General features: G+C 41.0%; 4 protein-coding genes and 1 pseudogene across 10 annotated transcripts in view; 4 read left to right on the top strand and 1 right to left on the bottom strand.

Moving 5' to 3' along the window:
• Nucleotides 1-6,638: 6,638 nt before the first annotated feature.
• pkib (cAMP-dependent protein kinase inhibitor beta) lies at nucleotides 6,639-33,973 on the bottom strand. The gene is made up of 3 exons (XM_023344463.1): nucleotides 33,769-33,973; nucleotides 9,942-10,093; nucleotides 6,639-8,806 (listed from the first exon to the last, which is right to left on the bottom strand). The coding sequence occupies exons 2-3, from the start codon at nucleotides 10,081-10,083 to the stop codon at nucleotides 8,724-8,726; spliced, it is 225 nt and encodes a 74-aa protein (XP_023200231.1). The 5' UTR covers nucleotides 10,084-10,093; nucleotides 33,769-33,973; the 3' UTR covers nucleotides 6,639-8,723.
• Nucleotides 33,974-37,587: 3,614 nt separating this feature from the next.
• LOC102219427 (serine incorporator 1-like) lies at nucleotides 37,588-44,498 on the top strand. The gene is made up of 10 exons (XM_005810817.3): nucleotides 37,588-37,695; nucleotides 39,089-39,250; nucleotides 39,366-39,538; nucleotides 40,656-40,735; nucleotides 40,817-40,954; nucleotides 41,039-41,208; nucleotides 42,232-42,322; nucleotides 42,408-42,561; nucleotides 42,852-43,067; nucleotides 43,139-44,498. Exons 1-10 carry the CDS (start codon nucleotides 37,657-37,659, stop codon nucleotides 43,275-43,277), a joined length of 1,362 nt encoding a protein of 453 aa, XP_005810874.1. The 5' UTR covers nucleotides 37,588-37,656; the 3' UTR covers nucleotides 43,278-44,498.
• Nucleotides 44,499-76,126: 31,628 nt separating this feature from the next.
• Nucleotides 76,127-85,962, top strand: LOC102222134 (zinc finger protein 40-like). Its single transcript, XM_023345363.1, has 6 exons — nucleotides 76,127-76,189; nucleotides 76,948-77,126; nucleotides 82,130-82,293; nucleotides 82,373-82,438; nucleotides 82,917-83,464; nucleotides 85,404-85,962. Exons 1-6 carry the CDS (start codon nucleotides 76,127-76,129, stop codon nucleotides 85,818-85,820), a joined length of 1,437 nt encoding a protein of 478 aa, XP_023201131.1. The 3' UTR covers nucleotides 85,821-85,962.
• Nucleotides 85,963-95,488: 9,526 nt separating this feature from the next.
• On the top strand, nucleotides 95,489-98,468 carry LOC111610412 (annotated as a pseudogene).
• A 24,008-nt stretch (nucleotides 98,469-122,476) lies between these two features.
• Nucleotides 122,477-144,179, top strand: part of LOC102221607 (phosphatase and actin regulator 4A-like) — a 34,894-nt gene continuing 13,191 nt past the window's right edge. For 2 of the 7 annotated variants that reach the window (XM_023345431.1, XM_023345436.1), the window contains exons 1-5: nucleotides 135,502-135,757; nucleotides 139,718-139,885; nucleotides 139,964-140,044; nucleotides 140,147-141,271; nucleotides 141,810-142,415. In XM_023345431.1, the coding sequence (XP_023201199.1) occupies nucleotides 135,700-135,757; nucleotides 139,718-139,885; nucleotides 139,964-140,044; nucleotides 140,147-141,271; nucleotides 141,810-142,415 (2,038 nt within the window). In that variant the 5' untranslated portion in view covers nucleotides 135,502-135,699. Of the gene's footprint in view, nucleotides 122,800-123,725; nucleotides 123,819-128,154; nucleotides 128,386-129,732; nucleotides 129,775-134,385; nucleotides 134,440-135,501; nucleotides 135,758-139,717; nucleotides 139,886-139,963; nucleotides 140,045-140,146; nucleotides 141,272-141,809; nucleotides 142,416-144,179 lie in introns of those variants that run through there. The other 5 variants (XM_023345432.1, XM_023345434.1, XM_023345433.1 and 2 more) reach the window with 5 other exon arrangements.

Here is a 144,179-nt window from a genome sequence, read left to right on the forward strand (position 1 = left end):
AGTGTTTAGTGTTCTTTTGAAAATAAAGTGTATCTAACTTTGGCAGGAAATCGCATGCATTATTATGTCATTTCCATTACATCAGTGTAAAAAGGTCTTCAAACAATATTATCGTTTATCGCAATAATTTTTGAGACAATTAATCGTTGAGCAAAATTTGTTATCGTGACAGGTCTAGGTGTGAATAAAGTTTTAGTTAAGGTTAGGAATAGACTAATGATGACTAGGGTTAGGGAAAATGTCTGAGTTAGGCATAAACGCAGTTATTAAAATTAATGGAAGTCATTTCAAAGTCCTCAGTTGGATGATGGTGCAAGAATATGTGTGTGTATGTGTGGTCTTCATTTTTGATAAAGTGCAAGGTCCATTTTCCTAACCAGTTCCAAAGCGCGGGCCCTATAAGAGGAAGTGTTGTTTTTGACTTAGGGGTTCGGTTTTGGACTAAGGTGTGAATAGAGTTTAGGTTAGATTTAGGGTTATGGTGTAGTGGTAATGGGTTAAGGTCTAAGGTAAAAGTCAGGGTTAGGCTGTAGAAATGCAATGCAATTCTTTTGAAGATAGAAAGACACACTGTGTGTATGCGCGCGCATTTGGGATGCAAGCTGCTCGGATGATGTCATATGTTTGGCTGTGGGAGCATGTGTGTGTTGGCAGCCTTGTGATCCAGGCCTGGACAAAGAATGAAATCAGGAGAAAGGAAGGGAATGCGTTAAAGAGAGAAACAAGGAGGAAAAACCTGACAACATTAGTTCCAGTCCAATTACTGCCTATAGTCTCAGTCTACTTCCTTCTCTGAAGACAGGAGATTAGAATGATGCTTTGGTTTCACTTACTTAACTTTGCTAAAGAGGGGTCACTGATCACCAGTCTGTTCATAGATTACCACACAGCCAGTAGTAATCTGCACTGGGTTGTTTCCATAGCTTTGCCACAGTCTGCATATTTTCTATACCTAGGAGGTTATGGGTCCTCCAGCATCAGCTTACCTGACTTTCATCACTCCCATATAAACCATTAAGATATCAGCTATAATAATCAGGTTATTGTCTGCATGAGAGAATGGAGTTAAACAAGTTTTCTGAGCTGAAACTGGACCCACCCAATCCTTTGTGATCCAGCAGCCCTGATCATGATGAAACACGGTCAGAACGAGGACAGCTGAGCATCTTATGACAATCATTGGTAAATAGAGGGCATGGATTGGTCAATTAAGTGGTGGGGCAGGATTTAATTGGTTGCAATTAAATCAAAATTAATTGATTTAAAATTTATTGATTTTGATGGCATGGTGTCATTATATATACCAAGGTATGCTGTTCACTTAAATTTTTCACAAATTTTACATTCATATATATTATTTCTATATTATTTCACAAAATAAATAATCACTTTTGTCAGTTTCTAAATCAAAGTAAAATCTAAGTAAATCAGTCAAACTTCTCACTTATGTCAGAATTCAATTTATTATAAACCCCAGAGCTTTTTTTCTTTTAATTAATTAATTTTACTGTTTTTTTCTGTTCTGTGGTTTAAATATTTGATTGTTAAGAAATGTTTACACTTAGCATGTGTTCACATTTTTTAAAAATGTAAACACTTCTTGTTTTGTTATTTTGTTCTTTCACAAGTTAGACATTCTCTTTCATCTATTCTCTATGACGCATTTTAGAGCTGGGCGCATCGATCTAAGACATCGATAAAATCAGCACCAAGTCTGTATCAGTATCAGATCGATACTAGCGTGGTAAGATTGAAACTTTTTGAGATCTTTCAGGCGACTTCCTCCAGTCAGGAAGTAGACTATTTAAGTGATCAGACCTGAATGTGGCCACTTGTGGTTCATAATAGTTCATTCGCAATCTAACAGGGAGAGCAATTATATTTTGGATATTATCTTCTTCACATTTTTATTAACCGAGACGATGATGTATTGGTACCCTTGATTGGAAATGCAACCCCTAGCCAGGGGAATGTTATTATCTACACCTTGTTTATGCTCTATTCTCTTCCTGTGACTTTAAGGGATGATGTAGAGAAAATACAAAAAAACAATTCCACTTGTCTAATTGGCTGCTTGCTGCCGCATGGCCAAACACTTCCCAGACTCCATCTGTGACTGGAGGATGAAGATGTTTCTGTAAAGCCACCAGCGGCTGAACTCAACGTAAAAGCAGCATGGAGAACTCCATGTCCATGTTGTATCAAACTATTCACACCGCTCCTGACACACCCTGTTTGAGTTCAAACCCGCTCCGTTCAAGAACATGAATGCAGGATTATGCAGGAGGCCACCATTGTGTCCTGTCTTGGTGCATTTCACCAATCCTAACCCAATTTACAGGATGTAGAGCAGGGGTCTCAAACACGCGGCCCGCGGGCCAACTGCGGCCCTCGGGACGATAGTTTGTGGCCCCCGCCTTAATATGAAAGTTTAATGTTAGTGCGGCCCGCGAGTTTGATATAATTGGCACTTTTCAGTGTTGTGTGCGGAGCTGAACGAACTTACCAATCACGGTGGAGTATATTGCTCTCGGGGGCGGGACATCAGCCGGGCCTATTTGCATTTTCTAGTTGTCATTATTTGCATATGGTACATGCGCAATTTCCGCGGCCGCTTCCGCTTCACGTGCTTCAGCATCCAGTCTAGACCCGGAAGTTGCTGATCAGTGTAACGTAATTAAGGTTAGGCGCTGTAATGCTTGGGTTGTGTTTAAGGAAGGAGAGGAGGCGGCAGATTCGTCAGGACGGTCAAAAACTCCCAACCACACTGGTACTGGGAATTCCCCAGTGTTGTCCTTTAATAAATACGCTCTTCACCAACCTTACAAAGCCGGTTGAACGGCTGCTATATTATCAGACATGAAAATTGAGCAGCGTCCAAACAACCCGTAACATTACTAAAAAGTTAGGGAGCTAACATGTCCGTCTAGCACGTTTCTCCCACGCTCTCTACAGAGAAGCCGTGGCGCATACTTCTGACATCATTAGCAATATTAGAGTATCTTAAAGAGACACTACACAATTACGGCTGTTACAGCGCCTGACTACGGCCAAATATGGTAATAGGCAATCAGAAAGGTTTGGCTGAGGAGACAGTGTGTGTGAATGTGGCCCAGCCTCACCCAGACTCTACCTCCAGCGGCCCCCGGGTAAATTGAGTTTCAGACCCCTGATGTAGAGCGATGCTCTCAATCTGCTTCACACTGAACCAAGAAGTTCTGCCAAGTGGAAGCAGGCCTGATGAGTCTGGTGTGAAGCTGTTAGTGTTCTCTCTGCTTCGTTTTCAAATACAGTTTTTGTTGGGATCTCCAGTTTTTCCTTCCTAGGATCTGCTAAGCATTACTCTTGTTGTTTGGGTCCAGTTTAGATTCACGGTGATTCAAAGTGGAGAATCATCCAACAAGCTGAGCCAGATTAGCCAGATGCTTCCTCCCTTCCATAGAACTCCCATTAGGTGGGTTCCAACAGCTGTTGTGCAGAGATTCTCCTCTCAGCAGAGATGACAATGAGGACAGCTGGCTAACTTTTAGCATTCCTTCTCTAAAACTTGCCTGGCCATTGACTTCCGCTCAATGCTCATCTCCCTTAGGTGCTCCGTCAGAGATTTCTCCATTTGAGCTGGATCTTCTCTGGTAGATAGAATTTCTACCAGGCCAATGAGCGAACAGAAGAAGAAGTTGTGAACGATGACGTTGATTTTCTTCGCTGTTTTAAAATTACACTCTGCCTGTAGTTTTAACAATGGCAGTGGAGGAGTGAACGAAGCCGTTCAGTCTGTGTTGGCCATGCGTCCAAATATTGAATTAACATTATCAGACACGTTCAGCTCAGCACTTCCTTCTTCACAGTGGAACTGGCACATAACTGTACATATGTCATATCCAATCGTTAGCGACCGGGTAAAGTTTAAAACTTCACCAGACTCCATGTTTCCAGGAGGCAATTGTTTCTCAATAGCTGCGAGTCCAGACACTCAGTACAAAGCAAAACATATAACAAGGGGCTGGTTTTTACCAGGCTAGGTTAAAGCCTTCTATTTCAATATTTGGGTTTTTGGCAAATTGGAAAAGTTGGCAATGGATTTTTAATCCAGTAATATTCCGAACATTTATTCCCAGCCATGAATATTTTTATTTTTCCTTTGTTTAGAGTGGAGCTTATAGTGATTGGTTGAACGTGACATCAAACACTTTTCAATAAAAATATCTTTGTCCTCCTTCTCCCCAGTCACTTGGTCCAGCTACTCTAGGGAATCCCAAGGCTTTTCCAGGCCAACAGAAAGACATACAGTAGTCCCTCCATAGTATCTCCTCCCAAAGGGATGTGTCTGGAACACCTCGCCAGATTCCCAAGCCACCTCAATTGGCTCCTTTCAATATGGAAAAGCAGTGGCTCTACTCTTGAGTCTGAGCTTCTCACCTTATCTCTAAGGGAGAGCTCAGACACCCTGGTGATGGAACTCGTTTTGGCCGCTAGTATCTAAGATCTCAGAGCTCATGACCATAGATGAGGATAGGAGAGTAAATCGACCAGTAAATCAAGAACTTCGTCTTTTAACTCAGCTCTCTTTTCACTTTCAGACACATCACTGCAAACGCAGCACCAACCTGACTATTGATCTGTCGCTCCATTTTTCCCATTTTGATGAATGACAAAGAAACACAGAATGTTGCCTCGATAAGAAGTGTCGTCACACCACGCTCCACCCTCTCTCCTATTTTCTCCCTCTCATGTCTGGCATCTAGTTTTTTCTGCTGCTTGGTCTTCTCATGTTAGATTCGGCACGTTGGCATCCACGTGAAATCCTCCGTTGGCTGGGCCGCCTGCCTGCGTCCTGCATGGCCTCAGTGCCTGTCTCATCTTTGTCTTTCTGTCTGTCTTTGCAACTCTTTGTCTCCTCCACAGAACCATCATCGCTCTTCAGCTCAGTTGAACGGAGAGAGCGATACGTGAGAGGCTCTAAGGCCGTTCCTGCTCTTCATTCATTTAGCTTCGATTGATGAGGCAGGGTTTGGCTCCAATCTGCTTGTGAGAGGAACCACAAGCAATTACAGAGATTTCCTTGAGGAAAGCCAACAGCTGACCGCTGATGTTGTGTTCTTCAATTATGTAGCAAGAGACATCTGTCTGCTCTGCTGCATTACTGAGAACTTTCTGCAACGTCATGTATGAATAGCAAAAGCCTAACTGTTTACAGCTATTTTTAGTTCCTGGTTGGAAGATCAAGCCTGACATGTTGTCATCTCCTTATCGTCTCTCATGGTGAAAAGCTGCAGGGTGGAAGCTCTGCTAACTACAAGCTAGAATGAAATGCAAATAATTAAAGCACTCTTTTTTTTGTTTTTGCAGGCAAAAGTCCTTAAACCGATTCCTTGTGACAGTGTGCTTACATGTAATGAAACAAGGTCCGAGCTTCTCACAGGGCCAGGTTGCCCTGGCAACAAGTTACGTCGTAGCAGGAGGGTGTAGGGAGCCACCTCAGAGCTACAGGGAGGAGGATGTCTGAGACTGCAGACAAAGGAAGATATTTAAGCAAGAACAAAAACTGGATGCCAGAGTTATTAAGATCATGCTGCCATGTACAGGAGGAACATTTGTTACATATTTAATGAGCAGCAGAGCATCAGTGTCTAAAACATCTGAGCCTTGTGTCTTTGACTGCAAAGAGGCAGAAGGGTTCTGGGTGCACAACCAAAACACACCCCAACACACACACGCACACACACACACAGACCTCCTCCACAAGTTGAGGCTGACCTATGAAAATAACCAGTCTGGGTGTGTCCCACTCAGCCTCTTCACTGTCTAGAAGGACATAAAGGACTTGAGCAGAAGTGTCAATCCAACACCTTCAAACTGCTGTCTGAAGATGAGCTTTTACAGCAGATCCATCCAAAACCCTGCTCTTTTTATAAATTATTTATTCATTTTTTGCCCAAATTAGAGCCGAAATAGAATTTCCGTCATTATGTTTGCTCCACAGACAGAAGAAATCCTCCCATCTTTGTGGAGGCATCAGACTGACGGATGATGCGGGGAATGTCGCCATCTGCTGCCCGGCAGCAGGAACTGCAGCATTATGTAAGGGCAGGTGAAGAGCGGTGCAGTCGTCAAGCTATCCTAAAAATGTTAACCTGCTTTTATGACACCTAACAGAGGAAAGTCTGGGTCACCTTCCACCTCCTCATCCTGATCTGCAGTTAAACTCTCTGCCCGGTGGATTTTTTCAGTTTGTCCTCATTGTGTGGGCACCCTGCAGTCATGTTCCACAGCAGCAGGAGGCGCTGCTGCCGCTGTGGAACATTTAAAAAATGTCAACAACCTTTGAAACCGCAGCATGGTGAAAATAAACATTCTACAAAGAAAATGTAGAAAATGAATTTTTGTTTGATAATTAAAGGCACGATTCTTGTCATTCAGGGTGGTTCCAAAATAATCTCTGAAAGTGCAGCAATGTTCTTATTTGTGGTTAACTCTAAAGTATCTACAAGTCTACTGAGAAAACCTAGAAGTTGGAGAGAGATCTGGAGGACTTTCCCTGATCCGTATAAAATTTCAATAACTGAAGCATTAGATTGAAGAAAGAAAAATCAAAATCCCACCAGAGAAATGATGTGACACACACAAAGGAATACATAAAACCTGTGGGTTTATTATGGCAATTTTCACCACTAGATAGAATCAACATTATGGATTCAGTCCAGCAAAGTCAGACATATGCACCACCGAACATACAAGTCTGATTCCTTGAGACGGTTCCAGTGGAAACCATCTCAGTGGGAACTCAGAATCTGAATGGGACCTTGTTGCATTGGTGAGATAATGTCCACTCAGACACACACACACACACACACACACACACACACACACACACACACAGCCACCGGTAACACATGCCCCAATAGACACAATTACAAAACAGCGTTTCTTTGTGGATAAGGTCTGCTAAGCACACACGCAGCGACGTATGACACATTACACTACAGTTCGGTTTATATACAGTAGCCTAGCTGCTGGCTGACGAGGCGGGACTGCGTGTCTGTCTGTGGCGCTCAGTCCCGCGGCCAATTCACAGCTCGTGCTCAAGTGTTGATAACCGCGAACAGACTTTCCTCTGGTTGGACAAGCAGACGGCCAGCGCTCTCCCTGCGGGGTAAACGCATTGTTTGCAGCGGGCATATGCCGGAGTCGGGAGAAGAAACAGCTAACACAGAACAGGTCCACGCGTCCCACAGTAGTAAACATGGACCGCCAATTAAATCTGAGGAAATATCAGTAGCCCAAAGTCATTAGATAACAGTACTCAACAACGAAGTTGCCGCTAGGCACAAACTTTTATACATTTGGAAAATTCAGCAGCCTTCATCAAAATTCTGAAGAAATTTGAAATAACTATTATATGAGCAGTGCTATAAAAGAGTTTGGGGCATCAGTGGCAGTAGAACACGGTTCTCTAGAGGAATGTCTCAAGATGTGGAACCACGCTGGATTTCCCCCCCCAAAGCATTCACGCCTCATTGCATGGTCAGCTAAATTGTTTCTGACTTGAAACAGTCAAACAGGTAGAAACTGTACAATTGCAGCCCAGCTTCAGATTTAAATACATACAGCAGATTATCCCCATTTAGGGTGCATTCACACCAGAAATGTTCGGTCCTCTTTAATCAAACTGTGGTTTGGTTGGGGATGTGTGAATGTATAACCAAACTAAAAAGTGAACTCTGGTCCGCCTATAAAAACCTTGGTCTGGGTTCGGTTGAAGCGAATGCTGGTGCAAGCACCAAGCGGACCAGAGACTGGAAGTGGACTACAGTGCAGGGCATTTTGGGTAAACACAACCAAAAGAAACGCACGAGTGTAGCGCTAACAGGAGAAATGGCTCGTGGTCTTTTACAAAGACAAAAGAGAAATTCCACAATCGCTAGAATCTGATTTATGTTTACATTTCCTCAAGAAGGAAGCTGCACTCAGAGGGTTTTGTGTCATTTCCTTCAGTTGTTCTTGGTGCAGCGCCCTCACAGGCGAGAAGGGGAACAGGTTTTTCAATGTAATTGATTGGTTTTACACAGTGCTGTATGAAAGAGAAGTACAGCAGCTAAAAATGAAACAAATGTTGCAGTTTCGGTTCCCAATCGAACCAAGTCTACAGGACTATTAGGTGTGAAAATACCCTAAACGTTACAGCATATCTGTGAGAAACAACCAAAACAGTTCCTTAGTTCACTCTGGTTAGTTACCATCAGGTTGTACTCAAATGGGTGAAAAAGCTTCAAATCTGTCAAACTCCAAATCCTGTGAAAGCTGGAAAAACACACAGCATGACAAAAACAAAATCAGCAAATCAGGAGAAATTACAGCAACAAGTTCCTTAGTTTTAAATAAATCATATAAAAATAGTCCTGTACAGTGTGCAATCTTTTACTGTCCCTTTGATTCTCCGGGTTGTGTTCTCAGCGGTCTGTATGAGTCACCACTGAACACATAAACACCAGCCGAGTGTCATCTGAACCTTTTCAGATAGTGCGAAGTCTTAACCAGCACAACGCTGCGGGCGTTAGTCCTCTCGGGAGTCCCTCCGTCTCCCTCCCCCCCTGTGGTTCTGCTGCGCCACAACGCAGGCAAACTCTCCGCGGATCGTCGCTCGTTCTTCCACAGGTCGCCCCTCGCCTCGCTCTGCTCAGCTGACCTCTGCATCGTCCTCAGGGAGGTTAATGAACAAGCGTCTACGATCCGTTTTTCTCCTCTGAGCCCTCCGGTGGCGCGGGGGTCTCCTCCGCCGTGGGTGACTGAGCTCCTCCCGGGCCATCTAAGAACACAGTGAAAACTGGACTTTTCAAGCAAAAACAGATACCTGACAAAATCCAGTGTTAACGTGTACATTAAAATGAGCACTGTTAATAATACATGACAAGAAATAGCCATCTTACCAAAGTTAATGGTAGCTAGACAGCTGGTAGCTCTCAGGAAATCAATTTAATGGAAATAATTCTCTGACTTTATTGAACTGATCAGGGTTACTAGGAACTTATAATTAGAGAGTTTCTGTTTTCCTGGGGTATAAATATGACACGGCCCATTTCCCACTATGTTTGGTCACTCACCCCTGGGCTGGAGAAATGTCCAGGTTTATTTCGTCACCACACACAGAGAGCAGGGAGACTCCAAACCTACAGCCAAGATTGGTATCTTGGGGGGGGTCTTTAAATCTCCATAGCAACCATCAGACACTTTCTACACACCACCCTGGAGTAATACCTTCTTTAGCCAGTTGAGAATTAGAGTTTTTCTCTAATAAACACTCCTGGTGGCTTAAAACAGAAGATGAGTAGAAAATGACCTCACGGTCACTGTAAGGTATGGTGGTGCAGTTGTGATGCTGTGGGCCTGTTTCTCTTCCAAAGGACCAAAGAGGCTTTTTAAGAGTACATGACATCATGGGCGTTTTTATGTGATCGTCTATTCTAATGCATCAGTTGTATCACCAATAAGCAGGTATAGTAATATAAAGGTATACCGGACCGGTGCCAGTTATTAGGGTGTGCTAAGCTCAAATGCCCTGTGGTGCTGTGCCTAATTAAAAATAGTTCAGTGTGTTTCTCTTAATTTTGGGAAATTAAGGCTCACAAAGACAACAGATTTTAAGTGGGATGAAAATGAGGAGATAAAGTACAATGAGTGACATTTAGCGATAGGAAGTGTGACTGAACTCTTGAAAGTGCTGTTAGAATCAGACTGTTTCCACATGTATTTGTTTGGTGCAAAAGACAAGAAAAGTGTCTGACTTTATGGAGGGAACTGACTCATATAACCATAGGTTCTGGTTTCCTATTGGGATTCGTTAGGAGGAGATTATTAAAACCAAAGATTTTCAAAATCTGCAGAACATTTTACAGTTTAACTGAAGAAAAATAAACCTGGAAAACAAAAGAAAGTTCTTAAACCTTCGAGAGAGAGCTCGGCCAGTTTCAGAGGCAGGTCGCCGGGGTTCACGCCTGCTGGAGATCCCAGGATGTCCGGAAGAGCATTTCTCCTCCCAGAGCGCCCAGAGGAGGCAAAGTCCAGTACAGGCTCCACCTCCGTCATCACAGGCTCACTGTAGGAGGAAAAGAAACACACAGTGCAATGTTACACCACAGCATTTGAAAAGCAAGCAGCACTGTTTTGTTACAAAGTAAAAGCTTAATTACTAATAAATTACAAGAACAGTTTTCAGATGCAAAATTATGAACTGTCTGCACGTTAAATAATTAAAGATTTTATTCTTGTTTTGCATTTCTGTTGCTCTTATTCTGTACTTTCCACCTTCGGTAGTAACAAATGTGGAAAATACTTTATTAGCCTGTAGACTAATAAAGTACATTAAAACTGTGGCTCCTACAGCAGCAGTTTTGTCAAATTTAATTAATTGCCTAATACAAAGGTGAAATTTGTTTAGTCTTCTCTTGCATCTTAACAGAACTGACAGAAACCAAACTGTTTATATATTTATGTGTAGGTAGAAGAACATGTATTTCACATATCGAAACATCCACAATTTTCTCAGTTTTAAATTATGGGCTAAAAATTAACAGTGCTACAACCATTTTTGCAACAGAATGCATAATAATGGTGCCTGCAAGTGCACCTCACTATAGCGTCTGACAGGCACTGTCCCAACCTCTAATATATATTGATGTAAATTAAACAACAGTATCCACACGTCTGCCAGATTTATGTTTCAAAAAATCTTTTAACTGAAATCTAAAGTTGCTTCTTCTGATTCATTCGTATTGTTTTGAAGTAGGCCAGACACAATCCCAATGTGAATGTGATGAATCTGTGGAGGGAGCTAAAGATTAGGGTGATGGCAAGATGGTGTTCCGGTCTCAAAGATAATTCCTCATATTACTAATGGAAACACTCATAAGGTGATTCTGTTATTATAATATAGTTGATTGTTGAGAATGTTATAAATAATTTTGGGCAAAACATTTTGAATAAAATGTAAATAAAATGAGATTTTAAAAAAAAGAACATGTTGCATATTTTATCATATTTTGATACACACCTGTATCAAAGACAAACGTCTTGCATCAACAAAAATCCAAAATCTGTCAGAGCTCTGAATAATTTTGGACTCAACTCTTTCATAGCACAAATGGCCTTGTTAGTTTTGCTTAACCAATGAGCATCAGCAGCTAGACCAGTAGTTCTCTATAAACAGCATAAGAGCCAACTGTGTTTAATAATTATAACATTCACTGTAGCCTGAGCTATAACAGGCTGACACAGTGGGAAAGATTAAATAAGCCTGTCTATCATGTTCCTATAGATATGCAATGTAAAAACAAAAAAACCTAAGTATTAATACGACTGTAAAAAGTTTATTTAAAAAACATTTTACATGATCTAGCTAGCAGAGCTCATTTCTTTCATGTCTTAAGGACTGACATGGTCCATATTCACGAGATTCAAATAGACATATTCATGTAGAAATTTGCCCGAAAATAAATAAAATCCTAGTATGTTTGAGTTTTTAGGAATCTAGAGAAAAAGGGTTTCTCATTGAAGAGGCGGAGGATGTGTCTGTCTGGTCTCTTGGCAACCAGCAGTTGAGGAGTCGGCTCTGGTGACAGGCAGAATTACATCCCCTGTCTCAAACACGCTCACACTGGAGCCCAGAGGAGCACACACAAACACAAGAATCTGCTGTTGCTATGGCAACAATACGGAAAAAAGGACCACTGGCAGGTAAACACATGACTCAAATCCGTTTTCTGCTATCACACTTTTCACTTCTCCCATCACTGTCTTTTGTTGCGTCGCTTGTGTTTAAATAATTACATCATTCTGTGAGAAAAACTAATTTTACTTCTAAAACAAATGAACACTATGTGAAATGTATAATAACCCGGCTGTGTTCAATTTTTCTCTGGGTGTTTGAGTTTTCTCTTACAGCCCAAAAACATGCAAACTGCCTTATAAAAAAAATGTTGTTAAAGTTTTTCACAATTTGTCACATTACCACCACAACTGTGGCTGTTTTTGTCCAATATTAGTAGAAAATATGTCTGATAAAATTCAGATAATTTCACTGGAGTCCAGAAGCGCATGGCATTCTGGGGGGTGTAGGCTGAGGAAAGGTTCAACACCTTATGACCAGCTAAGGTAGGTTGGTGGTATCAACTAATTCACTCGCTCTTTGGTTAGCTAGCATGTACAATGTAGCACAACAGCTTGTTGTGTAACATGCGCAGCAGCAGTTTCAAGTTCCACAACCAGTCACATCTCTGTGCAGAACTGATAGGTGTGCAGTTGCTGCGATGGTGGAGAAGAAACGGGGGAAGGGTCCCAACTAGCTCAATAAACTGGCATCCAGTACGATTGTGGGAAATGAAGGAATTTGTCACGAGAAATGTAGGCATTAGTTCATCCACTGACAATTCAAAGTCAACAGAATACGGAGTATGCTGGAGTTTATTTCTAATCTTAACTTTTGGTTCCAAAATAAATGCATGTTTGTCTCTTCTCTCATTTGCTGAAACGCTGATTAATAAATTAGCTCCATTTTGTTGGAAATCCAGTTAACATGTGGGCCATAACAATCTCGGTTACTCAACAACATGAGTTAACAGAAACATACAGAGGCCATGCCCTCTCCTTGATTACCACTCCATTCAGGTCTGGAATGAAGTGCTCTCCAGTCTCTGACTACTCGTCTATTTTAGGTCCATCAGTAGTAGAGTGCTGTGGGTGTCCAGGGAATTAATGTTATTTCAAATTTCCCTATCAACTCAAATGCTGAATCTGCTCTTTCTGCTGGGTAAAAGGGTGTGGAATTGAGTTGGATCCATTTCTCCAGCTTTAGTCAGGTTGGCTCATCAAACTGATTGCCTACAGGTGAAAAACACCAGTAGGTCTCTTAAAGGTGACTTTGGCTGGTATCAACCATCAAGTCCATGCAAAAAAAAAGCTGGTACAGTGGACCTCACCTATTAGCATTTGTGAACTTAAGCTGTTCACTGGTGGCTCTAGTCCCTAGCCCTTGCAATTCCTTGGGTTGGCTGTGCTGCCCAAAATCTGCAATGTGATGGATTTTTTTGCTACAGTTCAACTTTAAGACTTTAAAAATGCAGCTATGGTCGACAGGTCAACTGTTTATCCTGCTGTAAACTGTTGCCATAGAAACTGAACAACAGTACCATCTTAGCGGCCTCAGGCCTGGTATATTTAGCAGCATAAGCCTTGGGAAAACCACTGCCGGTCTTGCTCTAATGAGAACATCTGGTAACTTTCATTAAGCTGGAGGATTAAACATTAAACAGGCACTGACCTATCATGTGAACAGGTTTATTTTAGATTGTAATCCAACAACAGGTTAGAGAGGATTATCTTGTCAAATAAATTGACCCACATACTACAAAGTCCTTCCTATCCCAGTGACACGACTAGGCTGCAGGTATGTTACGCAACGATGTAGTGCACTGAAAACTTTCCATTGCTGGAGTTTAAGAGTGTCTTACAAAAGATCAACTGTTTTAATGTGAACAAATATTCTGTGACACTTAGTATTTCTTAATTGTATAGAAATAGACAAAAGTAGCAATAGTCATGATTATAATCAAGATTTAGACCCGACCACCATCCTCTGTGGCTTCATTTAATTGGAAATGTGGTAATCTGCTAATGAAAGCCACAATACTGAGAGGCCTTTGGTTGGCTAGGTGGTCGCTACTCAGGATTCCTACAGTAGCGGCCATTTTGAAATGGAAAGGTTTAGTATGAGGTTTAAGGTTCCAGCAGTGGAACTGGGATTGAGGCCAACTACGATTAGTAAAACAGAGGAAGTCTTTTGCATACTCCCCCAAACCCATTAAATGTTAGAAGTACTGCTTCAGAAACCAACGACACCGAATGAGCCTAGCGCTCTCAACTTGCAGCAGACGGTTTGCTGTATCTCTCAAGACCCAGATCAGGCTAACTTTTCTCTGTTTACACTTTCACTGACAGAGAATCAAAGATTTCAACTTCACCCACAGGGCACAGAAAAGATAACAGCAACTTCAAAAAGAACGATGCTTAGAGCCGTATATCTTCTGCATTCAGCACCCAACCCTAACATCTTGTCACTTTTGCTGTCTGGAGATCTGAGGAACACCAAACTTCATCCAAGTTTCCAGCATGAGCACATCTCCCCTAACAAAGAGGATGGAACGAGACTGATAAAACAGGAATACAAGACATCTTACTTCACTGGTGTTGTCTTAGATGAAGGAAAATTTAAGATATTTTTTGTCCTCTTCTTCACAAATATTATATTGGCTCACCTGAAAAGGTGCAAAGACATAAAAGCTCTAATCTTTATGCCTGTTGTTGGGGTAAAGTCTGAGAATTTGTCTCCACTCCCAGTCAGATGAATATCAGTAATTGTGAGGCCAATTCAATCAAAATCACATACAATTGTACATAGAATGAAACTGAATTATAAGCTGTGTGTGAACATTTTTCTATTTATCTATTGGGTCTGCGTTTTCCATAAGAACATGACTGTTTGTGTGAAAGGCTGACCACTAACAATATTTGTTTTCCATCAATCTAGCATTTAATATTGTTTTTTTCTGCAAACAGCCCCAAAAAGCCTTAAAACACATTAAAGTACAAAATAGTCTGTTTAGAGGCAGTTTCAGACATGAATGTTTTTAATTATGAAAACAACTCTATTATGTCCTTAAAACTGTTGAAAAATACAATAACACCAGTGGAATTATTTTCAAGTAATATACATATTACTTGATGTATATAATATATACAGCCCTGATATATATGATATCAGGGCTGTTGTATGAGCGGTGTCAGAAGTTGGTCCACATTGTAAGTTTGGCTTGTTTAAAGTGAGATTTAGACTCCACCAAGGTTGCCCTTAGTCACCGATTGTGTCCATAACCAAATTCTAGGCACAGCCAACGTGTTGAGGGGATCCATTTTGGTGGCCTCAGGATTGTGTCTCTGCTCTTTGCTGATGATTTGGTTCTGTTGGCTTCATCATGTTGTGATCTACAACTTTCACTGGAGCGGTTCACAGCTCAGTGTGAACTGATGAGGATCAGTGCCTCCAAATCCGAGGACATGGTCTTGAGTCGGAAAAGGGTAGAGCACCTTCTCCAGGTCAGGGAAAACGTCCTACCTCAAGTGCAGGAATTTACAGATCTTGAGTTCTTGTTCATGAATGAAGGCAAATGGAGCGGTAGATCAATAGGTAGATTGGAGCAGCGTCTGCAGTGAAGCAGGAGCTGTACCGTTCTGTCGTGGTGAAGAGACAGTAGAGTCAAAAGGCGAAGTTCTTGATTTAACAGTGGATCTACTTTCCTACCCTCAGCTATGGTCATTAGCTTTGAGTCATGACCCGAAGAGCAAGATTATGGATGAGTTTACTCTAGAGGCCTACATATAATACAATGCTAATGACATGTAGCATGTTATTGTATCACACCCCAAGTTACTGCTCTCAGTGATGAACATAAACCAGGTTTCAATGAAGTATTAGACAGAAACTGTATATCAGCAAGTGCCTAATCCAAAGTTACTGTGGTCAGTATTTGATCGGGGCATTACTAGTTATCACTGGTTGATAAAGAAAAAATAAAAACTGATTTGTATCTGGGTTGATCAATAATCTGTGATCAGTACCAAAACCAAATGCAGAAGCTACATGTTGTTGCTTCTTAACGGACTTTGGTGGATTTAACCAGCTGTTAATCAGATACATGCAGCAGGATCCTGGAAAATGTCATCTCCATTATACAATCAGTCATCATGTCAGAATAAATTACATGTTTTCTTCAGTCTCATCTCCTCGAGTGATTGCAGAAGAAACAGTGCTATGTTTAAGAATAAACCAAGACAAAAGGCTGCAAAATCCATGTTCCAAATCAGTTAGCATAGCAGTAATTTGATTTTCTACAGCCACCAAATTAATTATGACAATATTTGTATTTATTCAGGATTTTGAAAGTAGTACTATTTTACATGAGTTTAACAGAGTGACAAGCTATGCTGACTAACTGCATCCTGTATTTTTAAACACCTAAAATAAAATAATTATTCACATCCAGCTTTCTTGGGGCTAAAAACCCCATCATGTAACACGTTGTATTTGTTATCATCTTCAGCTTACAGTCTGGCTCTTTTGAACGGATCTTTATCCTGAACGATAGGACTGAACTCTCAGTTAGAGTCGCTCTGTGTTTTTATGACTTTGCTTGCTTATGATGCTCTGCACACACGTCAACAGCTATTGTTATTTTGATTAAATTTAACATTAAATTTATATAATCAGCGAATAAATACATTACCAAAAAGGGTTTATATTTTATGACAGTCAAACCAGCTCCTCTGGGGTTTTCCTCTCCTTTTATGCCACCACAATCGTTTTTATTTTTAAGCATTTATAAGTATGAATGCACCCATCTCCTTTTTTCACTTCTGATACCGTTACCTGAATATTAGTATTGTCCAATACCCATCTGATACAGAGAAACAGCTGAAATGACTTAAAATAGTTCTTTTTTTCCTAAAACAGACATAAATGTACTGAATTACAAAATTACCTGATAACTCTGCAGCAGTACAGCACATTTAAATGCACCAATAGCTTGGTCAAACATATAAAAACAACATAACGTTCATTTGTTCAGTCAGTGCAATTAAGAGAAAAAGAGCCAATATAAAATACATAATAAAGCATGACATAACTCAGAGCACAAGGCATAGAATTAGTTTGAATAGATCTGCTCTTATGGATCTAGAACATTGTCACCCATATGCAGACTGGAATTCAGTATCAGGACCAATATAGATATTGATATTGGATTGGTACATGTCCAGTTATGGGGCACGGTAGCAAATCATGAAACTGTTCCCACATACTCAGACAGACTGCCTCTATTCTGTGGAGCTCAAACTGTCTGTGGACGGCTGAGATTGTGGAGTGTACTGATTGCCAATATTTCTCTTGACAAAATCCTTCATTTCCCATAATCCAAATGGATATTAGCTAGTTTGAGGAGCTAGGCAACCAGCCCTGTTTCTTCTAAACCCAGGCAGCCGCCGCTCACCTGTTAGTTCTGAACAGAGAGCGGCAGTCACTCTGCGTGTTCTTGTGACTGGTTGTGCTGATTCTCAACATTATCAGCTCGGTGTTGTATACAAAACAGTTCGCAGTGATTGCCGTTTCCTGTGCCAGGTAAAGATTTACCTTTCTTCAGACTTGTCCGGATGTCCATTTTGGGTCTGCATTGAGCCCGCCTCAAGAACCCGCGGACCTGCGAGGAGTGAAGGACACCCTGGTATGTTGGGGGCTACATGGAACTGCTACTCTTGTTCCACAACAACTTGTTGCTAGGTAACCAAAGAGTGAGCGAGTCAGTTGATGCCACCAACATTTCTTAGCGGGCTGTGAGAGGCTGATATTGATCAGCGATAGATATCGCGATGGATATCGTTATCGTTTTATCACCCATCCATAGTTACTACATTTCTCAATGGCAAAAGCCATGGAAGACAGAATTCCATGTTTTAAAGCTCTGCTGCAAGAAGGTAGAGGTAAAACTGCTTTCAGGGATCTTTATATCCCCGAAAAACACAAGCCAGATAATATTGTGACAGGATAATAAGAATGTTTGTTGACAAGTCTAAACGGTAAACATATTTATAAAAATAATAAAAAATTTATTAATTAAATGACACTATGAGTGATGTACAGTGTGGTGAGTAATGTCAATTTTCAGCATGAACATAACAGGAAGTGCTTTTACTGTGATAGGCTGAAAGTGAATTTGTACTGAAACAGCTAGCTTAGCAGTGGGAGAATGTCAGAAGTTTCGTTTACACTGAAACTAAACTGGTATAATACAGTTGCAAAGACATCTGCATGATCACTATCAACATTAATATATTGTTATAAATCATTACCAATAATTGTTCTAATTTACTAGGTTAGTAACTAAAGCTTTCACAGGAAAATATGCAGCTGTCAGACTGCAGTCTGCACCTCACATACCAGCTTGCTTTCACTCCAGATTACAGGAGATGAAGATTTTATATATGACTCAAGCCTCAGATTATGAGTCCAAGTCAAGTCTCCGGTCTTTAGAGCAGAATTGTTTTATTTTTCTTAATCTGTTGCGATGTAACTATGACACATGTTTGAACATTTTTTTAAAATTCAAGATGATATCTTGTATATCAATATCAAACACAAACTATCAGAAAGTTTGTATCAGAAAAACAAGAAACAATTTCTGTGTTTCTGTTTGTGGGGTGAAGCTTTGAATGTGGAGCTCAGAGGAATGTCCAGCCATGAAATGGTTCAAATCCCAGCATAAAAATATGGCTAGAAATGAATAGTAGACTAAAATGATCATCATTATTGGTGTAGCTATCATTATTTCTATTACTCCATTGCATTTGATTATTATTGCATGAGATATAAATGGTACATATGTTAATGGTGTTGTAAAAGAGCAACAGGAATCATAATTTGCATGGGATTTTTGACATTGGAAACAGAATAAAGTAATTATATGATTAGTTAGGGGCGGGACATCATTAGTTATACTTCAGCTCACCCCTTGAATATGTGTAAAAACCTAAAATGCATATGTGTATGTATGTGTTATTTTATTTTCCATCTTTCTGTACAATACTGTTCACATTTTTACATATTAAAAAAGACAACTAAATAAATAAGTTATCTGATTGGTTACATGTTGTGTTTTGCAACGCTTCATTCTAAGTAACTTTTTTTGAATTGCATTTTCAGCTCAATTCAGTTTAAAAATACTTTATTTTTAAGGGGAAGTGAAATGTTGCTGTAACTCATCAATTCAAGATTCTTCTAACAGTTACAGCAGATGATGGCTGTGGGGAGGAAAGATCTTCTGTAGCAGTCTGTATTGCTGCAGCTTTGAAAGAGACTCTGACTGCAGATGATAGTCTATTTTTTTATTTTCAAATTAATGTTAATTTACCAAGCGGGTAAGAAAAATGTCTTGTATAATGTATAACCACTTTGATATTTTGACATCCCTCAGTCTCTTCTTGAATATGAAATCCTTACTGGTCTGTGGTTCTGCTAATTAGCTGCAGCTGTGAGAAACCAGGAGCAACGTTAGCTATCAGTTCCAGGAATCAAACAGCCCAGCTCTGCCTGCCGCCCGAGGCTGACCTCTCTTCTGCTGCTCATCAATCTAACACCCACGGAGTGATAGTTCCAGACCACTGAGGCTACTGTTCCCTGCGACGCTCAAATTAGACTGCCTCAGTTTTTTCCTGCATTTAAGGAGTCACTTAACTCTACAGCACATGTATTCTCCTATGAATCAAAAACTTTGTCTGGTAACAGTTACTCATCTCTGACCAAAACGGTCACTTTTGGTGATGTCTTGTCTCCGTGTTGCTGAAGACAACCATGAGGGCGGCTAACGGCCGTCCTGTAGCCGGGGCGTTAGCCACTAAGACCGAGGGGGCTGAGGCTGGAAGGCTGGCAGCTAGCTCGACAGGGAACTGCACAAGAAATGTTTACACAGACGTGAGAAGTTTCGGATGAATAAATAATGCCCTGGATTAGGTGCTTCACTATTTTTAGTCCCTCTTAGCCAGTGATCACTCCCCATCCTTCTCCCCACTTTTTTCACTGTTATCCTAAAGCTCAACATGCTCTAGCTGCCATGGAAACGGCACCGTTGGTACAAAGACAGTTAAATAGTGGAGGAGGGGAGTCATCATTGGAAGAAGACTATTTTCTGTGGCATTTATATTGTTATTTCCTCAGCTTGCAGTGGTAGTCTTTCTTAGAGACAGTCATTTCATGTCTGGGGAGAAAGAGGTCGGCAGTAAAATATAGGAGCAACACAGACAAACCTGATTATCTCAAGGAATTGTGTTATGGTTATTTAAATCAGTTCAAAACATAACTGATGCAGGATGCATGACAAAAAGGCATGTAATGTATGCAGTGGACGAATGAGAAATATAAGAAAAAAAAGACCAGAGGGTCCTGCATATGTGTGGGAAGGTGAAGTTCAACTAAGACATTAGTGACTAGTTAAAAAGGAAATGGAAAAATATTTTTTTCTCTCTGTAAAGTGTGATGGAGGAACAGAGGCGAGTCTGATCTAATGAGAGGGAGCGATCACAGCCTTTTCTCCTCCTTTAATGTTTGAGAAGCCAGAGGAACATCCAAACCTTCTAGATTCTTTGGCTTCTGGGGGATAAATGTTTTCAGAGAGACATTTCAAGGTCTGCTGGCTCAAGATTGGCTCCAGACAACATAATCACCGCTATTATACTCAACAGGAAAAGACATTTGCAGGAGCTAAGTATTAACTAGAAAAGAATGATTTGGGACAACAGTAGATACACAAGACATCTTCTTACAATACTGTATGTCAGTTTAAAAAGCAAAAGTTGTAATTAAAACAAATTGACACTCTCTACAGAGAAAGCAAGTCGGAAACAGTTACTAAAGAAGTTGGCTATTAACAAGCTTCTCAATGGAAAGTTGAGTGGAAGGAGAATGCATGGTAGAAATGGAGACCTGACCAGGTATTCCATGCATGTGCTGCATAGTCCACACATATACTTCTGAGTAGATTGATGTTTCTGTACTGAAATAGTTGGGGTTTATTTCGGTATTCTGTAGGAATACAATGTGGATATCCCAGTATCAGTTTGTAAAATATTTTTGTACTCAAGATTTGGAATGTAGTAACTGCTGACAAATATATTCCAAAAATTTGAATATATTTGTCAACAATATATTCCAATGGCTGGAATGTATTTCTATAATTCTTTTAGGCAGAATATTACTGCCTAAATTCTAATATCGTACAGCCATAACAAAAATTTTAATTTTCTCTTTATGAAAAACTGAATATTGGATTTTCATAGTTTTGAGTCATAATCATCCAAATAAATATGAGACACAAGTAATTAAGCAGGAAGAGAAGAAGTGCAGAGCATTCTGGGTAATTACAACCAAAACAAATGTGTGGTCATTTACCAAAGACAAAATAGAAATCCAACAACTGCTAAAATCTGATGCCAATCCATTTGTTTACATTTTGTAAAACAAGAAGTTGCTCTTTGTGTTGTTTTCTGTTGTGGTTCTTGGCGCAGCGCCCCCACAGGGCAGGAGGTGAACAGGTTTTTCAAAGGGTTTGGTTGCTTTGACACAGTGCAGTGAAAAAGAGAACCACAGCAGCTGGAAATGGAACAAAATGTAATTTTGTTTCCAAATCAAACCAAGTCTACTGAGTCTACAATTACTCCAACAGGTCATTCAGAATTCCTGTTGCAAAACAAAACAAGATCAAACTTCTAAAACTTAAGAAAGACAAGAATAGCACGCAAAGCTGCTAATTATTAATCCTAATAAGTTTTTCCTATTATTATTAACCTCCATTAAAGCCTAAAAGCTAGCTGCCCCTCGCTGTAATGAATTTAATATGCGATAATAACAAATCATTAAACTAGAAGAGGAACACAAACAGCCAAATGCCATCAAATGCGAAACAGGTTGAGCAGCTTTTCATGAGGGTCAAATCCAAACAACAGAGCACTCAGCTGTTCACAGCAATTAGCACACTCAACAGGAAGCTGGAAAGAATGGCAGGTGAGCAGCACTGGCAGCAGCTCCAGCAAGAGCAAGACAGAACAGGACAGGACAAGCAGCAACACACGTTGTTCGGAAATGTATGGCTCTTTTTTTTATAGCATCATGTTCTAAATGAGCTCAGGTTATAAATGACTTCACAGATACTGCTCCTGCCTGGTAAAGGTCAAACGGGAAAATTAGAGACCCGTCCCACAAAATTCCCTGCTTGTGGGGTATTGATTACTTAGTCTAATTAGAGAGTGGAAAAGCAAATATGGATGGTGGCCTTTAATACCAATCACTACCTGTTGAGTTTGATCAGTGTGTGGAACTTTGCAGCTATGTTTCACGGAAGAAAGACAAAGAAGCCTCATTTGTTTCAGGAAGCTGCACTGATTTTGCAAAAGAAGATTTCTACACTGAATCTAAGCTTTGGACTTTTACTCTGCGACACGGATAAAATCTAATCCTAAAATTCCTTGAATTGTATTTATACCGACTGCTAATGAAGACACTAATGCCCAAAGAGCACTCTAAAACTGGGCATAAAACATTGTATTACATAATCTCTTCTTTTTAAACACGTTTTTCAAGAATTTGGGAACTGAGACTACCAAGTGTTGCAGTTTTACACCAGTTGGTGTTCCTTTGTCAGCAAACATTGTGAGCAACTTATGGTCCTAGTTATCTGTGACACAGACTACACAGTGTCCTATTTCCCTAAAAGGCAACTGAAACATAACCACAACTTATCTTCACTTGATTCTGGATCCAGAATTAATTTAACAAAAAGAAATAATATATAATTCATAGGTATGCATTTTCTGTGAATATTTACAGCAAGGTAAACAGATTTAAAAGCAACCTTAATGTAAGTGATTTGTTGCTACATACAGTATGTCAGTGTGTCTAAAAACACTTTTTACAATTTGAATGTAAGCATAAGGAAACAAAATATATTTTGTGTGACATCAGCTCCTGTCGTGTAACTTATGATGTGCTCCTGTTGCGTATAGTGCATGAGGTTCTAGACTTTACTTGGGTCAAACATATTTCATACTATGATTGCTTCAGAGCAGTGAAACTATTATCTGAATCAAGCATAAAAACGAGTGTGCGGTCCTCAGGTCAAACTAGGCGGGGGAGAGGGGGAGGACAATATGGATTTAAAATTTTATTGCGATATTTTTGCGGTACTATTGTGATAGTTATAAAAAATTATGATTAAAAAAACTATTACTTGATTTTTATGTAACTGTATGTGAGCGCATGGCACAGGATTCATAGCGCCACAAACACAAGTACTGCTCTGGAAAATCATTCCCATTTGAAGCAGGCATGTTCAGGACAAAACTCACTTAAAGCCTGTTTTAGAGCGATGTCAGCTCAACTTTGCTCTCTGACTATTGTAGCATTAAATACAGCCAAAATAAAATCACAGATGTCTTTACATTATGCGAGTGACAACATTATGAACTGAGGTGTTAAAACAGAATGGATCAATTCTGAATTCTAGTTCACATGGCCCAACTGTCACTGTAAATTAAACTGGTTTCAATGGTGTGAACGAGGTAACATTAAAACGAACAAGAAGGAGAAAAAATGTTGAGTAGTACATTTTTTAGATTCCTGAAGTCTTTTTTTTAGCTGCTGGCAGAGAGCTCAGCCTTTGCTGTGGGCAGTGAATCAGCCAAGGTTGCTTAACACACACACTGAAAATCATAAAAGTTGAAATGATCAATCTTTCTGTAAACAGAGTTTGTTTTATGTTTGGTATCGCAACACAAAATACAGAAGCTAAACAAATAACAGTGCTAGATGTCAGCTCAGTGGAAAAATATAAAGGAAATATCATAAAACAATGTATACACAGTCCTCCATTGTTCTTCATATCTGTCATCAACCATTTAGTCTGGAGCTTTCATTTCAAAATCCCTAAAAGACCAAGAAGTGAAATGATACAAGTCAGATCTTTCTGCTGACACAGGATCCTGCACACAAATATGAGACTTCAGTAAATGTTTGCTAAATTGTAACTTACTGTTTTAGTCAGTAATCAATTTACAATTATGTTAACTTAGCATGACAATTAAAAGTGAAACTGGAATGAATTGTTGATCGCAGGATAATGACAGGTCATGTTTTTTTTTGTTTTTTTATAATCTGCGCTTCCTGACCACAGGTTGAGCGTCCTGACCTCAGTTAGCTTCATCTGTCAGCAGCAACACCAGTGAAGTGAATAGCTACTGCAGCGTACACGCTGTTGATCCCGTTGTTCAGTCCAAGGTGACATCTCCTCCTCCTCTCTTCCTGAACACATCTGCTGTTAAAAAGCAAGATAAAAATAAAACAAAGAAAGTGTTGCAGCAATGCCTTTCAGTCCAAGCTAAATTATCAGCTTTCTTAGGTTTTCTATCACAGGATCCTTGTAGCAGCAGCGAGACCCTGAGCATAAATCTGCTAATGCATGGTTGACAATGGCAGCATAATGTGCGCCTCCGTCACATCCATATTTCAGCACGTAAGCTGTTTGTTTGGACAAGCGTGGCCAAGGCCGTCCTGTACCCCAGGCGCTCTGCGAAGTAGACCATGGTGTCAACAGAGATCCTGCTGCACGTGCCGCCCCGGCACGCCGGCTGCCACAAATGGGCCTCTGGCACACACCGACCACAGTGGGGGCAAATGGGGCAACGGCTGACACACAGTTGATTCTGTGAGGACACACACACACACACACACGCTCCCAGTCTTCGTCAGCAGAAGAGTCGAGGTCTTGGGCTTAATTTATGAGTGTGTGATGTGGGATAAAACAAGAAGTACAAGAAAGCTTCCTGAATTTCTTCCTCGCTGATGAAATGTATGTGAGCTTCTAATTCTGAAGACATTAATGATAAATAAATCTCTGACATATTCTCACTTTTATTACTGAGGTTGTTAGCAAACGGAAATGATCTTGATGATTCCAGCCAACCAGAAACAAGAGAAGATTGGTCTCATTTCATTTCACATAGGGAAGGGAAAACAGGTGTATGTAAACATCTGGTTTAAACTGTTAAAAGTATTTTCTTTGTTCTTTATCTTTTTGATATTGTATTATCAGCTCTCCTGTGATTGAGTTTACATAGTAATAAAAATAGGTGCTTAGAAAATTTCAGTAAAATATGAAAAAGGCTACATCGACATGACGATCAAATACTTCGTATTTGTAGTAGCGTCTGAGCTCATTGCCTGAATTTTCAATAGGGAGGCACAAATGTGAAAATTTGGACCATATCTGGTGTTATTATTGTTGCCATGAACAATTACCAATACTTACTATATGACATTAGTACATTATGTTGTAGATGGTACCCTACTCTTTGAGCTCTGAAAAAAACGCTGATACAGTTGATGATGCTTCTGTCCCATGACCAATCAAACACCACATGGCCAACCCATCTTCCGTCTCTCCAGAAACAAAATCAGCACAAGATCAAAATAAATATCAGTTAATATTGGACCAATTTTGCTTAAGAGCTTACTATGATTTTTTTTAGAATATGTGACATTGTTTGGTACAGATGCTAACACCAACATATCAAGCATTCCTACATTTATTCCTTAGATGTTTTTTATGATTCATCTTTTGTGACCAGCTCCAAGTTATTAAAAATGAAAGATCAACTTGCCACCAGCCTAATTAAAAAACCAAAACTTGCCGCTTGCCTTTTACAGTTGTGCAGCTCACACTCAAGCTGGTGGCCTAACAATGTCCTGAGATTGGTGGGTTTTCTGACTGCAAACCTTCTGGACAGGAAGCATTAGAAAACGTTTGATTAATAGGCAAAGCAAGCACAGGAATGTCAAAAATTTATTAACCCATTATCCTAAATTTAAAATCTACACCTGGATATTTTTTGCTTATTTTAATAAGCAAAAATTATTTTGCTTATTAAAATAATTTTCAAGTTTCAAGAACTGAAATTTCAAGAACATTTCAGTTCTTGAAATGTTCTGTGAGTAAATATACTGCTCAAAAAAATAAAGGGAACACTTTAAGTGTGAAACACCTGTTTAAGTGTTCCCTTTATTTTTTTGAGCAGTGTATATTTGCCCATATATCCATAACAACTGGAACTTTTAATATCTAACAAGTTATTTTTGCAAATTACCGTCTATAAAAAGAATGCCCCTCAGTTTAATTTCAGTCTCTGCGACAGCGGGGGTGGAATTATCCTAATAACTTGATATTGGCTGGAAAGCACGTCGTCTCCCCTTTCAGAAACCGTTGAAATTTTTCAGATTGCACAAAGTGGGGTGGAGTTACGGTACTACAAATTTGGCTGGATCGTCACCACTATGTCTAGGACTTAGAGGGTTAAGAAAATAAACTATTAATACCTTAATATCTATACAATAGAATGAGTGTTATTGTTGTTGGCCTTCTGTCTCTGTGTTGAGCTACGACTCAACAATAAAGTGATAATATTTATCGCGATAGACACATGAACCACATCAATAGAAAATACGTCTGATAGAGTTTTGATATTTTCACTGAACTTCAATTCAGAACTGCATGGCATTCTGGGGGATGTAGGCAGAGGACAGACTTTAAACCTCACGGACATCTCAGGTTGTGTCGAGCTAGCCACAACCTGTTGAGTAATGTGCAGTAGCAGTTTCAGGTTGCCCCCAACATATTCAGGTGTACTTTAATACACGGAGGTCTGCATGCACTCGAGGCAGACTCAGTGTGGACGTCTGCCAGATACGTCCCAGAGATGCAGTTTTACGACAGCCAACGCATACTCAGTGATGCACTGATTTGCACAGGAAACTACTTGACAGGAAACAGTGTTCACATTGAAGTGTTCTGTCTCTTCCACCAGGTGAGCAGTGGCTGTCCTGGTGCAGAATAAACAAGCTACACACCAAACTAGCTCATCAAACTTGCTAGTATCCATTATCATTGTTCGAAATGAAGAATTTCACAAGAAATATAGGCAAGTTGTACGCTTCAATATGAAATCTCAACCGCCGGCAGATTATGCATGGTGCATAGAGTAGACTCAGTATGTGCGACTATGTAGGAGCGGCTTCATGTTTTTCCCCATAACTGCTTAACAGTGAATAAAAGATCAGGGTGGAGTGAAAAGAAAAAATGAGTACAACAACTTTAGAAGAAATTGTGGATAAAGGAGGAACAGTCATGTTACCAGTTTGGTATTTTGGATATTTAAAACATAAAAAACAAATCAATGATTTTCAATACAGACTGTCAGGAATTCCCACCTACCACATATCCTCAAAAAGCACTCTTCTTTATGTAATTTTGACATATGTACATTAACAAGGAATAAGAGTGAAATTATTTGGATTTCTAACAGATGATGTCCAACAGTTTTCAAAGAGCCGCAGTGGTTTACCTTGAATAAACCCCTTTAGCTTGATAATACCTGCTCCAATGCAGTTTGAACAGCAAGTGCCCCTCTTCCGACCTCTCCACCTACCAATCAGCAGAACGAGTCCTTTACATGGTGGAACAACAAACCATTGCCTTTGTCAACCCCCCCCAAAAAACTCTCGTCATCTACTATTCCTTTTCATCTAATCAGTATGTGGAAGCAGGCAGCAGAATTGTCGACTTTGACAAACCCCAATCTTTTCACATGGAGAGTGGTGGAGGGGTCAGACAGACTATTGTGTGACAAAGAAACCACACTGACTGTCGTCAAGTTGAGCTGCTGGGAAAACGGGCATGGAAAGGTCAGGGTCGGAACAGTCGAACACAATTTCTTAGAGGAAAAAGGTGTCCTCTGTTGCTATTATTGTCCTCCCTTGCATCTCTGTGTAACACATTCTGTCTTTCATGCCTCTCAGAGCCAAGTGGGGAAAGAATGGACTGGCACATTTTAATGACGGAAAGATAAAAGCAGCTGTAGCCAAATGGCAGCCAGCGAAAAAAGGTCACAATGAAAGGGCAATGGGCTTTACAGAAGCAGAAGCTTTGGCCTACATTCTTATAAGTCACTTATCAATATGGTCAAATAATAAAAAAGCACTTAAAGCTCAGACTAGACTAGACTGTTCCTTCATCAAAGTAGCAAATGTAGCATGAATTCATTTCAGGTCATTGTTGCATAATTCTAAATAAAAACACCCTAGTGTTGTCTTTTCTGTTTCAGCTCTGACTTGTAATTAAAAGCTCACTTTTATCACCTTCAGAAGTGATTTGATGATAATGCATGCAATTAATCAAAAAAGTAATATTACATTACGGATTAATCACATTAAATGTTTTGAGCTAATAGCCTGTCTCTCGTGGAGGGTTACATAGTTCAAAGCAGAATGGTACACAGTCTGGTACTGCAGTCAAGAATGCAGCATCACAAACAGGAGTAAAAAAACGAGCGAGTCAGAGTGGTGAGCTCAGTGTCAAATTTTACTTTGAAAAACACAGCGATGGACGTTTGAATAAACCCAAGAAGGTATGTAGCCTATTGCAATGATGAATTATCCTTCCAACAAAGCACATATAATTCAGATTTTAAAATTGGAAACACAATTTTAGCCTTCCTGAATATGAAAACCTGGAAAACAGGTGAGATGTTTCACTTGAGATAATAAAATATTTTCTTAAACATTGTTTTAAATGTTTAATTCTTTACATTTCAAGCTTACAAAATTAAGCATTGTAATTAATTATCAATAATCACAGCGTTGGAGTGTGATTAATCTGATTAGCACTAAGATGTACATCTATATCTATATGTGCAGAATAGATATACACATATTAGGGGTGTGACATATTGTCTTGCTTACAGTAATAACGGTGGATCAATCAAATCAATCAAATTTTATTTGTATAGCACCTTTCGGCAACAAGGCATTTCAAAGTGCTTTACATCATTAAAAACACAAAAATACAAAGTCATAGAACACATAGTCAACAACATTACATTTTGCACATCAGATTATTGATTGTTTCATGATTTGGTTTCAAAATCAACCTTAAACAGCTGGACTTTTAGTCTACTGTAGATTTAAAGGAACTCAGTGTTTCGCAGTTTTCTGGAAGTTTGTTCCAGATTTGTGGTGCATAGAAGCTGAATGCTGCGTCTTTGGTGCTGATGCAGAGCAGAACCAAAACCAGACAACCTGAGAGGTCTGGAAGGTTGATACAGCAACAGCAGATCTTTAATGTATTGTGGTGTTAAACCAATAAACTAACAGTATTTTAAAGTCTATTCTTTGAGCTGCAGGGAGCCAGTGTAAGAACTTTAAAACTGGTGTTATTTTCTTCCTGGTTTTAGTGAGAACGTGAGCAGCAGCATTCTGGATCAGCTGCAGCTGGAGGATGGATTTTTTTAGTCAGACCTGTGAAGACGCTGTTGCAGAAATCAATGCGACTGAAGATAAATGCATGGATGAGTTTCTCTAGATCTGGCTGAGGCGTTACTCCTCTAATCCTAGAAATGTTCTTCAGGTTATAGAAGGCTGACTTTGGATCTCTAGACAATGGTGAAAAAATGTATATTCCTTAATCAAATGACGACATCATTTAGCTGAGCCTGACCTGTGCAGCGCGAGGCGCTATGTGGTGATGCAACCTGTTTGCCAACTGCCATTAAAACAAGGGAGAAGCTGGTCAGCTGCTCCACAGTCTCAACACAGGCGATATAAGCTGATCAGCCACAGTAAGAAAAACTTTCTGAAACACAGACGTCTTCCCAAAAAGTAAATAAATATCTAGAAGCTTGGTGCAAGGTTCAGGGCCACCGAGATGTAGGAAACAGGAGAACAGGCTTTTACTTTTTGCAGGATTTTTATGCAACTTATGTGTTATGACTTTGGTGTTGAGCATTATTCTTTATGATTTCCTGGTATTTTAAAACAAGATTCTTAGTTTTCCACATGATGTTTGAGTTCTTAAGAAAACATGAGGAGGAATCACTTTTTAGCATCTTGTACAACTAATGTCCTGCTGAACCACAGCAGTATATTGTATTTGTGTATTTAAGTATTTTATTTACACTTAGTAGTCAGTAGCTGATTTCAGACTGTTTCTGTTGGCCAAAATTAGTTTGGATTTATATTTATTGATCTGTTCTATATTTTCTTTGACTCATTAACGTCACGCTTCCAAATATTGAATTAGCATTAACAGTTGTCTCGTTCGCCTCGGCACGTCGCAGTGGAAGACGGTTGTTTACAGCGCAGGCAGTTTCTGCTTTTACCAGAAGTAAGCCTCAACTGTAACCTTCTTGTAAGACGTATGGCATATCACATACGTCACGGCCAAACTTTAGCAATGCTAAAGTTTTAAAATTAAAATTTTAAAATATAATTGGTTAAAATTTAAAATTTCAACAGAGGCCACACCTCCAGAAAGCAATCACTTCTCAATAGCTGAGGGTCCAGACCCTCTGGACAAAGCGGATTGTAGAACAAGGGGATGATTTTTACCAGTAACTTAGTAACTCCATCATGTGTTTATGGCAACACAAAGATATGAAAATATCACCATAAACAAAGCCATGGGAAATATCCCTCACAACCACCGTATGAAAAGTGAATTAGCTATAAACAAATCTAGATGATTTCTCCACACGTCACAATGATCAATGATCAACAGTTTATATCAGTCTCTGACGTTCAATTAGTTAACCACATCTAGAGCATATCCTGCTCAGATATGAAGAACTATTTATACACTTTATCTGGTCTTCTGTGCTCCATAATGAGAAACTGTGAGACAGCGGATGAAGATAAGCTGCTAAACCAGAACAAAAGCCAAGCAGGATAGAAGTACATCTACAGATAGAGCGCTGACAACAGCAGCAACCTTAAGCCTTTGTACGTACAGACCGTATGAGAGGGACTGGTGAGGTGCTGGATGAAAAACAGCTGAGCAACCAGTCGCTTTCTGGCTTGTGCTGCTGGGGAGGTTCATGCAAGGTGAGGCCATGGTTCTGTCAGTCCTCATCTGTGGTAACACATGGTGACATGTGGTCTGATTTCTCAGAAAGAGCAGGATGCAGGGTGAGAGGAAGCCACATGATTCACCCAGAGTGACAGCAGACAGCGGGGTGTGTGGCTGACGAGGCATCCATCTGTAAAACCAAATACTAACCTGGATCTGGACGGGACCATAAACCTGACTGACCATAAACATTTATCATCACTTCTTCCCTGTTTCTGTGGTTCTCTGTGTGCCAGCTTCTATTTACAGCAGCTTGTTTGTTCATTCAGATGTGGAACAGTATTTGGAGCACGTTTTTTTTTTTTTTGCTTTTATGTTGTCTTCAATTTTTAATCATTTAAAAAGGCACCTGAAGATGGTATATTTCTTAAATATTTTTATTGTATTGTTTTTATTTAATTCTTCACATTTAATTATTTTTTTGTTTAATTTAATCGTAAAAGGAGCTATATAAACAAAAATGCAGAGGATCCCAGCATTCCCAGAGGTTAGAGACCAAAGAAGTGCTCAAATAGTTACACTGCAAGAAATCCTTTAAAAACCAAAATTAAATATAAAAAACAAGTCGTTTTTCCCACAAGTAAAAAGAGTCAGAAAATGAAAATGGTACTTTATGTGAATATTCATGAATTACTGGCTTAAACCAATCTCCTATAGCATGCTAAAAAGTTACATGCAAGTTTGTTTTGTCTTATTTCAAGTGCATTAAGGGTGCATTCACACCAGCCCTGTGTAATCTGCTTTAATCGAACTCAAGTTCATCTGTCTAAAAAGTCCGGTTCATTTGGGGAGGAGTGAATGCACAATTGAACTCTGATTCTGGGTAAATACAATCAACACAAACGCGCTAGTCCAGTACTAGAGGGAGAAATGGCTCTTGGTCTTTTACCAAAGATAAGAAGAAAAATCTGCAAAAATCTGATGCCACTCCATCTTTGTTTCTATTTGGTGAGGAGGGAAGTTCCTCAGAGGTTTTCATGTCTTTTTCTTCAATGGTTCTTGGTGTAGCGCCACCACAGGCGAGGAGGCTTGTTTGTTTGTTTGATGCAGTTCAGTGTGAAAGAGAACAAATGTTGCAATTTTGGTCCCCAATCTAACAGAGTCTACCTGAGGCGGGAAAACATCCTGGTTCACTTTACTTACTTACATAGACTTTTCTTTTTTTTTTTTTTGCTATTTTGTCACAATTTAATATTTAAGAAAATGTAAAAACTAATATCAATTGTTTCCAATAAATAGTGATTGAACTTACATGTTGCTGTGGATGAATTCTGCTATTTGACAGAGGCAGGAGTATTTTTTCATATTAGTGTCTTTATTTATGCTTAAACAATAAACATGCCTCCAAACACTAGGTGGCAACAGTGCTCAAGCTAGTCATTTAGCTGCCTGATCAACCCAGTAGAAATAGCGTACAAGGTCAGGCACACTGGTGTACAGAGCTGACGGAGGAGGAGAGATGGAAAAGTTTGAAAAGAAACGAGAAACATGTTTTTGTTACTTTATCAAAATAACAAAAAGAGTTACAACTTAAAATTTACATTTTTTTGTTAAGACGTTTTTGCCAACTGTTAAAGTGACTCAAAGATAATTCCTGGTTCAACAAGGGATTCATCTTACTTGCTTTGAATAGCATTTTCCCCTTAATAAATTAAGTCATAACTGAAAGCTGCATTTTGTATTTACTCTGATTATCTTTGATATAGAAAATATAGTTTGGCAAAGAAAGCAAAAGCTGGAGAAGTCTTCCAGGCGGATCAAGGTAAAGCTTTGACCTGCTGCTACAAGTTGCAGCCAACTCCAATTTAGACGTACAAGAATACATAAAAGGAGGTCACCACTAAAGAGCAGACAGAAGGAGATCTGCTGAATCTGCAGGTTTATTCCTGAAGTAGAAAAACATTTTCAGGAAGCTTAAATTCTCTGAACACTTGCACAGAAGGGAGATGAGAATTTATCCCATAACAATAGTTATGAGAAACTTGTTAGCTAATATTTTAGCATATATTTAGTTATGACCTTTTGCTGTTGTGTTGTAGCTTTTGCATTTTTTGACACTTCTGGGCTACCATAAGAACTGTGATGTTTCTAAAATCCAGTTTCGTATCTTGTATGAAACTGGATTTTATAAGAGATATAAGATCTCTTATGATTTCATAAGAAATTATAAACTTCCGCAGAAGTTTAAATGGCGGAATTTAAACTTCCGCCATTTGTGATGCCAGCAAATACAATGAGCAGGCAAAAGGCAATTAAACATTGCTACTGAACTAAGACTATAAATAAAGACTGTTGTTTATTTTGTTTTGTTTTTGACATTCACCCTTAAGCAGAATCAATTAAATCCTCATAGCACAAAATTAAAGCAACTGCCCTGGAGCTAAACTGAATACGAAGAGACCCACCCAGAGTTCACTTCTCTACACCTGGCATTGCACAACTCATGATCTGCTAAGCAGCTCAGACGAGGAGACAAGACAAAGGCAGACAGCCTGACTGGGTGTAAAATTTGGAAGGGAATATTTTTAGCTCCACATTCACCAAAGCAGAAAGATTCAGGCTTGTTTGAGGCTCTTAGCAGGGAGCTGCATGCTGAGCCAGGGATGAGGACATGAAGACACACCAGGTTATGACCTGACATAAAAGCGGTCAGTTTGACTCAACATGGTGCAAGTTGGAAATGAGACGCAGCTCTTTTACATGAGATGCGTGAAAAAAATACAAAAAATGAATTCTGGCATAATTTCTTTTTTCAGTGTGTGATGAAGGTCACGGTCAGCATACATTTAAATAAACCAAAGCGGATAATCCTACTGCCCCAGGGCTCACTGCTGGGCGCCGGTGGCATTTGAACGGGAACAGCTGATGCACACAGTAGCAGCTCATACGGAGGTGGCAGGTTAGCCGCTGGAGTTCACATTTCAATACACACCTGCAACTAATAACGGCGGACATGTTGACCAAATAAGAAGTTCTTGTTAAAGCTTCTGTTATCGGTTAGTTTCAAATAAAGACGATACTTTATGTGCAGGTCAAGTCGCTGTACTGACTCCTCGGTAAAAGCGGCTCTGTCATTTAATGCAGCAGCTGGGTCTCTGGCTGAGACCAGCTTGTCCTACCTGTGGAGCAGAACAGGTGACCGCGTATACGTGCGCGAGACAGAAACACTCACCAATGAAGTGCGCTTCGCAGAAGGAAAAACAAAGCAGTCCGAAGTTGGAATTAGCCGACTGCCACCATCTTCGGCGTGAGAGATAGAGGGAGGGAGCGATGAGAAAGTGCGCCGTGTCAGCGAGTCCGTCCGGTACCGCACATCACCGCGGCTCGCTCAATGCCTTCTCCGATAGGCCTGCGCGCGCTGGAAGAGGCGGCGGAGACTGACTGACTCTCGAGCGCTCAGAGCTTGAAGATGAGCGCGCTCAAAGCGCGGACACGAGGAGGAGGATACTTCAAAATAAAAGCAAATGGGAAAAAAGTGAATTGTTCTTATGGATGACAGAATATTATTATAAAGTTTTTCCAGTAACTCAAATAAAAAAAAGCTTGTTTAATCTACAAATTCTATGCAAACATAACTATATATTACATAACTATTTATTTATGTTCATTTTAATTATTATATTGTAGCTACATGGAAACAAATTTCATATTTCAAACTAAAATATAAAATTTTAGCAAATCATTAGTTTTAGTCTGAATAGCATGATCATGTTCTTAACATTATGTATTAAATATTTGGTCGGGGTTCATTGCGGGTTTTACGTTCCCATAATAGAATACTGTGAGGGTTTAGATCAGGCCAGATGGCTGGACCCTTCATTGGCTGCATAGTTCTCGGTGTGAGAACAGCCATGGCCGGAACGGACGGGGCTGCGCGTCATGTATCCTCTGTCCCCTGCACTTTTTTCAACAGTTACACCTGTTTGATTCTATGCTGTGTGGTAACAAGTTTTTCCGAGCCGTGTTTAAATGCACCATGAGCGAGCACGTGCAATACTGGGAATTTTTGCTATTGATTAAATATCAAGTAATTACAGAGCTAGTGTCGCAGATACAAATACCGATATTATTGTTTATTTAATGTCATTATCACTGGATAATTTGGTGATTCCACTTCAGTTGGTTGATTATGATCATGATGAAATACAGATAAATGATTTCAGGCAAACCACACATGTTTTTACTAAAACAATGGGGAAAAACTAGAGTAGAATAGAAATAACATAATTCCTTTAGTATAATACTACACATAGTTGTTTAGGATAGCTCAGTCTGTACCTGTAATCTGCAAATTCCTGGGGGTGCACATCACAAACGACCTCACCTGGACTGTGAACACCACGTCTCTGGTCAAGAGGGCACAGAAACGTTTGTATTTCCTGCGGAGGATGAGAAGAGCACACCTGCCCCCGCCCATCCTCAAGACGTTCTACAGCAGCACCATAGAGAGCATTCTGACCAGCTGCCTCTCTGTGTGGTGGAGGCTGCAGCGCCTCCGACTGGAAGAACGTGAGGAGAGTGGTGCGGACAGCAGAGAGGATCATCGGGGCCCCCCTTCCCTCCATTCAGGACATTTCATCCCAGCGCTGCGTGTCCCGAGGCCGAAACATCGTCAGTGACCCCTCACACCCCCACCATGGACTGTTCTCCCTGCTGCCCTCTGCAAAGAGGTTCTGCAGCATCCGGTGCAGGTCCACCAGGTTCAGAAACAGCTTTTTCCCACTTGCCATCAGACTGCTGAACTCTTAACTGGACTGCACTCAAAAACTGGTCTCCACTTTATACCTTGCACATGTACAGAGCTAAATAACTTCTATTTTACTGTCAGTCCTGCACTTTATATTTTATATTCATATTTATATTCATATTTTATACTGTATTTTATTTTATTCTGGAGTAACCGCACAACATTGGAACCTCAAAACATTGTCCTGAGCCGTATGCAACGAAATTTGGTTCTGTATTCACCCTGTGCATGCAAAATGACAATAAAGTCAGTCTAATATAACCTAAACAGGAATCCTATTGTTTCTTTCATAGTTAATTCCAAAGGGTTATTATATTCAGCCAAATTCATATTTTCTTCCATCCATCCATCCATCCATCCATCCATCCATCCATCCATCCATTTTCTATCATCCTTGTCCTTAGAGGGGTCAGGAGGTGCCGGTGTCCATCTCCAGCTACGTTCTGGGCGAGAGGCGGGGTCACCCTGGACAGGTCGCCAGTCTGTCGCAGGGCAACACAGAAACAGACAGGACACACAACCATACACACACACACACTGACACTTAGGGAGAATTTAGAGAGACCAATTAACCTGATAGTCATGTTTTTGGACTGTGGGAGGAAGCCGGAGAACCCGGAGAGAACCCAGCATGCACAGGGAGAACATGCAAACTGCAGAAAGACTCCGGGGCGGGAATCAAACCCAGGACCTTCTTGCTGCAAGGCAACAGTGCTACAAATTCATATTTAAAATTTGAGAAATGTACATAACTGCACTCAAGTCATTCTAATTTAATCCGGCGACTGGCCCGTACTTTTTAAAGTAACGGTTGTGTGCTTAAATGTTTTTTGGTTTTGTTTTTTTATCAGTTAAATCAAATCACTTTTTATCCGTATATAGCCACAGTGGCGCAAAAGGTGGCTATGCAGTGAATGCAACGCATAGGGGCGCTGCACTAGAGGGGGCGCAAAAACGATGTGGGGAATTTATTTTTTATATAGTCAGCATTTTATGTACTTAACAGCTGTTTGTGTATGAAATGATCAATAACAGAGGAACAGCACTGATTAGGCGCCCCCCTCCCATACAGGCAGCTTGGGCAGCGGCTGAGGCGCGTTTTGTTTTCTTTTAAATTTGTAGTAATGCCTCGACAACAGGGAGCTAAAGATGGGGCGCAGAAAAAACTCCGGGGCCCAAAACAGAAAACGGAAGAGGGGGAAGGATAAAGATGTTGGAGAGACGAAGAAAAGCTTTTCAAAGTGGTTGAAAGACAGAAGGTAAGAAATGTCAGTGTATCAGCAAGAGAGTTAAATATTCAGGTTAGCTTAAGCTAGGCTACAATGATGATGTTCGCATCCACCTCAAAAATATGTAGTTGCGGCCCTGTATAGCCAAATTATATAACTATGAAATTCGATATTATTTAATTTCAAGAAGCACTCATCGAATGCAAAGAGTTTGAGTTTGTTAATGGGTTTAGCGATACATTCTGCTCCACCTCTTCCTTTGGGGATATACGATCCTGACATGACCCAAAATGAAAACGGGTTTGACCCTCCGGCCCTAGAGACAGACAAGCCATACATTTCCCAAATCCCAGCTTATTCACCAACCAGATTCATCGCTTCTTTCAGGAAGATAACAGCTTCTTCAGTTAAAGAAATATCTTTTAAAGGTGTTCACGCCACCTGCTGTTAGACCATGGTTGCTGCTGTCCCTCATCATGCCGCCGCACATACAGTATCTTCTGTGGCTTGATGTTAAACGTGTCCACGACGTGTTAAACGTAAAGCCAACAGTGGCCTAACATGTAAAGGGCTCTAAAGTGTTTTAGTTCTTACTTCAAGTGTACAAAATTAGTGGACAGATTTCACGCCGTTACATACATAAGGCATGCCTATTTAGGACATTTTTCTTAATATAATTTACATTGTTTTGAAATATGGACACAAACCAATGCTAATCGCGCTTTAACTGTTTGAGAAGGAAATTTGTTGACAAGCTCCGAGAATAAGAGCGGAGCGGTACTAATGAGGTCACGAGTGGGTTTCTGATAGAAGTAACGCCCAGAACAACCGACTCTTGAGCTGAGATTTGTATGAATTTAACCGAACACTACCGGAAATGAACGAGTAACAAAATAAAACCAACAGTGAGCCGCAACAATAGAGTTTCAGCGCAGTCTGACGTTCACGCGCCTTTATTTTGAAAGAAACCGACAGATTTATGTCTCCTATTTTACAGCAACTTGACGTCGCCGTTTTTCTTTGAGTTTCTTCCTGAACTTTTTTAGCTCATACAGTTGTAGACCGAACGGAGAAATAAACCATAATGGGAGCTTGTTTGGCTGTTGGTTCTCTTGCCAGCTGTGTGAGTACCAACTCTGCTTCCTTCGTAGAATATAATATGGGTTCTCTCGTTACTATTGATCAATTAGCAAAGTTTTTTTGGGTTTTTTTTGTGTTGTTCGACCAGACACGCCTGTCTGGATAGCAACACCGCTTCAAATGAAACTACGCCACAAAAAGAAAAAAATATTTAGCGTACGAGATTTTTATTGTTTTTTTTTATTTTTTTAGCACAATTGCTCTAAACAAGTGGCTACGTAGTTCAGCCTGTGTTTAAATTTTTGTCTTCAAGCTGTATAATTTATCAACTCTCGTTACGTTTAATAAAGCAAAATTACGTTAAAGTATAATTTTTAAATATTTGACTCATTGTTCGGTTTTCGGAACAGTGGCCCTCTGTGGCGGACCTTATAACTTTATTGACTGTCAACAGAACACAGGCTCTTTTTAGAAACAGCGAGTTAAACGGTTGCAGCGTCATTTCCGTGTTTTGTTTGGCACATGACGTCACTGTTTTTGTTTGTACCAAACAGGAATGGACGAAATTTCTATCAATGCTAAAGTTTCTTCTGTGACTCAACATTGTGGTCAAATGTGAAAAGCCTTGCTTGAAGAACACGTGTTCTGCCCAGAACTCTTCATGCTTCAGAGTTTTAGCGAAACCTGGTTCAAGTTCTGTAGAAAAAAGAAAAACTCCTTTTTAGCACCTTTTGCTATCCAAATATTAATCGGTTAATTGAAAGCTAAAAATAGTGTATTGATGCTGAATCCAGCAGAAAGGGCTGAGCTTTTCACATGTTGATGTTAGAAGTATTTTCTTAGCTACAGGATCCATATTTTGCTACAAATGACCAAGCTTTCACTAACATTCTTGAATTTTGGGGAACAGGTTTTTCTAAGTGTTTGGTTGGTTTGACAGTGCAGTGTGAAGGAGAGCAGCAGCAGCTAAAAATGGAAAGAGATGTTGCAACTCTTAAACCCAATCGAACTAGTCTACTGGACTATCAAGTGTGAAACTTGATAGCTGCTGTGATCACCCCTTAAATTTCTTTTAAGATCACAAGATATAAAGGGCATTATAATCAAAATCTATTAATATTATAATAATTATTATTAAATCTACTAGTGTGAGGTGATGCACGCTGATGGTGTACAGAGGATGGATGATCTCGGTGTATTTCTCGTGACTCGTGCTGGACCTCCCTTGTGACCCGGTTTGCAGTGCTCTGCTGAGGAGGATTGATTGTTTTTGTCCTAACCTGATTAAAATTTGTGAAGTAGCTCTTTGGTTCTGGTCTCCTGTGGGTTCCAGGAGCAAACATTTCTGCTCCCCCCATGCCTGACCAAAACATGCATCCCACCCTACACACTCTTCTACCTCCAGTCCTAATATCCCCACTCCATTCCTCCTCCAGGCGTCCTGCTTGTGCGGCTCGGCCTCCTGCCTCTTGTCGTCATGCTGCCCTTCCACATACAACTCCACCATCAGCCGGCTGGCCTTCTCCTTCCTGCTGCTGCTGGGAACTCTGGTGTCCGGCATTATGATTCTTCCAGGCATGGAGGAACATCTGAACAAGGTACTTGACAGGAAATAAAATCTGATTGGACAACAGGGATGTGTTACAGTAGATGAAGACGAGCAGCGTTGTTAACCCGGGCCCGTGTTTTTGTGGGCGTTCTGTGACACCCCAGATTCCAGGTTTCTGTAGTGGAACCATCATCTCGGGTGTGAACTGTGATATCTTCGTGGGCTACAAGTCTGTGTACCGCATGTGCTTCGCCATGGCCTGCTTCTTCTTCCTGTTCTCCATCATCATGATCCGAGTGCGCAGCAGCAAGGACCCCCGAGCAAGCATCCAAAACGGGTTGGTACAGCAGAGAGGCGCCACACTGACATCTGATGGTCAAATGTGTGCATTGCAGATTTTTTTGTAAACTGGCTTTTTTTCCCCATCGTCACCTTTCTAAAAATAATGGTCTAATTTATTATTTACCAAAAGTGATCTTTTTTCCAAAATCACCTTCTGAGAAAAAGATTTGCAGATTTTTTTTCTCCTTTTTTTTGTTGCTAAAATCAATTTTGGCAAAAAGTAGTTAGGCCATTGTTTTAGAAAGGTGATGACATTTTGTTTTGTTGCCACCTCAAACTGACATGGGTGTACGTGTGATGGATGAACCGTTGTTTTTTTTGTGCCTCCATATTCTGAAAGTATCATCTTAATCTTGCTTTGTGCTTCTCCACAACTTGACCCTTGACCTGTTTGCTGTCTTCAGGAAGCTGTTTGTTCTCTGATATTTTCTTCTAAACCTCTGAAGCTGAGACGAAATTACACACAGCAGATATTTGATTAGAGATTTGGGAAAGCTTTGTTCCATCAGATTTTATTTAAAGGTGTCAGTAAAAGCTGCTGAGTACAAACGTTTGCTGAACTTCAAACCAGTTCTCAGTAAATAAAGTTGAAAAGAAAATTAAAAATGTATGTGCTGTAGAAAAAGACAGATATAAATAGTTGGAGCAAATGAAATGTGAGAATGTTTCTAATCAAGACTGTAACCAAGTCTGTCACAATAATCAATCAATTATTTGTGTGATAAATTGAAATGAGCTTCCATTCTGATGATTAATATTTTTTTGAAGGATGATTTTGTTGAACCAGACATTATAAACCATTTTATTCATGGTTTATGTGTGGTTTTCTTATTTCAAGTGTATTTATTGTTTTTGGTTGTTGTGTGTTTTTTATTTTGTATATTTAAAATGTCTTCCGGTTCCAGTGTGGAGGGTTCGCCACGTTGATAAAGTGTTCTCAAACACTGATGAAGTGTTTGAGAAGGTGAACTTGTGTTATCATGTCTTTATCATATAGTAGTCAATGACAATATTACAGTTTATCGCAATCATTTTTGATTGCGCTAAACATATTTTAGCCAGCAAAATGTGTTATTGTGACAGGCCTAACGGTGGCCTTTGACCCTTTCTAGGTTCTGGTTCTTCAAGTTTCTGGCCTTGGTTGGTCTGACTGTGGGAGCGTTCTACATTCCTGATGGCACCTTTAACACCGGTATGTTGCCTGTTGTATACAGCAAACAAGCATCTGCGTGAGGTCACAAGTGTCACTTAGCTGCCTCCTCTGTGTTGTCAGTGTGGTACTACTTTGGCGTGGTGGGCTCCTTCGTCTTCATCATCATCCAGCTCATCCTGCTGGTCGACTTTGCTCATTCCTGGAACCAGTCGTGGCTAGAGAAGGCCGAGAACGGAAACACAAAGTGCTGGTTTGCAGGTAGAAAGCTCTCCCGTGTCGACGTGTCGTAGGGCCGACCAGCGGAGCTGCTCTCTGACTCCGTGACTGTCGTTCCTTCTCCAGCCCTGCTGTCGTTCACCTTCGCCTTTTACGCCCTGGCCTTTACCGCCGTCGTCCTCTTCTATGTGTTTTACACCCAACCTGCCGACTGCACCGAGCACAAGGTCTTCATCAGCCTCAACTTCCTCTTCTGCATCGCTGTGTCCATCGTGGCCATTCTGCCCAAAGTTCAGGTAACGTTGCACTGCAAAAACACTGAATCTGATCAAGTTTTTTTTTTGTTGGTCTAGTTTCTAGAGCGAGTTTCTTGGTACACTTGAAATGAGACAAAACTAACTGTAGAAGCTTGTTGTAAGCCAGTAATTTCTTAATATTGATTAAAAGTAGGTACTCATTCCACTGGATAGATGGGTTTTAGCACAGTTAGAATTTAAAGTACAAATAACACGCCAATGTATCTTCTTTTTTGTAGAGTGTTCTCTCTATGCCAGTGGATTTTTTGTTTGCTTTTTTATGATCTGTTATTCACCAATTAGCATACAAAACAAACATTACAGAGTAGCAAACAGGTATTAATCTATAGCAAATATTAAGCAAAAAGAGCAAACAAAGATAATATCCAAAACAAAAGAACAACAAAGGCGTGTGAAAGAAAAAAAAATTAATGGAGACATTTAAGACACAGAACATAACCAAGTGGTGACAACAAAAATGGAATTGTTTAACATGTGGGTTAGGATAATTCTTTCTTATCTTGGCAGTTATTTTTTCTTTTTATATTATGTGTTATGACTTTTGTCAGAGTATTGAAACTGTGAAGCATGTTGTCTTAAACTGTTGTAAAGACTTGGATGAAAGGAAACATTTGCTGTACCAAATGGCAACTCAAGTATCACACATTGTTTCTATGTAGTATTGGATTGGCAATCCAGTGTATGTGGAGGCAAATATTAGGTGTCTTTTCTGTAGATTTAAGAAGTCATAGGATGTGGAACTTTTAGGTGGCACTAATACACCTTTATGTACGTAAGCTGCCTTTAAAGTTCACATGAGACGAATAAGGAAATGCAGAAAACATTAAGGTGATTGGCCAGAGTTGCGGTAAAGTGTTGATGACTGGGGAAACTTACAAAATATATGAATGATGATTGAATTTGTGTTAGTAGTTGCGATCACACCTTTTTAGGGAGACTGATTGGAGTGTCTCCAGTGGGCTCGGCCCTGTTAAAGCGCCTCTCTGCTCCATTTGCTCACAGGAGGCTCAGCCCACCTCAGGCCTCCTCCAGGCTTCCATCATCTCCCTTTACACCATGTACCTCACCTGGTCAGCCATGACCAACAACCCCAGTAAGTCCCAGCAGACGTCATCCTGCTTTGTTTCACAAGTAGAGTAAAAACAGTCACTAATCCTTATGCATTCTCCTCACCGTAGACAAGCAATGTAACCCCAGCCTGTTGAGTTTGGTCCAGTCCAAGCCTACACCTGTGGAACCCTCTCCCACACCTGCTCCAGGCAACGTGCAGTGGTGGGACGCGCAGAGCATTGTGGGACTCCTCATCTTCTTGTTCTGCACACTCTATGCCAGGTACTCTATTGTTATTGCCTTTGTTTCTTGTAATTTTGGTGTTTGTGGTATACAGATAATGAGAACTCTAAATTTAGTGTCTTAGAAAACTAGAATACTGTGAAAAATATAATTTATAAAAACTGCCGTCACACCCTAACTAGCTAATTAACTCCAAACACCTGCAAGGGTTTTGTGAGCGCGCTCTCATTCTGGGTGAGTCGACTGCAGAGTCTCAGACAGTTCCAGGGCTCCTCGCCCTGCGCTGCAGTGTGTTGCTGTTGGACCGGCTGCCTTCTCTCTCCCCACAGCATCCGCTCCTCCAACAACTCCCAGGTGAACAAGCTGATGCAGACGGAGGAGGGCCAGGGTCTGACTGCCGACCAGGACGTCTCAGCCGGGGAGGACGGAGTCCACCGGGCCGTGGACAACGAAGAGGAAGGAGTCACCTACAGCTACTCCTTCTTCCACTTTAGCCTCTTCCTGGCCTCTCTCTACATCATGATGACCCTCACCAACTGGTTTCAGTAAGTATCCCACCCATAACCCAGACTCCTGAACTCCCCGCTGCTGAGCCGATTGCCCTGTGAATCCCCAGACCCGGCACCGACAACAAGACCATGCAGACGGCCATGCCGGCCGTGTGGGTGAAGATCAGCTCCAGCTGGATTGGATTGGCCCTCTACTTGTGGACCCTGGTGGCTCCTGTGGCGCTTCCTGGCCGAGACTTCAGCTAGAAGTCTCAGCGCGCTGCACGTTTCCTCCAACTGTCCATATACTGACGTTACTGTGTGTGTGTAGTTATGGGATGTTGAATTTAGAAGTTTGAGCTTTAATCACGTTCCAGTTTTCTGCTCAGGTCTTTCCCTGTTAGTCATAGTTACTGAGAGCTTTACATGCTGAAGAAATCAGGACAGATCCCTCTAGTTCACTGGGGTCCAGACTTTTTTTTTGCCCTGGGGGCCAAAACTGGCATTCCACAAAATGTGTAAAATTAAAAATGCAAAAATTAGTTGGTGATTTTCAGCTTTACCTACTCAACAAAACATTTGTATCAAGTCTATGTATTACTATAAATATTAAACACAAACTGTTGCCTTTATTAAAAGAAAAAACATTTTCAAATTTCGAGTCAGCTGTTTTCTATTATGTCGGTCAAATTTTGATCACTCTTGACTTGTGGTCAGGGGCCAAACAAAATCATTTAAAGGGCCACAAATGGGCCCCTAGGACACACTTTGCCCCCTGTTCTAATTAGTATGTTTTGAGAAATAATAATGTTTCTAAACACATCTGCTGGGTTTGTTGTCCACAGTCACAACAGAAGTACCTTATTGTTGGTTTCTGCCTTTGTATTGTTCAATTACTGTTACAGCAGAGTGAAGATCAGATGTTGTCCTCCAGGTGACGCTGTTGTCCTTTTGAGTTAATGTGTTGGCTTACTAAGATTTCCTCATCTTTCTGTTTTTAATCCTGGTTTCTCACAAAGCCACCATGTCAGGCTAGTCGGGATTCCTATAAGTCCTGCTTCACTTTCTTCATTGATCACATGATTCTCCTGGTGAAACACTGATAAACAACGTGCAATCACAAGCTTTAGCTGCTTCCTCAAGCATATTTCCTCCAGGTTTAGTTATGCTGCTGGGGAAACCTAATTTCTTTCCAAGGCTCTGCAGAGCCGCACTGATGCTCCAACGTCTCATCCAGAGGGACAATCTTTGACTTGTGTTTATTGCTTTAAACAGATTTCTGAACTAAACCAAATTTAAGCTCTGCACACAAGGCTCTTTTTTTGTATTAAATCTGCCAAAGATATTTTCTTAGAACAGTTTAATAAAAATATTAGTTCATGTAATAACACAAATGAATATCAGGTTGTATTATTCCCGCTGGTTAAATCTGAGACTGGTTTACTGTCTGTCTTTTTATGGCTTTTATTAAACCACTTTCAAACAACGCCTCAGCTGTCCCCTTGGTTTCAATCTTCGTTGCTTGAATCAAACTGGCTCGTTTTATTTTCAACAGCCTATTTGTTTCCTGTAAACACATAGGCTTGCTGTAAATTAAATGAATTTGCAGAGCCTAAGTATTCATTCCTGGACATTTTATTTTAATTATTTTATTGATTTTTTTTTTACAAATCAATCGTGATTAAAAAAATTCGCGAAACTGATTTCTAAAAAGTGCAAATGCAAATATATAATTGTATACTCCCTCTAAAGAGGATATGTGTAATGTAAACATGTTCTTTTTTTATATTTACATATTTGTTAAAGCTGTCACAATATTGACAATAGTACATGAGACATAATTTGTGAAAACAGTCCAGATCTTCCACCTCCTCTCTGTGGTCCTACTGCTATCTGCAGAAATGCACCATGTCCAATCAGAAACAACCAATTAGAACCAGGAGGAGGGTCTTACTGCTGTCAGTCAAGCTTGTATACTCATTGTGTTAAAGGCAGAGAAGCAACTTGCCTTTAGAGGAAGACTGCTTATATGTAATCGGTGGTCATGCTAACTAGCTTTAGCATTGGTTATGGTGTCAGACTGCCCAAGGCAGCTGCACCTACTATGCAGATGCTTCCCACAATTGGTGAGCGGAATAACAACCAAAGGTGTTTCTACTAAACACTGACTGCAATGGGGTGAATATTAGTGCAATTATGTATATAATGTTAAATATGAAAGGCCTGTACTTGTATAGTGCTTTATCTTCTCCAGCCCATCGGCCTTTTCTTGTACACCGTGACAACATTTTGTTCTCTTCCCACCTACTCCTGTGACAAGTTTAAAAATGAGCCCCACACAGCAGTCTAATGAATACCACTGGGGCCAGCTATTTTAAAGAAGTGCATCCCCCACTTGGCTGCTGCAGCGTGTATTTTCTCCACCTGGGTTGCCTGGCGCTCGGAGTCCTCCAGGATGCTGGGTGGGCGTGGTCGACAGATGATCCTCTTGAGAAAGAGATGAATATATGAAATCACAAAACGGCAGAGGAGAGTCTCCCCCAGCAGAGCCTGATTCTATAAGTGGCTTAAGCAACTGATCAGAGCCTCATCTGGCTTATGTAACAACATAAGGTTGGCCTGCTGCTCACAGCTGGGCTGGGGGGCTTCCAGTCTTATTGGACTCCACAGCAAAGTGGGACAGTGTGGGGAGGAACGTATAAATGTTGCAATAATTCCCAGTGCATCCTCTATAGTGCCTAATAGTGAGGAAAGGCCTTCTGGAGGAGATATGGTGGAGCCTTCAGTTACCCTCACAGAGGAGCAGGTAAACACTGAGCTAAGCTCCCAGGACGGAGGACCAGGCTGACATGGAGTTTTTAACTGAAGTAGACCGCTGGCCCATCTACTACAGGTACACAAACACATACATGGTGGAATAAAGAGTGGCTAGACAGTGTTGGGAATCAAAATTGGTCTATATAATTATTCATAATTTATTGTTAATGTAATTATTATTAAAGTTAAAGTTTCTCTGCTTGAATCTGGGCTCCAATATCTCTGGAATCATGAGTCAAACTTGTCAGTCCCTCGTGAAGGAATAAATTCAAAACCACCGGAGAGGAGAAATCACTTCAAACAGATCGGAGGATTACAGCGAATGGAAACTGGAAACCACTCACCGGCAATTTAAAGACAAAACTTATCAAGGAAAATTGTATTATGTAAAGTGAATGATGAAGGATTGTTGATATTATGCAATTCACTGATTGTTCGTTGACCTGAACTTGTGTAGAAGTTTGGGAGATTGCCTGTGAATCGTCTACAAATTATGCTTTTATTTTGAAAAAAAAAACTGTTGGAATTATAAGCGGAAAACGCTACAAAGCCCCAACAAATCCATTGTTCTTCAACTTTAAAATAATGAAGTTACATGACTTATTCTGCAAGCAGGGTACACCCTGGGCAGGCCGCCAGTCCATCGCAGTGCAACCATATCTGGAATGAATTAATCTCACACATCAGTACTTGGTCCTTATCTACTACAGAAGTAATGCTTGATGTTCCCAATGCTACTGTAGGTTGTTCCCCTACGAAATGACACACCAGGGCCACGCCCTTATCTGGTATTCAGCACACATGGTGCCAAAACCCAACGTTGCTCACTGTAGGTGATGGGCCAGCAGAGGGGGCTCCTTGTACCTTCCTGGCCAACAGTGGCTCAGGAGGTAGAGGTTTGTCCTGTAACCGGTGGTCTACCAGTTCAAACCCCCGCTTTGTCCATCTCACTCACTTTGGTGTTATGTCTTTGGGTAAAACATTTGACCCGCTTTGCCTCTATTGGTCAGAAGGCCCTGTGGTGCAGACTGAGTGGTAGCCCCATATTCCTGTCAGTCTGGTATGTAAGACTCGGTGCAAGTGGAGGGTGTTTCTCGTTTCTTTGGAGTTAGCCCAGATCAGACCCGGGAGCCAAGGGTCTACAACCATGTGCTTTACAGTGAGCTCCACTATCCAAGCAGGAGTCCAGGGCTCTCCCCTGTCTGTCTGCTCCAGGGGAGGTTTGCCTCTTTATGTCTTCTGCCATGTGGTGCCAAGATTCATCTACAAGTTAAAATGCTGCCAAGGATGGCACACTTCTTTTTTTTTTTACACAGGACCAAATGAAATGCTGGAAGTTCAGGGGAGATCAGGCTTTTGTCAGCTTCCAAATTATGAAACAATTTACCAGTACAAATTATAAATCTGCATAGGCTCCACCTTTTCTCCTTGGATTTTCAACCATTTATTAGTTGTTCCTTTTCTGATTTTGTTCATGTCTCTGTCATACTTACTTGTTTACACTACTTGTATTTTGCTTCTGCTTTTAATAATTTTCTTTTAGATTAATAATAAAAAAAAACTTCTAAAAAGTCATGTTGGTGTTTTTTTTAAAGCGCTTTGGTCAGTGTCTAATGTTTTTAAAGTGGTTTTTAAATAAAGCTGATATGACTAATAAATGAAATCATCATTTGGAAAGTACACTTAGTATTACACTACCTTTGTCTGATTTTAAAATGTACCAACGTTACAGAACTGATAGGCAAAAAATAAAATAAATAAAAACAAACAAAAACAACAATAATAAAAAAAAAGAATATAAGCCCTGGAATGTTTGATATTTAACAGGACCTTTGGCAAAATTGGTGCATCAGCTTTCAAAGACTTTCTGTCCTGGTGATACCTGCAGTAGTGAAGCAAGGAAGAATCAATATTGCTTTACACTATGAAAAGTAAAATTTCAGTAAAGCACTGAGGTTTTTTGTTTTGGCTTTGAAGACTTTGAATTTAAAACAAAAATAGACGTTTACTTAGTTTTTAAGTCCTTAAAGCAGGGGTCCCCAAACTTTCTCCTGTGAGGGCCACATAACTTGTCCCTTCTCTGATGGGGGGCCGGGGTCAGTTTGTAACAGAAAAAGTGTGACGATTGTAAGAGTGCTAAACATAAAAATGTATTGTTTTTCAGAAAGCACAATCAAATAACCTTTTCTGGATTCTTCAGAGAACAAAAGTCAGGAAATAACACTATTTATGAAATAAATAATAACCAAATAACACTGGGTTCTCCACATAAAAAAAGGGTTAGGGTCAATTATATGCATGTATAAAATAGTTACTAACTAGTAGTTAATAATAAATAAAGTTCATTACTAAGGAACATTTATTTTATTGCAAAAGTCCAACTTATCAAATAAAAATGCACATATATGAAAATACTCTGGTATTGTTCAGGGGGCCGGACCAAATGTGGAGGCGGGCCGCATCTGGCCCGCGGGCCGTAGTTTGGGGACCACTGCCTTAAAGCATTAATAAGATTTGCCTTCGGGGTTTTACTTTGAAATTCCTTTGAACCACTTCCGGCATTGTCCCAGTTCACATCGCGCGGCTTGACGGATCCTGAGAAGCCGTGGAAGAGCCGCAGAGAAGTGAACTTCAGCATCCAGCAGGTAAGCCACATTAGGCTGTAGACTGAGGGCTCAGCCGGCCATGGCTTCAAACGCTTCATCTACTGCGTCGCCTACATACCTGAAATATTCTATAGGCGACATTTTGACAGCGGAGCATGGTTTCCATCATCTTGTTTCAAACGGGGGGAAATAAAAGGCAGCTAAGCGGTTGTTGCAGGAGGAGGCTGACAGGAATGGTTGGGAGCTTCTCTGTTTCCTTTGCTTTTAACTGCGTTGTTTTGACCCGAACTGGACCGGAACTGGACCGTTCACCCCCAGAAAACTGATTTCATTCATTGTCTCCTGAGGCTGAGGAGAAGAGGCGGCGGCGAGCTGCGGCAAGTCGAGCACAGACAGACCGGAAGTTGGAGCTGCTGCGCTTCAAAACAAACGCTTTTGTATTTTTTATTTTATCTTATTTACATTGAATGAATAAGGCGCGCGCAGCATTGAGTCTTGGCTTTACACATTCTTTTGCTTAAAAAATAGCTGGGAAGCTGACGGAAACACGAACACGGTAGCAGGCTTTCCTCAGTCATGGAGTCTTATTTTGAAAGCTAATTTTCTTTGGCTTGTAAATTCTTCTGACTTGACGGTGAAATGGCTCAGCGCAGTTCAGGCGGTGGTAATATGCTCTTTTAATTTAGATCGCAATTACATACGCTGCTGTGTGTTGAAAACGCGTATTTTAAGGATTTTGAAATCAATAAGAGTAGCTGTAGTCATAAAAAAAATAATTCTAAAAGATGAGGTTGTAGGACAGGTGTGTCATCGGTCACGGCTGCGGTTATTGGCCGCTGGTAGTCCGCCTTACGCGGCGTTGCTGTTGGCGACAGGAGCTCTCTGCGCATCGCCTGGAGCAAACAAGCCTCCATTCAAAAAAAAAAAAATCTGCAAAGTTCCTATGTAATAAAACGGCTCTAAGTGCGCATGCCCGAGGAGAGCATGCTCGGAGATGCTTTCTATTCTATTTTTATACATTTGTTTTTCTGCTCTCTTCTGTTGCTCGTGTGTTTGGAGGTGACGTCCCTAACGGTTCGCAGACTAACATATGTGAGATTTGCTGGAGAAAAAACCTCAGATCGAACCCAGCGCTGTCGTTGTGCCGTCCCACTGCTGCTGCCCGGTTCTGCACATCAGGAATCCAACATGACATCATGCATGAGAAACAGTCCCGCTCTGGGATCAAATCGCCGATAACATTACATAATAACTGCTCAGCTTAAAATGCTGCACTTATTTGGATGTTAGTGTGAGGAGCAAGTGGATAAGCCTTCACTGGGTCTGATTATTTTGGCAACATTATATGGGATTCCATTAGTGCCAGAAATATATCTATTTAAGATTTTTTTGTAGCAGTCTTATGTAATGTAACACCTTTATGTCCATTTGAACGACTGACATCTATGTATAAGTAAGGTGCATATGATATGTTAAGTGATATGTTATGCAAACCTTTCATAGCTATACAACTGGAAAATGTTTTTTTGTTTGTTTATAAACAAGTCGGATTAATTCAAAATGCCAAACACCATGGGATATTTATTTATGTAACAATAGTGTATATGAAATATTCCAGGCAAAATGGTGAACACTGGGATGAAATAAAAACAGAGAAAATATTAGCTTTTCTTTATAAAAAATGTGTCATATGAAAAAGAGACAAAATCCAGAAAAAAAAGAAGTTATAATTTGTGACTAACTTTATTGAGCTACTTAATATAATTACAAAACACATTTAGATTATTTTTGTTCAACTAAGAATATAGGAAAAGGAAAGAAAAGTTTTATAAATATATATTAGGTCTGGGACGTTTTTTCTTTAGCGTACAAACGTCCCGAGCCGGAACCTCTGCTGCAGGTTTCTGGTGCACCTGTAAATCAAACGGACAAGTCTGCATTCAAAGCGATGAATGACAAAGCTGTTTCTCTTAGCCCACTGGGGTCTAACTTTTTCTTTAAAAAAAATGCTAAAATGAGTTAGCCTATCAGCAAATCTCTTCAAACCAAAAATAGCATCTCAGTGCTAAACATGTAGCAGCAGCACATGTCCCTATCACTGTCAGCTTCCACAGTCCACATTTCTAAAGATGGATTTTTTCAAGGGAGGTACAAGACTGATCAGGAGTTCCTGAAACACTAGAAAACTGAGTGGCTATGAAAGTATTTTGCACCAATCTACGTTTGCATATCTCTTTTTTACATATGCACTTAGACATGTTACATTACATAAAGGCTCTACACACATCTTACATAAACACTTAAATGTATTTTTGGCACTAATGGAATCCTATAACATTGAAGGCATTTTTTGTATTCTAAGGGATATAAGATGTAATGGTAGAAGGGTGGTGCAAGAAAATAATTTAGTGGACAGGTAAATCCTTGTGCTGCTGGATTAGAGGGCAGCTGAGGACACCTGGATTCTAAAATGGATGGAGAGAAAAAAGAAACATTTTTAATCATAAGCAGATATACTGAAAGTAGGGGGGAAAGCCAGCAGTAAGAGGTCAGTGATGTCAGTGTCTGTCTTAAAGTGGTATACACTACAGATGGCCCAGATGTAAACACAGAGGAGCCATGCATGCACCGCTCAAGCTCACAGGTGATAACTGAAATAAAATGTCTTTTTTATACCATTTAAATATTTATGACTGTTTTGTCATGTACATATACAGTTTGTATATATATATAATTATTATTGGCATTAGTAGTAGTATTAATGTACGTTTGTGCACACATTTTTTTGTAATTCGAAAAGGGGGAAACCCTGTCACATCAGTTAGTGTTGATAATAATTGATTAGACTTTTGTATGGCGGACGTCCGCTTTGCGGAGGACGTGGGGACATTCTATGATTGAAGAACGTCCCACCATGTTGGGGACAAAACGGAAACTGCTACTGCACCTGTTATGCAACAAGTTGTTGCTAGGTAACCAATGAGTGAGTCAACAACCTAGCTTCGTTGGCCATGAGAGCTTGAGCAGCTAGCTAAGCCAGGTCGTTGGTTGATAAGTTCACTTGATAAGTTCACAATTCAGTGAAATGATCAAACTTCTACCAGACGTATTTTCTATTGATATTGATCAGGTGTCGATCGCGATAGCTACTGTTATTGTTTTATCGCCCAGCCCAATAAGCGCGTATCCTCTGCTGTTCCCACTTCACAAGGCTTCATCAGTGCTCAGAATTCCTTGATGTTTTAGTGACGTATAATGACCGTATTGTTACGCTCAATGGCAACTGCTTCATGTCGGAGTGTTTCTTGATACAGGACATGAGTCAGGACTGAAAAAACCCCAGTCTGAGCACCGGCCTTACCCAGCAACACACACACACACACACGCACACACACACACGCGCCCACACACACACACACACACACAGTGGTGGGATGGTAAAGATTTCTGCTGCCTGCAGAGTCTCTGAGTGTGTCTTGAAACCTGCTGAATTATGAAATGCTACTGTCTGAGTTTTTCCAATGTCTCTATCAAAGGTCCCTTTGAGCTGAGCGGAGTGCAGCAGAGCCGGAGAGGACAACATTGGTATTCAGGGGCCTCAGTCTTATGGTGTAACCATTGGGAGTCTCATCCAGGCCTGGCATGATAACAAATTTTGTTGGACAATAAATTGTCCCAAAAATGATTGCGATAAATGATAATATTAGTATTCTCAGACCATTTTCAATTAATGGAATAATAGAAGTATGTCTGCTAAAGACAAATAATTATAATGTCATTTTTGAAGAACATTTAACACAGGAACTGGAAAACATTTTAAACATACAATACAAACAAAACCGATGTTTGTCATTTTTTTAAATAAGATATCACTTTTGGTCCTATTAAAAAAAAACTGGGCCGATATTAACAATCGATATTTATTTCCATCTTGTTGCCGTTTGTTTCTGGAGGCCATTATCTGCTGTTTCATGTAACAGCGATAGTGAAGCAGCAAAGGATTGTGGGGAGTTTAACTGAAACAGAGTGGTGAAGTCAGCGATGGGGTCATTTATGCTTAAAATTGGTATCACGTCAATAATGATAATAACAATGTTGAGCCAAATTTTTATGCTGGTGCATCACTAGTACATGTAATTTCTTGGTTTTTTAGTTTTAATAAATGAGCAAAACACTCAAAACAATGTTTCTACATTGTCATAATATAGTATTTATGTTGAATTTTGTTTACTGAGATTAGTTTATATTAATTTTAAAAAAAGTTGGAACTTAAAAAAGTAAAGCTCTGTGAATACTTTCTGGATCTCCTGTACATGTGGATAAACACACATGTACTTTTCCAGTGATTATTGTGCAGATCATGATGTCATTTTGCAATACTCCAAGTTTCCCCGTGTGCTTTTAGAAGCGTTACCTTGATCGGGTGATGCTCCTTTAGCTTCTGCATCATAACTGGAAAATCTTTATTTCCAAGTGCAGAAGTCACGGGTTGGAGTGACATTTTCTGCTCCATACAGCTGGAGAAGAGTCCGCTTTCTCACTAAAATTCCACTAAAATTAATTTAAACCAAAGGAATGGCGTGGTGGAATATCGTAGCAGGTTTGGAACTGCACCGTTTTAAAACCTCGGTGTACTCTGATGCCTCGGCCAGAGGTGAACACATCAAATCTACATCCAGAAACAATGAAAGAGACGCTCGGTGCTGTGGCGGAGACTGCTGAGCTAGCGTTTGGCTTATGAGAGAGGAATAAATCTGCTTCTGATATACTCTGGGGTTAAACAAATCCCTTGTCGTGGATCACACATTTATCATTTAAGAACGCAGGATTAAAGACGTAGTGTAAACAACGAGCACCGAGGTGTGTGAGGATCTCCAGGGCAAACACAGCTGTGTGTGTGTGTAGCTGGAGGGTGGAGGTGACCCTGGTCTTCCCTGGCTTCTGACACACCAGCTCACCAGTGTGCAAACAGATTCCCTCCTCACCAGCAGCCAGCCCTACACAAAAAACCCACTCCCTTCATTGTTAGCGAAAGGACACACTCTTTTACATCCGAGTGTGTTGGCTGCACATTTCTTCGCTGGTGATTTTTGGAAGCTTAGTGGAAAGAAAGCTTGCACCTGTGCACTGTTCTCCCTCCGATGTTGTGTCTACAGGGACGGCGTGTGTGTGGAGGGAAGCATGGGAACAGGAGCGTGTGTCGCTCCCTTGGCTGAGCAGCATCCTCTGCTAGAAGGAGGAGGAGGAAGAGGATGCCATCAGTGACCCCGGAGGCGAGCGTATGGACTCAGCTTGGGTTGCTCTGCGAGGTGGAAGGGGCCTCTGCTTTGCGGGGCCCCTGCAGAGAGAGCAGCCTGTTAGGCAGAAGGTCCATCAGCTGCAGCGCTCATTCACAAATCACCTCGTGAACTCATGAAGAGAAGCCACGACACGAAGCCGCATTCATGCCTGGAGTCGGACGGCCGTTCTGCAAACATCACAGCTTTCATTCAGGAACGTAGCTAACGATTATTTTACTAATCAATTATTCTGATGATAAAAACATTATTCTGACGATTAATCAATCTAGTCAGATTTTTAAAAATGGGATTTTCTGATTGTTTTTTTTATTATTTAGCCACTTAGGTCTTTTCATACAATCTTAGAAATACATTAAAATATACAAATAAACATTTTTTTAAATTAGAAAATTAACATTTTATTATTCTACATGCGGTAACAGCATTCCCTTAGTAAACGCTTGATCATTTGTAACAAAGGAGGCATCTGCAGCTAAAAAACATTTCTAACAGCAACATGTGAGAAGCTCAGGCCTTTCTGTTGGACTGAACATCAATACACTGAAGGACTGATCTGCTGATTATTTTATGGATTAACTGATTAACAATTGGATAACAAAAACCGTTTAATAGGATCTTTTTAAACAGAATTTCAACCAGGTAATGCTAAAAATTTGCCACACGAGAAACTCTTGCTAGAACATATTTAGAGACAAAAAGTCTTTTTTTATTTCTTTACATTTTGTGTAGTTTTGGCTTAATTACCTCTTTCAGCAAATGGCCGTTTCTGAGCCTGTGTACTGCAGTTAACGATGAATCGATTACTAAATCAGTTGGCAATTTAAAAAAAAACCCATCAATTTGTCACAATTAATCCCAGTCATTGTTCACTGTCCTCTGGGCCAGTTTCACACACATCTTTTCACACAGTAACATTTGAACTGTTACAGATTTCCAAGTGCGTTGGATTTGATGAACTCTAATAAAAAAAACAAAAGTTTGGAAAAGAAGGTGTAGGACTGGGCCAGAGGAAGTCCAGACCACAAGGGGGTTTTAGAAAGATGTGCAGCATTGGATTTCTGCAAAAATCTCTCTCTCTTGTTTGAGCCAGGCGAGTCGATCCAGATAAAAAATGACTTTGGACTCCCCGGCTTCACAGGCAGGCAGAACAGGACAGAACTGGAGCTGCTTTTTTTGATGCTATTATCTTGAGTTTGTTGGGCGTCATCTCCATGTTTATCCCGCCGTCCTTAAAGCTTGGGAGGATTCCAGAGCACAGGAAGCAGACTGCAGGATTTAGTGTTACGTAACAGCAGTTGTGGGTTGGTGTGGACCGGCCCCTCTGTGGGTCTGTGGTCCGTGATCTCTGTGCGATAGAGGCTGCGGCGCTGGTAGCCTGATTTCCCACGGAGCTGCTGCTGGCTCTGCTGCAGCAGCTCCTACAGGTGAACCACGGCATCTCTGCCAGCCTTGTCCCAATTACTGCTCTGCATCATAAGTGGATGTCAAAACATTCGCTCTGTGTAGAGTTACAGCAGCGATATGTGTTTGTGTGTGTGAATGTATGGATTCCTGAACAGCCAGGCTTCTCTGGCAGGCTGCTGAGTCCCTGTCTGTTGATTCTCTGTTGGTGAAATAGGAGAACATATGGGTCGCTCTCGCTCTCTCTCTCTTTCTCTCCTTCTCTGTCTGCATTACATCATCTTGAAATGTAAGTAAGCTGGTTTGCCTTTTCAGGCAAGCTCAAGAAATACAAGAAACTTTTGTGTTTGCGTGAGTTTGTTTAGATAGAAAAAAAAAGCAGTAATAGATTTCTGGCCAAAAACAGAATTTTTTTAAACGTTTTGAGATTAATGTCATAAATTTTCTAGAAAAATTGTGGAAATATCCCTCCATCCATCCATTTTCTTCCTCTTATCCGGGGTTGGGTTGTGAGGGTAGCAGCTTCAGAAGGGAGGCCCAGACTTCCCTCTCTCCGGCCACTTCTTCCAGCTCCTCCGGGGGAATCCCAAGGCGTTCCCAGGCCAGCCGAGAGACATAGTCCTAACCTAGTAGGATTTGGAGGCACTGATCCCCATCCCGGCCGCTACACACTTGGCTGCGAATCGCTCCAGCGAGAGCTGCAGATCACGACCTGATGAAGCCAATAGGACCACATCATCCGCAAAAAGCAGAGATGCAATCCTAAGGTCACCAAAACGGATCCCCTCAACACCTTGGCTGCGCCTAGAAATTCTGTCCATGACAGTAATGAACAGAATCGGTGACAAAGGGCAGCCCTGGCGGAGTTCAACCCTCACCAGAAATGAGCCCAACTTACTGCCGGCAATGCGGACCAGATTCTGACACCGGTCATACAGTACCCCATACTCCCGGAGAACCCCCCACAGGGCTCCCTGAGGGACACGGTCGAACGCCTTCTCCAAGTCCACAAAACACATGTAGACCGGTTGGGCGAACTCCCATGCACCCTCCAGGACCCTGCTGCGGGTGTAGAGCTGGTCCAGTGTTCCACAACCAGGACGAAAACCACACTGCTCTTCCTGAATCCGAGGTTCGACTATCCAACGGACCCTCCTCTCCAGGACTCCTGAATATGTGACCCCCTGTAATTGGAGCACACCCTCTGGCCCCCCTTTCTGAACAGGGGGACCACCACCCCAGTCTGCCAATCCAGGGGAACTGCCCCAAATGTCCATGCGATATTGCAGAGTCGGTCAGATTGAGGAGGTCTTCAAAGTATTCTGCCCACCGGCCCACAACGTCCCGAGTCGAGGTCAGCAGCACACCATCCCCACTATAAACAGTGTTGGTGCTGTACTGCTTCCCCCTCCTGAGACACCAGATGGTGGACCAGAATCGCCTCGAAGCCGTGCGGAAGTCTTTCTCCATGGCCTCTCCAAACTCCTCCCATGCCCAAGTTTTTGCCTCAGCAACTACCCGAGCCGCATGCCGCTTCGCCCACCAGTACCCATCAGCTACTTTAGGAGTCCCACAGGCCAAAAATGCCTGATAGGACTCCTTCTTCAGCCTGATAGCATCCCTCACTGAAGATGTCCACCAAGAAGGTTCGAGGGTTGCCGCTGCGACAGGCACCGACAACCTTGTGGCCACAGCTCCGATAAGCTGCCTCGACAATGGAGGCACGGAACATGGTCCACTCAGACTCCATGTCCCCCACTTCCCCCGGGACGTGTTCGAAGTTCTGCCGGAGATGGGAGTTAAAGCTCCGTCTCACAGGGGATTCCGCCAGACGTTCCCAGCAGACCCTCACAACACGTTTGGACCTGCCAGGTCTGACCGGCATCCTTCCTCACCACCGGAGCCAACTCACCACCAGGGAGTGGTCAGTGGACGGCTCCGCACCTCTCTTCACCCGAGTGTCCAAGACATACGGCCGCAGATCCGATGAAACGATGACAAAGTCGATCATCGAACTGCGGCCTAAGGTGTCCTGGTGCCAAGTGCACGTGTGGACACCCTTATGCTTGAACATGATGTTTGTTATGGACAATCCATGACGAGCACAGAAGTCCAACAACAGAACACCGCTCGAGTTCAGATCTGGGGGGTCGTTCCTCCCAACCACGCCCCTCCAGGTCTCACTGTCATTGCCCACGTGAGCGTTGAAATCCCCCAGCAGAACAAGGGAGTCCCCAAGAGGGGCACTCTCCAGTACCCCCTCTAAGGACTCTAAGAAGGGTTGGTAATCTGAACTGTCGTTTGGCCCGTAAGCACAAACGACAGTCAGGACCCGTCCCACCACCCAGAGGCAGAGGGAGGCTACCCTCTCGTTCACCGGGGTAAACCCCAATGTACAGGCGCCGAGATGGGGAGCAACAAGTATGCCCACTCCTGCCTGACGCCTCTCGCCGTGGGCAACTCCAGAGTGGAAATATGTCCAGCCCCTCTCAAAGAGACTGGTTCCAGAACCAGAGCCGTGCGTCGAGGTGAGACCGACTATTTCTAGCCGGAACCTCTGAACCTCACACACTAGCTCCGGCTCCTTCCCCACCAGAGAGGTGACATTCCACGTCCCAAGAGCCAGCTTCTGCAACCGACGATCGGACTGCCAGGACCTCCCTTGGCTGCCACCCATCTCGCACTGCACCCGACCCCTTTGGCCCCTCTCATAGGTGGTGGGCCCATGGGAGGGGGGACCCACGTTTCCTCTTCGGGCGGAGCCCGGCCAGGCTCCATGGGAAACAACCCGGCCACCAGGTGTTCGGCATCGTGCGCCCCCTCCAGGCCTGGCTCCAGAGTGGGGCTCCAGTGACCCACGTCCGGGTGAGGGAACACGAAGTCCAAAGGCCTTTTCCATCATCGGGGTCTTGGGCTGCACTTTGTCTGGTCCCTCACCTAGGACCTGTCTGCCTTGGGTGACCCTACCAGGGGCATGAAGTCCCAGACAGCATAGCTCCTAGGATCATTGGGGCACTCAAACCCCTCCACCACAATAAGGTGGCAGCCCAGGGAGAGGAAATATCTCGAGTTTAAAAAATTTGACTTTTGGAATTTTTCTTTTGAAAATTTTCAGGTTTTTTCAAGAAAGGTTTTGAGATTTCTTTGGCGGAAATTTACTCCTCCTAACCCTAACCCTCCTTTTTTGTAAATTTGTTTGTACAGAGTATAAACTCGGCGTGTGACGCTGTAAATAAATCTGCTTCTTAATGAAGTGGCAAAGAAAGGTAAACCTTTTCTTTCTTTTGAAAAAATACCAGCAGCCTGTGATGCACTTTTTTTTGTAATCTGCAATCTGCTTAAGCCAAGCACCCAGCACAGCTAGATGCATGAGGCCCAACTGTATTAGTATTGATCTACAGTATATGAGTTATATCACATCATGCAGACCTACTGCTGGCTGTGAGCAGCCTGGCTTTGCATGTGGTTTTTATCAGCTATTCACTAGTTTTCCATTAGCCCTCTAATTTAGCTTTCTCTTGTCTTTTAATGCCGGAGAAGTTTTTCTCACTGGCTGTGGAATCAACATATTTATTATCTGCAAGGTTTAGTAGAAAAGTACAATTTGTCATTATATAATTTATTCCTTTGACCTGAAAACAATGCAATCAGGACACTTTCAAACATACAGAACCTTTCAGCATTTTGAAACCAGATTGAAGACTTGAAACCAGGAAGGTCAAGGTCATATTTCAAAACTCAGATCAAAGGTCTTCAAAGTTTCTGAGAAAACGTAACTCCTGGTTTCTGTTGTTGGCCTACAGGCATGAGGTCACACAATTTGTTGAACTAGACCAGTGGGTCTTAGAATTTTTCACAGACTGTTTTTTGTGTAATTTGCACTTAGTCCAGTAGGATACTTTCATTTTATAAGTCCAAGAGTTATAGATGTTCCACTGTAGCTGAGATATGCCAGACCAAATGCCAAAAAAGGTGTGAAACAGCCACACAGCAGGACATTTACAAAGATTAGAAATAACTTCAGAAAATTTGTGTCCACAGCCGGTATTAAGGGACTGAACAGCATTCATCACTTCCTCTCTTGCCGTTGCAAAATTACAGGCAGACTACAATTTTAAGAAAGATCAGAAAATCGACATCACCCTTCACAACTTCTGCTTCTGTTCGCTGATTGGCCTGCTAGAAATTCTACAGGAGAAATCCAGCTCAATGGGAGAAATCCCACACGGAGGCAACAGCTAGGCTAATGTTGCACATAGCTCAAGGACAAATTTAAAGTATGACATTTTTTAATGGCGATATCGGTAGAAAACCCAAGTCACAGATGAAATTTGTAAAGATTGTGAGATTATTACAACTTGCTAACAGTTAGCCGCACTGAAGTTGGGATGTGATTCAGAGCTCCTGGTCTGTTGTAAACTGAAATGATTTCCCCTTTTTTAGTTTATTTAGAATCCTCTGGGTTTGATCCTCTAAGATGTCCAACGTACCTGGAACGATCAGGTACACAGATAGTTCAGTGTAGAATTATCTGCGTAATTCTACACTGAACAAAGTTCCTTTAAAACACAAAAGTGGCATTTTTAGCGTTTCTTTGCATCAAATTAGAAAAACACAAAGACTTCTATACAGAGTGCTCACGTCTGGTCTGAAATATTCCACATTGATTATATGTTCTTTACAACACAGTTGATGCTTTTGTCAAACATTCTCACTGTTTGTGAAAAGGTTTGTTTTGTTAAATGTGGTGCTGAAATCTCATTTTCTTGTGAACCTAGCTTTGTGTGTCAGTTAGCTGGACACTAAAGGCTGATTGTTACACTGAAACATCAAACGGTAACAATTAAAAGAAGATTTTAGGAAAACAAAGAAACAGTGAAATGATGTTTTACTGTACAGTAGAGCTTCAACTTCATGGCACTTGTTCATGTTCACCGTCTCCCTCTCTCAAACGATGCACAATAAATCAATACAAGAGTGTGTACAGGAGGAAGGCTGCTCGAATTACACTGTTGCCAACAGAGTGTTTTTTCTAGCAACTTTTTTCTTTTTTTACCCCAACAAAGCACTAAGCAAACTGACGAGCAACTTTTTTTAACAAGCCACAGCCACTGTGTGCTGCAATTCAGTGGGGGCTAATTAACATGATGCGACAGCTGACTGGAGAACGGTATGTTCAGTGAAGTACTGATTGATGACTTCAGTCAGACAGAGACGTCTGTTCCTTTAAACTTTATTGATGGCCGTAAATTTGTTGCAAAAGTGTCCACAATTCATTTTGTCACATAACTTCTTCGAACTGCAATGTAGTTTATTGAGATTTTATGTGTCAATGAACATAATGTAGCACATACATGTGAAGTATGTGAAGTGGAATAAAATGTATGTACAGCTTGCAAAATATTCCTCAGAAAAACTTAATAGCAATTCCAGCAGGTCTGTAAAATGTCCTCAGGGTTTATTAAATCAACCTTTTTTGCGCCTTCCATCATGTTACAATGTTATTCCTGCATCAAAATCATACCTGAAGTGATGCTTTGATTCTTTCATGCATGTTTGAGAAATCTCTTAATCTTCCATGGAAACCATTCAAAACTCCTGGGTGGACCTAGCCCCGCCTTCGTGACACAGCTCCTCCTCAGAGCTAAAATAAGTGGATCGATGCATTCCTAATTAAAGTCATTTTTAACCCAGAATAAGCTTGACATAATCCATAGATCTTTTAATAATTAAAGTACGCAGTGTGTCTTGTCAGAACAGTATCCACACTCACATCAGCTGCAGCACTTTTTCAGCTCCTTCAAAATCTGTGATTGATCAACAATTGCCTAAGTTTACATTCTAGGACTTAAATGCTGAAAAATCCTCAAACTTTATTTTAAATCCCTCATACAGACATCAATGAGCTTAATGTTAAGATATTTTCTGATCTACTGATTCTTAGTTCTCAGAAAAATGGTCAATGCAGTGAGAGGAAGCCAAGGGTTCAGCAGCACAGATTGTCATCATGGAGGTAATAATTGCAGGGTTTCCCCTGGCAACCCCGGGGGGCCACCAGGCTTTACCTTCCCACCCACCAGGCTAAGTATTGTTTGTTGATTTCATGTTTTCCTTTTTTTTTTTTTTTTGCCTTTTTAAGACTTTATGGTTTGTGTTTAGGTATTGTAAATAATGTCTTCCGATAACACCTAGTGATATTTTGAAACTTTTAGCCATTTTTTAAAAACTAAATAAACCCAGTGTCCAGCGCCCCCATCACTGAGTTTTTTCTGGGGGAAACCCTGAACTGTATGCTCAGTTTTAGTCAGAGGTCAAACAGAAACCCACTCTCTCAAAAAGCACAAACACTGACATAGACAGCCTGAATTAGATATGGAGTCAAATATAGCAATCTGCTGGTCATTTTTTCTATAATAAGTTGTTTTTTCTAACCATGAACAAAGCCCTCGTTCTTTATCCTTCTTTATAGTTTATCGCAACTGTAAATGCAGTTTCACACTTCTTTTTTACATGAGCATGTTACTGATTCTCCGTGAATATTAAGATAACGTAATTATCTGTAACACTCAGGTCAATAGCCCAGTGAGCTAGTACAGCACATGGCCAGCGCTGCTGCTCTGTAATTTAAGACCACAAAGTATTGACAGTTTTATCTGCGTGTTGCCGTCCAAAGAACTGCAGCAACAGTATCTGGCCCGGGATTCAGCAGCTGAGGAGCTGCACTAAAGTTACAGCTGTGGTGGAGCACAGAATTATTTGAACTGTTAACTGTGCATGTGAGCTGCTTCCTTTATTAAATAAGAAAACGTCAGAACTAATAAATCACAAATTTAAAAAGCATTAGGGAAAACAAAGAAACTTTAAAGCTGCAGTATGAAACTTTTAAAAAATATATATGTATTTTACATATTTTGTAACGCTGTCACTTTGCTGTGACAGTGTGATATGAGACAGATAATTTGAACTTTTTTTTTATCTCCTTCTGCTCCTCCCTGAGCTTGAATAAACGCGGCTCTCCAGGTCAGAAACAACCAATGAGAGCCAGGAGGAGGAGCTAAATGCTGTCAGTCAACCTCAAGTACACGCTGCTAAATATGCTAATGTGGAGAAATGATTCACCATTACAAGAAAACATTTACTGGTTTCCATCTGTGGCCATGCTAACAAAAGTTAGCCAGTTATTGCCATCCGTGGCCATGCTAACCAGCCTCAGCATTGATGGCAGGCTCTGCTAGCTGCAGCGTAGCAGAGAGCAAGGAGAGGACGGGTAGGGTGTGAGCAGCGCCACACCAGATTGTGATTGACATTGCTAGGACTCTGGACCTGTTGTTGAGGATGGAGGAATCGAAGAAATGTTCTGGGAGGTTCCAAACTGCAGTTCACACTAATTGACAACACTTTTAAAACAGTGAATGCTCTAAATATATACAAAATAAATGCTTGTAATGTAATTTAGTTGAGTTATATTCTGAATGTTTTATACAAAATTTATTTCAACACTTGTTTTTACAGAGACACAGTCTGAGTAAAAACAAAGCCATTGAAGTCTCTTTTGTAAAGTGAGTTTCCTTGACAGTAACTAATCACAATTAATGTTTTAACAGTTTGTTATTAATTAAGTTAATTTTATTAACCAATTAACATATAACATTACCCAGTCTTTAAATGTTTCCACAGCTCTTTGTATTGTTTTATTCTATAATGCAGAAGGGAAGCTGAATAAACACCAACCGTCACATTAAAATCATGGATCGTTTTGACTACACTAACTACTTTCTGGATTAATATTTCTCACTTTTAGTGCCAAAATGATGTCATGGATGCATTCACTAGCAAGTGTAAAAAGCTAGTGGAAGACAACATGGCTTCTATAAAGGGCCACCTTATAGAAGTACAAGCATAGAATTGCGTTACAGAATCTAAACCAGCAGTGTCCACCATAGCGGGGTTCTGTTAAACATCTGTCAACACAGAACTCATTTGCAAAGGTTTCTGTAGTCTAGGTAACTATTTATCTCTGTGGACTGTTTAAATGGAGGCAGCATAGCCTGCTCTGCTTTGGTCACGCTGCTGTTTTCTGTGGCCATCAAGGCAGGTTAGGGTTGAGACGTGCATCTGTTCTGTTATGGCTTGTGGCTGTGCCATGAAGGGTGGGGGTCTTTGGTCAATCTGTGGCTTGGTGTCTGCAGGAAGGCAACAGGACCTTGTGGTTGTGGTTCTACTGCTCGATTTATTGGTTGGGTACACCTTTGCACATACAAACTGTAGTAAAAGGCACACTCCTGCTTTGTAGATCCAGACAGTTTTATTTATTGCTGGGAAGTCTTGACCAGAAAAAGACTTTCTTCATCCTTGGTTTTTATGTTGAGCTCAATCTAAACAGTTTGAACAACAACATTTCACTTCAGACATGCTGTGGCTGATTCTAAATAGTGAGTACTAATGCATTTCAGAGGTTGTAAAGCAGCACAGACCAACAGTTTGTTGTCAGTGGCGTTTAATGGCCTTTTAAACGGATAGAATTATGTTTTTTTTACAGGTACACTTTAATTACTTAATTAGTATAATTAAGTAACTGTTACCTTCAGTAGTTGTACAAATGCTGTTTTAAACATGTTAATGTTGATTAAGTAGCTCCTCAGATTTGAACAGACTAAAGATTTTTATTTAAATTTTCTTTTTTACTTTATCAAAGCCCCAACCTGGAACTTTAGTACTGTGTTTCTGGAACGCCTGTAAATCTGACGCACAAGCAACAATAAACAAAGCCGCTCCGCTTGGCCAAAAAGAAACAAATTTTTACTTCAAAAATGGATCTGATTGGATGTTGGCAAAGACTATTGTTGTGGTCAAGTTGTGCTAAAAGGAGTTAGTTTATGAGCAAAGCTACATCCTAATAGCTTCTCAATTCTAAACCTGTTGCAGCAACATGCTAACGCTAATGTCAGCGCCCACAGTCCACATTTATGAAGCATTTTTTTCCCATGAATAAGGTTCTTGAAGCACTTAAAATTTGAATGGTATGACAGCACTTAGCACCAATCTGAAGGTTGAATAACATAAATAACAGACTAGAAATAATAAATATTGTACTTGTTTAGCTTGTATATCTGTTGACTCAATTTGTCAGCAAAAGGCTTTTTAATTAACAATATTGCTTATTTTGTCTATGTGGGTTTCGATTAAAATCCTTTTGAGATTAATTCATTACAAACCATGCAATTAACTTGATCAAAAATGTCAATGAAGTCCCACCACCAGTATGTGTCAAACATAACTTAAAAGAAATTTGACTTTGCAGTTTGATGCCTTAAAATTGGCCTCTGTCATTTTTAAGAACTCCTACTCTTTCCAACACTCAGGCTTCAGTACGTCATCACAACAATTCTCCTCCATTATGCCGCTCTGGAGGAGCTGCGTGGCGTGGTGTGCTCAGAGCTGGAAGCTTGGCTCTGAGGAGGAGATTTGTGGAAGTAGGCGGCCTGTTCGTGGTTCAGGATTTGTGGATTAACCTATTGGCAGATATTTTCATAGAACAACTCCAAATTAAAAATGTGTGAAATTTTTCTTACTGCATATGTAAAATATCAGAAACAAAATGCAGCTTGGGAAGCTGAAATACCTCGGGGCGATGCTATTGGTTGGCATTTGCTAGCTTTCCCCGTGGATGTGTTGGCTCTCTCCAGGTATTCCAGCTTCCTTCCACAGTCCAAAAACGTGACTGCCAGCTTATTCAGTCTCACTAAATTGTGCTTTGTTTTGAGTACGTAGACATCTGTCCAGGATGGACCTGTCTCACAATGACCACCGTCCTACAAAGCTAAGAATAAAAGTGTTGTAGAAACGTGTTATCTAGCAGGATGTTCACACTGTGACAAGGCCAAGCAGATAAGCCCCAGCTGCACAGTCTGAGCATCGTCCATGGAAAAGTCTAACACTGTCAGCTCTGTCACATCGAAGAAGGCAGACATGTAGATTTAAAACCAATATTGGTTTTTGTGTCATAGTCAAATAATATAAGAATAAACAAACCAAAATATTGAAGGTCGCAATCACTTTTATTTTCAGCAGATCTGAACCTCAGTAAACATTTGTCAAAATGGCGTGGCAAGTGTTTAGTATATCTTGTTGTAAACTTAAAATAGCCAAAATGTCGCAGTGTTGCAGTGGGACTTAAATCCTGAGGATTTAAGCTCATGTTCCATTTCCTAAAAACAGCCAGGAACATTCAAGGCGTTCATTGAACTCTGCTAGCCTCAACTGCCTGCAATGCTTCATGGGAACCACTAGGCGGTGGAAATGCTCTTGTTGAAAAAGAGACCTAAAAGCACACAAAGAAATGATCATTTAAATATGTCAGTTCATTAAAACTGGATATAAATACAGAAATAATTTAGTAAATATAGAATCAATTAAATGTATTGATTTTATTTTAAAAACTAGTTGTAATTATTTAAGAATTTGATACATTATTTTATCCTGAGAGCAGGAACATCTCTTTTATGGAGACCGTGATGAACGGATGTCAGGCGTATTGAAACAGGGACTCATCTAAAACATGAAGGACAGGGGGCCTAAGGACCAGGGTTGGGGGCCACTTACTAAGACCACCAGCAATTGATGTCGTCACTGGTGACATCAAAGACGGTTTCAGAGAAAATTATAGACGTCGTTTTGGCAAAGTTACACAGTGACTGTTAAGAAATTTTCAATTTCTATTCAGTTTATTTCCATAGCGCCAATTCACAACAAATGTCATATTGAAGCACTTTGCAAAAAAATTATTTAAATTCAATCATATCTATTGATTCTAGTTACCAAAAAGTACAGTACACTTAGTTTTGTTATTCAAAATAGTTTAAACCGTTTCTATCAAAGGAAGCCCAGCAGATTGCATCAAGTCAGTAGGTGTGTTTCCATTGACCATACACTCACACAATTTGACATTTCAAAAACTGATTTGCTTAATGGAAGCACGCCAACTTTGAAAATCTTTGCTAAATCGTTTTGGCGCTAGGATAAGGTACCTGGAATGGAAACACATTTTTCACATCACATGAGTCACATGATCAACAACAGGATGTTGCCACTGGATCAAACCATGGAGACAGGAAGTAGTTGAAAGGATGATGGCGCAGCATGATTTTTAATGACTTATCGCGTAAACAGTTATTAACGTATAATTTTAATTGTGTTTCCTATTTAGTGGAAACACCACAATTCTGACGTTTTTTGTTTTAAGCCATTAGCATGATATCGACGTAGTTTTGGGCACATTTGTAATCGCAATGCAGCTACTGACTTGCAGCATTAACTCCTCCTGGACGAGCACATAGTGACAGTAGACAACGGCTTGCACCGTGTTATTGATTTTACAGTAATCCCTCATACCGTGGAGTAGAGAGGAGGAAATCTCCCCTTTAAAGGAGCCTCCAGCAGAACCAGAACCTGGCTCAGTACAAACAACCATCTGCCGCGACTGGGTAATATCAGAAGACAGAGCAAAGACACAAAAAGAAACAGATGAAATGATGTAGGATTATTTTTGATCTTTGTGAATGTAAAAAGTTTTACAGCAGGAACTTTTTGTTCCAAATGACTGAATATAAAGATTTCACTTAGAACCCAGAGCTTTGGCCATAAACCTGACCATCTCTCCAGTCTGATTCACAAGAACTTGTTGCCTTCTAAAGGAAGGATGTATCTGGCCTCCCTCCGTTCCCCTCTTTCTTCTTTAACAGCTAGCCAGATTAGCTCACTCCTTGCCTTTATGTAATCCTTAGCTGGTGCCCTCTCGATGCCCCACATGTGCATGAACATTAAGTCATTTAGAGTAGCATATTAAAGCGATGATGTCAGGTTTGCCTGAACTCTTTTTGGCCTGATCTTGGCAGGAACACTGTGGACATTCTCCATTCTTCAATCCTTACATGTCCTCAACCTTCCCAGGGTTTTCTGAGAGCAAAGCACACCCGTCGATGTAAAGACGACCTGAATGGGAACAGTACGTTTCTTAAGTCTCTTCCTCGACTTGCATCAAACGGCGACCCACTCGCCCTGCGTCCCTGCCAGCTGTGCAGACCAAGATGCCTGCCAAAAGAAACACGAGCTTACGTCAACTTACAAATACGTAGCTGCTGCTTAGCTTTGACCCCAACGAGAGGGAGACGAGGTGGGGGGTATACACAGTGTCCCCTCCTCCTCATTCATACGCGTAACATACTCAGCTACCTGTTTGTCAGTGCAGCACACGTAGAGTGGAGACTCGCGTACCTCTCGTCACCGTCACTCTCATTCATCCTTTTCCTTCCTCCTCTCTGCTTCCCGTCATTCACAAGCCGAGGACATCCCCACCTGCAGCCAGGTAAATCAGCCCTCACACTCATTCCTTTTTCTTTTTTTTTGTCAGCCACGTTCATTCTGACCATTTGAAGTGTGTGACGTGACGGCGTGAGTTTGCTCCATTCATGCCTTTGTTGCTGCAAGCAAGCACTGCATCGGCAGAGGGAAAAAAAAACAAGGATTATTGCGCTGTCGTACTCTGGGAGACTCGGAGGGGACCTGAACATTTTGTGCTGATTTTATAGGTGTGCAGGCGGTGCATCTTCTGTAAGGAGCATGGGGTGTGTGTGTGTGTGTGTGTGTCTCTGTGTCTGAATGGAGCAGAGGATGATGCATGCAGTGCGAAGTCTGTGGGATGTGTGTGTATTACAGCCTGCAGCTCGCACTGGGAGTGAATGAGCTGCCTGTGTTGTGCAGCCAGTCTTCTCGCGTGGACCTGTGGGAGCAGTCCTTAACTCTGCGTACTCACCCCCACACACCCCCACACACACACACACAAAGGGGAAGGTGGTGTACAATACAGCTGAGAGGACCATGGAAAGGTGCTGATGAACTCCTCAGCTGACGTTATGGTGGGAACACAGATAAGGGAGCTAAACGCTGTTATTAAGATGAAATAAGTTGAATTTTGCATCCTTGAATAATTAGTAAATGTGTCTGCTGGTCATACCTAATAGGTAAAATGTAGCAAAGGAAGGGTTAAATTTTTTTCCTCATTGTAAAACTCAATACTGGTCATTACATTTGAGATATTGTTCCTCCTAAAACCATCTACAAGGATGCAGAATCATAGCTGTACAAATTCAAGGCTTCTAAACTATTGATTTTTAGCAATGTTCTCTCACCCAAAAAGAAGCAGCTCCTGAGGGGGAGGCACCTTAGCCTGCCTTCCCTTCTCTCTCTCTCTCTTACTCTCTCTGTCTTTTGTCCGTTAGGATGCTAGAAGATAAATTTAGCCCTCCAGCTCTCCTTCCATCTGCTACCACATGGTTTAGGGCCGTTACCATAGGAACCACTGCTGGGTGCCCATTAGAGTGAGAAGAGGAAATTGTCAAGATTTTTAAAAAAAGCTTTTTTAAGCAATCCTGTATGTGTGTATTCCAGATTTTTAATTTTGGGGGCGGGGTGTGTTTTGTCAAATATATTGCATTTAGTTGCATTTTCCATGCAGCATGGTAACTCCAGTTGTGTTGTCCGCTCTGCATTCAAGCCATTTGACAAAACTGATAGAGGTATTTTTCAATCAGGGCATAACGATATAGGTGGCAGACGAGACGAGACGATCACGAGGAGTCAATGTAGAGTCATTGTATCTAGGTTTAACTAGTCTATGTGTTGCAATTTTATGATCGCCTTTATCTAAGCTGGTTCTAAAAGTCAAATAGAATAAAGTTTCACTAATGCCAAGCTATGTTTTATGGAATTTCTGTTCTATGTTACAATATTTTGTTCAGCTTTGTTCTGTTTTAAGTTAGAAATACTCGCCATGGTGGCGTAGTGGTTAGCGCAACCCACGTTTGGAGGCCTTCAGTCCTCGACGCAGCTGTCGCGGGTTCGACTCCCGTACCTGACGATATTTGCCTCATGTCTTCCCTCCTCTCCTTCCCCCTTTCCTGTCAGCCTACTGTCATATAAGGGACACTAGAGCCCACAAAAGACCCCCTGGAGGGGTAATAAAAAATTTTTAAAAAAAGAAATATTCACTATATATACTATGGTATTCCAACATCCACCCGTCCATTGTTTTTCGTTTATCTGGGATCGGGCCGCGGGGTAGCAGCCTGTAGCAGAGAGCCTCAGACTTTCTTTCCCTTCTCTTCAGCCACTTGGTCCAGCTCCTCTGGGGGAATCCCACGGCGTTCCCAGGCCAGTTAAGAAACATCATCCCTCCAAGTGTGTCTGGGGTCTTCCTCTGGGCCTCCTCCTAGTGGGTCGTGTCCAGAACAACTCACCAAAGAGCAGCCCAGGAGGCGTCCTAACCAGATACCTGAGCCTCCTGCACTGGCTCGTCTGGATGTACAGAAGCAGTGGCGATTCTCTGAATCCCTCCTGGGTGAACGAGATTAAGTAATAAGTAATCTTTGTTCGGCACTGGCTGCTGCCTGGTACTGAAAGTAAGTATACAGAAAATATACAGAAAGTATTTGAACTTTCTGTTTGTGACTGGTTGTTATTTATCTGGGTGAATGCAGGATTTGGAAGGAATCCTGGATGAAAGAGTTGTCTGTGATTGGCTAGTGGTGTGGTTAATTTACATCGACATGATCAAGTTACAGCGGAGACACAGGGCCAATTGCTGCCGGAACACATGTTGAGTGAGTGAGTGTGAGATGTAAACACATTTACCACATGGTACTCTTTATTTACAAAGATATATGCATCACATCAGTCTCAACTCAAACTTGCAACAGCCCGACTACAGGCTGAGTTAAAGTCATGCTTTGGGAAGTCTAGCTGAAAAAGCAAAAATAAACACTTTGGAAATGTTTTGTAATAGTGATTTTTGTAAAAACACTATTACAAAGGTGTTTTAAAAATCTTATTTCTGATGGAATATTGATGGAAGATAATGTTATTTAGTTCAAGCTAAATTCATATTCATTTGTTTTGACAGCTCACTTGTTGATGTCACCAGAATATGTCTGTAAGCTGCAGTATAGGAAGATGGAGATTAGCTAATTGCAAGATATTAAATGAGACACTGTCTAATGGAGAAGATCCTATTAAAAATGCATTTACAGTTGTTTTTTGTATTTCAGCATCTAGCTGTTAACATCTTCAAGACTGAAAATAGTCTAAGACCCTTTTTGTACATATGTAACTACCTTACTGCCTACAGTTATTTTTTCTGTTCTCAGTTAAAGAAAGCATGTTGCATAGTTTGTAATGTTACTAGATAACTTGCACAAACTCTATACACACACACCCTATTATAACATAAATGGTTTTGTTGAAGGTTCAAATTTCACATGTATAGTTCTCCCACAAGTTAATTCAAAGATGGTTATCAACCTGTTATCAGTCATTTGGATATTATCCAGCAGCTTCGCCGTCTTCCACCAGAATGTGGGTGTAGAAACCAGCTGGTCTGTGCGTGGGATGCCTTGTTTACTGTTTCAGTGTGCTGGCACATAATAGCAGTGGGAAATTTATTCATGGAGGAACTGATAGCTAATGGCCATTCATCCGCTACATTTGGTGGGATCTTTGAAGGATCTAGAAACATGGCTTATATTTATCAAATATTAGATCTAATGTGACTCTAAAAGGCTTACACTGTTGTAGAAGAACCGGATATTAGAATCCACAGCTTGGTAATATGTTAAACACATTTTTTTTTTAAAAACACCCCGTCCCCCAGGTAAGCACTGCTTATTTTTATTTTAAATAGGTTTTTTAAGCACCAGTAAGCCCACACTACATGCGTCTTTGCTGTGCTCCGCTGTACTATGCTGCAGTACTGGTTTTTATATTGGATGGATTTAAATGACAAAACTATATTTGCTTAATGGAATGCACCAAATTTGAACAGTTTTATGGCTAATGAAACACAGCTAGTGTGGTGAATTTGCTTAGGTGTCCAATCATAGAAAGCTTGGGAACTGCCCTACAGCGTTGTCACTTATGAATTATTTTTCTCACTGTACAAATATGGACTTCAGATTGATGTCAGAGGAAGCAACAAGTAGTTCTGGAAGAATATTACTGATGTATTTCCTTACATGTGTGATCCAGATCTTCGGAGTGTCCCTCTGCTGGCATGCTGGTAGTCACACCTGCTCGGTCGGTTATTTAGGTGAATTTGATTGAAGTTTGGTAACACCTAACAACTGTTTTTCTTTTCAATCTAAAAAAAGTAGCAAGAGTCCAGTACACAAGTTCTCTATTTTTAAAAAAATTGTTTCATAAATAATGACAGCTTGGTTTCTGTTACGCATTTTTGCGTATCTGGGGCCAGATTGTAGTAAAGATGGTCATTTTTAAAAAGCTCCAGACATAAAAGGCCAGAGTCAAAGGCACATTGAGTTGCTTTTTATTAGGATTGTTTGTGTTTGTCCTCAAGTAGAACTTGTTTGACAGTTTGTTTCTCGAAATGCTTTGGAGCCCTGTGCTCTAAAGCTAGCACTATCTTAAAATGTTTTTTTTTTTTTTTTTTTTACCAAAAGTGATCTTTGCACAAAAGTAAAAAGAGCACTGCTTCTTTTTTGGGGCAAAGAATAACTTTGGTCATTAATTTAGGAAAGTGACACAGGAAAAGCTTGGCTTTCTGAAATTAATTGACATAATGTTTTCTACAAAAGTCACAAAAAGGTTTTGTGTTTAAAATCATCAGAAGGCAGGAGAATGTTAAAAATAATTAGGAAAAATTATACCTGTATAACAGTTTTTAAATTATGTTGTGCTTTCTTTGTGCACAATGACAGTCAAAGAAATTATGATTCTGATTCATTTGAAATAGGCAATATGATAATTTGTTGACTAACTACTATCTTTTTTTAATGAGCTTATAATTTTTTTGTATTCACAGATCATAATGTTCAGAAGACAGGAATCATACATTCAAATGAGTCTGAAGACTGGATAAATACTCCATGGTACCTTTACTGGATCAGCACTGCATATGAATTCCTTCCCCAAACAACTGGATTATTTGAATTCACTGCTCTGAAGTTGATATTGTTTGCTATGCAGCAATTAAGATTGAGTCAATAAAGCAACAATCATGAAGCCTGCCACTTACATGAGGTAGGCAAGTTGGCCAAACCACCTTATGTGAAATCCAGATAAAGATTTGCCTTTGATTCTGTGGCCTGGTTGAGGCAGACGCAAATCAAGTGTCTACCTGGGGATTTCCTTCTTGTTTATGGAGGCCTTGCATTGTCAGAAAACAACTGGGGAGCAGACTGGAGGTCAAGAACAACATCAATCAGAATCTCTTCACCAAGGTCTGCGGTGCAAGTCTCCATTCCGGATCTCTCAACAACAACCAACTGCTTGCCCAAAGTCTCAATGTACAGCACAGGTGCCCAAGCTGACCAGAAGACATAACCGTGAACGTAAACGTCTTAGGCATCAGCATCAGAGCATTGTCTCTGGTACAGAGCTAGAACACAAACAAGAAGCAGCAACAGAAGAAGCTACAGTTTCCTGTTCGTCGTTAGGAGGCTTACCTTGCACTCAAGACCCTACTATCCAGTCTGCATCAGAAACTCACGAGGACAATCCCAAACAGAAACGTGAACGCAAACCTCAGAAACCAGGCAAATATGTTTGCACTTACTGTGGCCGTGCATGTGCAAAGCCCAGTGTTCTACAGAAACACATTCGCTCTCATACAGGCGAAAGACCCTATCCTTGTGCCCCTTGTGGGTTCTCTTTTAAGACAAAGAGCAATCTGTACAAACACCGCAAATCACATACCCACAAGGTAAAGGCAGGCTTGGCATTTGGGGAGCCAAAATCTTTAGAGGAGCAGGTCACTGAATCAGAGGATGAAACACGACACCTATCCTCTGCATCAGCTCTTACAAATAGACAAAACAGTGTGGCCTTGGGTAAGAATCCTGAAGTTGATGTGACAAAGGATAGAACTGGACCCAGCAATGACTCCTTTGCAGTGAAAAAGAGACTAGCCCTTCGTCTAAGTAGAGGGAAACGTTGCTCTCAAGACTCTTCTGATGAAAAGAACTCATCTCTCATTTTAGGTAGCAGAGGCAGTACAGAATCTGGCTACTTCTCCCGTTCTGAAAGTACAGAGCAACCACAAGACAGTCCCACAAACACAAGTGCCAAAAGCTATGCGGAGATCATCCTTGGTAAATATGGACGCCTTGGACAACTACAGAGGATGTCCCGTCATCATGACCAGAATCTCCTTGGTCATGAGGAAAAAAACATCTCATTCAGTGTCCCCAAGAAGCAAGTTATTGATCATATCACAAAACTCATCACTATCAATGAGGCTGTGGTGGATACCAGTAAAATTGACAGTGTAAAACCAAGGAGATTTTCACTGACTAGAAAGAATAGTTCAGAGGCCCAAAAGAGTCCTAGCATCAAAGAACCCATTATTCACAGCCCTAAATCTGGAAATATTGGGTATAAAACAACAGGCTCCATCAGTATGGGAGTTCCCTGTGAAAAATTTCATCATGCATCCCTAAAAGTGGAGCAACCTTCCTGCCAAATATCTACTGTTTCCATGGTGAGAAGTCTTTCAATGCCATCTGCATCAAGTTCATTAGACACTTCAAGTACTGTTCCCTGTAAATTTCGTCAAACTCAGTCCTTTGATGAAAAACCTTTTGAAACTCAAACGCCGCGCCGTTTTGGAACTCTAAGAAGGCAACCAGCCATCGAAATCCCTGTAGGTTCTGAGCCTACAAAAGAAGAACAAGAGATGTTGCATACATTTTCCTGCAACAGTGTAACCACAGTATCTGGACAGAGGCAACGTCAACCACAGCCGTATGAATGTGAGGCCTGTGGCACTGGTTGCAAGGATTGGGAAGGTTATAAGAAACACAAGCAAAACCTATGCCATGCACATTATCCCCAAAATGAAATGGTAACGAGTCCAATGGAGAGCTCACAGCTAAGTAACCATGTAGTCAGAGCCGGAGTCTCAACAATGCGTAAGAGAAGGAAAGAGGAGAGTTTTGATTCTGATGACCTCTCATTGTCGCCTTCGGCTCTCTCATCAGGACAGTGCAAAGATGAGGCTATTGTAGCTGTTGAGGGCCCTAGACGGCCAGCACTTCAGACCTGCTCTGTGATTCAGCACACTAGTTTATTTGAAAAACAAGAATCTTCATGTCATGAATATCAAAGCCTGAAAATAACAAACAGCTCTCCACCTCATAAAGAAAATCGTCCTATCTCTAAAACCCAACCCCAACATCAATCAGTTAAACCTACCAGCCGAAAGCTGGTCCGTCAAAATAATGTGCAGGTTCCAGAAATACTTGTAACAGAAGACTTAAATATTTGCCCAGATAACTCAAAAGAGCCAAACTTGGCAGAGAAAAAATTGGAGAAGCTTGATGATTTTCATTGGCCACAGAGGAGCCCTTCGTTAGCACAGCTTCCCATTGAAAAGCTTCCCCCAAAGAAGAAGCGCTTGCGTTTAGCTGAGGCTGCCCAGTCCTCAGGTGACTCTAGCTTTGATTCCATGTCTCTGCCCCGTAGCCCCAGTCAGGATAGTAGTGCATCATACGCATCCAGTCGCTCTACATCTTTTGAGGAACCAAGCAGACCAGACATGGAGATAACGACATCAACAGCGCTAAGGAGATCAAGAGCTCCTCACATGTTGACTGTGCCTGGGGTTCATCATCAAAGAGAGATGAGGCGCTCAGCATCTGAGCAAGCCCCTCATGACCCACAACCTATTGTTGAAATGAGCGAGACCCGTAGTAAATCATTTGACTATAGTTGTCTTTCGCCTGAACGCTCTGCAGTTGGCTGGAAAGAGAGACGAAGATGTCTCCTTATGAGACATGCCGTAATACGAGATCAAGATGAGGAGGAAGGGCATGCTACTGTCCTGAGCCATAGTCCAGAAGATGTAAGCTCTGACAAATGTTCTCAAGGAAGTCATACTTCTGTTTATGGCAGCAGGTCCTCCTCTCCCCCGTTATCAAGTGTCAGAGTCTTGGGTATTCCAGAGGGATCGCAGTGCAAAGAAATTCTCACCAAGTGGAAACTCAGTCAAAATATTCACTTAAAAGGAAGCACAGAACTGTCAAAAAGCTACGAGCCTTCAGTAGATGTGATAAAGGAGGTTTCGTACATCCATCCAGAGCAGGTTCCTCCTCGAGTACCACAGACTAATCCTTCATATGGACCCTCGGGGGCAGCCCGAGCCCACTATCTTCCTGTGTCCACTGGGCTGAAACTAGAGATTCCTCCACATCAAACATACACTGAGGGCCCCACCAGTAACTCCCACATTCAGCAACAGGCCCCTCATATTACATACAGTTTAGAAGAACTGAGGCCATTGACATCTCCAACAGTAGCTGTTCGTCTCCAGACAGACACTCTCACCCCAGCATGTGCCATATACACTACTCTATCTCAGTGCATCTCCCAGAGGCCACATGAGGCATTCGACAGCATCTCACCTAAAATATGTCTTTCAACAGCCGAACTCAGAAATCACCCAAACACAAGTTTAGACTTGCAACCATGGTCTGAGGATGGTGCAAGGTGTCCAGGATCCAGTTGCAACAAACGTATGCTTTCCCCTTCAAACAGTATAGAGCTCAACCCCGAGTCACAACAGCAGCAGAAAAGAGTAAAAGAAGAAGAGGAGAAGGAGGTTGGATGTGCCAACATATCAGCACTTAATACACAGAGTCAAGAGCTCAAACAAGAAACTCTATCATGCTTACCAGGTGTTTCTTCTCCAGCCTCATGTGCTGAACCCTCTTACCCCAGCCTGCTCTCAAGCACTTGTAACAGCTGGTGCTATTTGAACTACATAAAGCCGAATCCATCGACTCTGGATGAACAGGAGCCCTCGGTGTATTCATCGTGGTCTACTAGTGGCTATGACCCCAACCCACCTGGGCTCTGCAGCAAGACTGTACTCTCGCTACTGCACTGTAAGCAGAGGCTCACTTCCTCCATTTATACCACATCATCCATGACGGTCAGGATAACCCAGTCCATGGAGGATGAGGACTGCAAACGTCTCTGCTCTGCTGAGGTAGGTACTGCACTGACCTTTGAGGGGTTTTTTTTGTCTGTCTAAGAAATGTTCAGATTGAGAAGACAGATCATTACATAAAATACAGTAGAACTTGAATTCTGGAAGCAGCAAAAGTCTGTTGATCATTGTTGTGGATATTTATGTAGGAGTTTTGCAAATCATAAGTTCTATTAATTTAGTTTTTCTTTGGGCACTTATACTAACTTACTGTATATGTAAAGTCATTTTGAACCAATATCTGTATATACTGTAATTGTTCCTTTTTGAATTGTTAAGATTACTTTGGTAACTTTTGGACCCTCCCATTAATATAAGAGATTAAGACGACACCTGGCCGGTGTGATGATGAGAGATGTTTTAAAATGACTTTTTGAACTGGTAAGATCAGGTTAAGTTAACTTTTTTTTCATCCAAGTGTAAGCGATTCTTAGTTATTGTTCTATTTTTCTCCCTAGAAATAAACTACATAGATTTTTCAAACAAGTCAGAAGTGCATTCGAGAAACAAATAACCTGTTGCTTTGAAAAATTTGGTTTTGGAACTTGGAAGGCTGTGACAATTGTGATTCTCAAAAATGTTTTGCAACTTCTAAAAAAATTTGTAGTTATGGTCATCAAAGACAAAACTATCTACACGTAAGTCTATAACAGATGGTATATAACACTTTGTTCAGAGTGAATTCCTAGGTTTTGTTTCCCTTGCCATGCAAGAGGCAGAATTGGTTCATTTTCCCCATTTCTTGTTTCTGAGTTCAGGTCTACAGCACTCCCCCCTACTGCATAGACCATGAGCGGGTGGCAAAGGTTCAGCTGCCGACAGATGACATTGCGAATAGCAAAACCAACGAGCAGAAAGAGAAGAAAAGACCAAAGCAGGAAGTCAATTTATGCTTCAGAAACAAACAGCCTCTTGAAGTGCGGATATCTGAAAGAAGGTGAGCTTAAACGTCTTCACGAGCCATAAACAGTAGCTGGATTGAACACCAGTTGTAATCGAAGCTTTCATCACCCAGTTTATTCATGTTTCTTTCCTTCATGATGGAGAGGCTCAGTGTTGTCTGTGTGCACCAACAGAGTCCGTCTGTTGAAGGACTGAAGCCAGAAAACTACCTGAGCTTCCTCCGCGCCTGCAGAGATTCATTTACACCAGCAATTGCTGCCATTCTCATCCAGTTCAGTAGCAAAGTGGGGTGTGTGTGTGTGTGTGTGTGTGTTGGTGGTGTCACACTGACACTAAATAAATGGGTAGAAAAATAAGGGAGGAACTCCAGAGTGTAACTGCACATGCAACCACATATCTCTATAAGGTGGCCATTTTCATTCTTGTTGTGTCTTAGAATTTAATTTCAGCCGCGGTGCCATTCTTGTCATTTGCTTCTGTGTGTGTTCAAAGAAGAACAAGGTCAGAGCCTATCAGTCAGAGGAGGGTGGTCAGTGTGCTGACCACATACTGAACCATGAAACTACAGTATTTGTTTATGCTCCAGCCTTTTTCCAAATTGAATTAACTTAAACCCTTCTCAAATTCTACATACAAATACCCCCTTACAACAGTGTGGATTCTTTCTTTTTTATTACAGATTTTGGCTAATTTATTAACAAGGTAATTAATTCAACGAACTCAACAAAAAATGCCATTTGCTAAACAAACAACATATACAGAGCGATGATTAAGTCAAAGTTGTATATATAATATACACATTTTGCATTTAAGAGAAAGAAAAAACGTTTGTATATAAATATATTCCAGCCAGAACTCAAGTGGCAGTTTTACCTTCACAACGTTCAAATTCTTAAAAAGAAAAAAAAAGAATTGATCCAATAATTTGCTATGCAATTATTAATTAATTATTTGAAGAAATAGTCAATAGATAAACCCGGGTTGAGTTTTCCACATGTCGATGTTAGAAGTATTTCTTAGCTGTACTTACTACAAATGTTCAAGCGTTGGCTGAAGGAATTGCAATAACATGCAATAACATGTTATTGCATGTTAGACAATAAATGTACATAATGTTTATTCACCATATTTTAAAGGTGAATTGAAGTATTTGTTTGCATTTTTAATGTATTTCTTAAAGTGTATACTATAAACTTAAGTGTTTAAATGAAATATTTGTGGAACATACAAACCTTTTAATCTGACTAATGGATCAATCTTCAAAACAATCGATTATTAAAATATTGTTTGCGTGCCGCTGCATGGAGGGAAGCAGCAAAATGTCAAAATTACCGTTTGGGAAGGAAAAAAAAGCTTAGTTAGTTAATTAGTATCTTTAAAGAATGTACGATTTTAATATTGATTAGAAGCATTGATTATTATACGATTGTCAAAATTGACTACTTTGACAATCCTACTTGCTAACAGTAATTAGCAGTTGGAAAATCTCAGCGCCAAACTTTGACTTCCTTGGACAACCTGAATGTGCATTAAGGTAAAACCTCCATCTGTCCTTCTAGCATCAGCATATTTTTTAAAAGATGAATCAGTTCATTGTGATTCATTGGCAGGCGCGTGTAGGATGGGAGAGCATCTGCACAGCAGCTGGTACTCAGATTTTGGAATGAAACCTAGATGCGGCATCACTTTTTACATGTTTGCATCGATAAATCGGACATGAATTGTTTTTTTTGTTGTTGTTTTTTTGCAATTATGTACAGTTACGGAGACGCCCATTAAAGATCCACTTCATTTGAATTGTTCATAATCTAAAAATACACCTTCAGAGTTACTGAGAGGCCTCTGAAGCACATCTGTTCCTTGGTAGATTGTTCCCAACGCGCTGCTTACCGTTTCATCACTTTAGAGCAGATGTTTTAAAGTGTGCTGAAATAAAGCTGCAAGAGAAAAGGTTGGCTCTGATATGTTAGCTCTTATTACCATCGCTCTCCTGTTCTGTTGACTCATAAATTGAATTGATGTTAATGTCAAACAAATCGTATTGAAGCTACATTTGTCGCCTATGATTCTTTAATAAATGCGAGGTTCACCTGTCACTAAGACTGGCATTAATTGGAAAGACTGCAGCTGCTAGAAGCTGCACTACTCATCATGTGCATAGAAAAACTCTTCACTACTGCATTTCAAAACAGCATCAAGCCAAAGTAAGGATGACTTTGAAAAGCTTTTTTAAAAGCAATTTAAAATTTCTCCCCGTTTTTGGTTCTTTTATAAAATAATTAGCTGCGGGAGCCAATAAAGTTCTTTAATGGAGTTAACTGCAGCGGACCAAGAGAAGCGGCTCGGTCGTCCGTGGCTGATGTTCGCGGATGTTCGTGTGTCGGCTTTACAGGCGTACCAGAAACACAATGCAAAGGTTCCAGCTCAGGACTTCTGCACGTACGAACAGAAAGACCTGATTATTTGCGTTAAAAATGTAAACATGTTAAAATCTTTGTAGTTTAGTAATGTTTCTGCTAGAAATAAACTACGTAGATTTTTCAAACAAGTCAGAAGTGCGTTCAAGAAACAAATAACCTGTTGTCACCACATGGCCTGTCTTGGAAAAAATGTTGTTTTGGAGCTGAGAAGGCCGTGACAATTATGATTCTCGAAAATATTTTGCAACTTATGAACACGTTAAGATCTTCATATTTAATTAATCCAAATTAATTTTAAAAAAAAGGGGGGGGGGGGGGGGGGCTTGGCTTGGCCAAAAAAACAATCACCACCTCTGTATTGCCAAAAGATGATTTCTTCAAAAATCACTTTTGGCAAAAAAAATTACTTATACCATTATATTAAAAATAATCCATCCATCCATTTTCTTACAGCCTTGTCCCTGGTGGGGTCAGGAGGTGCTGGTGTCCATCTCCAGCTAACGTTCTGGGCGAGAGGCGGGGTCACCCTGGACAGGTCACTAGGCTGTCGCAGGGCAACACAGAGACATACAGGACAAACAACCACACACACACACACACACACACACGCACACACACACACACGCACACACACACACACTGACACCGAGGGAGAATTTAGAGAGACCAATTTACCTAACAGTCATGTTTTTGGACTGTGGGAGGAAGCCGGAGTACCCGGAGAGAACCCAGCATGCACAGGGAGAACATGCAAACTCCATGCAGAAAGACCCCGGGCCAGGAATCGAACCCAGGACCTTCTTGCTGCAAGGCAACAGTGCTACCAACTGCACCACTGTACAGCCCTATTAAAAACAATATGTCAGATATTTTTTCTTTAATGTCTTCAAAATGAATGTTTTGTCTTTTTATGTGGTGTGTGTAAACGTCTGGTTGCAACTGTAAATATCTCAATGCTACAGAAAGAGGAAAAATGTATCTTTGGTTCTACATACTGAAGAAAATTGAGAAAAGTACAAGATTTCCAACTTGAGCTGCTTGGTAAAAGGACAAACGCCTAAACTGTGTAGAGACTCTGATCGCTTTCAGAAGTTAATGTTCTGGTTAATGGTGTCATGTTCTGAGCATAAATCAACAACCAGCCCTGACACACCCAGGAAAGATTTTATTAGAAACACGTGGCTATTTCTTTATTTTTTTAAGCTTTGAGGCTGGCCAGTAATTTTTGGGGGTGAGCACCTTTTAAGATATCTGCAAGATATTAATTAGCAATAACAGGTGTCTTTTATTTTCTGGTTCCATGAACAGGAGTTCTGCCACAGTCCCACCTTGTTTTTCTGTTTTATGTTGGATCATATATCTAGTTTTATGTGTCATAATACCTGACAGGAATAAACACACCGGGGAGCGAAGAGAGATGCCATCTGCACATCTTGGGATGTGATGTGAGCGCTTGTGCATAAAGCCATGTTGTGACTCACGTTGCCGCGGCAGCGCAGCCTTCCTAAAGACGTGACTCATCTGCAAACCCGCTTGCTTTATCTTTTCTCCATCTGTTCAGTCTGTCTGAGGTGCAAAAAGACAAAACGGAGGCAGCAAGGACACCAAATGTCACCCAGGACAGGGAAGGCTAAGAGCATCCACTCTGACGTGTGGAGTGTGAACGCTGTGTGTGTGTGCAGGGTCCTTACACTGAAGTGTCTTTATTTACCTGGAGGTTTTCTCAGGATGTTTTCACAGCTGATGGAAAAACCGGCGGACTCAGTTCAATCGGGGACCAAAGTTATAAAGTTTTCTTCCAGTTTCAGCTGCTTCAGTTCGCTCTCACACTGCGCTGTGTCAAACGAACCAAACCCGTTTGGGGTTAGCTTGGGATAACTGACAAATCACATTGATGCTGAACAACAAGACAGCATTATGTTCTTACACGGCCATCATCTGCAGATTTGTGAAGAACAGTAGGAACAGAACCTTCATCAGTCCAAGTCTTTTGGTGGATCTTGTCGTGTTCTGTTGGTAGTTTTCAGAGAAATCCTTCCTAACCTGGTCTGTTCAAACTGCAACTTTCTTTAGCAACATCGCAGGAACATTGCAAACAGAACTAAGCCGTGGAGCTCTGTACTCTGTGCCTGGGAGAAAATGCATGGATACATGCTCTGTACTGCAGTTACGAAAAAAATAGTTACCTTTTCCAGCAGCCATTGTGCAGCATAAATCCAGCACAACAAACTTAGCATCGTCTTGTAATAAAGTGGGTGGCGCTCCGCTTGGGTTTCCAGGGGAGGAACTCTGCTTGGTTTGAGGTTGCTAGGTTAAAAAAACGTGATGCTAAAATTTGGAGGTTTTTTGAAATGGGTCGTTTTGCAGACACCAGCAGAACATTGACTTATTCCCAAAAAACAACTGGGTGTTCTTTTTCTAGAAGCAGTAGATAACCACACGAAGGACAGAAACATGTAAAAGGTGAATTTTGCATAGCAGTGGACTTCTGAAAGCTGGTCTGTTGAAGCTGAGCTAGGCGCCTACACAGTGCAGTGAAGCCAGATGGCGAATGTGCTAACAGCTAACCGATGTAGATGTTAAGCCCCGGCTAACAGGTCAGCTCTGGGACAAACTAAACCTTCTTGATCTCCCACTCGTCCAGATCCCAGACCCAGCCAGGAGTGGTGTGTGGTGAGTGTGACAGGGAGAGCCCGGGTGAGTCTGGGAATCCCACCGCACTCCCAGAGGAATCCCAGACGTCTGTGTGCAAGGTGTGCAGCGGCTCGCTGGACGCTCCAGGTGAGATAAGAACCAGTGAAGCTGCTGCTCTTCTTCTCTGCACTGGGCTCCTTTCCACAGAGCTGCTGTTTATTTTCAGTGGGACTTGGTGAACACCTGACACCTGGGGAAGAGAGGAGAGGTCACCAGGACGACACACCTGGAGGTTTGTTCCAGTCTGTGTTGACGATATACTCCTGTTAAATATGACTTTGACATAAAGAAACTTTACTTTGTTTTTTCTTCATTCTCATTGCAGCTCATTTGTTAACAATTTATTTGAAGGGGTGTGCATAAGACTTATATTTATGACACATGACAGTGTCATAAATATGACATAACACCAGTTAAGAACATGAAAGAGCCTTTATGAATATTTATGACTGTTGTCATTAAGTACCTTTTGGCAAATAGTCACACTTTTAATGCAAAGTTGCCTTAAAGGTCCATTAAAAGTGCCAACTTTGCATTAAAGTGTCAGTATTTACCAAATAATTCAAAATTGGTGCTTTTAATGGACTTTTAAAACAACTTTGCATTAAAAGTCATTATTTAGCGATTGACATGTCATGACAACAGTCATAAACATTCATAAATTAAAAAATAACAGAAAAGTATAAAATCAGTTTTTCTTTCTGCTTCAGGAGAATCGAAAGACCAAGCAGCCGATCGAAACCAACTCAGGGAGTCTGACCGCCAAGACGCTGCTCACGAGGATGATGACGGCACACATGATGAAGGCAGCGGGTCCGCAGTAGCTGACAGTTCACACACCAGAGGGGAAATCGCTGGAGCGGAGGGCCGGCTGCTGGGGAACACGTGCAGCTCGCCCCCCCCAACTCCCTCCAGGAAGAGCTCCACCAGCACCAGGAGGGCCCTGTTCGCCCGCAGGTGTCTCAATGCTTCGTCCTCCGGGGCCTCCCACTCTCCACACACCCAGTCTCCAGATCCAGGAAGGGAGCCGTCTCCACCTCGCAGCCCGTCGCCCGGCCCACACCCGTCTCCTGCGCTGACCTCGCCCCTGTCTCCGTCCTCTCGTCCCGTCTCCTCAGTTCTGAAGACAGCAGTGTCTCCAGTCAGGGGCCCGGCCGAGGGGTCCAACTCCGCCGGGCTTCCCAGCTCCCCAGCTGGTGGATCTGCTCCGTGTCAAACCTGCCGCCCACCTAAGGAGGTACGGCCTGCTGCAGCTCTGGTGAGTCTGTTGAATAAATTTATAATTGAATCAAACTTCAGTTCATTTGCCTATAAAGTCCAGTTAGTTGGGAAGGTGTGAATGCGTAATGGAACTCTGATGCAGATTAATTAAACAAACTCTGGTCCACCTACTAACCTCGGTCCTGGTCCAGGTGATATGAACCCTGGAGCAGTTCAAATTAATATGAGGAGCCAAGTGGATCAGAGACAGCTCCAATAGCAGGAAGTTGACTACAGCACAGTGCATTCTGGGTAGAACTCAAGCTACCTTGAGGGTCTAGTGCTAATGGGAGAAATGGCTTGTGGTCTTTTACCAAAGGCTAAAGAGAAATCCTACAACCTCTACAGTCAGCTGTCACTCCAGTTTTGCTTAGATTTTGTGAAGAAGGAAGTTGCCTTCAGATGTTTTTGTCATTTCTTTCAGTGGTTCTTGGTGCAGCGCCCCCACAGGTGAAGGGTTTGATGATCAAAGTGTCTGATTGATTTGACAGAGTGCAGAGTGAAAGAGAACCGTAGCAGCTGAAAACGGAACAAATGTTGCGAATTTGGTTCCCAATCAGACCGAGTCTACCGGACCATCAGGTGTGAAAACAGCCTAAGAATAAGCCAAACCGCAGCCTTCTTTCACCTGTGACTCCATCCATGTTGGTTCAGCTCAGCCGAAAATAAACGCCCTTCAGACTCAAACAGCCAATGTTGTGTGGCTCAGTTTAATCCCAGTCGGTCAACACGCAGCGCAAATATAGATCGGCTGCTACATCTCAGCTTGTTTAAAGTCGCATTTATTGGGACAGGAAGGAAAGGCAACTCTCATGCTTTCTGTCAACCTGCAACTCCTGAGCTCAGAATAAACCAGGAGAGCTTGGAAATAGAGCCGGCATGTTTTCTCTGGGCAGCCGGCCGGAAAACTGGGAAGCAGGTGAAAGATTGGAGCCACAGGGAGGAGATGAAGACAAAAAACAGGGACATCATGAAAATGTGGTGGAAGCTCCTCAAACCGTGCCTTAGAAAAAGACTTCCTACCCCTTTAAATCTCTCCCTCTGTTGTCATGTCACAATCTCAAACTGCAATGTGTCGATTGGGGTCTCATGTCACATAGCAACACAAGTGGTGAAGTGGAAGGAAAGGGATTCCTGTTTTTTAAATTTCTCTTTACTCTGATACGACTGTGGCTCCGTCTGGAGAGGAGCCATCTTGCAATCGACTCCAACTTTGAGCTTATGGAAGAAGCAACAGGCAGCTGGTAAACTAATCAGAACGTTTCACACAAAACACCATTTTTAATTTCTCTCCCAGACAACTTTTGTTAAGAATAAAGGTGAAAAAAAAGTCAAATGATAATAAAAACATTTTTAAAAACTCAGGGCAACCTCTAAGAGCTGCCTGTAGAAGTCATTTTTACTTTTCAAAGTTAGTGGGCGCAAAGGAAACTGTAACTGTTGATTGGAAGAACATGGAGTCAGTAGCTGAACTATAACTGAATGGAAACGGAGATTAAGAAAGGTGGAGAAAATGACTGAATGTTTACAAATGAAAATGGACGTTTTCAGCCAGAGATGGAACGAGGTTAAAGTTTCCGTCTGTCTTTCAAGTACACAGGAAAGCTTTGATAATGGGCTTTTTGTTCGTTTTGGGTTTTTTTGTCTAATCACCTCACTCAGATAATCTCCTGTTTTGAGTTGTGTAAAACTAAATAAAGAGTTCAAAAAAAAAAAAAGAAAACGTTATTAGGTGCGACTTATATTCAGGTGCACTCAATAGTCCGGAAATTATGCTAATTACCATTTAAAATCCAATGAGATCAACGGCCTTCAGAGCCCATTAGTTGTGTAATTTGCTAGTTTTGTTCCTTTATTCCTTTTCTGAACTCTCCTTCCTGAATCTCCTGCCGTGTCACAATCATCCAGCTTCCGTTGCCCATCTTTGTCTCTTGTAGTCGGGGGAGGAGAACAGTCTGGTCCCCATCATCGGCCCTCATCCTGCACGGCCTCGAGGAACCAACCGGCTCCTGAGCCACCTCCCGCTTCACTCCCAGCAGCCTGGCAGAACACCCAGCTTCTTGATCCCCATTGGGGGGATCCACATGGTCCAGCCCAGGTCCACCCTCCCGCTCTACCGCCTGGTGGCCAGCCCGGCGGCCTCCCGCATCCCAACCGGAAAGCTGGCTGCCCCCCAATACCAGGACGCCCACAAAGAGGCGGTGGCCAGCAGCGCTCCACGGCGCCCCCGGGCTGCAGAGCAAACAACCGCAGGAGACAAAGGCTTCCCCGTCCAGCAGCCCTCCACTTCCAGAAGCTGCACGGAGAGGCATGTTTACACTGAAGGTCAGAACTCCTCTCAGAAGCATCTCTGATAGCAGGGAGACTTTTTTTTTTTTTAAAGGGACAGTGCAAAAAGAAGGAAAAAAAGAAAAGAAACAGAGTGCAGGTAATGGTGAAATATTCCAAAGCTCAACGAGACGAAAGCACTTGAGCACCGCTTCTGAATGACGCTGTTATGTAATTATCTGAATAATATATCTAAATATATAAATAAGCACTATGTTAGATATGCATCATATCGTTTGTAAATCGGTAAAACGTTTTGTAAATCTTTTTTACCCTTTCATTGGACGTCATCCGTGTTAATTTATTTATGTGCTATTATGCAAATTCTGTACGTTATGCAACAACAGCTGGAATGAGTTGAGTTTTCCCGTTAGCCCCATTGAGATAGCTCTAATTCAACTATTGCTATGTTATTGTACTGTATTATCAGAACAGATATTTATTCACTCAGACCAGTATTTAAAGTGCAATTTGATGTAGGATTGTGGTTTGAAGCGTCATTCTTAAAGCTGTGATTTTTCTGATTTGTCCGATTTTTTTGTTGTTTTATTGTTGGTGTTGTGGAGCGAGAAGCAGAGCTGGGATCAGCCTTTCCTGTAGGAAACCAGCTTCAGCTCCAGGTATAGGGAGAGCACTGACAGGTGATCTGATGGAGATGTTTCATGTACTCAGTGACTATAGTACTGTTGGCTTTCAATTGTCATAAACTGATGTGTGTGTTTTTTTTGCCTTTTCTAAACGATACAATCATTCATTTTCATGTTTGCCATTAAACGTCTCATTTTTACAGATTTATATTAAAACTGTGACACATGGCTGGTCTCTGAAGTCGTTCTTTCCATTTTATTTCAGGTAAAAGGAAGTTTCCTGTTATAAAAACAACTGATTTGAACTTCAAGCGTCTTGTGAGGTCTCCCTTTTTTCAAAGTTAAAGTAATTCCACTACTTCTCCCAATAATATAAATATGAATATAAACATTTCTTTAAATTGCTAGATAATCACAGTACAGCATCACTACTCAGATAAATTATTCAGTTATTCCAAGATGTTGCAATGTTTTATTTTTGTGACTGTTGCGGCCTAAAATGACAGATTTTTAAACTTCTTTATTACGTTTTGAAAAAGGTTAAAACCTTTTCTAAAGGTTAAAAACTTTTTTTAAACTTTAATTTTTGCCATAACATGGTTTTTACAAGAAGGCTGAAATTGTTGCACACAATCTTCCCAAAAAACAGTATTTTACCAGTTGGTATTTAAAGTGCAAATGACATCTTCAATTTCTTGAAATACAAATCAAATCCTGTCCTCAGAGGTCAAAGTGCAAAAGAATTTTATATTGATCATTCAAGTTAGCATGAACTGTTTACACAGTAAAGCAAATCCTCAAAATAGTTTTTTGTTAAAAAAAAATGCATAAAAAATATTAACAGTTATTACCGTTTCGCTGGTTGGAAAACCGGTTTTTCAGTTTACACAGAAAAGCCCTGGTCCTTGTTGCCTAATGTTTAGGTGTTTGTTCTTCCTTTTTTACCCCATAAACTCCACTTAACCATAAATCCATGACTAAATTAGTTGACGATTACAGGACTACAACTGGCAGTAAGTACATTGCTGTAAACATAATCTTTTGTGTACAAACTACCACCGCTCACTTCATGCTAGTGTGGCTCCCCCCAGTGGCTATCAGTGACTGTTGCTTCAGTTCATGTTTTTAACCTATAAATTAATTCTTGCTTTGTTTAAAATCTAAAGTAATGACAGCGTTCACTCTTCCCTCCGTCTCCCTCTGTGGTGTTTTAAGTCATTCTCTCTGCTGTGAAATGCCAGCTGATGTAGGCCGCCATTGAGGAGCAGGACCCTGGTGTATCCACTGGATGGCAGCAGAGAGCTGCCTGCCGCCTACAGGCATTATGACATCATCCGCAGACTTCAATCATACCTTAGGGACGGTTCAGGGGGATTATTGTTGTTTCTTCTAATCATAATCGGACCCGAATATGTTGAACGTTTTAAGACAAAGTTCTGGTTTAGCAGAGAAGTAGATGTTGACATGACTCATGTCCTGTCTGGGTCTTTTCTCTTCAATAAAGTAATTCACTGATAAGGTTCCCTGGACAGCAGTTTGAGTTGCCATAGCGACAGGCATAACAACACCCGACATTTTTGGAAGCTGGCAGTGACTTACCTTTGTTACAGGAGAGATAAGAGTTACATAAACAGTTAATTCTTCAGAATTTAATGTAAAGCACGAGTAAATGGGAATGAAGCAGGGCAAACCAGAGCAATCTGAACTTGTGGCTGTGATTTACAGCCACAAGTTTACAGTTTATAGTTCTTATGAAAAGTATTTACCCCTTGGATTACTTGCCCTTGTGTTGTTGTTCTTTTACAACACAAGGGCAATAAAAAAAGGCAAATCCCCGTGATGTCAGTGTAAAAACTGATTTCTAAAAACTAATGACAAATATATGTAAACTAATAGGAAATAAGTGATTACATAAGTATTCACCAACTTTAAAGTAACTGACCTAATTCAACAGAGGCCCAACAATGAATGGAATGGAGAACTTCTCAGTTCAGTGTGCCTTACGTAATATTAAAGAGGCAGTATTACGTGTTTTCCAGGTACATAATACAATTATACAGCACAATCAAGTAACTATGTTACCTTCAATTGTTATAAAAATGCCGAATATATCAAATATAACTTAATTAATTTAGCATTTACTCACGTCAGCTTTGTCAGATATGAAGTTCTTTTTATGAATAGGAATTGTTCAAGAAATTTATCTTGAAGCAAATATTTTCTTTTACATTTGTGTTTATTATAAAAGTAGATAGTTTAGTTCCTGGTGTTCATTGCTATTTCAGGAACAATTTCACATCTATTCTCAATTTTGCTGAATATTTGGTGATGCCATCCTGACCGCTTGTGTTGGGTGTATTGGTGTTTCTCAGAAGAAGAAAAAAACCTATTCACAAAAATCTACCATCATGACTTATGAAAACCGTTGGCTTGAACATCCTCCTTACTTTTGGGAACACACCGTGGCGACTTGTTCATGTCAGTAATTTCACTCTGTCATTGCACAGCATAAACAAGCAGCGTGGATGTGAAAGCTAACTGTCAGCGTGCCTGTGTGAGTGATGCGGGTGTCTGCAGCAGGTATGTGACGATGAGGGCAGCTGGGGAGACAGGAGACAAGTGACACAAACCCACAAAAATGTTCAGCTTTTCCTCATAAAAACTGTTCAATTGTCAGGATGATTGTTTAGAAATAGGAGGCTTATTTCAATGTTACCTTTGTTCTGGATTGAAAATGACAGATGAGCTTATGACTTTGAGACGACCTATTCTACTTAGTAAGAGCTAATATGACCTGGCTGCATAACCTTTAACCTAAACTTTGTTGATACACCTTGTGTTTTAAACGCAGGACGCCCTTGGATTAGCTGCTTTCCAAAAGCTAGCCAATAGCGTGTCAAGGATTGCACGCAAGTGTTTCAACTTCCCACAGCGCATTCTCTTACGAGAATCCACAAAAAGGCAGGTTTTCCACTAATATTTTATGAATAAGTAAGGGTTTATTCACATCACAGTCATTCAATCCGCTTTCATCAAGTTCTGGTTCATTAGCCTTGGCAGTCTGGTTCGGTTGGGGAGGTGTGAATGCACAATCAAACTTTTATGTGGACCAGAGAAGCAGAAAACCTTAGTCTCACTTTGGCTAAATAGAACCAAAACAAACGGACGGGTCTAGTGCAAACGGGAGAGATGACTCAGGGTCTTCCACCAAAGCCCAATGACAAATCCTCCAACCATTTGACGCCACTCCAGTTTTGGCTCAGCGTCTTGATCAGAGAATTTCATGTCATGTCCTTCAGCGGTTCTTGGTGCAGCGCCACCACAGGTGACGAGGGGAACAGGCTTCATAAAATGTTTGGTTCTTTTGACAGTGCAGAGAACCGCAGCAGCTGAAAATGGACTATCAGACATGGAAACACCCCAAGAAACACTTGTGAAGGAACCAAGAATTGGTGGAGGTCCAGTGTTCTGTTTTCCCATTTAAGGTATAATACCCTTATGTGGGTCTGAAAGTGTTTTATTGAAAATGCTTCAAAATGTTTTTCCTTTGTAGTCACGAAAACGCTTGGTTACTGAGAAAACATGGCACCAAAATCTTTCTTAATCATCTTCCATGTTTACCTGTTATACAGTAAATGTTTCACATTTTTTATGCAAGCATCACTTGTCTCCTCTTGCTCCTCTGGCTAACCCTCATCCTCACACAGTCATGGCAGACAGGTGTGGCAGATACCCTCATCACTTGCACTTTACCTTTGTGTGTCCGACGTGTTGGCAGGTACGCTGGAATCAAATCTTTGATCTACTCCTGCAGACGCTTGGCCCATATTTCTTTTAAGCTCACCCTGCGCCGCTGTCTGTGTGAGTCACCGATGTTTGAAAGCCACCGACGGTTACCACGTTTGGTTCCTGCTCTCCGATTCTCTTTGTGTTTTCATCACGGCGCGGCTGCTCCGTGATGCAGTTTCACATTCGCTGCTTTATCTTAAAAAAACAAGGGAGCCTGCATCATTGCAAAAGTGTTGTAATGGAATCTGATCTTGTGATCTTGAACAGATTGGGGAGATGAGCCGGATGATGGACTGACACACCAACACCTTACGCATCAACGCTGTCACTCTCTGACAGTGGATCCTTCCCCACTGATCAGAGACAGTTTCACAACCAATCCTCAGTCCTCACCCATTCTATGCACTTTTGCTCAATTCTCATCTCCCTTTAGTGTTTCATCTGGGCTTACTCCATTTCACTTGGATTCCTCTTGTAGAATTTCTGCTGGGTCAATCGATCAAGTGGCGTGAGAAGATTTCTGCAGTGTTTCAGACTTGTAGTCTGCCTGTAGTTTTAGCAATGGAGCTGAGGAAGTGAAGGAAACCGTTCAGTGTTGATCACGCTTCCAAATATTAAATTAACATTAACAGTTGCCTCATTTGACTCGACACTTCTCTCTCTCTGTAGTGGAGGATGGTTACTTTTAACCCTAAAAGGAGAGATAAATTAAAGTATGTAAAATCATATTCAGTTCTTGCTCCTAGTCATTTTAAACCTCATTGACCCAAATCAGACCAGCTTCTCTATACTCTTATTATTACTCTGAGTAATAAGAAAGAATCGACTCGAAGCAGCGATAATCTCCAGAGCAGTTTTACAACAGCGTTCCTTAAACTAAACCCAGGACAATGGAAATGTCCTGGGTTTAGAATGGAAAAATGTAACAAAAATAGCTTAATGTCAGGGAAATGTCAAGTCTGGCTGGAATGCCAGAGACCCCTGCTCTCTCTTCCTGGCCAGGATCACAAAGACTCCCAGGTCTGATGAACAAACTGTCTCCTCATAACATAAAGGTTACAGAAGCTCTTTCTGTCACTGGGATTGTTAGATTTAAGGAAATGTGCTTCGCTCACATAAACACCAGAGTTCAACTCTCTACATGAGGAGGCTGTTGCTTCTTCTACTCTCACTAAAATCTGCTGGACAACATCCAAACTTCTGAGCCCTTGATATTAAAATGTTTAAAGCTTAATATCAAACAGTTTTCTGTCCATGATTTGTGGAGAAAACAATCTTAACCTGAACCAGATGAGTAGGGTGAAGATGTACCACCCTACATCTCCACCTTAGAGATAGAGTGGAGATGCTAACTTGCGTTGATCAAGTTAGCTTCTAACAGTTGCCTTGAATGGTCTATGCTAGTATGTTAGCTAATATAGACATTTCTGCTAAAGAGACAGAGCTAGCAGGTATTACTGTAGTTTCATCGTGGTTTCTGATGAAAACCATCAGAAAACATGATAGTTTATGAATTTGAGTTCACCATTTGAGTTCACCAACTCAAATTCAAGAATTTGTGAACTCTTGAATTCACAAACTCAAATGAGTTTGTGAATTCAAACTCACAAACTCATTTTTAGGACTTTTGCGAAGGAAATTTAAGACCTGCATCACCCAAATCTCAGCTGTATATCCCACCATATTAACAACTTTGTTGAACATTCTTCAAAAGGTCAGACAGTTGCTTGACCACAGTGTGAAGCAACTGTGCGCTAATCACAGTGGCGACCATTTCCTGTGGAGTTTTAGCCACGCCAGGGAGCAAAACTGTGACATGTCTGGGGCGCAGGACGCAAGTCGCCTCTTATGAGTCGGTAATAGAAGTGAGCCAACGGTAAAGTCGAATGTAATCCAGCCGACTGTCGATACGTTTTCACTTACCCTGGATGAACACAAGAAACTGGCAAGGTCAGAGTGTTTGCCCAGAGTTACCAATTGCCTCAACCACTTCCTGTCACAGAACGAAATGAAGATGTCAGAAATAAACATCCAATTTAATTCATATTTAAATAAAAATCCCCAGAAGAACCAAAGTGCTGTACAGAATACATAAAAATATTTGAAGCACAACATAAATGCCACTATAAGGACACAAAAACAACAAAGTTGCCTGCGGCAGACAGCGAGCCGCAAACATCTTTCCCATCTTTGCATCTGATATCAAATATACAAGATTAAAAGGTCCCGCCATGACAAAATGTAAGATATATTCAAGTTACATCTTGTTTTAAGAAATTAGTACATTTTAAAGACTTAATTTTAGATAAACGAATTTAAACCTTTTCAGTGCTTGAAAGGATGCACCGATATCATGGCAAGCTGCATAGCTGCCTCAGCAGATCAAACGTTTCCCATCATCTTTGAGGAATTTTGAATGATTCTGCAATCACGGCTCGGCTTTTTTGTTTGTCACCACACCGCCTCACATTCCTCTCCGTCCCTCAGCAGCAGGCGGAAGTGACGGGCAGATAAGAGCACATTTTTCACCCTGCCACCCTGCCAAGCAGCAAGAGGAAAGGAAGCGAGGGCCAAAGGTTACCTTCAGATTGACTCCATTTCTCCATCAGACAAATATTTACTCAAGATCCGCTTTTTTTTTTTTTTTCCCCACCTCACTGTAAACCTGTGATTGGTCCAATATCAGTCTGCGCACATTTTGACATCCTTGTGGCATTTCCTTTTAACCTTAACCCTCCGAAATGAGCACACAATGCTCCGGCCATGTTTTTTCCTCCTGTTGTTTCTCTAAGCACCTTCTATCTATCACGTTTCCACCGCAGCGCTGATGTAAAAAAAAAATTCCTCGACCAGACTTTCCATCCAGCATTAACTAAACAATTGCACTCCTTCCTGTTTTTAAATTTGGTCGCCTGGTCCCCAATCTGAAACCATTTATGGCAAATAATACGTAAAACAAATACGCCGATGCAACTTTGATTTTATTTTGGGAGCAGATACGCCTTTGAACATCCAGGAAGAATAACACCTTAGCTAGCCTGCTGCAGCATGAGGCAGCACTGAAAATAAACTCCTACCTTAATAACATAACATTGTTTATATGAGCATATTTGACACTAATAGATCATTAGAAGTCAGATGTTTCCAATCATTTGAAATTTGAATTAAATTTGGAGCCTTTGTAATAGAAACCTGTAATACAGGTTGCATTTTGATAAGAATGTATGTAAAATAGCATGTAAATCTGGCAAAAAGATTTTGTCTAATCACAATCACAATTTAATTATGAGTTATTTGACAGGTGTTTTTAACACATATATGTGGAAATACAAGTCTTTGTAAAAGTATTCAGACCCCTTGAAGCTTTAACACATTTTGATGCGTTAAAACCACGAAATTCAATCTGTGCTGGTGAAATATTATGTGACAGACCAACACAACAGCTTACATAGACAGTGTACAAATGAAAATCTGAAAAGTGGAGCATGCAAAAATTCAGTGTGAGCACCTTCGCTCTGAGCGTTGGTCATTTAAACTCAGCAGACGTCCTGCTTGATCTGTGAAGAGGAAAGTTGGACAAAATTGGTAAAAAAAATACAGAAGAAAAACATTTTGTCGGACCTTGTTGTGTCTGAGCCGACACTTCTAACACGTTGATTTGAATTCCTTCATTTCTCCCACTTGTTCCGATGTCAGATGCTCTCTTTGTATCAGGTTCACCAGCCTGAGGCTCTGAAGATCACAACACCTTCTGCAGCCGACAACGGGAAGGAACATCTGGGAGGTTTGAACGACTTTAACTCCTTAGGCCATGTGGACACACATTTCAATATCTGTGTATGTGGGAATGGAAGAGTGTGTGTGTCAGTGGAGTTTTACTGTAGAATGTGCTTGGTGGTGTGTGTGTGGGCTGCAGAGAGCTGATCCTGCAGTCTGTTGCGTATCTCTCTACGAAGGTCAAACAGTGTTGCTCACCGTGGAGACGCTGCTATGACCTCACCTTCCTGCGGGGGGTGCTGACAGCCCTTCTTTTCATCCCCCTATCATGCAAAACTTCTGCTGCCGCTCACCTCTTCCTCTGGCGAACCGGTTCCATCTCGTTCCACTTCTGTCATCTGTGGAATGAGGAAAAACAAACAAGGCTCCCCGCAGACTGACGCAGCCCCTCTCGGCCGCTGCATACTCCCGATTTTCCAAAGAAATCATTGTATTTGTCAAAAAATAAAAGGCAACCACCTTTTAAAAATCCTTGTTTGACCACAATCCAAACCCTAATTCAGTACAGAGTACCAAAAACATTTTACTCAAGTAAGAGTATCACTACTTCAACATATTTTTACTCAAGTTAAAAGACTAATTTAAGTCTTTTAATTAGAATATAAATATAAATAGATTTATATTTATATTCATATTTTATACTGTATTTTATTTTTATTCTGGAGTAACCTCACAACATTGAAAGCTCAAAACATTGTCCTGAGCCGTATGCAACGAAATTTCGTTCTGTATACACCCTGTGCATGCAAAATGACAATAAAGTCAGTTTAAGTCTAAGAGTAAAAAAAGTATTTGGTAAAAAGTCTACCCAAGTACTGAGTAACTGATCAAATGATCAATCATTTAATATTTAAAAATTACATCATCAGACGGACCAAAATGTAAAGGTCAGTGGAAATTTTCATACTTTAAGAACGAAAATCCAATGATTCACGATTCATGTAAGTGACAAAAAATAAAATCAGGCAAAATAAAAACTTTTCCAAATCAGTTTCTTTCAATAAAAAAAAAACAACTTATGAAGTTTAACATAAAGCTGCAGGTGTGTGTTTGTGTCTGGTGAATTTCTGGTTAAAACATGTTTGTTTTTCATTCAGTGGGTAGAAAATCCAGAAATTTTACTCAAGTCAGAGTAGAGATACTTTATGATAAAATGACTCAAGTAAAAGTAAAGAGTACAGTAGAGTAAAAAATTATCCTAAAGGTACTTCTTTCTCAAAAAAGTTACTCAAGTAAATGTAACTAGTTACTACCCAACTCTGCATATATGACTAATTTAAACATAACTACAGATTAAAGAGATAAAAGAAAATGACAGAAGATGATAAACATGTTATCTTGTAGAGATGTGGTCATTGTGAGCTTAGAAATATTCTCATCCTGCCGTTGTTATTTTGAGTCTCCAGTCTGAATAACATTCCATGAGGAGACGGCAGCTTCACTTTGGTGACTGGAATGCTGTGTGTCACCGTGATGGAGCGGGGTGTGGGGGTTTCAGGTGGAGTCTCGGCCAAGTTGTATAACAACAGTCAAGTTCACAGATGTGGGAGGAGACTGTGGGATATATAAGCAGACACTCCTGGCTGCAGCTGAACAGAAAGCACCTGCTGCTGCTGCTGCACAGAGTTCAGAGGCAAAACCTGTCCACTGACTTGAACGTGTCGCTTCCATCCAACTCCACAAAGAACCACAATGGGCCGCTTCAGGAGCAAGATGCTGGGTTTATTCATTATCTGCATGTCTCTACAAGATGGTAAGTTGTTTTTTATTATTATTATTATTATTATTATTATTATTATTATTATTATTATTATTATTATTATTATTATTATTATTATTTTTATTACTATTTTGTTTGTAGTATTGAAAAGCTTGTTAAAGATTTCTGGACTGAGTAAAGTTCTAAAACCTGGAAGTTTTTTATTTATTTATTTATTTTAACGATGGATTAAAAGTAAAGATGCTGCTGTTTTATTTGACCGGACTTTGACCACTTAGCAGAGAGCATAAATAGAACGAGTGCGGACGCCCATGGAACACTTGACCTCGATAAGAAACACACCTTTTATTAGAGATTAAACACGATATCAGCGTAGCACTGCTGATCCGGGCACTTCTGGTCAAGATAGTGTATCTTCTTAATTGGAATAAGTTAAATAACTGATAATATTTGTACAGCAATAGGTCCACATTGCACACATTATAAGTCTCTTTATGTGCATGTGATTAGTTCTGAATGTATAGTCTAACGCTGTCTGATCTCTGGTACCTACCAGGCTGTGGACTCCCTTTATCAGACCAGCAGGAAGCGCTCGTCTCAGAGCCACATCCGCGCCACATCAGGACCAAGCGCTGCTCCTGTAGCAACTGGGAAGACAGAGAGTGCATCTACTTCTGCCACCTGGACATCATCTGGGTCAACACACCAAGGTGAGGTTCCACACAGCTTCAGACAGAGATGCTGCTGGTTGGGTTTTGTGTGTGAAAAGCCGAATGTCTAATTCTAGCTCAGAGATGCTTTGATAAGCTACCTCCATCTAAAAATGTTTCATTTGTCCCTGACAGCAAACTCCTTCCTTATGGCATGGGAAGTTCTGCGTCTCGCCGTCGCCGGTCAGCCAGCCGATGTGAATGCCACGATCCTGCAGATAAAACCTGCCATGGCTTTTGCCACAAAAGGTGAGCAATGCCTTTTTTTCAGTATACCTGTATACCTACCTGGCAGGAAACTCAGTCTTTTCCCCCTCATGACTTAATCTGGGTTTGCAAGATAGTATCAGAGTAGCTTCTATGACTTCCTTGGTCTTAAGTGATACATCGAGAAAGCAAGTTGACAAGGCTCAACGATTGGACGTGTGATAGTGGCCCCGCCACCATCACACGGTATGACGGTGATGGCAGATAGCAAAACCTGCATTTCTCCGGAGTGACTATGGTTTATTAAAAACGCAGCTATTTTTAGGAAAGTTTACATGTCTGTTGTGGCTCAACAGAGTTTGTGTTGCGTCTTCGGCATGTTGTGGTCACAAAAGCACCGCAGTGGATTACTCATTATTTCTTGATGTTGTCCTTGAAGATGTTTTGTAAGGCACATCCTGCTTTTCAGCCATAAAAATATTTACATTAGGAATCCCTAGGAATTGCCAACTTGGTCCTGAACAGTTGCGCCCACAGTGGGGTCAGGTTTTAGATCTCTTTTTTTAAGGTGCCATAATGTGAGATCAAGTTGTAAAGCATCAATATTTGTGGTTTAGTTTCAGTCCTAATTTTAACAGCAGCCTGTTTCTCTCCACAGTCCTGAGGATGGCAGGACGGAGGTCTTGCAAAAAGTTACTGGCAGAAACAACCGCAGCCTTCTTACAGCTTTAAGGTAAATGGCAAAACTCACATTTTTGTTGGGTTTTTGTGGTTATTTCTGATCAACAACAAGGAGTTTCTAACCAGGACTCTTGTTTCATCCCTCAGATCTGTGGTCAAGCTCAACATGGCAACTGCAAAAGGTATTCGGTCTTCGAACTCTTCAGGAGCCAAGAAGACCAAAACAAGAAGGTAAAGAAGTGAAGATCCGAAGAACTCTCTGACTTAATGGATCCTACTTCCCAGTGGGGTACCAGAGACCCTGTGAGACTCCTCCAAACTCTTACTGACTCCGGAGCTCAAAGGGATTCCCCATCATGTGGAAGCAGGAGTGGAGACATGAAAGCGAAAGGGGGAAAATGAAGACATGTTTCAAAATTTGGGAGACTCCAGAGTTCTAAATGAGGAACCCTAAATGGAGGAACAAGCGTATGTGAAGATGTTGTCTTTTTCTCCTCCTTGGACAACAATGGGCCAAATCACAGTTTATATGTAATAATTGGTCTCCCTCAATCAGAGATACCAAAATGTTGACATTACTGAAGGGTCAAATATTCAAGAAAGGTCAAAAGTACCAACAGGGACTGGGAATTTGGGCTCAGTGGGTGAAACACCAACATTGGTTCTCTGGATAGACCTTGAAATTGAGAACTGTGTCATTTATATCCTAGAGTCACCTAGATTTGCTCTACATATATATCTATGTATATTTCATCTGCATTATTTCACACATCCCTGCAGACCCGTGCTTCCAAACTCCTCTGTATCAGAGCTGGAATCTGCTGTCCTGCTTGACCTTTAGGACAAACCTGCAAATGTGTTTTGAAATGATGAAATGTTGAAACCGGCAGCTAGCTCAGGCCTGGCCCACACCAGTCCCAATGAGTATCCATCTATTCCTCTGTAATTTGTTAGAGGAACAGTAGTTGGCGCTGCAGGCTGACTGAAGCCAGCAGTCTGTGACTGAATGTGGATTCGCTCTGTTTTAATCACTGCAAAGCAGAAAACATCTCAGCACTGAATGTCAAGTTCAGTTTACAAGCTTTTTTTAATACGAACACAGTAATTGTAAATAGAAGAATTTATTTATTGCCTAACTTATTGAGAAATGTATTTATATTTCTATAACTGATGTCAAGAATTGTGTATGAGAATAAAAGAAAAATGTTGAAACTGTTCATCTTGATTTTTTTATTTATTTATTGTTTTGATGGATGGATGTGAGAGAACACATTTAGCAGACCTACATGTTGCTGTTTTGTTTTTGTTTTTTTTACTTTTATTACATGAAGTCAAAGCAGGTTTTTATCATAAGAGCATATTCAGAGCTCACTCTGACTGGCTAACACTGAGACTTTGGAGCAGGTTTTTATTTCTGCTGTCCTGCTTTTCTGGTTTTCATGAGAAACATCTGTCCATCATCCAGCTGTTACAAAACTCCGCAGCTCGTGTGCTAACAGAGACCAGAAGTCTCAGGATAGTTTTTAAGATTACTTTAGTGGTTTATAAATGTCCTATTGGTTTTGTGATGTACTGCAGACCCTGAGGGCCTCTGGTACTGGTCTACCAACCAGCACCTCCAGGATGTTGCAATGTTTTATTTTTTTTGTTATTGTTGTGGCCTAAAATTGCAGATTTCGCTCAGCCTTTTTGAAAAAACTTGCAATTTTTTAAAGATTTATTTTTCCCATAAAGTGGTCTTACAAGAGAGTTGAAATTGCTTCACACGACCTTCCTAAAAAGGCATGGCAATATAATTCATATTTCAAGTGCAAATAACATTTTCAATACCTTCTTGAAGTGGCTTCTAAAAACAAAACAAATCATGTCTTGAGGAGAGGTCAAAGTGCAAAAGAAGAATCGCATATTGGTCATTCGTGTTAACATGAACTGTTTCTAAACATGTTATTTGTAAAAATAAATAAATAAAAATTTTTTTACTGCTTTGCATCACACATGCTGGGAAGATGGGAGTTCTCCTTCCTGCTACCTCAGAATATATGACGATATGAAAATGAAAGTAAAACAAACAGCAAATAAAAGAGGTTTAAAAAAACACGTAAAAATGTTTGAACTGGTCTTGATCAGAGGAACACATTTTCAACATCTCTGGTTTAGACTCTACATCAATCTGGCTGTTTTGGTCAATAAAACTTGTTTTACATGCACTGCATGTAGCGCGATGCTCCATCTCCTGGTTGTTTGTGAAAAGAAGGCGTGCACACGAATCATACCAGAACTTTGGACCAAAGGAACTAAATGGAAGAATTAACCCAGCAAGCTGTGGTGTGTCAACAACTTGCAAGGGTGCAGCCAACGGTTTAACTTCCTCGTTGCTTAGAAAGAAATAATGTGACGTTAAGGTGCCAGGATTCTGAGGCCAAGTGGGATTAAGTAAGAAATGATAAGAGTTTGACTTTTAGGATAAGATGGACTTGAATGGATTAACAATGAGAAAGACAACTCAAAATCCAGTAGTAGGTTCAGGGCCAAGACTTGTAAATGTAGAGTCTTTGAAAACCCTTCTGTTTGCAAATGACTGTCCAAGAAATTCTGGTATCTTTTAAAGCCTTCTCTGCAGATTGACAGTACAAAAGTAGGTGTGTCTGCTTAGCATTTAACTAGTGAGGGGGCGCACTTTCAGCCTGCTGAGAGCCGAAGGGAGCAGAGTAAAACCCAGCGTGTTATTACCGCGCACAGCATCTCTTTGTGTGTTACAGTCGCTTGTTGATCCGTGGTAAAAAAAAGAAAAAAAAGAATGAAAAGTCTGCCTGTGAGGCGATGTTTACTTAAGATAGGCTGTTCTTGGAGGGCAAATGTGCTCAGGAGTTGTTTATTACAGAGGATGTTGAGTGACTTTTTTTTTTTCTCCAAAATTATCTGCAGGACATCCTGGACTCATGGGTCAAGTCTGTGAGACTTACAGATAATTGACTGGCTGAGGAACTGGCTGGATTTAAAGTCACACACAGGATCGTTTTGTTCAGCTCTGGGGGGTTTAAACCGCATCAAAAGGGGGGCAGGACACAACCTGACCACGAAGTGATATTATGGGCTGGATTCATGGAGGGCTTTTCTATAGTCACAAGAACCACTTCACAGGAGAGTCGCTTTACGCTTCCATTCTGTGTTTTCATTACAAATTTTGGTCGATGTTCTGCTGATGTCGAGAAACCACAATTTTGCAACTGCGGTATTTCCATTAACTAAGACATAAAATTAAAATCCCACATGAATAAACTCGATCACTCTATAAGTTATAAAAATAAGCAGTTGCATGGGATATATTCATAATTCATATTGGCGCTCATCATCTATCATCCATCAGAGGAGATGTCGGCGTCTTGTTCATTCGTTGGAGCAGCAAGTCCCGCCTACTTGGGAGAGGCAATGTATGTGGCGTTTTGGGGAAATTGTAGTTGGTGATTTTACAGAAGAGTTACAGATTCAACACGTTAGATTGACACAATTTTTTATGAACTGTGATGCTCTGAGAGCTCTGGTGGAGCCAGATGCATGTTGTCCAGAAAAAACAAAAACAAACCGTCATCCTCCTACCACTTCCTGTCGTCTTCTTCGTTGTTTCCACCAGTAGTAACATCCGGCTGTTGTTCATGTGACTCCTGTCATGTGAGAAATGGTGTTTCCGTTGCAGTTTTGTGAAACACATCTATTTTGATACGGCCACAAAGCACAAAAAAACCTTTGATCAAAAATCGTGATTTCATTTGAAATTGCCATGTTTCCATTGCGCATATTTATTGTTGCAATTTCAATTTGCACAATGCCATGGTTAATGGAAAACGGAGCTACAGACTCACAGATGATACCGTTGGAGAAACGCCTTCCCCAGAGGTTATAGTGCAACAGGAGGGACCTGGAGTAAGTTAGTCCAATTGAACAAGTGGTGAGCAAACCAGGCCAGTGTCCTGTAACTCTTAGCTGTCTCCCAGGTCCAACACATGTCAATCACATAGCTGAATGACCTACTAAGTGCAGTCAAGTTCTCCATAGTTCTGCTTACAACCTCATTATTTGACTCCCATGTGTTGAAGCAGAGACACATCTAAAGGTGGCAGGACACCTGCCCTCGAGGCCTGGAGTTGCCCACCCCTGATCCAACCTGACATCCTCTAGAATTAACGGGCCGACGTGTGCGACGGAGTCTGAATGGCTGAGTCAGAGCACTGAATGAAAACAGGATGCTGTTTCTGCATTCCTGCTGAATTCCAGGACAGAGCTGGTGGATGAGGACAAACAACGGGAAAACAAGAGCGTGATTATAGCCGACGCACGGATCTGATAGGGGCTGGATGGGAGAGAAGATTGCTCGATTATGTCGATAAATGTAATCAGTTCATCGGCACCGCGCAGTATTAATTACTGTGCTTCTACTGAACAATGTGTGCAATCTAGTCTTTGTTTTCTTTTGTCTGTGCAAATTCATTTTTATAAAAGCATGTTACATTTTTGTGAAAGTCCTCTCATATGAGGAGATATTGAACTAAAACCCATGCCCATCCATCCGTCTGTCTGTCCATCGTCTGTACCAGTTTGTCCTTGCAGGATCACAGTTGGGTCCAACTGGAGGTTGGATGTGGGATCTAGGATGTGTGTGTCTACCAGAGAAACACACACATCCTTGTACACCCCTGCAAACGTGTTGCATTGTATTGACTTCTATTCATTTTAGTGACTGTATTTATGCCTAACCCAAGAATGCCTTGTCTGTTCCTAACCCTAACCTTAACCAGAACCACATTCACACTAAAGCTTTACATCTATCTTGTAGAGCTGCAAAAAAAAGAGAGGACAAAAAAAGGTCACTTTTCACAAATGACCTCCCTTTGTTGGTACAAACTGTATAAGTGGTTCTCTATATGTTGTATGCAGCATAAACGTTTACACATGTGCGGCATTTTCTTTGTATCTTCTTTGGAAGTAAAAATGGCTTCATCTCCACGTGATCTGTCAAGTTAAGTTGTAGCTATGCTGAGTCTCGTTCACTCCAGGTAAAACAGAACAGAAAATGTTCTTTGCTGCACTTTATCATGTGAAGCTAAGATTCAAGGATTCTGAGGCCAAGTGGGATTAAGTAAGAAATGACAAGAGTTTGACTTTTAAAATAAAAGTAGTAGAAAATAATTGTCTTTCTTACTCAGACTTAAATGCATTAGCAACAAGAAAGATAATTGCATTTCAGTTTTCAAGTTGATTGAAATCCAGCAGTAGTTTCTGGAGATCAAGACTCATAAAGCTAAAGGTCTTTGAAAACCCTTCTGTTTGCACATTACTGTCCAAGAAACTGTGGCACCGTTAAAACCTCTGCACAGGTTAGAAGTGTGAAAATGTCCTATGGGTCTGTCTATACACAGAAACATCATGCCACCTCATCTGTTTTTGTGTTTCCAGCTCAGATCCAGTCTGAGTCCGACTGTGATCACACCGAGTGCCAGTCGGTACATTCTTTCTCTTCCTGGGTTTGTTTCTGAGTCAACCCGGTTAGCTTGCAGAACAGACTGATCCTCTCCACTAGCGGCCCAAACACCACTGATACCAAAACATGGAGTCTGGCCTCCGACCGGCAGAAAGGAAAGCAGCCTTGGATAGTAACAGCGAGTGGAAGTGGTCGTCTCGCTGCATGGAAGAGGAACTTTCCAGTCGCTCCAGTGACAGGAGTCATGACTTCAGAGAACTTCCTTTAAGCGACAAGAATAAACAGTCACTGAACTGTTTGGAATAGCAGGCATTCCAGGATGCTTCCTCAATGAGTTCATAGGTGACATCCATTAAGCGACGCAATCACTCAAAGACAGAGATGTTTAGCAGAGTGAAATGAATATAGTCAATGTTTCCTAAAGGAACTGTCAGCATTGTTTCTTCCAATAATAGTCCCAGACATTCCTGTCTGCTTAAGGAGAAGATTTGTCTTTATTCTCTTAATGTAAGCTTTTCAGCAGGCCTGCACTGGACGACATTTTTCCCTTGATGGTAGAGATGGCCCTTTCTTCTGCTGTGTGTGAGCACACGTAGGCTAGATGAGGCGATAGCCGCTAAACGAGAATCATCTTCTCACATTGTAACAGTGTAAACAATCTTTTCTGCTCTGTAAACGCTCACTGTCCTCGGTGCAACACTGCTGATGGAAATCTCTGATTTCCTTTGTTGTGGCACCTGGCGACGTCCATCTTCTGACTTCGGCAAGAAAACATTGGGCATGTGAAGACGTGAGGGACAGAGGCAGGACGGTGTGAACAAGGCCAGGGACACGGTCCTGACACGCATGTCCACTGGTACCACATGGACGTGTTTTAGGTAACGCGTCACCTTTAAACTGCGTATCAGAGACGCCTCGTATCAGAGCGTTACTCTACTAGTGTCACAGACATTGGTAGCGGGCTGCATGATTCAAGATGTTCCTAAAAAAAAGCAGTTATCTTTTCTTTTTTTAATAAAGATTTTCTATATATTTTTATATGTATGTAATTTTATATAAGGTGCTTCAGTGCCACAATAGCTATGTTTCCAAACAATTGGCATGTAACTTTTGTGCGAACTTTTAAAATGTCGCAAAAAAAAAAAGAGAGAGAGAGAAAATGTGAATTAGCCGTGTTTCCATCTACTGGTCTAGATCGCAGCAAAGCGTGATTCCATCTGATGCTTACATTTCAAATGGCTGTGATAAACAGAAAGTAAAAGTACATACTTTTACTATGATAAATAGTAACAGGCAACAGGTCATGTGTTGCTATGCATAACTAAAGCATGTAAACCCCTTAAGGGCGCAACTACACACTTTGTATCCAGACACATTGAAGCCACCACTTTTTAAAAATAAAGGTTTTAAAAAGTGCCTGTTCCTACGCATCCTTCTAATATTAGACTGACCTGTTACCTTTCCAAGTTCTGTCATTTATCTGTTTTATGATTCACCGTCTAATTAAACAAGTAATTACTGTCTGAACAATGAAATATCCACAAAGATGTTCCTTTATTTTTCTGTTTATGATCTGTTCTACTGTTTAAAAAAAAGCAGCTCACAGTCACAGGAAAACAGTAGCTGCTTTTCCAACATAAATGTGTGCAGAACTTTGTTGTTATTGCGCTAATGTGGAAAAAACAGAAATTTGCAGTTGCTGTGTTAAATAAGAAACCCAATGAAAATTACACATGAACAACTTTAACACCAGAAGTCATCAAAAGACAAACCGCGCCAACATGCTCCAACAACTTCCTGTCATCTTCTTCTTCTTGGTTTTCACAAGTAGCAACATCCAGTTGTTGATCGTGTAATGCGGAAAAATTGTTTGCGTTGCAGTTTGTGAAATAAACCCATTTTAATATGGCAAAAATAAAATTAAAAAAACCACCTCATCTTAGCGGAAAAACTTTTCATCAAAAAAATTTGTCTTTTTGAAATTGCTGAAAAGCAAATTTATTTTTGAAATGTCAAATTGTGCAACTATGTGTTGGATGGAAATGCACCCTAAAATGTTCACCCTAAAATCTGTCATTTTAGTAACAACCTAAATATTTACAGGCATCCTCTTGATGCACTGACATAACTTACTTACTGTCTTTCTACCACTTTGAAAAGCTTCTGTTTATCCTTCTCGCTCTCCCGTTTTCTGTCTGTTTCTTCTTCCTACCCATCTTTAACTTCCTGTAACAGCAAACTGCAGAAAGGAGGAGCGGACGGTAACCTGAACCAAAAACATGTCATCATTTCTGGTCTCAGGCATTTCACACCATGTATAGAAAAGTCTTTCCCTCTTGCCATAGTTTTGTGTCACTGGACTGAAGGTTGAACATTCACTCAGCAGACCAACTGAACGACTAACAATGATCTACAAACACATTCAAAGCATGATTGGATGCTGCCACAGACCCCCTGATGTGCAGTTTTCCCCGCTAACGTCAGAGGAAACGGAAAGCGTCACCACAGCTCAAACAAGGTCACAAAGCCTAAATCTGAACTGATAAATGATCTACCTGCCTGCAGATTGTAACTCAGTATTTATTATTCAGTTCTCTTTAAATCTCAGACAAAACCTCAAGACGCAGCAGGCAGGTGAGGCTGGTATTAATGTGTACACTGTGGCTTAATGTTTGATACTCCACACAAATGACCTCATGCTTCGGTGTGCTGCGTGCAAAACTAAAGAGCAATGCTTGATTCATGTCTTGGCTATGTTGCCATTGCTGTCCCTGACAAAGACTCTCCAAAAATGGAAGTGAGCACCTGCTTCTCCGGGTGAACGCCAGGAAGTCAGGCGTGCTGTAATTTACTGACCTGTGAGGAGCTTCCTCGCCTCTCTGATGTTGTTCCAAATGTGGATGTTTGGCGGAAAATCTTACAAATCCAAGAAAAATGGTGTGCAAGTGCCTTGCAAAAGTGTTCATGCCCATTGAATCACATAGCATCACAACCTTTAAAGCATTTTATTTATGTGTTGCACCTTCTATTTCTAGGGGACAAATAGAAGGTGCAAACTACGGCACTGGGAAGACAGCAAGTTAGTGAACATAACTCTTTAATTAGATGATTATGGCTACTCTATGAAAACAAAGTATATTTATTAGAGAACAATGGCGGACGAGTGGCATCATAAAGATCAGTTACCACGGCGACACAATCAGGACTGAAGTTATGGAAAGTTTAAAGTAGATATTACACAAACATTTCTTTAAGCCATCATTTCTTAACTAAAATTTTCTTTTTATTTGATTAATATAAAATTCTAATGTTAATTGTTATATTTTTCATTCACTTTAAGCAGAGTAATGGTTGATGTTCACTCTGGCACACAGCACATCACCGACCAGTGAGTACTTTTCACTCTATAAATAGGCAGTACCATTTTTGTCCAAGCCGGTTTTACTAGTTTAGTTCTTTAAAAAGATTTTGTTTTAAATTTTAACCACAGTTGAAAAGCAATGTAGGATTTTCACTGGTTGAGTTTCAGTACATTTTTATTCATTATTACTTTTGTCAGTTTAAAGTTATTTTGGTGGCCAATGTAGCTTTTCCGGTCATTAGCAGACGGGCATCAACTGATTTTGTCCAGATGTGCATGGAACGAGACGATAATATTCTGAGCCAGGGGGAAACATAGGCATTGAACAAAAGTGACCCAAAAATACATCCTTGAGGAACCCCAACATCAATGACAAATGACAAATGTATTTTCTATTGGTTCTTTGTGTTGGCCTGTAGACTTGTATTGCGGCAAAACAAGAAAAAATCAATGGGTTTGAATACACTGCTACGGCACCGAATCTGTCTGAGATGTACGCTAGACAGGACTTTACCCGTGAGTTACACACTGATCTCTAAGACTAAAGCTTCACACCTCATTACACTGAACCATTGTTTGTCCAAATAGTTTCTCTTCCTTTTTCTCCCCAGGCGCTGTGATGCGTGGCATCTGACACTTACAGTAAGTCCAAAAAAACCACCTTGTCCTCCGAACGTGACGGGTAAAAACAATAACGCCAGTCAGAGAAGGTTTGGCAGGAATTCCTTTTGTTTCAGATAAGCTCTTAGACCGATTCATTTCACCTGCAGTGACAGTGGAGGTCTAACAAAACAAAAAACCCACAGGGATTTTCCATGGATAAATCCAGGTGTATCACGGTTATCTGGGAACCTTCTGAAATGTGATAAAAATAGTGAAGTCATTCCAACGGGTGATTGTACAGAAGTTCTGATGAAAATGTTAGATAGTTTAAAAAATTGTCACATTTAGGAACAATTGATCTAAGATCATCTAAAATGCTTTAAATGGGAAGCAACAAAGAAATGTAAGTGTGAGAGATTCTGACAAGTCCAAACAGGAGGAAGGCATCTAGAAATGCTTTTTGTGTACAGAACATAAAAAGTCTTCACCGCCTTGGATTTCTTTTTACTCTAATGGTTTTTTTTTTACAATCATGATCAACAAGATTTGGCTTCTTGACAAAAATAATCATTAAAAAAACCAGAAACATTTTCTGTCAAAGTGAAAACAAATCCATACAACACAATGACTAATAAAAATATTTAACATAAAATATTTTAGTGACTGACCTATTTCAACAGAGGTCCAGCCAGGTGGCGCTAGAAGGAAACATGAGGTCAGCTTTCACATTTAAGAGAAATTGATTGCGCTGTAAACAGCAGGTTCTGGAAGGTGTGTTTATTGGGGACCGTTTCACCTGCAGGACGTGAAATTAATCACGTGACGTGACATGGCGGATGTCGGAGACAGGTGTGGTGATTGTTTCCCAGGTTGTTTTTGCTAGCATAGACATAGCTTCTACTTGTTCAAGTTGAACTAACTTGTCTGTGGAATTAGCACACCTAGCTAGGGCTCATAGACAGCATTGTTTACAAAAGTTTCAAATGGCTAGCTTAGGCTCTTTGCTATTGCTTCATTTTTTTAGGTCCTAACTGGTCAGGCAGCAGAAAGAGGGCTAAATGTTTGTGCTGCATATTTTCAATACATCACCACAATTATAAAGCTAGCTTAATATTTTTTGGAGTCTGAGTTCATGAATAGCATCTTATGTACATACACCTCTTCTTACTGCTAATTTAATATTTTCCTGTTGTACAGGGCAGTGATTTACAGCTCTCTGTCCTGGTGGGGTTTTTCTACCTGTTTAAGCATACGTACAGTATATAAATATTAATTCAAGGTTATAATGGCTGAGGCAGTGAAAGAAATACAGTCTGTGTAGAAGGCTAGGATGGAATGAATAAATGGAAAAGTATAGCGTAGTAATGCAATATGATTATCAGATTATGTAATGGATAAATGATGTACTGGTAAATTGGGTCACACATTTTTTATTACATATAAGTAACTTTACTCATGTCAACTTTCTAAATATTCATAATATTTTTTTAAAACATGACTAATGTGTCACTAGAGCTCATGAGTCAGAACTGCGTAGTTTTTATAATGTTAGCATGAGAATCAGCATGTTGAACAGCAGCACACAGTAACACCTGAGCCAGGATGAATCACACTGAGTGTCATCTGCTCACGTTAGTGTTTTATATCGATACCTACTGCCCGGCCTCTGCGGTGTACAGGTTCAGGAAAATGTGGATCTCTAAGCATGATTTTAATCCATAAACTTTTAACTTTCTCCAGTTGTATTTACTAGTGCAGACAGGGTTTTTCTCTTACATGTTGTGAGGCCTTTTCTCTGTTTGAATGTTCCGAAACGTTGGGATGAAAAATAGTTTTGTTCCATGAGGCGTCCCATATTAAATCATGAAGGCAGCGGTGGCCCCGTGGAGCCGGCTCTACGGAATGGAATGCAGCCATCGTTAGTGTTATTCAGTCCACCTGTTCTTTTCACCCTCTGACATGTTGTTACAAAAGGACTATTTCAAATTCCAAAACTGTTTTTTTCTTTTTCAAACTTTGTTGAAAACATACATATTTCATCATCATGACATTATTATATTTTGATGGCCAGCACATTTACCAGCTAGTTTATTACAAATTGTCTTTGAAAAACTGGTACATTGTTGTTATGTATGTATTTTTTTATTTTTATCTTGTTTCCAGCTGTGTGGAAGAGAAAACAAAACAACAACAATTTAGAACTCTATCACTATAATCTGAACCACATGCATCTGGTTGTATCAATATTCACATTTGTTATGAGCTTCTGGGGAACATTTTGAAACTTGTATCTGGGAAATCTCCACAAGCCAAAACAAAAAGAAGGAGGCATTGTCTTTTCCTCCTAAGTTTTACTTTCCCTTAAACTTGTCCAGACAGGATTCAAAAAAGTTATCAAAACAAGAAGCAAAAAGCTGCTGCAAACAAAGGTGTATAGAATAGAATAGAATAGAAATACCTTTTAGGTGTAATAGCAGCAAAATGACAGGAAATCAAGGCATATCAGTTCTCACAAAGATTAAAAAATCATTAGTATATATAAAAATAAATAAATAAATAAAAATTAAGAATAATATGCTATACGGTAAGGGCAAAATTACAACATAAAATAATGTCCAGTTCATCAAAAATAGCATACTCTGATCTGAGGAATGTGAAACTGAGTAAGATCATTTAAAAAAAAGAAATGTACAAAATGTTCATGAATATTTGTGCATTAATAAGCAATACTCTTTTATGATGTATGAAAATCAATATGTGCAAACAACAGAGATTTGCAATACCACAAGAAATATTGAAAGGGCAGTATCATATGCTTTCCAGGCACATAGTGCTTTTTATAGCACAGTCAACTCACTATATCACCTTAAAAATGCTGTAGAAATCAAACATGACATAAAAAATAATTTTACTTCATAATTTAACGCCTTGAAATTGGTCTGTTGAGATGTGTTCTGTTGGGGATAAGACTTGGACTATGGTTGCTCTCTATTTATGTTGCCAAATTAATCTGAAAACATATGCTGTGTTATTAACAGATGGCTCAATAAATACATCTGAAGAATCTGACTGAAAACATTAAGGAACACAAGTAGAGTGGGCCACTCCCATTAATACTGGGGGTCCAGTATAGTTGCTCTATTAGAGCACTAATAATGTGTTTGATTTTTTAAAGCAAAGTCCATCAAATAAAGTTAGTATTGTGGTTATCATTTCATAATCCTTATCAGCTTGGACTTCCATACTTGTCCAGTTGTTTGCAGAGGTCAATAGGTCAACATCCCCCATAGCTGAAGCCTCTCTATGATGGCCAAATGTCTGCATAGCATCTAATACCAGAGGACAGAAAAATATAGAGAGCAGAAACATCTGCTAAAGGTTCAAAATGTCACATTTCAGTGAGACTCAACTGGTCTGATCTGGTTAAACAGAATCTGGTCAAAAAAAAAAAAAGCTCCTCTTTTTTCTTTTTTGCTTTGGTTCTTCATTGGGTTTTTCCACTAACAGAACACTGACCTAAACTATGGACGATGAAACGGTCACAAATCACAAGCCCTGTGTTCACTGTGGAATGTAAATTTAAGTAGGTAAATTCCATCCCTAACATATCATAACACAGCTTGGGGGGTGCAGGGTGATCTAATTCCCTTCTGGGAACGTTTATCATCTTCTAAACAACGGCTGGGCCAGAACCTCTGTCCTATCAGTCTGCACTGTCACAGGTTCCAGAAGTTCTGATGCTTTTGTTTCAGTGACGCCTGTCGGACCCTCTGCAGATCTTTGGGCGGCTAATTATAGACAAGTGCCACAAACAGTCGTTTTATTTCCATGATGCCCACGCTCAGATGCTCACGTTTAGCAACCTGGGACGCCCAGCGTGATGACCTTTATTCATGATGATACAGGAGGAGGTCACGGTAGGAAGGGTGGATCAGGTTTTGAGTCTCTAACATTGTGCCACACAGTACAGAGCGCCAGGCTCCCGTCTGGAGAAAAGGGACTGTCTGTCTTAATAAATCTTTAAATCTTCTTTGTGTTTTGAGGCAGTGACCCTGTGAACCCAACAGTTACAACAACAAACAATGAGCTTTTGTAGAGAATGCAACTGGACTCCATTTCTTATCTGATTCTCTTTATGAACATCGTTTTTTAGGCTCTGCTGCCAGAATAAACTAACCAATGTTTTTGATGGTTTGTCCTTTGGGGCCGGGTGTAAAACTCATTTTCCTTTTGGGCCAAATCGAGATCATGGATATTTTTTGTGAAGGAGGAAGTTGCGTTCAGTGTCTGCTTCAGTGGTCTTTGTGTCGTTTCCTTCACTTCAGTTGATAATATAACGGTGATCCAGCCATCATAAACCATAATGTGTCCAAATTAAACCAAAATTCTCCAAAACTCTGGCTCCATTGTTAGCAGAGTTATGTCAAACTTACCAGAGTGTAAAGTCTGGACTGTGTTGCTGTCAGGTTTCACATTCATTCTACAGTTCAGAATGAACGTGTCCATTTTTTCTGACTGGCCATCATATAAACTTTGTTTTCTGTTTGTCCAGCTCAAACACTGCGATCCTGAGTCTCATACCAAAACCAGACAGTGTGTCACCATCGACAGAGTCATCAAATAAATTCTACCGGCTAACTCCAAAAAACCAGCAACTGGTTGTACTTTTCCTTTACTCTTTTTTGACATTCTGGGCTGTTTTGCCTGTTTACCTTGCACCGTCCTACTGTTTGACAAGTCAGGCAATAAAAGTCAAAAAGTTGCTTTAAATTTTAAACAGTTTGAAGTGAAACCGTGTTGTCTGGGGTTTTCCTTTCTCACACGCTCACTTAGCAAAAAGGAAAAAAAAAAGAACATTTTTGTTCTGAACTAAAAAAAGTTGAATCATGTACAAAATAGCACTAAAAAAACATACAGTAATCCATAGAAACTATTACATCAAAAAATGTTTGAAGTCAGAATGGCGGTGTTAGCCGCTTCCTGAAGAGCATGACATCATGTGCAAAGGGTCAGTAAGGTTACAAGGGATTATTGCGATAAGAAAAATGATGTGAATAAAGTTATAAAATTACACGAATTAAGTGATAATATCAAAAAATAAATCCTATGAGAATAAAGCCATAATAATATGAGAATAAAGCCATAATAATATGAGAATAAAGCCATAATAATATGAGAATAAAGCCATAATAATATGAGAATAAAGCCATAATAATATGAGAATAAAGCCATATTTTGAGAGTAAAATTGTAATATCATGACTTTATTCTCATCATTTTATTTTTTTTTACATTTTCTTAGCATGGCCCTAGTATCCCATCACAATTAGACAGTAAATCAGTGGGCTGAATAAAATGCATGCCACACTTTTCAGATTCCAGTTTTCTCAGTTGCTTTACCACACAGCAGGCTTAACTCAGACCTGGACTTGGAGTCTTTTGTCAAATGAACAGGAATTTATAGTCACTGTCATCTTTTATGGTTGCAGGTTTCAGAATGTCATTAACAAGGTCAGCTATTGTTCTGAGTCATTCATAGTTTCCTTTATATGATTGCTTGGCATTGTCTTATCTAGTGTTTGGGAGATACCCTGATAGCGCAGTGCGTAATCAGCCTTGGCGATGAGCTTTTTGTTTTCCTGTCTGCTTCCTGCAGGGCGGCTCAATGAAAGTGGAGGCAGGTCTATTATCACTCTTGTAGTTTCACCCCAGCAACCTAAAATTACCACCATATCTGTTGCTGTTTCACTTTTTCCAGGACAAGATTAGGTCACTGAGTAATTAGTTGACATTCTTAAGGTCTTTTTTTTTTTTGTGAAACCACTTGGTTTTCTAAACAAATAATGCCAATTGAACCATTCTGCTGTGAAAGCGATGAGCTTTCACTGCCATCAAGGTCTGACCTTCCTGTTGGGGAACATTCAAATCCTTCTAACCCAGTACAGTCTGCACGTTTTCCAGTGGGGTCCAAAACTTAGACGCTTAAGTAAAGTACAAATTCTTAAACACTGTACTTAAGACAATGTACTTTATAACTTTGTAATCCAGCTGCCTCTACTTATCTATAGTAAGTTTTTCCTTTTTTTAGGGTTTTAGCACTAATTTTGCTGAACTACACAGATTTTTAACACGTTAAAAATATTAATGCAATTAATTGCGTCATTTCACATCCTTTTATTTATTTATTTTTTTACATACAGAAGTCCTGAGTAAGATCCCTTGTATTGTGTTTCTGGTATGCCTGTAAATCTGACACACACGTGGCATCTGCTAACAGCGCTGGACAACAAATGAAGTTAAATACCCCTGGGGGTATTTACCCCCAGAGGTATTTAACCACTTTTCTTGGCCCACTGGGAGTAAATTCCTGCTTCTAAATGACCTGATTGAAAAGACTATTGTTGTGGTCGAGTTCTACTAACAGGAGTTAGCCTAGCTATTCAAGCATGAAATAGCATCTCAATGCTAAACATGTTTCAGCAGCACAGATGTGTGTTTGTAGATTAATTTAGCACCAAAAAGGGTTTTGAATTAAAACTGTATCAACAAAAATGCTCTTTTTGTCGATGTATGGTTTTCAGTTGAAATGCGATTATTAACTTGGTTAAAAATTTTAACTGAGTCCCAAAAGTAAACATTTTAACAGTAGAATGGAGGGTTTTTTCCTCACAAAATTGGTTAAAAATGTGTTTTTTATTAAAAAAAAAGAGAGAGAAAAATAAAATGATTGATTGATACAATTAAACTCTGAAACTAACCAGACTCTAATGGCGGAACAATCAGGGATAGACATGACATAACAAAACAGGTTCTCTGATGCAAACAAGCTGTGTATATATTAACTAATGTGGTAGTAATATATTAACCTCTGTATTCAAAGTTCACCAGGAACACCCTCATTATTGCCAAAGTGTCAAATAGAAGTTTTTATGTGTTTTTTAAAAATGAACACCTGCCAATTTAACACACTGAACCAACAACAAACTGAACAGAACAATGTCCTATTTAAAGGTTTCTGTCAAGTAAAGAGACACTACCTCTTGATAATCTTAGAAAGACTCATAAGGTTAACTAAAGTTTAGTAACCCAAGACTGAATCCAGAATTGTTCTGCCTGATTCTTGATTGATGATTGAAACAGTCACAGCTGATCAGCAGCTTGAGATTTTACAGAGGATTTTTGAGGAACTCAACATCGGGCAGTCAAAAATAATTGAGCTAACTAAAAATAACCTTAAAGACATGGGTAGGATGGATCAAACAGCTCATGCATTGTGCTGGTCTTAAATTTGCCAGTCTGGTGCCATCCAGCATGTTTGTAGTCAGTACTTTCAGGGTGCAGCGGGTCCAGTTTCCTTTTATTGTTCACTGGTTCCAAATTTAAGATAAAGGAGGTCATTGTCGGATCACAATGCAGACTTTCAAATTTTCTTTCGATGTTATATACTGAAAGTGTGACGTATATAAGAAGGAACTCTGTTTGTCCCAGTGGACTGTGGACTGCACAACTGGGCTGGGGTATGTCTGTGATTTGGGATTTGTTTTTCTGTGCGCTGGTGAGTTGTCTGCCTCTTGCCCAAAGACCATTGGACCATATATTAGATAATGGACAGATATATGGATTTTACCCATTTTTGTGGTGTAAAAGTTTGTATGATACACTCTGAATCAACGCCTTCAGGTAACCCAATAGCCACTATCTTTAAAAATTAATGCAGAATGAGGTTGCCACCAATGCAGCCAAAGCGTTACCCAAAGCGTTGACACACCCTTTGGGTAACAACCTAGTGTAAAAGAGAGGCAGCATTTATTAGATAAATGGTCTTCTGATTGTTTGGGATACCTGGAGCAGTGGGTTACCATGAGTCCTGTGCATTGCTTCTCATCCAAGGTAGTGAATGTTCCAAGGAGCAAAGTGGTGATGTGACGTTCATGAATGATCCGATTCTTTTGAACAACTCTTTACCCTGACCCATAGGACTTGAGTCTCAGCTGTGAGAGCCGCTCTTTGTTTTTTGCTACTTTACTTGTTTGTAATGCTCTGCATGCACTGCAGTAGCTATTGGTATTTAACTTAATTTGAAATCAGTCTATGGTATCAGATTACACAGGGCAGGCCCATTGCTCACTGTTTTTATTTGTCAATTTATTTAATGTAGATTATTTGACACTTTTTTGTGAATTTCACCCAAACATGCCAGGTTTCTCTAAATGAATATAAAACTAGATTAGGAATAAAATGGCTTGTTCTGGGCGTGCTGTGGTGGCGTAGGGGATAGCGCGACCCACGTTTGGAGGCCTTGAGTCCTCGATGCGGCTGTCGCGAGTTTGATTCCCGGCGACATTTGCTGTATGTCTTCGCCCTTTCCTGTCAGCCTACTTTCATATAAGGGGCACTAGAGCCCACAAAAGACCCCCTGGAGGGGAGGAAAAAAAGGCTTGTTCTTGATTAAAATTATATACATTCTCAAATGATTGACTTGAATGGCTCTTTGAATTGAATGCATCATTCGGTTCCCTTGAAAAAGAGCCAGAAATCCCATCAGTGGAACAGTGTAACTGAAAATATATATTTCCCTATCTTAAACTATCTTTGAAAGTGATGGAAAATGGAAAGTTATTTTAGTACGTCATCTGTATTTTAATACTTCATCTGTATCATAGAAAGTCAATATGATTTTCCGTGAATGTTATCTGTGTGTTTTATGTGAACTGACTTCGTCATACTGCTAATGCTAATGGGGATCTCAATAAACCTAAACATGAGCACTGTTACATCCACAAAGGGCACAACATATTTGAGGACACGAAGACAAAAATGAGGATTCAAAAGTAATTTTTATTTCAACTCTCTCGACCTTTTTCTTTAAGATGAGCTTCTTTTGATTTTTCTGTGAAGAAAAAGAGAGAATTAAATCCTCGGTTCCCCGTGTTGCAAAAAAAAAAGAAAACAAAAATCCCAAAGTATAAACAGAAAGTTGGACCTGATGAGCCGATCAAACAGAACAAAACGGTACAGCAGGGGGCCAACCCTATACAGGGCCGTCGAAGCCCCTGCTAGTACCGGACTACAAGAAAAAAGAAACTACTGTTAAAGAAAAATCGAAAACAAGACAACCGGTCCCACCAGGTCAAAAATTACAACAAAAAAAACATCAACCAAACAAACGGCTAACAAAAACTACCGTGTGGCAGGCTGGAGACGTGCGCACCGCGTCAGAACGCATCCTGGGTGTTGGTTGGGAGTGGGCGTCGCCCTTTACCTGGCGCAACCCAGCCTATTTATAGGCGGTCCAACAGCGTCACAAATTAACGGACCAAATTACAAGAAAGAATTATCAAAACTCCAAAGTATATTAAACAACAACAAAAAAAATCATACAACTAACTTCTATACAAAATGATCCAATTGAAAAAAAAATAGACAGAAATAAATACAATGTGCCGAAGCACATAACAAGCACAATGAAATATTGCATGAAAACAGCCTCTAAGAAGAAATTTCAACAATGTAGGTACAGTTGGGTGACAATCTATATATCAGGCATGCGATCAACTCCAACCATCAAAAATCTATTTACATGCAATATAATTTTAAAAATTTCATGAGGTCTTTGGCTTATGGAAGGCCCATCCATCCATCCATCCATCCATCCATCCATCCATCCATCCATCCATCTTCTTCCGCTTATCCGAGGTCGGGTCGCGGGGGTAGCAGCTTCAGAAGGGAGGCCCAGACTTCCCTCTCCCCAGCCACTTCTTCTAGCTCCTCCGGGGGAATCCCGAGGCGTTCCCAGGCCAGCCGAGAGACATAGTCCCTCCAGCGTGTCCTGGGTCTTCCCCGGGGCCTCCTCCCGGTGGGACGTGCCCGGAACACCTCACCAGGGAGGCGTCCAGGAGGCATCCTGACCAGATGCCCGAGCCACCTCAACTGGCTCCTCTCGATGTGAAGGAGCAGCGGCTCTACTCTGAGTCCCTCCCGGATGACTGAGCTTCTCACCCTATCTCTAAGGGAGAGCCCAGCCACCCTACGGAGAAAACCCATTTCGGCCGCTTGTATCCGCGATCTCGTTCTTTCGGTCATGACCCAAAGCTCATGACCATAGATGAGGGTGGGAACGTAGATCGACCGGTAAATCGAGAGCTTCGCTTTTTGGCTCAGCTCTCTCTTCACCACGACGGACCGGTACAGCGCCCGCTTGACAGCAGACGCTGCGCCAATCCGCCTGTCGATCTCCCGCTCCCTTCTTCCCCCATTCGTGAACAAGATCCCGAGATACTTAAACTCCTCCACTTGGGGCAGGACACCCCCCCTGACCCGGAGAAGGCACTCTACCCTTTTCCGGCTCAAGACCATGGCCTCGGATTTGGAGGCACTGATCCCCATCCCGGCCGCTTCACACTCGGCTGCGAACCGCTCCAGCGAGAGCTGCAGATCACGATCTGATGAAGCCAAAAGGACCACATCGTCTGCGAAAAGCAGAGATGAGATCCTAAGGCCACCAAATCGGATCCCCTCAACACCTTGGCTGGTCTAGAAATTCTGTCCATGAAAGTGATGAACAGAATCGGTGACAAAGGGCAGCCCTGGCGGAGTCCAACTCTCACCGGAAACGAGCCCGACTTACTGCCGGCAATGCAGACCAGACTCTGACACCAGTCATACAGGGACCTGACAGCCCGTATCAAAGGGCCCGGTACCCCATACTCCCGGAGAACCCCCCACAGGGCTCCCCGAGGGACACGGTCGAACGCCTTCTCCAAGTCCACAAAACACATGTAGACTGGTTGGGCGAACTCCCATGCACCCTCCAGGACTCTGCCGAGGGTGTAGAGCTGGTCCAGTGTTCCACGACCAGGACGAAAACCACACTGCTCTTCCTGAATCCGAGGTTCGACTATCCGACGGACCCTCCTCTCCAGGACCCCTGAATAGACCTTGCCAGGGAGGCTTAAGAGTGTGACCCCTCTATAATTGGAGCACACCCTCCGGTCCCCCTTTTTGAACAGGGGGACCACCACCCCAGTCTGCCAATCCAGGGGAACTGCCCCCGATGTCCATGCGACATTGCAGAGTCGCGTCAACCAACACAACCCTACAACATCCAGAGCCTTAAGGAACTCCGGGCGGATATCATCCACCCCTGGGGCCTTGCCACCGAGGAGCTTTTTAACCACCTCGGCGACCTCGCCCCCAGAGATTGGAGAGCCCAACCCAGAGTCCCCAGGCTCCGCTTCCTCAGTGGAAGGCATGTTGGTGGGATTGAGGAGGTCTTCGAAGTACTCTGCCCACCGGCCCACAACGTCCCGAGTAGAGGTCAGCAGCACACCATCCCCACTATAAACAGTGTTGGTGCTGCACCGCTTCCCCCCCCCTGAGACGCCGGATGGTGGACCAGAATCGCCTCGAAGCCGTATGGAAGTCTTTCTCCATGGCCTCTCCAAACTCCTCCCACGCCCGAGTTTTTGCCTCAGCAACCGCCCGAGCCGCATGCCGCTTCGCCCGCCGGTACCCATCAGCTGCTTCCGGAGTCCCACAGGCCAAAAAGGCCCGATAGGACTCCTTCTTCAGCCTGACGGCATCCCTCACCGAAGGTGTCCACCAGCGGGTTCGAGGGTTGCCGCCGCGACAGGCACCGACAACCTTGCGGCCACAGCTCCGATCGGCCGCCTCGACAATGGAGGCACGGAACACGGTCCACTCAGACTCCATGTCCCCCACCTCCCCCGGGACGTGTTCGAAGTTTTGCCGGAGATGGGAGTTAAAGCTCTGTCTCACAGGGGATTCCGCCAGACGTTCCCAGCAGACCCTCACAACACGTTTGGGCCTGCCAGGTCTGACCGGCTTTCGCCCCCACCACCGGAGCCAACTCACCACCAGGTAGTGGTCAGTGGACAGCTCCGCACCTCTCTTCACCCGAGTGTCCAAGACATACGGCCGCAGATCCGATGAAACGATGACAAAGTCGATCATCGAACTGCGGCCTAGGGTGTCCTGGTGCCAAGTGCACATATGGACACCCTTATGCTTGAACATGGTGTTCGTTATGGACAATCCATGGCGAGCACAGAAGTCCAGCAACAGAACACCGCTCGAGTTCAGGTCGGGCGGGCCGTTCCTCCCAACCACGCCCCTCCAGGTCTCACTGTCATTGCCCACGTGAGCGTTGAAATCCCCCAGCAGAACAAGGGAGTCCCCAGGAGGAGCACTCTCCAGTACCCCCTCTAAGGACTCCAAAAAGGGTGGGTAATCTGAACTGTCGTTCGGCCCGTAAGCACAAACGACAGTCAGAACCCGTCCCCCCACCCGTAGGCGGAGGGATGCTACCCTCTCGTTCACCGGGGTAAACCCCAACGTACAGGCGCCGAGATGGGGAGCAACAAGTATGCCCACTCCTGCCCGACGCCTCTCACCTTGGGCAACTCCAGAGTGGAAGTATGTCCAGCCCCTCTCAAGGAGACTGGTTCCAGAACCAGAGCCGTGCGTCGAGGTGAGACCGACTATTTCTAGCCGGAACCTCTCGACCTCACGCACTAGCTCCGGCTCCTTCCCCACCAGAGAAGTGACATTCCACGTCCCAAGAGCCAGTTTCTGCAACCGAGGATCGGACCGCCAGGGTCCCCTCCTTCTGCTGCCACCCATCCCACACTGCACCCGACCCCTTTGGCCCCTCCCATGGGAGGGGGGGCCCATGTTTCCTCTTCGGGCTGAGCCCGGCCGGGCTCCATGGGTAAAAGCCCGGCCACCAGACGCTCGCCATCGTGCCCCCCCTCCAGGCCTGGCTCCAGAGTGGGGCCCCGGTGACCCGCGTCCGGGCGAGGGAACACCAAGTCCAAAGTTTTCCTTCATCATTGGGGTCTTCGGGCTGCTCTTTGTCTGGTCCCTCACCTAGGACCTGTCTGCCTTGGGTGACCCTACCAGGGGCATGAAGCCCCAGACAGCATAGCTCCTAGGATCATTGGGGCACTCAAACCCCTCCACCACGATAAGGTGGCAGCCCATGGAGGAGCTTATGGAAGGCCACTGATGGAAATAAAAGTGAAAAATAACTGGCTGTTGACAGAATCAAACAATGTAGCTATAAAAAGTTTCCCATTTTCCTTGAATCACAATATCTCCCTCCTTTAACAATAAAACTTATTTCCACACTTTTGCCCAAAACCAGTAAGGTCAGCTATAAAAAAAAAGACATCCTATAAATAGCTCCAGTTACAGGGTGGGAATCACTGTCTGGACCTCTGAACGTCTGGGTCAGTGGAAAGGTCACAGGCGGGCATGCTTTCTTCTGACTGTTCCTTCATAAGCAGCAGTGACTCCCACAGACAGCTGTTCACAAGAGTTTGCAGACTAAAAAACAAAACAACTGCGAACTGGGAATGACTGCAGTTGCATTTCCCACCACACACAGCAGTAGTACTGTTTGTATTTACACACGAAAAACAAAAGGCACACACCTTTTATTTTATCAGTTCTAACCTTCATACCTTGTTCTTTGGTTACTGAAGGACGGAGGGAAAGAATTTAATCAAGATCATTTTTCTCCATGTTGTTTGAATTCAAAGACAGAATAATTGAGTATGACGTCTCTGCTCTTATTTTAGACTACAGTATGATTATTTAAGAGTTACAAAAATGCTGAATGGTGTGCCCTGGATCTCCAACAATGACCCCTACCCTGTACATCAGCAGCATGACCTCAGTATGACCGCTAGGTGGCAGACTATCTCACTGATAGGAGGTTTGTAGAGTACTAAGAGAAGTACAGCGGTCCTGCTATGATGTTGTAGTGAGAGGAATGGCCAGAAGAGGTCAGAGTTGTTCAACGTTTGTGTTTGTTTCAGTCCAAAACAAGCACAAAAATGCCACCATTTAATACTCAGAATTTCAAAACTGCATGTTATACTTTTTAAACAATTTTTATCTGATATTACAATTTGTATGAACTGAGAGGGGTTAGATAAATAAGTCTACAAAGTATCAAAAATCTTTTATCTCCCCATGTCCCTATTTAGTGTTTGCGTCCACATGACCTTTTCAGTACTTTGTCTAGACCGCTCTCACTGCAATCTGCAAGTCTTTAATGTTGTGTTTCCTTAAATTGAATTACAATTTTTAGCCCATTCTTTTTTGCATAATTGCTCAAGCTGTACTATGTTATTTTGACACTAGTTTATATGAGTTGAAAGGTGCTGATCCCACAGGAAATCACAATTAAGTTTTCTAGCCTCTATAGTTGAAACCAGACGTTTTCATACACCAAATAAATAGACACATCTACCTTTTTTTCTCACTGTCTGAAATTAAATCAGACCAAACATTTCTTGTTTTACGTCAGTTAAAATCACCCAAATTACTTCTATATGCTAAATTCCACAATAAGGAGAAAAAGAATATGTCTGAGATTATTTTTTGGATTATTTCAAAAAGAATATGAATTTACATTCAGTTCTTCAGCGTTTGAAATTGCATTTGTACTGCATTACTTGGGTAAAATATTTTCAGTTTTCTTCCTCAAGCTTCTTAAAATATTTTTGCTGAACTGCCCATTCCTTGCACCTCTTCAGATGTGCTCCCACTTGAGATCAGGGCTTTGTGATGGTCACAACATGACGTGGGATTTGTTATTGTTAAGCCACTTCGGAACCACTTAGCTGAGGGTCATTGTGCGTCTTGAAGACCTGTTTGTGCAAAAATAGAATATGCTAAATACATGACAATCTTGGAAGCACCAAGAGGTGGGAAAAGAAGCTGGAGAAACTGGTGCACAGGTTGACCTTTTAGCAGGGATGGCCCAGTCAAATCAAGTTTATTTATGTAGCACATTTAATTAATAAGGTATTTCAAAGTGTTTTACATGATAATAATGCAACATAGTAAACATCTGTAAACATCTAACCCTAACCCTAACCCCTAACCCTAACACACACACTTTATATATATATATATGTGTGTCTTTGTTTTGTTCTGCTTCACAAAAACACAATTATGTGATGGTCTAGTTTATAAAACCCAAATAAAGGTAGGGTGACCAGACGTCCTCTTTTTCCCGGACATGTCCTACTTTTCAGACCTAAAAAGATGTCCGGGGGGAATTTCAAAATCGTCCGGGATTTTGGTCAACTGCCTCAAAACACATTACATAGCTTACAGTGCATTGTAGGGCACTGCGCACGGCGCTGCGTGTCACGTAATCACTGAGCCGCGTAAGCACCCCATTCCCCCCCCCCCCCCCCCCCCTACCTCGCTCTAATGTGTTCTGGTGTCCCCAACAACCCCCCCCCCCCCCCCCCCCGCTGCACGTTGTCGGGGTCTTCCCAAAGTAAAACATGGTCACCCTAAATAAAGTATGCTGAAGTTTGTGGTTGTAACGTAATATGTGAAAAAAGGGCTTTGAATTCTTTTGCAACACACTCCAGATTTTCAGGCAAGATTCATTTTGTTTTATGTAATAACAAAACATGATATTTGATATTTTGCTTAAGATTAAATTCAAACAATATCAGGTCCTGGTAATCACTGGATCATATGTATTATGCTTAGGTTATTTATTTTTAACTTGATGTATTCTTTAGTAAAAATGCTAAACGTTTCAGCAGCTAAACTTTAACCCCCTTTGACCATTTTAACCACTTCCAACACAAATTAAACCCGAGAAAAAGGTCATTTCCTGTAAGATTTCCGGTCACGTGGCTGAGGTTTACCCCCGTGCCCGCGGCGCGTGCTCGGAGGTCAGGTGCAGGAGCAACTTCCCCAGCAGAAGTACGCATGCGCATCAGTGTGTAATCTATCTTCGGAGGTTAACGTCCAAGTATCCATTGACAACAAATTGTCGACAGAATAAGTGTGAATACTTTATTTTAAAGTACGCGGAAGAAGTTTGCGGAATATTCAGCGGATGTGTTTACGCTGTACTTTTGCCCTCCTGTTCTCAAAGTTAGTTTTGTGACTTAATTAGACTGAAACCTAATTCGTGGGAGCTTGTTCCGCCTTGTGCTCCCTGTAGGTCATGGACAGCAGCGAGGAGTGTCAGGAGTAACCAGGACGCCGGTGGGAAACGCGTCTCCACATCTCCACACAGTTAAAGTACTAGAAAAGGTGAGTACCTGCTGCGCGCGACACTCCACGGTGAACAGGGATGAGAAGTGGGATCTATTTTTATTAAACTCGCATAGCAACAGCAGCAGTGGGACAAGATGTAGCCACCTGTTGCTGGCTTACTCAGCTTTAGCCGCCAGCGGTCAGGGATTAGCATTATACCTTTGTTGATGTAATAAGTCACTCTGTACTAACTACCCAAGTTTGGTTAGGCCGGAACAGAAACATTGCTCGTAGAGTAAGGCTATATTCCAAACTGTGTCGTTCAGTATTTGACTGGCGTTTGTTGGGACAAAGCTAAATAAGCTGTAGAAGTTATCTAACCTGTTAGCTGAAGTTCGTATCTGATTAGAAGCAGGGTAAAGGGTTATTCCACCCTTTTTGCGAAAATCTGGGTGAATCTGACCCAACCTTCACTGCAATATTCTGCATTGTTTACAGTCTCATTAATACACAGTCTGAGATTAAGGAGCCAATTATTTTAAGCTAATTGTGGGGATTTCTAGACTGTCTTGACTCATAGACAACATTAAATTGGATCAAGTATCTACAGGAAGCAGGTGTGTAAATTATGAATTCATCAATGTAGAATAATACACTTCAGGTTTATGTTTTATATTTTGTGCTAAAGCTGATCAAATGTAGTTCACGTTCCTCAAAAACAGGGAAATGGCGTTGTAGTTTGGTTCCAGATTAGAGGTGGAATCAGATGCTAAAGTGTGTGCTGTCAGTGTACACCTAAATATGAACACCTGAATTTATCCTTCTGGATTCCCAACATGTACTCCATGTTTGAATACCAGCTGAGGCTTTTTATGACCGGGATGGTTAAGGCATGAAGTAGAAGGAACAAGTCTGCCCTTTTACCAAGCATTCCAGGACATTCCTTTGTCAACCCCTTATTCTTGTTCTGACAAGCACTGTGTGCCTGAAAACGGCAGCACACCCGGTAGGGACGACCATACAGCTGGAGGACAAAAAGGAGCTGCTTGTTGTAAATAGACAGCGCCGTTGTTCAGGTCAGTCGTGTTTCTGGTGCTTTGTACATTTACTGTTTTGAATATTGAACTTCGTTATCCAGGCTGAGGGTTCGTTCTGAACAACGAGGCTGACGGGTAGGGAAGAGATGGGAGCTTCAGCGAAAGAAGCCATGTCCGTGTTCCCCCCCTCCTCCAAGATATTTTTGTTTTCATCAAAACAGTTTGAGATATTTTTTTTGTTAAAACACCTATTTGTTTCTTTTGCTTGCTTGTGAATTTCGATGCTACGAATTAACAAGTTAACTAGATTTGCTAAAACAAGATGTTTCTACCAAGTTGGTAGAAAACTCCTATTGAATTGAATGGGGATTAATGGATGCGTTTAGATGAAATAAGTTAAGCTTTTAGTGAAGTTTGTAAGTGTTGTGAAACCGTGAGAGTTATATAATCAGGTCTGTGTGCCATCATCAGCAATTTGTTGACAGCGGCTTGCTGCAAATCCACCCAGCTTGTTCTCTCTCTCTCTGTCTGTCTGTCTCTCTCTCTATCATGCAAATTGCAGCTCAGTGACTCATTTAGTGATGCCAGCTCTGCAGAATGACCTCAGCACAATGGATGATTGTGTTTCTTTCAATCATGAAGTGCTCCCAGGGGCTTGAAGGGGTGGTAAATGTGGGGTTCTAATGATCTGACTAGGAACTCATGGGATTGTGTGAATAAAATCTGAATAAAGGAACACAGTGAACTTGGACATACCAGCCAATAAGAATAATGATAAACGAGAAATCACATCTCTGAAGGGTTGTAATGAGTCTGACCGACAGATAGGGATGCACTGATATGGAAATATTGGGTCAAAGTGAATGTTGCTGTTATGGTTGATAATCAATATGTAGCAATATTGTATATATTACATATATTTCTCTACACAGTTCAACACTGTGGTGTGATCTGTTGAATTAATTTTCACTGAAGCTAGTGGGGTTTTTAAGAATTTTCAGAATTTCTGTTCTAGCCATCTTGCTGGTCACCATTTAATTGTAGTATTAGTAGTGAAGTCTCACTATGTGTCCAGGTTTGTCGTAAACAAGTTTTTTAGTAATCTATTGATTATTCTGAGTAATCAAATGAAAAAAAATTTTTCTAGCTACTTAAGCTAGAATTTACGGGAATAAGAAAACATTTTATTTCTTAAAATGCAAAGTGATTAAAAAATTACTTTTAGTCTCAAGTTTGAAATGTGAAAAAGCTATTTAAAGCGCAAGAACAGATGAGAAATAAAATGTTTTATATTAACTTTTAAAAATCAAAGACTAAACAAAAACTGAGGCATTAGTAAATGCTGCCTTTTATGTCACACTTCATTTTCAGTTGCAAATTTGAAATATGAAAAAGCTTTTTTATAAAATGGGTATCTTCAAGCTATTTTTTCCCGTTCCATCAGTTCTTTGGTCATTGAGTACATGTAATGTTAGCTAAAATGTATTTCCTGTACATGTAAAACATTCTGCACTGACAATCACAGACAAATGTTTGAGTCTTTAGCGAAGGAAACAAAAACGTCTTTTTAGTTTAAATTGATACCACACTTTGACATTTAGGTCTCTTTCTTGGCGGTGCTTTCTTCTGTCCCTCGCTGTCGCCCTCCATAGCGGCTAATAACACTTAACATTCGTCAACAGCTTATTGGTTTAAAAGAAAGCATTGCGCAACACAAATAATCATCTCGTTGGAACACAGAGCGCTGAATAGTAAAGCATAATTTAATAAAGTATTTTATGTGAAAATCTAATAAAAAAAAATTAGAGTCCCTGTTTGCTTGTAAAACAATATGATTATGGAGTCCAAGATGCTAAAGGATGTTTATCGTGTTAAACTAATTTTCATTTCACATCAACATCGTGAATGTTCTCAAAGGGCCAGCTCTGTCAGAACGTATTGATAAAACTACCTGTTAGAATGTTATAATATTCTCCTTTTCAATGAATACTTACTAAAATTACATAATCTTGAACATCTTTTCACATTGGTGTAATTTGGGACTGTACAAATAAAAACTGATTTGATTTGACTGCTAAAATAATATTTAAGCACACAACTATTATCTTGAAGTTCTATTTATGTGGCCCTCTAGAGTCCACAAAATAGCTCCGGTGGGCCAGATTTGGCCTGTGGGCCTGGAGTTTGACACATGTGATTCATAGCATATAGGAGCGCACCAATGGCACTTTTCTGTCTGATCGCTGATTACGGAGCCTAACTTGCCGATTCCAATTTTTGCTGCTGATTTTTTTTTTTTGTCTGAAATGTTGCTACATATAGCAAGAAAATTGCTGAGTTGGCAACAGCGGGGTGACTATTTTTAGCTGCAAACACCTGTCAGCCAAACGTCTCTCACAGCAGAGCAAAAGAGGACAGAGGCTGATATGTAGACCTTTACTGAGGTAGATATGATTGGTTTCACATGCAGGTATCAGCCGATCACCGATCTCCAAAATGAAGGAAATTGAGGCTGATTTATTGGTGCAGACTCAATCATACCTATAGTTTGTATCTTTGTTGAAACGGTGGTGTCTGTGTGTTTTCAATAGATAGTCTAGACTCCATCCCATTGCACAGAGCTTTCCAAAAGGCTGCTAACTTCTCCAGATCCTCCATGTTCCTGGTTTAAAGTCCAGAAGAGGAAATCAAGCAGCTCTGTGAAACACGGTTCTTTTTCCGATTATGGACTCCATAATCATATTGTTTTACACGCACACAGGGACTCAATTTCTTTTTAAATTAGATTTTCAGATAAAATACTTTATCTTTATTTTACACGGTTCTCCTTCTTCTCTTCCTTATCTACTTTAAAGACGTGCCCTTCTGCCTCAGTGAGCTCCAAACATGTTTGAACATGTAGAAAGTACAGCTTTGGTACTTCTGTTGACTTCATTCTGTAACACCTCAACAGAGATGGGATTGAAGGTTCCTCAAAGGAACTAGTTCTTGTGGAATCTGTTCCTTTTCAGGAGGCCGGCTACATTCTATATTCATTTTTTGTTCACCTTGTTTGAGATTAGATTGTTTTCTGGCAAAGATAACATTGCTGAAACATGTTCCACTGTCCCAACCTGGGCACCTGAGATGATGTGATAATGCTGTGCTCCTCCCCTTGTGCCTGTTCTCCATCTCAGTCAGAGGAGGAGATTTTTTCTACATCTGTGGAAAACACAGCTAAAAAGCACAATTAATAAAGAAGAGCTCACAACTGCCACTCTGTTCTCAACTTTCAGAACTGTAACGATCCGATCCGGTTGGTTGGCCCTGTGCCTGTTGGGTAAAGTGAGTCATTTGGATCCTGAGTGATCAAACGACGGAGTGACGTGGGAGAATTTACCTCAGCTGTTTCCTTGCTTTCTAGATCTCTCCATTAGGATTAAACACCTGGTGATGATGAGAGTTTACACCCTCAGGCCCTCACCTCACTGCAGGTTAAAAATCTCACAATATGTCAAATTGCAATGGTCATCTCATTAGCAATATCTTATTTGTAAAAGACTGAAGCCAGAATTTGATAGGTTCTGACTGATGTTTTAAGGTTTTAATTTATACTGTTTTTATTAATAAGATACTTGGTCAGTCGGATGGACTTGAGCTGTGTTTAGGTATAGATGGTTAACCAAAATGACTGTTTTCAGACTCAGTGCCTCGATTATAGGTTTCCCTTTTACGGCTCAACAATATATACAGGTAAAGCTGTTGGCAGCTTTTGATGAGGGTCTTAGCACTACTGCTCAATGTGCTAATGGCGGAGAAATGACTTACCATTTATCCACCATCATAAGTGGCTATGCTAACTTGCCTTAGCATTCATGGCAGGCTATGTTGTGGTGAACCAAGTGTATTATAGCAGAGAGCAAGCAGGAGCGAGTGAGCATGAGAGTGATTGACAGCGCTAAAACCCTCCTCCTGACCCTGATTGGTTGTTTCTGATTGAGTAGTGTATTTCTACAGTTAGTACTGAGCGAACTGGGAGAAGGCAGGTTTTTCTGGGGGAAACCCTGGTATGTATAGTTGCTAACTCAGTGATTATGAAGTTATAATAACCTTAAGCAGAAATACAGAACTACTGATTGTTGAGGCATGGTTCCAGTCCTCTTTCTCTGTTCTCCGCTGTCATTCTGTCAGCTGTTCTCTTGGTTCGTAGTGTCCCTTTCTCTTGTGAAAAGGCCAAGAATACTGCTGATGGATCCTGTTACCAAACCTGAAAATCTGGCTGCTATTCTCAGCTCCGTGCTCAGCTCCCAAGCTTTTTTTTGTGCTGTGACAAACATTTTGTTCTTGATTTTTCTCCGGCAACATAGAGGCTCTGGTTTGAAGCCACCGCAGCCAATGTCCCGCTCAGGCCCTCAGCATAAACGTTGGGCTGACGGGGCGTGAGCGCTTGTCCTCTTTCACACCGTGTGGACGAGGTTTCCTGTTTGGACTGAGCATACGCAAACAGGCTGGTGCACATTAACTTGGCTCGGTATTTGTTGAGCCGCAAGCAGGAAACATCGCAGAGGAAGACACCTGAGAACGAACGGGGCTGCAGACGGGCTAAACTCTATCTGGTGAATTATTAGTGAGTTTGACTCCATCTCAACTTCTCTTCTCTCTACAGCTGATTGAAAAGAATGACTAATACATGAGCACATTTTGGTCAGTGTTATAAAAATCAATAGTGTATTATTACACCTTCAGATTTAGCAGGACGTTTTTGTTTAAAATAGAATATTATTGAATGAATTAGCATTGTTTACATGTCGTTGTATGCCTTAGTTGAGCAGTGATGTACAGTGGAGGCATGAAGGACAGGCTGTGCACATTTTAACCTGCCAAGCTGGTTTGGCTGAAGCCACGCTGCCTGCCAGAGGCGTTGGCGGCTCCAACGCAGCCCTGACAGAAGCAGAAATTATGCAGCCGCCTGGTTTAATGTTGTTGACTCTGTTACTGGAGCGGACTACTTCCTGGAAAAACTCTTCACTCCCCATTTTGAGGAAACAGAACAACAAAATCCAATTGCTCATAACCTGCTTGCTCTGCAAAAGCTCAATGCGAACAAGGATGTCGACTGTGAGTGTCATGGATTTGGTTGTTGTGGATTTACATGCTTAGGAAAATGCAGCCATCCCTGGCTGCCAAGATGACTAGATGATGAGGTTTTGATGACCAGTGAGCCTGTGAGTTTTGATTTGTAGTAAGAGATTCATGCCGTGTGTGAGTCACCCAGGCTGGGTTTAAAAGTTGGTTCTCTGCCAAAGGGCAGGTCGATACCACTGAAACCACCAACCTTGGATGTCGTCACATTGTAGCCCCGCCCACTGATTTTGACCAATTAGAAACGAGAGCAACCTAAAAACTCTTATCATGTTGTCTTCACTGGGACAAAAAAAACCCCAGAATTTTGTTGTCAGCTGTTTGGTTTGTCCTTGTCCCTGTGATCTCTTTGACTCCACAAACAACCCCAAGCTAGTGCTGGTTCTTAAAGCTGCAGGACACACCATTCAACAGCTCACATGGGAAATCATCTGTCTGATGTACTCTAGAGCATTTTGTGACATAAAAACTAGAATCAGAAACAAGTTGTTGAGGTGTACTGAGCTACATATAGAGGCTGTTCAATCTCCAACATGGAGATCGACTCTTCCCCTCCGCCATGGCGGTGCTGCAACAAGAACCACTGAAGGAATAAATAAATAATAAATAAATAAATAAATGCTGCATTGTACACTGCTTCATGCTATTTAGTTTGAATTTATAATAGTGAATATTTGTCATTGTATATTTTGTGTAAATGTGACCTAAAACACCTGACAACGCCATCACAAAATAATAGACAGTGACATAATTTATAGCAGAAGATAATCTGTCAGGTTTTCATACGAACAGCTGAATTAAGTTTGAAACTGATCCTGTTTATCTGTTTCAGGTACTAACGGCTGAGTTTTGGACACTGTAATGGAAAAACCTGGTAAGAAAACTTTTGAAATATTACTGCACTGTAAATGTTGAGGTGTTTTTTAAATTTTCTGTGACATTGTTTGTAGATGAGAAACATTTAGAAAAGTACTCAGGTTGAGTTGAGTCAGGCCAGCTGTTTGTTTCTCTCTCTTCTGGGAACACAATCTCTCTAAGTAATGCATGCACTTCTGACATATCGTACTTTTTAAAAACTACTAAATGCTTGACTTTTTTCAGACTTTTAACAACAAATTCCAAATACAACATTCTGTCAATTGCATATTGGAGAGCCTTAAAGGGGGAGGATTATGTAATTTCCAGGCATATAGTGGCATTTTAGAGCACAAGCAGGTAATTACGTTACCTTCAGTTATAAAAATGCTGTATATATCAGATATTGACATTGGGCTTCGGCCTCTTTAAAAGTTGTTTGAGTCCTTGAGGGTCTTTGTTTTGCAACCTTTTAAGATGTGTCATTGGTCTAGCACACTTGAATAAAACAGCTAAATTACCTCCTCCTCAAGTCAGGCTTTTTGAATATCGGTGATTGGCCAGAAAACTGCAATAAATGCACCCCCTACTCTAGTGTGTTGAAGCAGAGAATTGCCTGTAGCCAATTTTCACAATTAATGTCTGCGATTCAGAACTCTGTTGTCTTTTTTCATCGTATTAGCGGTCTATACAGCTGACCCGTACTGCGTCATTTTAGGGCCCTCTTCAGTTGTAGAAGAGGGCCCATTGTACATTGGGCCCTCTTCTATAACTGGACAAGAGGACAATTGTAGGACAATTGTACATTGTCCTAGACCTATTTGTAGGTCCAGGTCCTAGTCAGGGTGTTTTGCATTGCACATTAGAGGTTAAGAAGACAGTGACAGCAGTTTCTCATTTGTTACTGAAACATTCTAGAGTGAAAGGAGGAATTTAAGGTTTTGGCACAATGGTAGTAACAAAGACAAGGTGCTGAGCTGGAGATGTTAGGATTGTTAATGGGAGTAATGAAAAAAGAGATGTGTAGAACATTATAGTATATCAGGACGAACATCTTGAGTTGCGTTGTTTAGTGATGAAGCAAGCTAGTTAAGTGTGTAGCAGGGAGTGGACTTGTCCAAAAGTATGATTCTAGATGTAAAAGGTAAAAGTTGTTGTCTATGGAGATTCCAAAGCACAGGAAAAGTAGGGGGCGATAGTAGGGTCCTTTTCCACCAAAGCAGTGCCAATGTTTAACTAGGGCTAGAGCTTACTAACCACGAATTGTTGGTGTTTCCAGCTCTGACCCTAAAACTGGTGATAATCCTCCATCAGAAAGATTCTCTTTCATCAGGAACTAGAGGCAGTGTCCACAGCCAATCAGTTCATTTAGTTTCTGGAAAGCTCTTGTTCTCTGGTTGCAAATTTCCTAAAATTAAATTTGAAGTTACCTCTTCCTTTTTTAGGTTGCTAGGGAAGCTTTGTCTCTGCTTGTTCCATGGTGTTCGGTGTTAAGATTAGTTGCTCTACTGCCACCCTCAGGTGGTCCAGAGCGGCGGTTTTCAAAGTGTGAGGCGCCAGAGCACTTTAGGGGAGGCGCGGTGCGAGGGAAAAAATAAACCGGAAAAGAAGCTATCTGCTTGCTGTCTACTGATGTGAGAGAAAGAATGGACAAATTTTTAGTAAAGAAAAAGGCAGCGGAGACGAGCTCTGGCGTAAGTAGAAAAAAGAGGAAGTATGACCACGACTACTTAAAGTTTGGATTTTCCTGGACTGCTCCCGATGATGCTCCAAGGCCGCAATGTGTAATCTGCAAGGAGGTTCTGGCTAATGATAGCATGAGACCCTGTAAGCTCCAGCGTCACATTGAAACAAAGCACCCAAGTTTAGTGACCAAGCCGCAGGAGTTTTTTGAGAGGAAGCTGAAGGAGCTGTACACACAGAAAAAAATAAATGAAAAAAAATGAGTTTGGGGTTGTTCTTATCATTAGAAAAATGAAAAAAGGGCGTATTTGCTATACAAAGGCCCTGATAAAATAATTAAAATGGGAGGAAATGTTTTAAAATGTTCATGTGTTAAATTTCATTCAGATAAAGTGTCATTTTAAAAGATGAGATGGTTCTAAAATAAAAGCAATTAGAAGGTGTTTTGTAGTGGCATTTGTTTGTGTGTGGATTGATTATTGGTGGGGGGGGGCAGCAGGCATTGTGCTCCTTGGAGGGGGGCTCACCCTTTCATACTTTGAAAACCCCTGGTCCAGAGTAATCTGACTCATCATGTTTTAGTTTTAAAATGTCATTAAGGTTTTCCACAGCATGTAGTGCAGACATAATGGAGTTTTGATGTTTATTAATCAATTGACAATAAGCCATGTCTGCATCTTCCTGCATTGAAAGCTGTTCATTGCTGCTGCTGTGAGATTCCTTGCTATTTTCAAGTTATCTGAGCAGAATACAGGATGTGAGTTGTGGAGTGAGGGTTTAAGGATTGACTGTTTGACGCATCATGCTTTTTATCACTGAAACCTCCTGATTGGTCCTCACCCTGAATACACACACCTACCTGTAGCAACACCGCTGGTTTCCCTTACAGTCACAGATAGCCTTGAATCTATTTCACTGTTGACCTCAATCATTTAACAAGCTCTAAGTATTTGTGCACACTCACATTACCTGAGGCTCACTGCCACAGTGCAGGAGAGGCAGCAGTGGTGCAACGTTTGATATGGCTGTGCAGTCTCAACATATTTGTAAGTAAACCTGTTTCCTGAATGTCACATGTGGAGTATTCTTTGCTTGTGCCTGTTGCAGTTGAAGAGTATAAGATATGAGTCGGTGCTGCAGGTTGGTTGTTCGTTGTGTTTTCTCTAGAAGCACCACGAGGAGGCAGGGCAGGGTGCCAAGAGCGCTTTAGTACTAAGAGGGCCTCACTGAGGACAGCTTAGGGAACTCATCTCTGCCTGGATGTGTGGCCAAGCAGTAAAAATAAACTGGACTTCCTCTTCAGCTTTGTGTGAAATGGGACATTTCTGATCTAAACACAGTTGTGTTGAGCAGCTCACAGGTCCAGGCTTTGTTGAGAGGAGCCTGTTGAAATGTCTGTCTGCTGCTCCTCTTTAAATAGAATGCACAGGTTTCCAGCCATGGAAACATAAATTACACAATAAAAGCCCGTCATCATTCTGTATTTACCCTGGTGTTATTGGACTGTTGTCTTGATTGCTGTCTTGTGATCCTACATGAGTCACAGGCTGCTGTATTGCAGTACCTCAAGTGACCTGTAGAGGGAGCAAGAGTATAACTTGATTCAGATGACAAATAGAAGCATAAGAGAATGTACTACACTGTTTTCTCATTTAGTTTATTAGTTTCTATAAGAAACAATCAGGGGAACTTACAGTTTAATTGATCTTTTATTAATAAAAACTGCATTTCTCAAATTAACTATTTTACTGCTGCACCTTGTTGATATAATCCATTCTCCCTGATAGACATGGTCCTGATTCAGTGATTGGTAATTGCTGCCATTTGACACTATGGCACCAACGATTATTAGTTGTGGTTATTAATTAATTCTTAATTAATTGGATGAATATAATTGGCACATTCAGCATATACTTAAACATTCTTATACAATATAAGAAATGCATTAAAAGATGAAAAAAACCCCCAAATAATTTCTTTTTAAAAAATGAGCATTCTATTGCTTAAAATGCAATAACAGCAATGCAATAACCATTCCTTTAGTGCACACTTGATCTTTTGTAGCAAAAGATACATCTGTAGCTAAAAAATACTTCTAACATCAACATGTGAAAATTTCAGACTTCTCTCCTCGACTTAGCATCAGTACAGAACCGGACTGATGTGGTGATTGTTTTTTGGATTCATAATTGGATAGCCAACTGTACTTAATAGGATATTCTTTTTAATTGAATTTGAAACAGGTGTAGCTAAAACTGCCACTTCAGGAGTTTCAGGTCAAACATATTTGTGGACAAAGGGTTCTTTTCATCTTTAATGCAACAAGTATATAATTTTTGGACAGTTTTGTCTTCATTACGTTCTTTTGGCAAATTCCATTTTCCTAACCAAAAAACAAAACCAAAACAACAAATGAAATGGATGTTGAAGTCTCTGTAAGAAAAAAAGCTGCCCTTCAAAACAGCAGCTTATTGAGATCAGTGTTGGCTCTATGAAATCTTTTATTTTCCAAATTCCATCGTATTTTTTTTTTCTCCCAAATTCCACTTGGGAATTTAGGAAAATAAAATTCAAATTTTTCTGAATTCCATTTTAACCATATTTGTTAAACCAAAAAGTATGTATCTATGGTGTGTGAATGAAAGAAATTGAACAAATCAGTAGCCAGAGGTCAACAATTATTGTTATTCTGTTTCACAAATGAAACCAACTGCTGTGATTTACCAGAACATTAGTTTTACAAGGTGTTATGTGTTTCACACAAATTTTTTTGAAAGAACTCAAAAATTATGTGCACAACTACAAAAGATAAAATAATCTATCTTGTTTAAAACTCTTCTTTTATTCATATTGTAATAATTGTTTCTGTGCTTTTAAATGCAACCACGTAGGTCATGTTGTACAGTTTTCATATAAATATCCTGAAGCAGTCATGTTTTTATTCAAGGTTATCTTGAGGGATCCACTTCTTTCACTTCCGATTCAGAGACGCATATCTGAGGTATAGTATCTGCTGAAAGCGATCATAAAAACACCTGGATTGACTTAAAAGATTTAGTTTTTAAAAAATTATAGACATCTGTGTACTAAATTAAAAATTAATTTGCTTACTCTACACCAGTTCAGCACACTTAAATCCACCAATAGCTGCACAAGCTTGGTCAAACATGTAAAAACAAAACAACTTTAATTTGTTCAGTCTGTGAAATTAAAAGCATAAGAGCTGATGTAAAATAAATAATAAAAAAACTGAAACTGACTAAAACAATAGGTTGACTATCTTGTATAAATTAAACTGCCACAAACCTTCTTTTAAATGGTTCAGAAACCATTCAGTAACCTAATTTCTAAATTGATTTATAATTTAGAAATTAGGAATTCTAAATATAATATAAAATAAATGATAGAACATGACATCACCCATAGCACAAAGCATAGAATTAGACTGCGCTTATGGATCAGACACATTGTCACCGATACCCGATCTAGATTTTTTTTCCACTATCAGGACCAATATAGGTAATCTCTAGTTATCACATAGTAGGAGTTTCATCTCTCATACTCGGGTTGCTAACATAAGACCTCCAGTCATTATTTTACACATGGTTTAAAAGGACAATCCTCAGCGTCACAGTACACCTACATTGTGTCACTTCCTGTTCCTTGTCATTGCGCTCCCCCTCAGTCTGGCTCACCTTGTGCTTCTCAGATTACATCAGCCTGCAGGGTCCGACCCCATCCTTTATTGTCCCTCAGTGAGAGGGTGCTAACAGCAGAGAACATGTAACATGGTAATGGGAGGGAAGAGGTCAATATGTTGCAAATCCCACAAGGCCTGGTGGTCAGACAGGTCAAACCTCAAGGCCTGCCTGCTTTGAACTTTGCCCCTGAGAAATCCACTTTTAGAAATGACTTCCATCTCTGTTGGTCTACCGTTCCTGTGCAGCTTATTTATGAAGCCAGATCTCCATGAAGGGAGGGACTTAAGTGCTGAGAGAGGGAGCGTGTTTGTGTTTTAAAGCAAGGAGACGAAGGAAGCGGGGAGGGAGGGAGAGAACAAGTAACTCAAGCTGAAGAAAGGGGGAGGTGCTGGACTCTACAACCAAGAGACACTAAACGCCTTGAGTGAGCAGTCAAGACAGTAGTTACAGTAGTTTGGTGTGCTTTGGAGAGGAACGAGTTGGAGTAAGGTTCTTCTCTCCTGCCGTGGGGCCTCAGGTGAGGCAGCGCCTGGCCGGCCGGTGGGGGCAAAGGCCCTAGCATGGGACAAAATGCTAGCAGCGAGACTGTGGCCCAGCAACCGGCCACACGCCAAGCTGGTAAGTTTGAGAAAGTGACGGGACATAAACGCAGCAGACCAAGAAACAAGCGGTCAGGTATTTTTTTTTATTCATCTTTGCAGTTCTGAGAGCCGTCGAGAGGTTAAAGACGAGCAGGTGTTTGTAACACAGGGGGAACGAGAGGGTGGCAGGTACAGGCAGGTGTAGAAGAATGCATGCAGATGGAATGTGGCGATTGTGAAATCCACAAACCACACAAACCTCTCTCTGTTTGCACACTACTCTGCCCTTTTAGCAGCAGATGTTAGAGCAGCAATTAAGGGACCTGCACCGTTCCACCGTCCTCATACGTCTGCTTCACCTGATTTTATACGTCTATACTTCTGCTCTAAATAAAGCAGATTCTGTGATCTTTGTCTACTAGTAATATTCCACTTGTCTATTTCCAGACGGTGTGGAAGTTTAAAAGGATTGTGAAACTTCACTGTTACTTGACAACATTGTCCTGGTTACATATTTGCTCACCAACTGCCGGTGTATTTTTGACTTTGGTTTGCTATTCTGCATATTTGGTTTCAGCATGTCATGTGATTGGCATGAGTCAGTTGGAGTCTGACCGTAGGCCAGCAGGGAGTTAGATGAGTGCCAGCTGGTCTGTGCACTGTTGATGTTTTATCACACGTTGCGTTTAAATGGCTGAGTGTTGACAGGAGAAGGGGCAAGTTCTATTGGGAGCAGAGATAGTTTATGCAAGCAGATTATTACAACTAACTCATCTGTTAGAAAGCTGCCATGTAGGGAACCATGGCAGCTTTCCTACATTCTTTGTTTTTGACAGTGTGGGGTCGATTTTTGGAGGAAAAACGGTATTTGTAGCTTGATGTGTTTTTTCGACATTAGCAGAACATAGGAACATTTGCGCACACTTGTAATGGAAACACAGCTTGTGTCATGATTATGGACAGACTTTGGACACCACTGGTCTAGAGTCCTGGGTTCTCTCTTATGTTCTTTTTCTCTTCAGTTCAGCCCTCAAGTTTTCTAAAGGATTGAGATCTAGGGACTGGAGTGACCATGTTTTTGTATAGACTTATGTTTTCAATCATTATCTCATTGACACAATCGGGGACCACCCATTTTTAGTTTTCTCTTAGACTCCACTGGATTGTGGTATTTTAAAGAGTTTAGGATGTTATGCTCTCTTGTTGTGGTGTGTGGAAGAGAAATCATAGAACCTCCACCAATAGTAACCATGGCAGTTTTCCTACATCCGTTATTGCACTAGTGATACTTGTTTCTGACCGTAGTGTTGTCTTGTCTAATTAAAGTACACAGATCTAGCTAAAATCTCAAAAGAGTTAATCAAACTCCACACTTTTACATTTGGGATAGTAGGGCAGACAAACGACCATGATTCTTGTTGTTAATATTGTCTAGTGGATGTTATGGTAGCCTGATTTGGCCCAGGTGGTGAAAACTGCCCAGTGGATTGTTAGGGGTCAGTTACAGAATTTTGACCTAATATAAGCTGGCAAACTGCAAAGGAAGGTATCCTGGCTGGTTGGACACCTAGCTGGTGTCCAACCAGCCAGGATACAAACCGTTTGTACCGCTGCCATCTGGGAAACAGTACAGGTGTATAAAGACTACAAACTAAGGAAAAACTTTTTCCCAAGAGCTGCGAAACATCTGTCCACCTTCCATCCTCTCTGCCTCCCTGCAGACACACTCAGACCCATTTGCTAAACCCTAAAGACCAATTGAGACTTTAGCAACAGATGTATGCTTTATTGTTTTACTTATTTATCACTGAGGGTACCAGCACAATTTTATGTTCTAAAAACATAATGAGAAATAAAAATTATGACTTGATCAATTGGCAAAAGTTGTAGTTGATCTGATTTCTGAGTCCACATGATCACAGTTTACAAATAATCTACTACTGATAAAACAGTCGCCATTTCTTGATCTACCTGAGATTTATATATCTGTATGCTTCTTGTTGAAGTTTAGGGCCTCAGTTTGTACAGTGTAGGCCAAGAACTGCTCAAGCTGCCATAACAGGTTGGAACAGATTCATGGGTCTGCAGTCCTTCACTAGCCTTAGTTTCATGACATCAAAAAAATCACATTAAAGTAAAAATGATTATTATGGATGTTGAGGTTTTTATATATATATATAATTATTAGATATAGAAGTGGATGAGCTTCTCTACTAATGAAAACTGAAATGTTCTGTTTTCTCAAAGTGAATAAAAAAGAGGTAAGAGTAACAATCATGACACCAGATGGAGATTGTTATCGCTCACTCAAATTTGTAGTAGGACAGATGCTCTTTATGCTCATTTGTATTTTTGCTAGGTTTTTAGGCAAATAAAATAAATAAATACAATCTGCTTACTTGTAATACACTGGACGAAACCCTGATTAAGAATTTGTGTTTGTTACTTTAAAAGTAACAAATACAGATTTGATTGTAGCTGCTCAACAGTTCAAGGTCATTTTGTTGTGGGACTTTACCCAACCGTGCAGTAACAAGTTAGGGATTTCCACTCTGGAGCTGTGACTCAGTACGCACTGCCTTGTTTTGTGTTCCACAGAGGTATTAAGCAGTGGTTTCACACCCACATGCTTGATTAGGGCTCTAATTAAACCGAAGACAGTCTTTAGAAATTTTTTTCATACTTACCATAAATTCATGTTCCTTCTTGCTTTAACCAGCCGTTTAATCTGGTTCTTTTTGTTGAATTAAAGAAATAATAATGGCAATTGAGAACATAGTAATAAGGGTAAGTTAGCAGCTTAGGTCTTGGCTAAATGTGAAATCTTGTTTTCTTGTTGCTACACAAACATATGCTACATTGTTTTCTTTTAGACGACTGTTGGAGAGATTTCTTTTTCCTCCACACTGGTTTTATTCAAGGCCTCTTCTTTAACCATGGACTCCATACCATAGCTGTACACACTCGGACATTTGTCTTATAAAAATGTTATTGTAGATACAATTCTTCTCAGATTTGACCTCGTCATGATCACAACAAAAATAAAGGTTTTTCATAAAGTGTATTTGTCTATTACATTCCAGTAAGGGGAAGGAGCTGTAAACATTTGTGACTGGCCATGACAAAACCAGGAACAAGTCCCCCCAGATTGTTTTGAGTGTTTGTACAGATTCTGAAAGAGTTGATTCTACACTTTCTAATAATCTTTAACACATAGAAATGAAAAAAATGAAGATATTTCAAGAAAATTGTCCACTTACCTGATGAACTACCTGGGTGTTTTCACAAAAGCTCATCATTTACTTTGCACACCAATAGCAACAAAACTTCTGAAGACAAAAATGAGCAATTTGTCTTGAGCTTCTGCTACATTTTCCAATTAGGCTGTGAGCTTCTGTCGTGTGAAATTTTGTCATGGAATCGTCTATGAAACCTGGCCGATAGTTTAATTAAGCCATGAATAAATACAATGTGTTAGACAATGTTTTCTGTTTCGTGTGTACATTAGAGTTTAGACTGAGCTTAGAAAACACAGCCATGCCCATCCTGAAACGGAGGGCATAAAACCCTATAACTTTGAATTGTAGGCCCAAGCCCAAAGAAAGGCAGGCATGAAGAATTTTTTATTTTATGTGTTTCTGCTTGTATGTGCAGTTAGTCAGTGTACTGATTGAATAGATTATGTAGTGCTATACAGGGTTTCCCCTAGAAAACTTGCTAGGCCCGGTGGTCGGGGTGCCAGGGTAGTCCATTGGGATTTTGTATTAAAAAATGAGGAAGCTGAATTATAACACAAACTTTCCTATTTTAAAATCCCAGAAACTGCTGTTTAAAGCATGCAGTGGTTTCTTTACTTCAACTGTTTTGCACAAAAAAGGTAAATCATTATTTTTACAGAAATTGGTTGGTCTTTTCACAGTTTTGCTGTGGCACGTCACATTTATTTTGTCTGCCACTACAATAAAAAATCATGCTTTTTTTGTTTTTGTCTTGGTAGATGATAAGGTCGACTTGCAACAGAGCACACCAGGGTCTGAAGAAGGAAACTCTGGAGGAGGAGCACCCCCAGCAAAGCGGAAAAGCAAATTTTCCATGGGAAAGTTCCTCAAGCCCTTTAGATTTAAGAAGAAGAAGCCAAGTGAGAAGTTCTCTGAAACATCTAAAGGTATGCTTACTACAGTAGTTATTTGCATTGTGTGTGTGGTAGATCAAACAATTTATTTGTGTGGTATTTCTTTTTCAGAATTGGAAAGAAAGATTTCTGTCAGAAAATCTCGCAATGAGCTGATTGCTAGAGGAGTTTTAAAAGAGATCCCTGAAAATGGTAAGTCTACATGCAAGTGCTTTAGTCTCCAAAGTGATTCCAAGTTAATTGCAAAAAAATGTTATTTGCTCATATACTTTTCCCCCGTCTGCATGTGGTTAGGGAGCAACAATGAAATCCACCTCAAAGATCCACCAGTTAAAAATGGGCACCCTGTACAAACAGATGCCGATAAGGTGTCAGAAATGGAATATCAAAAGGCTGACATCAAGGCAAATCCCATGAGGTATACTCAAGGAGAAGACCGTCGCGCCAGAACACCATTGGACTCTGTGCTTATCCGGGCGCCTCTGGATGTGGACAGATATGCAAAGTTGCCCATGGATGTAGACAGACGAAGCCGCATTCCCTTGGACTATGATAGAAGAGGGTCTGACCCTCCACAAGATGATAGACCCATTAAAGACAAGAAGAGGGATGGCCAAGATGGCCAAGCCATTCGGGAAAGGAGGGATCGAGACAACAAGGAGAGGAGGGATCAAGACGACAGGGAGAGGAGGGATCGGGATGACAGGGACAGGAGGGATCGTGATCCGGACGAGAGGGAGAGGCGGGATCGTAATCCTGACGAGAGGGAGAGGAGGGATCGAGATGAGAAGGACCGGAGAGATCATGATCGGGACGAGAGGGACAAGAGAGATCGTGATCGGGACGAGAGGGGGAAGAGGGACCGCGATCGGGACGAGAGGAGGGATCAGGATGAGAGGAGGGTTTTTGATCGGGACGAGATGGAGCGCAGAGATCGGGACGAAAGGGAGAGGAGGGATCGGGACGAGAGGGAGAAGAGAGATCGGAATAGGGAGGACAAGGAAAAGAGAGATCGTGATGAAAGAGAATGGAGGGAACGGGAGCAGTATGAAAAGGAAAAGAGAGAGCTTGATGACAGAGAAAGAAAAGACAACAAAGAGCGATGGCTTGAGCGTGACAGGAAGGAGAATAGAGACGATAGAAAAGATGATAAAGTAAGAGAAGATAGGGACAGGAATTATGCTCAGGTGGAGAGAGGTGATATCAGGGACAAACGGGAAGACCGGATTAAGGAACAGGGAGATGAACGTGAGAAAATGGACAGAATCTTGCCTGTCCCACGTTCAGTCCATGACATGGACTTGCGACCTCCAATGCAGCGAAGCTCCTCAGATGATGACAAGAAAACTATATTGAGCGTTGAACGAAGTTCCACGCTACCCAGATATAAACCAGGAGTCGAATTCCGTGACCGCTCAGGTAAGGAAATTATTAAGGCTCTTGAAACCTTTGCAAAAGTTTTGAATTTAGCTCTCACGAAGCCAAGTGTGGATGTTTATTTCTTGGCTGGATGTAGAAGCATAAAAATATTAAAAAGTGGGTGATTACAAAGGCACAAAAGTACATGAAATTTTGAAAACCATGTGACTTCACAACTTGTAGTGGATAGTGAAGTTGTGAAGTCCTCCATTTCACAACTATGTAGTTGTAATGTGACAAAATGTACAAAAGTTGCTCAAAAAGTCTAAGTACGTTTTACAATGTACTGTTGAGTCAAAAGAAATCAAGAAGATCCTCTTTGATCTGTCATCATGGGTGTACTTTAGGTCACCTCCCCTCTAAAGAATATCCTACAAGCCAGCCCCTCATTTCAGCTTTTGCCTCACTTTTGATTTGTGTGTCAACGCTTTTTGTGCTTCCTGTTTACGTAGTTTTCCAAAGCTCAGTGTTTGAAGCCTTGTCAACCTCTCCTTTAATGACTGTCTGTGTGTGTTTGTGTCTGTCCACGCCTCTGCAGAGTCTGTCGGTGTCCGATTGATCCCTGACCATTCCCCGGAGCAAGATTCCCAAAAACAACTACCCCTACCCAAGCAAGCTTTGGTTCCCTCTAAATTCCCCACTGGTCATCTTTCCAAGTCCACTTGTTCGACCCTGTCCTTCTCTTCCTCGTCTTCTACCTCCTCCAGCTGTTCTGTTGAAGCTGCAATTGTCAAGCCCCCAAGAACTGTCTCTCTCGTAGTAATTGACCAACCTCAGCTGACTCTTCCTGGTGCTCCTCCCCCTGTTCCACCCCACACAAAGCAGCCCCCTGTCTCCCCCCATGTCCAGCAGCCCCCTGTCCCTCCCCATGTCCAGCAGCCCCCTGTCCCTCCCCATGTCCAACAACCTCCTGTCCCTCCCCATGTCCAACAACCTCCTGTCCCTCCCCATGTCCAACAACCTCCTGTCACTCCCCATGTCCAACAACCTCCTGTCACTCCCCATGTCCAACAACCTCCTGTCCCTCCCCATGTCCAACAACCTCCTGTCCCTCCTCATGCTCAGCAGTCCCCTGTTGTTTTCAAGCTACCTCCTGTGCCTCCACCTAAACCCACCAACCGCAACAGCAATCCTCCAGCGCTTGGTGAGTTTCTTTCCTGTCCTCTCTATAATGAGTTGCTTTGGTCTCTGTCTATTTGTGTCCTCTTTTGAAGTTGGTCAAACAGTCCAAATGTGATTATACCTTCATCATAAGCCATGGACTGCCTGGCTTCTATCTAACCACACTGCAACCTGTGTTCAAAGTTAAGATATTATGACTTTGTAGGTGAAAGAACATCTGTCAAAATTGTAAGAGAACATTTTCTGTACTACCAAATTTACCATGTAGAAAAATAATCTTGGTAAGGGAAGTCTGGCTGGATACTGAACTAAAGATCTGTTTTCTTGATTTAGCCACCTGTTAAAATCTTGTATAGTGATGTTTTCTTGAATTCATCAGAGATTGGACTCTGAAGAACCCAATGCTATCCAATCTGTCTACTGCACTGTTTTTGATTCACTGCACTTTGTGCTCTGATGAAATCTAGAAACTGAAAGTACCAATGTGATAAAGCAAAACCCCATCATGCTTGTTTTCATTCTCAGCATTCCCAAAGTTGTCCAAAGTCATTTTGAGGATTTTAGAACAGTTACAATGCCTGAGAGTCTTCATCTCTTTCCTATTTCAAAAACAGACGCACCATAATGCACAGTTAATAATATTAAAGATGACAGAAGATAAGAGTCTCAAATGCATTTACAGTTGGAACCAGAGGTTTACATACACCAAATAAAAAGACATGTCTACCTGGTTCTCGTAAAGCTTAGTTTGATTTAACTTCAAATAGTGAGAAAGAAGTGGTGTATCTAAACTTCTGGTTTCAACTGTATCTTTACAAAACTTGTATTTCTATTTGTACAAAATGTTACTGAAGGTTAGTTTTGGTATGACTGATGAAACTGCTGGTGGTGGAGGAAATATTCCTTGAAAGTAAACACACAGTTGTTGACAGCAGAATACACCTGAATCGACTAATTTCAGTGTAATGTAAATATTCAGCATCCTGTGGTGGAATGTGCTCATGAGTAAATCCTGTTGCTCCTTAACCAGCTCAGTAAAACAGACCTAATGTTTGTGGGAGAAACAGGATAACTCTTTTAGTAATTACTCAGCCCTCCTTTGGCTGCAGTCAGCATAAACAGTGGTTTCTGTTATCTGCAGACTGAGATAAATACTCAGGGGGAACCTTGGAGTGTTGTTCCCCACAGAGCTGCGTTGGCTCCACCACATTCTTCAGATGTTTCCTGTTTATTTCTTGAGCTTGTTCAGCATGGCATTTCAGAAATTCTTTAAATGAGTAAATATGTAAAAATAGATTTGGATGTAGAAACAAGTATACACAGAAAAAGTTATATAAAATAATCAATTATAGACAACCCAAAAACAAAATTTGTTTTAATTGATTTTTTTCACTTTTATTTGCCTTTTTGGAATGCCACTCTGCTGCAAATCAGCTGTTTCAGGAAATTCTCACCTTAACAGGAAAGTCAACTTAACAGCGCGTCTTACACAAGCTTAAGCTAGATTTTGATTTTGATCATTAACTCTTCTCCTGCTTGAGAGGTTGTTCAGATATAGGTAGAGGTGGATAGGTAAGATACAGCACAACAGAGTAAGTGCTCCAATACAGGTCATAGATGTAGCTTTAGACTGATTGGTTCAGAGAAAGGCTAAAAGAAATAGAAAACAGAAAAAAAATGATTGAGTAACTTGGAGAAAGTTAGACAGAGGGACAAATTAAAATAAGAATATCCTGATGAACCAAAACTATTCACATTAGGGCTGTTGCAAACATTTGTTTTAGCT

This window comes from Xiphophorus maculatus, chromosome 13 (assembly GCF_002775205.1).
Source record: "Xiphophorus maculatus strain JP 163 A chromosome 13, X_maculatus-5.0-male, whole genome shotgun sequence".
Lineage (NCBI taxonomy): Eukaryota > Metazoa > Chordata > Actinopteri > Cyprinodontiformes > Poeciliidae > Xiphophorus > Xiphophorus maculatus.

Coding starts and splice junctions, on each gene's coding strand:
- pkib (XM_023344463.1), bottom strand. CDS start 10,083: ATGACGGAGGTGGAGCCTGTACTGGACTTTGCCTCCTCTGGGCGCTCT. Junction 8,807..9,941: donor GGCCGAGCTCTCTCTCGAAG/GTTTAAGAACTT, acceptor CTGTGTTCTTAG/ATGGCCCGGGAGGAGCTCAG.
- LOC102219427 (XM_005810817.3), top strand. CDS start 37,657: ATGGGAGCTTGTTTGGCTGTTGGTTCTCTTGCCAGCTGT. Junction 37,696..39,088: donor TTGGTTCTCTTGCCAGCTGT/GTGAGTACCAAC, acceptor TTCCTCCTCCAG/GCGTCCTGCTTGTGCGGCTC. Junction 40,955..41,038: donor CACAAAGTGCTGGTTTGCAG/GTAGAAAGCTCT, acceptor TTCCTTCTCCAG/CCCTGCTGTCGTTCACCTTC.
- LOC102222134 (XM_023345363.1), top strand. CDS start 76,127: ATGACGGTCAGGATAACCCAGTCCATGGAGGATGAGGACTGCAAACGT. Junction 77,127..82,129: donor GTGCGGATATCTGAAAGAAG/GTGAGCTTAAAC, acceptor TGGGACAAACTA/AACCTTCTTGATCTCCCACT. Junction 83,465..85,403: donor TACGGCCTGCTGCAGCTCTG/GTGAGTCTGTTG, acceptor TGTCTCTTGTAG/TCGGGGGAGGAGAACAGTCT.